Below are 104,636 nucleotides of genomic sequence, written 5' to 3' on the forward strand. Positions count from 1 at the left end.
AACCTTCTCACAAAGCTACTTATTTGATGCCCAACAGGCTTCGCTTTGTAATTTACGACCCTTGTACGCCTTTCTATGTTTCATTATTTCAAAAGCCTTAGGTAAACTTGTTTCAAATCCTGGAACAGCCGCATGTTTTCTGAAAAAAAAATGCTTTTGAAAGGCTGTTATTGCAAACGCGGAGACAAAATGAAGCGATAATGCAAACCACCAAGGTTATATTGTAAAAAGCCACACCACTCGAACTTGAGAAATGTTAATTTAACCGCAATTTCACTGAATTTAGCAACTTACAATGCGCACGCCCCTTCGTTATACGTGCGTCATTGCGTAACGCCTGGTCACGTGATCGCCATGCTTGCTATTTCATTTCGTGGCCGGTAACCGCGCAGCCGTGGTTCCAAACACACCCGAATTGAGGCGGATTTAATCAGAATTACGATTCCGGGGCGTCAGGTTTCTTAGTTTGGTCAGCGCCAGCAGAGCGAACCGGAGGAGTAGCTGTGTGTGTGTGTGTGTGGGGTCGGTAATCGCCGAAGTGCCACCCTTCGCAAATTAAATTTGGTGTTCCAGGCCAAGTTGAAAATGTTTGCTTTGCCAGGGTCCGTTATGGATGTTTTAGAAAATATGGGAGGGGACAATGTACTAAACTTGTCCAGGATGAATCTGGAAACGGTGGCTTTGGAAGACATCAGTGAAGAAAAGAAAAACGAGACTCACCAATTACTGTTGGCGCACAACAGATTTACCGTTTTCCCCCAAAATATTGCTTATTTAAGAAATCTGTTGTTCCTAGATATCAGTTCCAATGGGCTCGCCCACATCTGCGATCAGATCTTGAAACTTACCAAACTCAAGACTTTGATAGCCAAAAACAACAGAATGGACGAGTTCTCGCTGCCTAAAGATTTTGGAAAGATGAGTTTGGAAGTTGTCAATTTCAGTGGCAATCGCTTTGAAGAAGTGCCTTTTCAGCTTTTAGAATTGCAAAGACTCAAATCTCTTTCACTCGGAGGCAACAGACTGAAAACCATTCCACCAGAAATAGAGAATTTAACCAGGTAAAACGCTCTTTTCTCTCTCTGGGTTTACTGTAACCAGAAACCGCGAACCTGGCTTTTCGTTCTGAGAACTTGGTTATATAAAACTCGTGTTTCTAGGAAGTTCATTGACAGTCATGCTATATGCGTCGAAGTTATGAAGCCCACTTATCACATTTTAAAAAGGATACAGTCGACAGTGTCAGGATACGTTGTTTGATGTGGTATTGATGGTCCATTTTTGAATAACCCAACCCTAAAATGACAGTCTGAGATAAGTCATAAATAGAGAAGATTGTAATACGTTCTACTTAAATGAGTGGCAATTTTAATAATTTCTAGTTCGGTAATTTAACGTGTTTGACCTTGGTATTTTTTTCTAATGCCTCAGAAAGGTAGTTGTTTTACAGATTCAGTGCTGCAGCTGAGGTTAATAAATTTGTGGCTGATGCCAAAATTTACAACAGGATCTAAATCAGAAATCAGTTGGGAATTGGGCACAGGAATGGCACAAGAGTAAAGTGATGCATTTTTGGAAGTTAAACTAGGGTAAGACTTACACAATTAATGAGAAACCAAGGACTACGGGTACACAGTTCCCTGAAAGTTTCCACACTTGCAGACAGGGTGGTGGATGAGCATTGAGTTGTTTGTGATTTGTTTTGAAGGTGCACCCTGTTCCGGAGGAACTTTGTTTAATTTGGTTGTATATATGTACAGTCACATGATAATCAACTTGAACTTGAATTCTGGATCACAGGCAAGATCATATGGATTTGTGGTCATGTGCTATTTGGGCATTAAGGCCTTTGTTTGTGCCTTCGTTGGATGAGCATTGAGTCCAAAATAAGGGATGTCATGGGATTGAGTACAAAGCGTGGGATGCACCCGGAATATTGTGTTCATTACTTGCTGCCGCACTGTAGCAAGAATGTACTAAACTAGGGAGATTCCCAAGGAAGCTGCTGGAGCGGAGGGCTGGAGTTATGGGGAGAGATCAGATAGGCTGGAACTGTTTTTTCCTGGGGGGAGAAAAAGGAAGATGAGGGGGTTTATAAAATCTTAAGGGGCAGAGATAAGGTCGATGATCACCACTATTTTTTCAGGACATGGGGAGTCTTAACACTAGACAATGGAAAATTGAAGTGACCAGGGAAAGATTTAAAGTGGGTATAGGGATGAGCTGCCAATTGAAGTAGCAGATGCAGGTATAGTTACAACTTTTAGAAGATCTTTAGACAAGTTCATAGATGGAAAAGGTTTAGAGAGATGTGGGCCAATTACAGGCAAATGGACTAGCTTAAGAAGGAATCTTAGTGAGCTTCCCCTCTGCCACCTGATTCCTAAACAGACATTGAACCCATGAACACTACCTCACTTTTTACACATATATTCTGATTTTGCATTTTGATTATTCTATATATATATATATATACTGTAATTGGTTTACTTTTTTCTATATTATGTATTGCATTGAACTGCTGATACTAAGTTAACAAATTACACAACAGGTGCCAGTGATAATAAACCTGATTCTGATTCTTAAATTAATTGGACTAAAGGGCCTGTTTCCATGCGGTATGACTAATTGCATTAGTTTCTTATGACATTATACCTGTTCCTGTCATAAAGGAAACTGATGATTTAATTTAATTACGTAAATATTTACTTGTTTCACTGATGTAATCTAGTTTTTGAAAATTATATTTACCTTAAATAAGCTCTGCTTTGATCACAACCTTTGGAACATTTTGCCCTGCTGTCAGAAATGATCAGACATGATTGCATTTCCAATTGTTATCTTTGTTCTTTGCTACTTTGTATTTATAAGCTGCCCCATGGCCAGAAGCACCACAAAAACCTGTCTGTCTCCAAGTATATGCTGATTGCACTCAGTTCATCTCTCCTTCAGCTCTTAATTAGAAAAGTTCTACATTAATAGTGACAACTATGTGTGCACATCTGACGCCCAGTGCAGAAATTTCCTCACATAAGTATTAAGAAGCCCAAAACCTCATGCCTTAATGCCCAAATAGCACATGACCACAAGTCCATATGATCTTGCCTGTGATCCAAAATTCAAGTTCAAGTTGATTATCATGTGACTGTACATATATACAACCAAATTAAACAAAGTTCCTCCGGATCACGGTGCACCTTCAAAATAAATCACAAACAGCAGTTAAAACAAAATATTCCGACAAATAAGTTAATAAAATATAAATCAAAGTGTATGTGGTGCGCAACACAGGTACATAGTACAGTAAGTAGCTCGCTGTGCGAGTGGTAAGACCTCAGTGGTGGCAGGGTATTCATTAGTCTTGCAGGTTGAGGGAAGAATCTGTTACCCAGTCTGATGTCCTTATCCTGATGCTCCTGTACCTCCTTCCTGATGGTAATGGGTCAAAGAGATTGTGGGATGGGTGGTTGGGATCCTCAACCCAAGGGGCTTCCATATTCTTATTTGCCCAAGATCTGATATCCTCTCCCTCCACCTCAACTCACCAAAGTGTTTACTTACTTTGTTGAACAATGCTAAATCTTTTCATCAACTCTCCCATTCTGTCTTTCTCGCTTCTCCTCTTCATCATACAATCCACCAAATTATTTGTGAATTCCAGCTCTACCTCTTGTGTTCCTGGTTTTAAACATTTTACCTTCAGTAACCAAGATTGAGTTCACAGAAGCGCCCAATTTGGAGTTTATTTTCCGATACCTTTGTTTTCGTTACATTCTTTACTATTTTAGCATGCTGTTTAGAACTAGCCCCTTTGATTAAGCTTATTGTCATTTGTACTAATATTTTCCTGTTGTGACAAAATCTCAAACTTTATTTGCTTTTGTTCCCAAAAAAATGCCATTAGTGGATTAGTCGCTGATTGGCGTATATCAGCATATTAGAGGGAGATTGAAAATCTGGCTGAGTGGTGCCACAACAGAAACGTCTTACTCAACCATCGAGCTCTTGAACCAAAGGGGATAACTTGATTCAACCTCACTTGCCCCATCATTGAACTGTTCCCACAACCTATGGACTCACTTTCAAGGACCCTCATCTCATGTTCTCGATATTTATGGTTTATTTATTTATTATTGTTATTTTCTCTTTTTTTGTATTTACGGTTTGTTTTTTTTTTGCATACTGGTTGAATGCCAAAGTTGGTGCAGTCTTTCATTGATACTCTTATGGATTTATTGAGTATGCCTGCAAGAAAATGAACCTCAAGTGACATGTATGTACTTTGATAATAAATTTACTTTGAATGTCACCAATGCACTTGAGCAGAAAATCCAACAAATCATTTATTTAGGACACTGTCAGTTAATTCGGACAGGAGACATTTGCCGAACAGTTTCTAGCTGCTGTCTGTCACAAGTACTTGTATGGCCATTAGACACTACTCTGTGCTAGAGTAAACAGTTTTTAAATAGCATTAGTTGTGTATGCTTGTGTTATTTTATCCATTTGTACCAACAGACACTGTTCCAAAAAGCAGTGATTTTGGTCATTACGTTTGACTCTAAAAATAAATTCAGATCATTGCCAAGATGACATGAAAATACTTGAATAGCTGGGGAAAAATATTACCCTGACTTACACTGATTTTATTAATTTACAGTTAGTCAAAACAACACGGCAGAGTACACTTGTTGAATTCTTCAGTCAATAACAGCTAGGAACTAATGAAGTTTTATAATACTGTAGTAGTATTGGTAATGTTCTACCTTGTTCTGTATTTCATTTATATAGATAATTTGTAACTCAGTTAAATGTTAGTTTGTCTTTTTTTAAAATACCTTTTTAACTATTTCTTTGTAAGTTCGGCTATTTGGGGCAGCTGCTTATTCGGGCCAAAATGTGCTGGTCCCAATTAACTGGAATACACTGTATTAGTAAAAGACAAATTAGTTGATTGTTTTCAAAAACGAATCTGGTTTACTAATGTCCCTCAAGGAAGGAAATTGCCATTCATAACTGGCCTATTGATAATGAGAGATTCCAACACCATTCTGAGCAGGAGCAGTTCAGGATGTTTTGAAGACATCCCTAATCTGTGAATTATTTAGGTAAAGATCCAATTCCTGCCAGTTCCTGATGACAGGTGTATGGGGTTGAGTGGGATCTGGAATCAGCCATGATAGAATGGTGGTGCAGAATTGAAGGGCTGAATAGCCTCATTCTGCTCCTATGTCTTATGGTCTTCCTACCATCAGAGAGCCAGCATTCAGATAATTAATTAATGCATGTAATATTTAGCAATGATTGAATTAATCTAATATAGAGACTATGGACACCAAAACCATTTAAGCTCCAACGAAGACTGGAGGCACAGCATCATCTCCAGTCAGATTGCTTTGGTGCAGTACAAGTACAGTTTAATTCTTTTCATTAAAAATGGTAAGTTAAAATGTATCTGGCTAATTCTTCCATCAACTGTAAATAAAGTGATGGAAGAAGTCTTCTAAAGTTCTGATTTGCATTTAGTTTGGGTTCTGTAGGGATCCCTCTAGTCTCATTTCTTTTTAAATATTTTTATTGATTTTAAACAAACATAAATGAAACATGAATACAGAGAGTTTGAGAGTACATAGTTAATAGTTTAAGTAGACATTCAAATATATAATAATCAATATATATAACCTCCCAAACTCATAGTATTTATGAACAAAAGAAATTTTTTTTAAAAACCCAAAAAAAGAAGAAAAAAATCCACTAACCAATATGGGCCATTGCGTAATGTCAGATATATACAGTAGTGCCAATAACTCCGAACTTCCATCCAAATAATTAAGGATAATAAAAGTGAGGTTTACGAAAAGACAATTTAACTCATATGAAAATGTTGAGTAAATGGTCTCCAAGTTTCTTCAAATTTAACTGAAGGATCAAAAACAACACTTCTAATTTTTTCTAAGCTCAAACGAGATAGTTTGAGAAAACCATTGAAATATAGTTGGAGGGTTAATTTCTTTCCAATTCAATAAAATAGATCTTCTAGCCATTAATGTAACAAATGCAATCATTCGTCGAGATGAGGAGGATAAACGACTATTATCCACCATTGGTAAACCGAAAATTGCAGTAATAGGATGCGGTAGTCTCATTTTCGTAATGGCCTTGGGTCAACCATGGATAAAAAGACATGAACCCAGAGGTGTAATGAGAGGAGCTGACTCTGAGAAAGCAATTAAGCAGGTGTTGCATCAGGGAGTCTTGGTAAATTGATATCCATGTAAATCAGTGACAAATCCTTAGTGATTGGATTCATATCTAACAGAAAGGGAAATAGTTGTGGTCATTGGAGGTGACCATCCCAGCTTCAGGGTGTTGCTGTGGCAGTTGCTCAGGGCAGACACACAAGAGATTCTGACATGCTGAAAACCTGGAATCTCAGCCCAAAACAGTCAACTGTTTATTTACCTCCATAGATGCTGCCTGACTTGCTGAGTTCCTCCTGCATTTTGTGTGAGTTGCTCTGGGCAGTTGTTTCAACAATTCTCAGCTCAGAAGTTTGCTGGTAACTTCAGTGTCTGTTTCCATTTGCAATTCCTCAGACTATGAAGCAGCCGGCGTACATCAAGAGCTTGACAGTGTTCAGATTTGGACTAGGTACTGTCAAGAAACATTCATGTTGCACGTTATTAAGTTGTGAATAACTTCAGCTAAAGGAAGTTGAGCCACTACTCCTTGAGGTTCAATAATATTGCCATCTATGAGCCATCCAGCATCACCGTTCTGACAGCAATCAGCTAGAAAGTAAACATAGTAAGCAAATGCAGGAACTATAGGAGTTTTTGGAGTTTGGGTGTTCTGCATTGCATAACCTGCTACACACTTCTCAGATTCTTTCCATTATCTTGCCTGGATGAGAGCATCCAATAACATATAAAGAACTTATACCATCCAGAGTTAAACAACCTTTCCCACCAATACATCCTGGTTACTTTGCACCTTAACCCAACTTCTATATAGGACCCTGGTCAGACCCCACTTGGAGTACTGTGCTCAGTTCTGGTCGCCTCACTACCGGAAGGATGTGGAAGCCATAGAAAGGGTGCAGAAGAGATTTACAAGGATGTTGCCTGGTTTGGGGAGCATGCCTTATGAGAATTGATTGAGTGAACTCGGCCTTTTCTCCTTGGAGCGACGGAGAATGAGAGGTGACCTGATAGAGGTGTACAAGCTGATGAGAGGCATTGATCGTGTGGATAGTCAGAGGCTTTTTCCCCAGTGCTGACATGGTTGCTACAAGAGGATACAGGTTTAAGGTGATGGGGAGTAGGTATAGAGGAGATGTCAGGGTATGTTTTTTACTCAGAGAGTGGTAAGTGTGTGGAATGGGCTGCCAGCTACAGTGGTGGAGGCAGATACCAAAGGGTCTTTTAAGAGGCTTTTAGATAGGTACATGGAACTTAGTGAAATAGAGGACTATAGGTAAGCCTAGTAATTTCTAAGGTAGGGACGTGTTTGGCACAACTTTGTGGGCCGAAGGGCCTGTATTGTACTGTAGGTTTCTATGTTCCTATGTAAGATTGAGTGGGCTGTAAGTGCTGATCTTGCCAGCATTCTAACATTCCATGAGTAGAAAGAAAGATGTAGTAAATTTTCCCATAATAAGGCACGAAATGTGTGAGAGCCATTCAAAATAAAATCCTATGTCAGCCATAGAATTAGAATTGTTTGTGTTTCTTTGTCAAACAGGCATCCTTAGGGTCAAGATGGCTGCAAGATGACATGCCTGGTTATAGCAGTTCAGAACCATGTCAACTCTCTACGACAGGCTCAGTACTCAGTACTCATATAGGTTTGCAGTACTTGAGGACGCTGCTCCTGATTGAACAGCCAGCATGATCCAAGTAGACCCATTACTGGAGCTGGATTCTCAAGTCCAGATAACCAGCAAGGAAATGTCCTAACTTGTTTGGTGATCTTGGCTGAACAAGCAACAGGAAACCTATCTGTACTCTCCTCCGGTAAGTCGCATGGTTTTATTGGTTGAATTCCAATATTGCTTTGCACATTTTGGGAGAGTCTCTACACTCTACCAAGCAGCAAATACAGTGGATTCTAGACCTAAATAAGCAGGGTCATACACACAAGAGATTCTGCAGACGATTGAAATCTTGAACAATGCACACAAAATGCTGGATAACTCGGCAAGTCAGGTAGCTATGGAGGGGAATAAAGAGTCGAACTTTATTCCCCTCCAATGATGCTGGCATGACTTGCTGTGTTACTTCAGGATTTAGTGAGTTGCTTAAGTATGCACAAAATGTACCACAAGATCATTGTCACACAAGTTTAGGACTATCATGAGTGTGTATTTTCTAGTATGATGTTTAGGAAACTCCAATGATAGGTTCCTGTATATAGATGGTCAAAGTAAAGATTTCTCTTCCCTTGAGAGTGAATAGCAAACCTTATCTTTCTCAACTTTGACTTCTGCAGTTTGAGTTACAGTGGATTCTGCATGATTGGGACCACTACATTTTTGCCCAGAAAAGCAGCTGTCCCAGTTAGCTGAAGTTTCATGGGAATGGTTACAAGATATAAAAAAGACAAATTACTATTTAATTATTTATATGAAATTTATGTATTTATATGAAATACTGAACAAATTAGAACACTACCAATACCTCTACAGCACTATAAAACAGTATTAATTCCTAATAGTTATTGACAGATGAATTCATTGTGTATTCTGTTTTATTCTTTTGACTGTAAATGAACAAAATATACATCTAGCCTTCCTACAATGCTTTAGATGACTGCATCCTCCAAACCTTTTACATTGTAACATCAATTTTCATTGTAACATTCAAGTTGATAGTTAATACCTTCATAACTCCCAACTTATTGAAGTAGTGAAATTGATTAATTTTCACCCTAGCTGCTTCTGGCATCTCCACACCTGAATGCTTGAAACCGCAGTGATTAAAACAGTTCCAAATTTTCTTACTGCTTATTTCACATGCATACTAAGCATGGTGTAATGTCTAATGGCCATGCAAATGCATGTGACTGACGCTAGTTAGAAATTGTTCAAGAAAAGTCTCCCACCCCAATTAAGCACCATATTCTCCCAAATAAATTAAGGGAATCTTGTCTATTTTCTTGATTTGGTTTTTGTTCTTTAAGAGTTGTCACAAATACATGACTGCCCTGATTAATCAATAGCCCAAATAACTGGAATCCACTGTATTTAAATAGTACTGATTTCACTATCGGAAACCATCTGGAACTGGGAAGAGGGAAATAGCTGTGCTTAACTTTCGCCTCTTAAAAGTTCTTAGAATTTGTTCAGTTAGATATTTTATTGGATTGGGTGTTAATAAATGTTAAAACTTATATTTGTGAACGTAGGTAGCTACCATCAAATGTAACCAAAGTTTAAAGTAGATTGAGATGAATACAAAATCCTGCTGTGCTTATATTCTTTCATTGGCACTAGTTCAAATAGAGACTAAATTTATTCTGTTAATAGATGAATTCACAAACATTAGTTTTGTTTCTGGTGTATGTTGCGATATCTGAAACAAAAATTTATGATTTAGCTTGTGTGGAAAGTACCTGCCGTGATACTTCATAAACCTGCTGCGAGAAATTTTCAGCAAATGTTACAGTCTTAGATCAGTGGAATAATCAACAAGCTTCAAAACCAAGGCCTCTGTGCCTCCTCTAGCAACTGGGTCCTTGATTTCCTCATCAGGAGACCACGGTCAGTGCAGATGGGAAATAACATCTCCTTGCTGGCAGTCAACACTGGCACACTTCGAGGATGTGTGCTTGGCCCGCTGCTCTACTCTCTCTACACTCATGACGAAGCACAGCTCAAGTGCCATCTATAAATTTGTCGATTTCACAAGTTATTGTTCACAATTTATCATATCAGGTGGTGATGAGGTGGAGTACTTCATTGAGGTAGATTGGCTAATTGAGTGGTGTTGAAACAACAACCTTGCACTCATTGTCATTAAGATCAAGGAATTGATTGTTGACTTCAGGATGGCAGAATCAGGAGAACACACACCAGTCCTCACAGTTTATGTGGTGAGCAGCTTTAAGTTCTTGGGTAGCAACATATAAGATGCTGGAGGAACTCAGCAGGCCAAGCAGCACCTATGGGGGATAAAAAAAGTACTGTCAACATTTCGGGCTGAAACTCTTTGGCAGAACTGGAGAAGTATAGGTGAATAGATTAATAGATTTTAAAGGGGAGGATGAGAGAGAGAGAGAGAGAAACAAAAGGTGATAGGTGAATCCAGGAGGGAGAGAGATGAAGTAAAAAGCTGGGAAGTAGATTGGTGAAAGAGATACAGGGCTGGAGAAGGGGGAATCTTTAAATGTCCAACAAAGGTCATTTTTGGGACAATCTGAACAAATTCTCTGGCAGTAGCGGACACCCACCAGTAAGTGCACGGTTATCAGAATAACAGAAAACAACTTGGAAATGATCATTGTTATATTTCACTCTGGAGGAAACTGCTTTTCAGTTGCAGAGTGCTGAGCAAATATCATGCAGCCAAATTTCTAGATGTGTCTTGTATTTTTAAAAAAAAGCCTTCCTTCAAATTGTCTACATATATTAACATGCATATATTAATCCCATCATCATACTGGGATTGGGTGACGTATAATTTACAAAAGCTAGTGGACCAGCCAGAAATTATAAAGACGAGAAAATCTGTAGATGTTGGAAATCCAAAGCAGCACACACAAAGTGCAGGAGGAACTGAGCAGGCCAGACAACATCAATGGAAAAGAGTAAACGTTTGTCATTACCATGCAGAGGAGGTTCACCAGGTTGATTCCAGAGACGAGGGGATTAGAGTTTGAGGTGAGATTGAGTCGCCTGGGACTGTACGTGCTGGAATTCAGAAGAATGACAGGAGATCTGAATGACAGGAAAGTTGTTTGCACTGACAAGTGTGACTAGAACTAGGGGACCACAGCCTCAAGATTCGGGAGAGTAGGTTTAGGATGGAGATGAGGAGGAACTGCTTTCCCCAGAGAGCAGTGAATTTATGGAATTCTCTACCCAATCAAGTAATGGATATATTTCCCCCATAATCCTCAGTAAATGTATTTAATACATGCTTGGATAGTTTTTTGCATAGAAGGGGAATTAAGCGTTATGGGGGTGGGGGGAAGTCAGGTAGGGGAAGATGATTCCATGGTCAGATCAGCCATGATCTTATTAAATGGCGGGGCAAGCTTGATGAGCTAGGTGCTTGGGTTCTGGACCTTGACTGTTCAGGACTGGAAAGAAAGATGAGAAGTCAGATTAAGAAGGTTGGGGGAGGGGCGAAAGAAGTACAAGGTGGGGAGGAGGCGAAATATAGAACTGGGAAGCTGTTTGGTGAAAGTGATAAAGGGCTGGAGATGGGGGAATCTGATAGGAGAGGACAGGAGACCATGGAAGAAATAGGAGGAAGAGGAAAAATAGTATTAGTCAGGTGCTGGGTGTCCTGCAGTGCTTGAATTGCTTGCAAACAATACCTTTTCACTGTCTACAAGGCATAAATCAGGAGTGTGTGGAATGTCCTTCATTTGCTCCAATGAACATAGCTTAAAGTTTTGATAACATGTGCCGTTACTCAGCTAAGGCAGCACACAGATTGCCTTCCAAATGTATGACCACTTCCATATTATATTGCTGTTCCATCATTGCTAGGTCTGAATCCTGGAAATGTCTACTGCACAACATCAGAAGTGTGATATTACCAGAAAGACTGCAGCAATTAAAGTAAATCCCTCTCTGATACTTGGGCAATTTGGAATCAGCAGTAAATTTCAGCCTTGCTGATGATGACCGCATCCTGGTGAATGAAAGATTAACGTAGACACAAGTCATCTGAGTGCTTAGTTTATTGTTACATTGAGATTGTCCTTGCAGAATTTACGTAGCATTTGCTTTTTGTTATTAAAAGCTTCAGCAGCAGAAATGTGAACTTATTGTTTATAATGTTGATATTTTCTTGTTCATGGCAATAATTCCATGATCTTTGTCCTGAATCCTTTATCTGCTCCATGTCTGTGTACTACGGTTAATTTTAACAATCTAGTTTTTTTTTAGTAATTGATATTATTGTGACTCCTGACAGTTGCTCCGAATTCTGTTCCTTATAAGGGGCTTCAAACTTTGTTCTATTCTTTCACTACACTAAGTGGCCAGGAGCCAATGAAATCTGTGCATTCTTCAACACTGTACCAAGTATAAATTATTTGAAGTTTGTAATGTGTTATAAATTAGTACAAATTTATTTGCAACACTGTAATTTCAATTTCTTTCTATTTTCAATTACAAAATGCTCCCCCTACTCCTGTCCACTTTTTCCATTAGCAGATTTTTTTGTGGGTTTTGAATTTGTTGGCTGATTTTTGGGCCAGATGTGCTGTCATTGGAGAGGGTCCAGAGGAGGTTCATGAGAATGAATTTATGAGAAGCATTTGATGGCTCTAGGCCTGTACTCACTGGAATTTAGAAGAATGAAGGAGGATCTCATTGAAAAGTATCAAATATTGAAAGGCCTAGATAGTGTATTTAGAGGGGATGTTTTCCGTAGTGGCAAACTCTAGGACCAGAGGATACAGCCTTGGAATACAAGGATGTCCCTGTAGAACAGAGATGAGGAGAAATTTCTTTAGCCAGAGGATGGTGAGTCTGTGGAGTTCATTGCCACAGACTGTTGTGGAGGCCAAATCATTGGGTATATTTAAAGAAGATGTTGATAGGTTCTTAATTTGTAAGGGCATCAAAGATTATGGGGAGATGGCAGAAGAATGGGATTGAGAGGGATGATAGAATGACAGAGTGGGCTTGAAGGGCCAAATGGCCCAGTTGTGCGCGCACTTCTTATGGTCTTATTTTCCATTGATTTGAACAAGCACAACCTGAATTTGTATAGCACATGGGTACTCCAAATCACTTCATAGGAGGCTAATCAAACAATATTTAATATTGTTTTCTTTCTTTTTCAAGATCTGCAATGGGTCTTGGATCTAAAACATTAACTTTATGTTTTCACAGACACTGTCTGATCTTGTTGTTTCCAGCACTTTCTGTTTTAATTAATATTTGATACCAAGTCACATAGAAATTTTGGGACAGACATAACAAAAGCTTAGCAATAATCCAATCATTCCCATTAATTAAGTTTTTTTTAAACTCTAGCAAACAATACAACAGATATCTTAACAATTCCACTCCATTCTGCCTCCAACTAGTGTTAAACTTTGGACTTTGTAAGTAAACAGCTGTTTCAGTCACCTGACCTGCTTTAGTAAATCAAGATAGCAAATGTCTTTTAGTTCAGTTGACAGCATTGTATTTTGATGAATTGAAACCTTAATCAAATTAAGTCACTTTGATTTGTCATCCTCCAGCTTCAATTTGTATGATGTATCTCTAGTGACAAACATTACAGGTGACCCTGTTTACGACTGTTTGCCCTAATGGAATTTATGTTCAAAATAAAAGGCAGATAACCACAAAATTATTTTCTTTTTCATCTTGTATTTCTTGATGCACGTGCAATGACTGTCTCAGCTTTGAATTGCAAATTAAAGTTTAACACTTCTTGAAGAATCTTCTGCGTCTCCTGGTCGTTTGTGGGGCACAAGAAACCACAACACCACCAAGGAGGAGTAATTTCCAGCTAACAAAGCAGTTTGAACACAGATCGTTTATTTTTAGTGATACATTTAGATAAAAATTCTTAAAATTTTTAAAACTCAGCATTTCTACCTTAAAGATTTTTGAATTACGAACAATTTGTAAAACACAAGATTTCCAAAACACAGGTGCAGTTTATATCAGCTAAAAAGACATACCATCAAGTTGCAGACAAATGAGTCAACTGTTGTAACAACCGAACATGCTGGTTCACCCTGTCTTTCTGTCATTTTTTTTTTAAGTCCCATGGCCATTCCTAACAAGCCTGACTGCTCTCTTACATTTACCGTAGATTCCGGATTTTAAGCCGCTACTTTTTTCCCACATTTTGAACAGCTTTGAACTTTGCGGCCAATAATCCGAAGCGGCTAATGCATGGTTTTTTTCATGCCGCCTCGTAAACATTTTGCCTCGTAACAGTAGACCAATAAAATTGATGAGTAGTTCACAGAGGTCCAATGAAATTGTACGATAAATCAAGCGCACTTTCACAATTAAATTATTGTAAATCAGTCATTTGTACTCACCCTCATCAACATGGAAAACACTCGAAGCATTGTGCTACCTACCCTACTTAGTTTAAACTATATTTGTTTTCTGTACTACATCGCGGGATGCTATGACGACACACCCGGTTTCGCGGTGTCTTGTGGGAAAATGCCGTTTGCGATGAAACGGGACGGAGGGAGGGAGCGCATTACGCGAGCGGCTTTGGATCTGAGCGAACTCTGCTTTTAAATGCCGTTTGCGATGAAACGGAAAGGAGGGGGGGAGCGCATTACGCGAGCGGCTTTGGATCTGAGCGAACTCTGCTTTTAAATGCCGTTTGCGATGAAACGGAAAGGAGGGGGGGAGCGCATTACGCGAGCGGCTTTGGATCCGAGCGAACTCTGCTTTTAAGTTAAAGGTATCAATAACTTTTCCTGGTAGGCTGAAGTATATATATTTTTTACCAGTCGTTAGGAGATATTGGAATGTTGTTCAGTAAAGAAGTATACGCAACGTATATTTAAAAGTAGCCGCGTACGGGCACGGTTCGAAAAAAAGCATTTGCAATATGTATTTGTTTTTGTTACCATATGGATTTAATTAAAAGTTTAAAAAATCCTCACGTGTAATATCTTTCTGTGTAAATATCTCATATTACAACGTGGGACACCTGCGGCCGAAAATCCGGTGCGGCCTAAAATCCGGTGCGGCCTTTACAATTAAAAAAATGATTTTATTTCTAAAATTAGAGCCAGCGGCTTAAAATCAGGTGCGCTCTGTAGTCCGGAATCTACGGTATATTGATTTTATTTTTGGTACTTGGACAACTCCACACGCATGTGATATTTTTTAAGATACGTTGTCATGCAGATGGTGTAAAAGTTACTGGGGACAGATATCCCAGATATCCACAATTAATGCTGATGAAGGCTGACTGAGTAAACAGATCTTCCACCTGTTGATAGATCAGATATTTGATGTGCTAAGTGATGGTATCAATCTGGTCTGGAAGCTGTCTTGAACTAAATAACTTAGCCAGTCCTGTCTAGTTCGATGCAGGCCAATTAACATAATCATTGTTTTACACTGCATCTCTTGAGCAGTCAGCCCAGATACTATGGTCAGCAATCAATGACGTTTGTTTCCAAAGCTGTCTTTTTAATGTCAAACTGATTATTGCTGGCCATTTGCATTAATTACTGGTGACTGGCTCCAATTTATAGCAAGAAGAACAAAGAATATTGGTTGGAAGTTTAACTTGCTCATAAGCAATTCTCTCTTCTTTAGAGGTGTCAGCAGCTGTGTTTAAAAAGCGGAGCTTGGCAAAAAGGCCCCTTGGCCCTAGACAGTGAATATCCCTCACTACTGTTGGTCACAAGACCAGTATTTGTTCCCATTTTCTAATGGGTCTTCAGAAGTTTTATGAATCACCTTCTTCAACCTTTGCAGATCTTTGGTCATTTCTGATTTATGGCCCAGAAAAGAACATAATTTTCCTCCCTGGAGCCCCCTTTCTCTTTCCCTTTCTTATCATTTACCTGTATGCTTTTCTTTAACAAAAATTGGCCACGGTCTTTGCTTTTCTCCAACTGCCATTGGTGTCATTCTTTTGCTAAATTGATAATTCATCTCTTTTCTCTCCCTTCACCCCCCCCACCCATGCCCCCACCATCCCATTTGATAATGGCCCCTCTTAATTTCACAGGAGCAGGTGATTGTCCTTCTGTCCTGTATGGTTATTAATAACTGCTGCCAACTGCTGTTCAATTTGCAAATTTGCCTACCGCCACTGTAGTTGTAGTGGATGAAATCTCACAGGCTTTTCAATTAGCCTTGGACCACCTGGACAACAGCAAGACCTGTGTCAGGCTGCTGTTTATTGAGTAATATCGCCTCAATACTAATCAACAAGCTTCATAATCTGAGCCTCTCTGTAACTAGATCTTTGACTTCCTCATCAGGAAACCAGTCAGTGCAAATCGTAAATAGATTGGAGTGAGATCGATTGACTGGTAGAGTATTAACATACTCAGTCCTACGCAATGTCATTGAGACCAAGGAATTGATTGTGGACTTCAGGAAGGGGACATCTGGAGAACACATGACAGTCCTCATGAAATGGCCAGCAGTGGAAAGGGTGAACAGTTTCAAGTTCCTGGGTATCAACATCTCTGAAGATGTATCCTGAACCCAATGTGTTGATGCAATTACGATGAAGGCTATATTTCATTAGGAGTCTAAGGAGATTTGATATGTCACTAAAGACTAGCAAATGTCTGCAGAAGTACTGTGGAGAGCATTCTAGCTGGTTGCATTGCTGTCTGGTATGGAATGCCAGTGCACAGAATCATAAAACTATGTGCAGGGTTGTAAACTTAACCTGCTCCAACATGGGAACTAGTCTCCCCACTATCAAAGAAATCTTCAAAAGATGATGCGTCAAAAATTTGCATCCGTCATTAAGAACCCCTAATACTCAGAGCATGCCCTATTTTCATTGCTATCATCAGGAAGGTGGTACAGGAGCCTGAAGACACACGTTCCATTTTTTAGGAACAGTTTCTTTCCTTCGACTGTCAGATTTCTGAACAGTTCATGAACCCATGAACTCTACATCACTATTTTTCTCTCTTTTTGCACTAGCTATTTATTTTTTGTAGTATTGTAGCTTGTGGTAATTTTAATGTACTGTACTGCTGCCTCAAAACAACAAATTTCATGACATGCATCAGTGATAATAAACCTGATTCTAATTGTTTGACAACTTTTATTCCAGATTACTTGATTATCCCGCTAAACTAAAGAGCATTAATCTCCATGAGTGTGTGCCTTCAGGTTTTTGTACCTCCTACCTGATGGTAACAGTGAGAAAAGGGCATGTCCTGGGTGCTGGAGGTCCTTAATAATGGACGCTCCCTTTCTGAGACACCGCAACTTGAAGATGTCCTGGCTTCCTTGTAGGCTAGTACCCAAGATGGAGCTGCCTAGGTTTACAACCTTCTGCAGATTCTTTTGGTTTCTGTGCAATAGTCCCTCCATCCCAGACAGTGATGCAGCCTGTTAGAATACTCTCCACAGTACAACTATAGAACTTTTTGAGTGTATCTGTTGACATGCCAAACATCTTCAAACTCCTGACAAAGTATAGCCGCTGTCTTGCCTTCTTTATAACTGCATCGACATGTTGGGACCAGGTTAGGTCCTCAAAGACATCCAGGAACTTGAAACTACTCACTCTCTCCACTTCTGATCCCTTTGAGGATTGGTATGTGTTCCTTTGTCTTACCCTTCCTGAAGTCCACAATCAGCTCTTTCGTTTTACTGACGCTGAGTGCTAAGTTGTGCTGCGGCACCACTCCACTAATTAAACTAGCATCTATAACATCGTTAATGAACACTTTGATGAGGTGTTTTTGCTGATTTCACCATTGTTTAGTGAATACAGCACTTATTTAAATTTCATTTCCATTAATACAACGTCCAGTGTTCTATTTGGCTTTAGATTAAAAGTATGCTGTTGTATTTTTCTATGCTGTACACTAGAAATCCCATCATGTTCCGAGACTTCCAGTTGGCAGCCATATGGAGTAGTCACAGAGAACGAGCACTCCGTTTTACTTTCTATCTCCACACTCCTCCTTTCCCCCTTCTCTCAAACCAAACTGTTAGACTTTTTGCTCTTCCACCTGCCTGCGACTATGCTCGTTCACAGTGACTTCAAGGAGTATTAAGCCCGGGAAAAAAGACAACTTGGTGGCTGGCCTGACTGTGGAGGCCATCTCCACGCTACTAGACCAACATCGTGCAGCGTTAGTGGCCGATTCAAATAATCTTTCAGCCTGCTGGAAGCGAAATTTAACCAAATATAATCCAAAGTGGAGGACCATAGCCAACGCTTACCTTCTCTTGAGCTCGCCACGAATTACCTGAGCCAGTGCGTAAGTGAACTGGAAACTATCTGCTCCAGCTTGCATGAAAACAATATCAAGCTAACGGCTAAAGTTACTGACTTGGAAGGCCAGAGCAGACGGCAGAACCTATGCACCCTGGGCCTGCCAGAATCTATTGAAGGCGGGCGCCCTACTGAATTTTTTTCCACTCTGCTTTGTGAGATCTTCAGGAAGGAGACCCTCCCATCCCTGCCGGAGTTTGATATTGCCCACCGTTCACTAGCAGCCAAACCAGCCCCAGGTCAGAGACCACACCCGGTTATTCTTTGCCTCTACAGCTACAAGATTAAGGATCTCCTGGTCAGAGAGGCCCGGCGGAGAGGGAAGCCAGAATACCACGGCCAACAGATTCGTGGTGCGCAAGACTATTCTGAAGTTTTGAGCCTGTGAGCTGAGTATAGAGAAGTAATGAAGGAGCTATACAACCGAGGAAGTGGCTACGCTTGGTTGACGAAGCATGGAACTACATCAATAGCCTCCCCACTGCATGGAACTCTTCATAAAATACTTTTTTTTCCCCCCATATCCTCTGCAGGCAACGTTAGTAGTGCCTGGATAGCGAGGGCTGGTCTGACTTGGCCAGGTTAGGTACTGACTACTATGAAGGGTAGAATAATATTCGCTCAAATCTCACTCTCACTCATCTCCAATTCAATGAACTGTGCATCTTTTCGTGGGAAGAGCTCTGAGTAAAGTCTGCTTATTTTTCTAATTACTTTTTCACTTTTTTCAAATATAAGTTGATACTTCTGTTTTATGTTTTATTTTTCGGAGCCATGTTTAACAAACCTTGGGGAAATTGTTTACCTCATTAGGCACAATGTCACTTTAGAAGTGTTAAATGCTTACTGTTCCCTTTTAAATAACAGTAATGGAGTTGCAGAAGGTGCTACAAGTGACAGAAAGTTGTACTGTTGGGTGACTATTGTTCTTCAGAGCTTGCTGCTATATTCTTTGACAGGTGGGTTGTGGGGTGGGGAGAAGGTACTCCAATGCCGGTTCGGTTTTAAGATCCCTAGAAGTTCTTGCTATACAGGATTTATTTCTGCCTTATTTCTCTTTGTTTTACACTTTTGCCCCAGACCTGATACCCGAAATCTAGATACCGCTTATGCCTATCAATCTGTATCTTTTTAAAAGGAGAATGGTTAATCCGTTAAATTTTGTGAGCTGGAATGTCAAAGGGTGAATCACCCTGTTAAAAGAAGGAAGGTGTTCTCACATCTCAAACAGTTTAATACAGCAATTGCATTTCTACAAGAAACACACATTTGCAGTTCTGATAATTCCCGTCTTATGTCACGATGGGCGGGGCAGCACTTCTACTCCACTTGTTAGGCTAAAGCCAGCGATGTCTTAATTCTTATTAACCAAAACGTTCCCTTTGAGCTCCACAACACAATATCAGACACAAACAGCAGTTTTGTCATTGTCTCGGGGAAATTATATAATACGTTGGTAGTGCTGGCTAACATATATGCTCCTAACTCGGACGATGTGGGCTTCTTTGAATGTTTTTCTGCGCTGCCTGATCTGAGTTCACACACTCTCATACTAGGTGGAGACTTCAACAGTTGGTTAGATCCGGTGCTGGATCGATCATCTCCTATTCCCATAGTACCAAGCAAATCTGCCTCATTAATTCAGTCCTTCCTTTCCAATTATGGCATCTCCAATGTATGACATTTTCTCCACGCAAATAAGAGAGAATATTCTTTCTTCTCACACATTCATCACACCTTTACTAGAATTGACTAATTTTAATTAATAATCAGCTGATTCCTTCGGTCTGTTCCTGTGTTTCTCAGAGCTCAGTGATATCAAACCACACCTCGGTTGTCCTGGCCATAACTCTTCCTGGCCTTTCTCAAATAAATAAGCATTGGCGTTTCAATTCGACCTTTCTGTCAGATAATGATTTTGTAAAATTTATGGAGGACCGGATAATCTTTTTTCCTTAATACCAATATGTCACTTGAAACCTCAAGCCTGGTTGTTTGGGACGCTATGAAAGCATACCTCAAGTGTCAAATAATTTCCTACACTGCGAATATGAAAAGAAAAACCCATAAAGAACGACTAGATCTGGCCAATCAAATTAAAGAAATAGACCAACAATATGCTCAATTTAAAAATCCAGAGCTGTACAAAAAACAAGTGGAACTCCAAACCAAATTTGATCTTATTTCCACTCACCCAATTGAACGCCAACTCTTGAAGAACAAGAGCCTGTTTTATATCCACGGTGACAAATCTGGCAGATTTTTAGCCAACCAATTAAGGGGCCTCAAAGCTAAACAACACCATCACAAACCTTCGAATGGAAAATGGAAACATCACCTCGAATCACTCTGAAATCAATGACATATTTAGGAATTTTTACTCCTGACTTTATTCTTCCGAATCCCCAAATGATAACATTTCAGTCAAGAATTTTTTAAACAGCTTAAATATTCCCACGCTCTCTCCTGATTTCAAAATGAGACTGAATGAGCCAATATCATTACAGGAAATATCCTCAGCCATCTCGTCACTGCAAACTGGTAAATCTCCAGGACCCGACGGGTTCCCTGTAGAATTCTTTAAATTATTTTCATCACTGCTTTTACCTCAATTAACCTTGGTTCTATCTGATTCATTTAAACAAGGTAAATTTACAACATCATTTAATGAGGCATGCATCATTCTAGCGAAGAGAAGCAAGGATCCAACAGAGTGCTTGTCATACAAGCCAATCTCTCTGTTAAATGTCGATGTCAAATTTTTAGTTAAAGTTTTGGCCTGTAGACTGGAGAACTTACTACCCTCAATTATTTCTGAAGACCAAACTGGCTTTGTCAAAAACTGCCTCCCCTTTTTTAACATATGCCGTCTCTTTAATATTTTATACTTGCCTTCAGTTGGGATCCCTTAATGTGCCATTTCCTCAGATGCAGAGAAAGTGTTTGACCGTGTGGAATGGAATTACCTCTTTGCTGTTTTAGAAAAATTTGATTTCGGACCAAGTTTTATCAAGTGGATTAAACTGTTATATTCTCATCCCACCGCTTCTGTTTTGACCAACTCTCAGCAATCCCAACCCTTCAACCTCAAACGTGGAATCCGTCAAGGTTGCCCTTTAAGCCCTTTACTTTTCGATCTGGCCATAGAGCCATTGGCAATTGCGTTCTGCAGTTGTGCGGACCTGACGGGGATTTGGAGGGGGGGGAATTGAGCACAAAGTTTCCCTTTATGCTGACGATCTTCTACTTTTTATATCAAACCCAATCACCTCTTTACCCCCCATGTTCTCACTCCTTGACAAATTTAGCCAGTTTTCTGGATACAAACTTAACTTGCACAAGAGCGAATTTTTTTCCAATAAATAGAGAAGCACAAACGTTAGAGTTTCATAACCTCCCTTTTAAGGTAGTGAGTAACCAATTTACTTACGTTGGTGTCACAGTAACAAGGAAATATAAGTGTCTTTTTGGAGAAAACTTTATTAATTTGTTAAATCAAACAAAACAGAGCCTAGCACAGTGATCACCCCTGTACATGTCCCTGATGGGCCAAATCAACATTGTCAAAATGAACATCCTTCCTAAATGTTTATACCTTTTCCAATCCATACCAATTTTCATTCCTAAAGCCTTTTTTGACTCGCTAGACTCAGTCATATCGTCCTACCTATGGAAGGGCAAGCATCCCCGACTGAATAAAGTTCATCCTCAAAAATCTAAAAGTGTTTGGGGCATGGCTCTGCCCAACTTCTGCTTATGCTACTGGGCAGCTAACATTCTTTGTCTCGTCTTTTGGTCTCATTTTTATAATCAATCCGACTGCCCAATATGGGTGACAGTGGAGCTGAACTCTACTAAGAATGCTTTCATCTCACACTTCTTGGATCCGCACTCCCTTTTCGTACGTCTAAACCAATTGGTAATCATGTCATCAGGCACACCCTGAGAGCGTGGGCTCAGTTCAGAAAGCATAGTGGTCTCCGTGGCTTCTCTCTTTCAAGTCCTATTCTACATAATCATCTCTTCCAGCCTTCTGTACGTTATTCAACATTTCAAGACTGGTACAGAAAGGGCAGCAGGTGCTTTAAAGATCTTTTTTTAGACAACTGTTTTGCATCATTTGAATAACTGTCTGCGAAGTTTAATCTACCCACCACTCATTTCTGTAGATATTTGCAAATTAGACATTTCATCTGCCCTCTGATACCAAACTTTCCTGAGACACTGGACACAAATGTCATTGATATGTTTCTCTGTTTGAATCCATTGCGCAAAGGTCTAATATCTTTTATCCGTGACAAGCTAGCGGCTCTGAGGTGATCCTGTCTTGACAAAATTAAAACTGCCTGGGAGCAAGATTTAAATTTTTCAATGTCAGATGAGATATGGGATGAAGTCCTCAAATTAGTTAACTCAACCTCTTTATGTGCCCACTACTGCCTGTTACAGTTCAAGGTCGTACACAGGGCCCATATGTCTAAAACTAAATTATCTCGCATTTACCCAGATGTTAATCCCTGATGTGACAAATGCAAAAGGGGCGAGGCTTCCCTTATCCATATGTACCAGACATGCCCTAGTTTGGAAAAATAGTGGAAAGATGTTTTCTAAGCTCTATCCCAAATACTTAATTACAATCTGGAACCCAACCCTTTGTTTGCTCTTTTCGGCACCTCCGGGAAGGGGGACAATGTCCGACTAAACATCGCACACTTTCTTTTGCTTCTCTGTTGGCCAGGCACGCAGTTTTGCTCAAGTAGAGGGAACACTCACGCTCCTCCCACCCACACTCAGTGGCTCAGGGACATCATGTTCATTCTACACCTTGAGAAGATCCACTACTCAATCCGGACATGAAGTTCCAAAAGGTGTGGAGACCCTATTTTTAAATATTTTCAAAATTCCCAGCCAGACTGTAGGTCCATTTTCTCTCCCTTTCCTCAGTACATAAGTCCCTGACCTCCAGCATTTTCTGGTAAAACTCTTTGGACTCAAATTTGTTATCATACGACAGCCTATGTATTAGAAAAATACACCTCTATACCAATGCAGCTCTGTGGGGACAAAGGTTCTGTTTAACCTTTTTTGCCGATACATTGATGGCTTGGAGTTGGGGATGGGGAGGGGTGGAGTGATTATCAAAGCAAGTTTGTTCTATGGGTGCATCTTTTTCATAAATGTGAATTGTACATTTGATACATTTGTTATGCACTGCACAATTCTCCTTTATACTATGTTCTCTTTATTTAAAAAACAATTTAAAAATGTTGGAAAAAAAAGAAATCCCATTTTGTTTAACTAATTTGAATGACTTTATTGAAGAAAACTCAATGCACTAGAGTTTGTGTGTGTGTCTGTATATATTTATGTGTGTATATGCATATGTGGATTTAGAGCAGGTGATTGTCAAGACAACTTCTGTGATTGGCTTGTTCATGAACTTGAAACCCAGCTATTTCTGTTGACCACAGTGAAAATGGGAAGACAGCTGGTACTCTCAAACATGCTCATCGTGTGACAGCAGTGATGATTTTCTCTCCCCTGTGAATCCTACAACTGAGCAGCACATTGGAAATCCTAAAACTTGCAAAAGACTTTTTATAATCTGTTTTTTTGTTTTGTATTAAGGGTTTAGAATCAATTCAGAATCAATTTCCTACATAATACTGGAAACATTTTCATTAAGAAAAAATGAAAGTTATAACTGAGCACAGGATTTCCCTTTACAGAAGCAGCACTGACTTTTATGGTATCATTCCAGAAGTTTTTGTGTAAAGTGTATGCTTTCCAATTACTTAAGCAATGGTTTTACATTGTGTATTTGAGACGTTTCAAATAAGCGATGCTTAGGGACGGAACATTCCAGCTTCAATTCATGTTTGTTGATCTCCACAGATGTTGGGATGCCTAGGCCCAAAGGTAGAAAATAATCAGCCCTGGTTTGCACTCCTAACCGTTATTCCCATCCGAGTTATTAATATGTTGACAGCTGAAGGTGTCCTTAATTGTGCAATACATTAACTGTTACTTGCTATCCAGCCTGACACAAGTGCTGTATCTAAACGCTGCTGTTGTCCATGGAGTTACATCTCAACTTTTGACCCTGCATTTACTTGAGAACTATGGTAGGGAAAGAGTGAGTGGGTTGGGTGAATGTAGAGCATGACGTGCACTGGCTGAGGGAAAACTAAAAGTTGTAAGCCTCCTTATCAGTAATGAACTGACTGACTTCCCATGTGAGGTAAGTAAATATCTTTTCTTTCTCAATCTTTTTATTATTATTATTAATATCAGCAAAATAAAATAATACATAGATAATGGGATTACAAACATACACTTTCAAACTAAACATAAGAGAATACATAAGCAATAATTACAATATAAATGAGTATTCCCAAATCATAAACAATACAATATACAAATAAACAAGTCAAACCTAGGTATATCATAATATATTTTTTAAAAAAGAAAAAAATTATGCAAAAAACTAATCTAATAATCTAATAGCTAATAGAGAAAAAAACAAAAAAGAAAAAAGAGAAAAATAAAAAAGAAAAAGAAAAAAGAAAAGAGAAAAAAAGGGCTGTTTATAATATCTCACAACAATAGAAATTCATCAATGTCGTCAACTCCGATCCTCTCAACATATATACAATCGAAACTGGAAAAACAAATAGGCTTGGAACAGGGTCATTTACATCATATGAAAATATTGAATAAAAGGTCTCCATATCTTATCAAATTTAATAGAAATATCAAATACCACACATAATTTTTTCTAAATTTAGACATAACATAGTTTGAGAAAGCCAATGAAATACGATAGGAGGATTAATTTCTTTCCAATTCAACAAAATAGATCTTCGAGCCATTAATGTAAGAAATGCAATCATTCGACAAGCGGAAGGGGATAAATGGAGTGAGTCCATCATTGGTAAACCAAAAATTGCAGTAATAGGATGAGGTTGTAAATCAATGTTCAATACCGCAGAAATAATATCAAAAATATTTCCAATATTTTTTCAAAAGCGGACATGACCAAAACATATGAGTTAAAGACGCTATCTCAGAATGACATCTGTCACAAATAGGATTTATATAGGAATAAAAATGAGCCAATTTATCCTTGGACATATGAGCCCTATGCACAACTTTAAACTGTATTAATGAATGTTTAGCACATATAGATGATGTATTAACTAATTGAAGAATTTTATCCCAATTCTCAATAGGGATAATAAGGTTAAGTTCTCTTTCCCAATCATTTTTAATCTTATAAAAGGGCTCTGAACGTATCTTCATAATTATATTGTAAAGTTTTGATATTAGCCCTTTCTGAAAAGGATTTAGTTCAAACAAATTTTCCAAAATACCTGAAGACACAAAATTTGGAAAAGTAGGAAGTACAGTATTTAAGAAATTCCTAATCTGTAAATATCTAAAAAAAAATGAATTCTAGGCAAATTATATTTATTAAATAATTGCTCAAAAGACATAAAACAATTATCTAAAAATAACTCGGAAAATCGTAGTAATCCTTTAGTCTTCCAAGCTGAATAAGCTTGGTCTATAATAGAAGGATTTAAAAAAAGCAATTGGATACAATAAGAATATTTAGAACAAACTGAGTCAACCCAAAAAATTTCCGAAATTGAAACCATATACGTAAAGTATGTTTAACTATCAGGTTGTCAATTCGTTTCGGCAATTTGGAAAGAGCGAAGGGAAGAGAAGTCCCTAAAATAGAACCCAATGCGAATCCTTGTACAGAATTAATTTCCAAGTTCACCCAATGAGGACTAAAAGATATATCCCAATCCTTTAACCGACATATCAAATATCGGATATTAACTGCCCAATAATAAAATCTAAAATTAGGCAATGCCAATCCAACTTCCTTCCTTGCCTTCTGTAAATATTTTTACCTAATCTAGGATTTTTATTCTGCCATATATATGAGGAAATTTTTGAATCAACATTAGAAAAAAAAGATCTCGGAATAAAAATTGGTACTGCTTGAAATATATAAAAACTTGGGTAAAATAACCATCTTAATGGCATTAATCCGACCTATCAAAGATAGAGATAATGGTGACCACTTAGTAAACAAACATTTAATTTGATCAATTAAGGGTAAAAAATTAACCTTAAATAAGTCTTTATAGTTTTTTGTGATTTTAATCCCTAAATAAATAAGAGTCATTAACTAATTTAAAAGGTAAATTTCCATAAATTGGAACCTGTCTCTTTGAAGGAAACAATTCACTCTTATTAAGATTTAATTTATACCCGGAAAAATCACTAAATTGAACCAACAGTGATAAAACTGCAGGAATGGATTTCTCAGGATCAGAAATAAATAATAATAATAAATCATCTGCATATAAAGATAACTTATGTATATCTGTCCCACGCTTAATGCCAAAAATGTTCTGTGATTCTCTGATAGCAATAGCCAAGGGTTCTAAAGCAATATCAAATAATAATGGACTAAGAGGACAACCTTGTCTAGTACCCTGAAATCAACGAAAAAAAGGAGATCTTAGATTGTTAGTAAGCACCGAGGCTACTGGAGTATGATATATCAGTTTAATCCAGGAAATGAATGTCGGACTAAAATTAAACTTCTCAAGCACATAAAATAAGTATGGCCATTCAACTCTATCAAATGCTTTCTCTGCGTCTAATGAAATAACACATTCTGAAGTGCTATGTGAAGGAGTATAAACAATATTCAATAATCTCCTAACATTAAAAAAAAATAGCGATTTTTAATAAAACCGGTTTGATCTTCCAAAATAATTTGGGGTAATACTTTCTCCAACCTGGATGCCAGTAACTTGGAAAAGATCTTGAAATCTACATTCAATAAAGATATTGGTCTATAGGATGCACAGTCAGTAGGGTCTTTATCTTTCTTCAGTATTAAAGAAATGGAAGCTCTATAAAAAGATTGTGGCAAATTGCCCAATCTAATTGCTTCTTCAAAAACCCTGCATAACCAAGGAGAAAGAGTAGCGGAAAAACATTTAAAGAATTCTACTGTATACCCATCTGGACCTGGTGCTTTCCCAGAATTCATAGAAGAAATAACCCCTTTAATTTCTGCATCTGTAAAAGGAGTTTCTAATATTGAAAGATCATCTGATGATAATTTTGGAAAATTCAATTTCCCAAGAAAATCACACATGGTATTACGATCATTAGGGAATTCGGAATGATACAGGGAGGTATAAAAATCTTGAAATGATTTATTTATCTCATCATGGTTAACTGTCAGATCCCCATTCTGCTGACGGATCTTAGTAATTTGACGTTTAACCAAAGCATTCTTCAATTGACTAGCTAACAGTTTACCCGATTTATCACTATGTATATAAAAATCAGATCTGGTTTTTGTTACTTGATTTTCAATCGAAGATGTAAGTAATAAACTATGTTCCGTTTGAAGTTCAACCCTTTGTTTGTAAAGCTCCTTGCTAGGAGTAATCGAATATTTCTTGTCAATCTCTTTAATTTTATCAACCAATAAGAGTTTCCATCTTGATGCGTTTTCTCAGACCAACAGAATAGGAGATAATCTGTCCACGTATATATGCTTTAAAAGTGTCCCAAAGTGTTCCGCAAGAAATATCATCCGTGGAATTAGTTGAAAAGAAGAAATCAATCTGTTCCTTCATAAATTTAATAAAATCCGGATCTTGCAATGAGGTAGAGTCAAATCGCCATTGTCTAGCTCTAGAAGCTGTATCCGTAAATTTAATAGAAAGTTTTAATGGAGCATGGTCAGAGATAGCTATAATATCATAATTACAACCAATTACCGATGGAATAAAACAAGAGTCAATAAAAAAATAATCAATTCTCGAGTAGGAATGATAAACATGTGAGAAAAATGAAAACTCTTTGTCCTTAGAATGCCGAAATCTCCAAATACCAAAAATTCCATTATCAGTCAAAAAGGAGTTAATACAAGTGGCCGACTTATTAGGTAAAGTCTGAGTAGATAAAGATTTGTCCATTAAAGGATTTAAACAGCAATTAAAGTCACTACCCATTATTAACTTATATTCATTTAGATTAGGTAAGGAAGTAAATAAGGACTTTAAAAAATCGGGACTATCAACATTTGGAGCATAAACATTAACCATAGCAACGTTTTTGTTGAAAAGTAACCCAGTAATTAACAAAAATCTACCATTCGGATCCGAAAAGATATCATGTTGCACAAATGCAATAGAGGAGTCAATAAAAATTGAAACTCCCTTTACTTTGGCATTCGAATTCGAATGATACTGTTGACCCTCCAAAACCTAAAAAAGTGATATTTGTCCTCTTTCCTCACATGAGTTTCTTGTACAAAAATAATATGAGCATTAAGTCTTTGGAATACTTTGAAAATCTTTTTCCGTTTAATCGGATGGTTTAAACCATTAGTATTCCAAGAGACAAAATTAATATTCTGAGCCATATTTCTGAAATCAACCCTTTGGTATATAAAGGGTTAACCAAATTATGACCTCATGCACCCGGAAGAGGAACAAAAATGAGGGGCGGGCCCGGAAGTGACGACATAGCGGACATTTTTGTAGTTCAAAATCAGCCCAAATGAAAAAACTAAAAAAAAACTAGAAAACCATAAGATTTAGAAAAAGACCTCCCACCCCCACCCAAGAAGGAAAAAAAAGACAATCTCAGCCAGAGATAGGCCGAGAAAAAGAAAAAATGAAACTAACTCTACCCCCATGTCAGTAGAAGACAACTCCAGATATAAAGGATAAAAAAAAGATCCACCCAAACTCTAAAGAAATAATAATCACTATACTAAAACCAAATTTCTTAATATAATTAATCGTAAAAACAACCAAAAAGAATATAATCACTAATAACTTATAAATCGGGTTAAAAACCCAAACACCAAAACAAATTTAAACTGTGATAAGAGGTGCGTTATAGGAAGAAGACGAGAGACAAAAAAATGGCGAAATAAAAAAAACAAAAATATTTTAGAGAAGAAACCGCCATCTTAGTAAAAAAAAATTGACCTTCTAAGGATTAATAGTAATAACCAAAGATAAAGTACAGTGGTTGATGTAAGTAAAATAACAAGATTAGTAAGTCAAAAAAAAACTTTAACTAGAGTATAAAATATAAAGTAAACCTACACCAATAGCCAAAAACAAGACTGTTTTTGGAAATAAAAACCATCTTGCACGATCAAAATCACTCATTTATTAGGAATGAGGATCCGTAGCAGTAGGGAAGTTCTCATTCAGAAATCTTCTTGCATCAGATGTTAAAAGAAAGACCGGCCGTGGTGCATTCGGAGAGGTAAGTAAATATCTGATGACCCTCTGACTTGTCTCTCGTGTGGAGCAAACATGAAACAGTGACCAAAGAAGGTACCTCAGTATACATGCCCCCTGATCAGGCCAAGGAAGGCACACTGCAGCATTTTTTGAATTACTATCCCTTTCCCAGTGAAGGGTGAAACTGATTCTCCTAAGTGATTTTGATGCCAGGGTTAGAAACGTCATTAGTCTTCGGAAAGGCTTAATTAATGGAGAAGGAGTTGTGAAAGCTGCTTTCAGTGGAGTTCTTATAAAATTGTCATCTCAAAGAAATGTTAGTCATGATGAGTACAAACCACACACTTTTTTTTAACCTCCTGTGCAACAACTTGTGTCTCATCTGGGGTGTGGTGTCTGTGGTTCCATCTGATCTTCAGAACCTAGTCAGATGCAAATCATGCTTTCCAAAAGGGACTGCACAAGAAAAATGTCTTCACCTCCTGCCAAAGCTGAAAATAAGCCGTTTCTTACAAAATGAAAATGTACAGTGTTTGGTATTACGCACCATTTTATAGAATTTCTTCAAGTGGTCATGTAAATTTTATTACTTGCTCATTATTATCAATATTTACAGGTAATATTGTAGTTGAATGAAGCATTACAGCTTCAAATTTATTGTAAGGCATTTTATTCAGTAAAGGGTGAAGTGTATAAATGGAAATATTACAATTCTTCTGAAAGTATACTTTGATCTTTATCAACATCAAAGTATATATGGGGAAAAACAGCATGTTCACCTCTGGGAATAATCAAAATTAGTGCTCTCTCAGATGTATTAAGAAATCAATGAATATGCACAGATGTATGGAAAATCCCTTTGAGCAGCCAGTTCAAATTATCTTCATATTTTCTACTGCATACTGGGAATATTTCTTGATTTTTGAGTGTTGTGACAAGAAATTTTAATTGGCTCACTGGTTATTGGATAAGGAATATCTAAATAATGAAAATCCTACCAGTAAGCTAAATGATTGTTTACTTGGGGGGGGGGGGGGGGGGGGGGTAAGACTGCAGTCAGTCCCCAGGTTAGGACTGGACAACATTTGTGAGAACGGTTTGTAAGTTGAAGGAACAGCAGTGTGTGGGAGAGGATCATAGAAACGCTGTGATGGGAAGGCAGCTGACTCGGTTTTTGCTCCCAGCTCTGCCTGGCTGCCCCACTGTTGCGGCTGTGGGTAGTGGGTGGGGGATATTGGAGAGAAATGACGTGGAAAGTTTTTTAGCTCTTTGTGGTAATGTTCAGTTTTGTGTGATGTGTTTTGTGGGTGCACCATGGTCATGTTTCATATACAGTCTGTGCACCACAGCACCTGGTATATCCACTCCACCCACACCCCCATTCCATCCCGTTGCTTCCCCCCACCCCCAACCTTCATTTGTAACCTGGGGAGGACTTGTACTCAGTCACCACCTCACACTGCTTATCCCACCAACTTCATGATTTAATACTTACTTGAATCAAGGCCAGAGCTTTCCTCTCATAGGATACTGTTTGTGTGTATTCAAAGGTCAGTTCTGCAGAGCAAAGAATAAAGCCAACTTTTTCCATATTTTAATGAAGTGTTCATAGTAGTAAAAGTTAATAGTATGTGTGCAATAAAAGTAATTGAGCTGATTTATATCTTGCCTGTGTCCTTAGACAACCTTCACTACATACAGCTCCAATTTCCATGTCACTCACAAATCACTGGGCAGATTTAAAGAAGATTTCTTTGATAGGTACAGTACTTAATGAGTAAGGGCATCAAAGATAATGGGGTTGAGAGGGAAAATAAACCAGCCGTGATCAAATGGCAGAACAGACTCGGTGGGCTGAATGTGGTCTTAAGTGAAGGGAAACTTCAAGAATGACCACTTGCATTCTGCTCTAACTCCATCAACAGATCTGCAGATTTCACCATGATAGTGGGGCAAATCTGAAATAATGAGTTGGCCTACAGGAAGGAAATAGCAAGCCTCGTGATACATGGCAAAAACAGCAACCCTTTTCCTGAATATCAACATAACAAAAGAGCTGGTCACTGACTTCAGGAAGGTTGCAGTCGGTGCACGTGCCTCTGTTACATCAATGGTGCTCAGATCGAGAGGTTTGAGAGCTTGAAGTTCCAAGGAGTGAACATCCCCAATAAGATGTCCTTGTCCATGAACACCATGGCTTAGTACACTTGCCATCTGCCTCTATCAGTAATCAATCGTAGTGAGCATCCTATCACAGCTTGGTATGGTAATTGCTCTGCTTGTGACCACAAGGGGCTCAGCTCAGCACATAGTGGAAACTGCCTCCCCTCCATACACTTGGTCTATACTCTTCACTGCCCTTCTAAAGTGCCAACATAATCAAAGATCTCCCCCACCTCAGACGTTCTGTTCCTCTCTTCCTCCCTCTCCCCCCCCCGCCGCCCCCCCACCTTCCCATCATGCAGGACATACAAAAAACAAAGTGTGTAGTAGCAGGCTCAAGAACAAATTATATCCCACTGTTACAAGACTATTGAACAGCACCCTAGTGTGTTAAAATGGACTTTTGACTGAGCAATCTACCTTGTTACAACTTTGCTCCTTATCGTCTGCCTTCACCTCACTTCCTCTGTAATTATAACACTTTATTCTGCATTTATTTACTCCTTTCCCTTGTACAGCCTCAGTGCACTGTTGTAATGAAATGATCAGTATGAACAGAATGCAGAACAAAGTATTTCACTACACATTGGTACATGTGACTGTAATAAACCAATTTAAAGAACTTACCAAGTTTGCAAAGTTACTCCCAAATACGTATATTTTATTTATTCATTTTTATGATCCTGGTGATTTTGATTTTTCTTTTGTGGATTTGTGATTACCATCCTGGAAAAACATTGGCTTGATGTAAAGTATTTTAAAACACAAGGTTCTGGAATTCTGGAATATGGGATATGTATTAATCTAGCAAAGAAATGTATTAACAAATGTAGATTTCATTATGATGCAGTAGATTTTAATTAAACAGTTAATAATATTTGAAAGTAAGCAGTCCAATTTCCATGATCAGAAATGACAAAAGAATTACAATTTAATGTATTGTTGAGAGTATAAAGTTCAAAGTAAATTTATTGTCAAAGTACATATATGGCACCATGTACTGCCCTGTGATTCATTCTCTTGCGGGCATTCACAGTAGATGCACAAAAAACACAATAGAATCAGTGAAAGACAGCACACGCCAGACGCTGACCAACAACAACAACAAGCAGTGCAAATACAAATATAATAACAATAAATAAGCAATAAACATCAAGAACATGGGTTGTAGAGTCCTCAAGAAGGGGTCCATAGAATTAGTTCAGTGTTGGGGTGAGTGGAGTTGTCTATTCTGGTTTGAGAACCTTATGGTTGAGGGCTAATAACTATTCCTGAACCTGATGATGTGGGACTTGAACCTCCTTCCTGATTTGAGGGTCCTTAATGATGGATGTTGCTTTCCTGTGAATAGCATTCCTTATAAATAAGCTCAATGGTGGGGTAGCTTTTACCTGTGATTACCGTAACTAAGTTGTATCCACTAATTTTGTAGACTTTTCTGTTTGTTCAAGGACATTGGTGTTCCTATTCCAGGCTGTGATGCAACCAGTCCACCGCGAATCTATAGGTGTTTGTCAAAGTTCTGGATGACATGCTGAATCAACGCAAATTTCTAAGGAAATAGAACTGCTGCCGTGCCTTCTTTGTAAGGCAGTTATGTGCTGAGTGAGAAGTTGTTGTGGCACCATACAGCCAGATTTTCAGTCTCCTTCCTATATGCTGAATCATAACCACTTTTGATTTAGCCAACAACAGTGGGACATTAGCAAATTTAAATATGCAATTCAAGATGCATTCCACACTCCCACTACTCTCTGTGTGGAAAAACATCCTCTTGGTACCTATTTCCAAACACCTTAAAACGATGTCCCTTCTATTAGCCATTTCAGCCCTGGGAAAAAGCCTCTGGCTATCCACATGATCAATGCCCCTCAACATCTTGTACACCTCTTATCAGGTCATCTCTCATCCTCCGTCACTCCAAGGAGAAAAGGCCGAGTTCACTCAATCAATTCTCATAAGGCATGCTCCCCAATCCAGGCAACATCCTTGTAAATCTCCGCACTCTCTCTATAGTATCCACATCCCTCCTGAAGTGAGGTGACCAGAACTGAATTTGTCTGTATTACATCTGTTTACTTGTGTAGTTCATCTATTTCAGGCCATAACTTATAAGCATCCTATGCTGTTGTTGTTAGCTATTGAGTGATGGGTTGGGAATTACTCATCTAAAATCAGCTCCTGTGGGTAGGTTTTAATTTTGACTAAGGTGCCATTTGGCACAAGCAGGTTAACGGCTTGTTAACAACTCTCTGCTTTTTTTTGTACATGGATTTATTTGTGAAACTTGCTATCTGGATCTACATCTGCTTCAAAAGCCTATATTAACTGTCTTTTATATTTTTCATATTTTTAAAAAAATCCAGACATGTGTTCATTACATTGGATCAAAGTTAAGCTTGCAAGCCTGCTTTTATCCAATGACTCTAACAATCCAGCAGTCCTATATTTAAATAAATTTTGCATTCTGATGCAATTTTTCTCCCTTAACATAAAGCTTATCTGTCTGTCAGTGGAAACTATGTGAGCCAGTAAAACCAACCAATAAACGAGTTGGACACTCTGACCTGATTTGCTGTGCTGGATTGTTGGCACAGGGTATTTCAGTCAGCAGATTTTAAGTCAAGTTAATTGATGGTAGTTTGAACTTAACTTCTACTTTGGCATTCTTCCCTCTTATAAAGTTAGGCTGTTTTAAAACAAAATACTCTTTCTATATATTGGTTGAACTTGATTTTTTTTTAATGCATACCCAGTTTCTTTGAATCTCACATCAAGTGAATGGTCCCTTTTTCTATTGCTTGCCCCTCAAAAACTTCCACATATACATGGACGAATGGATTTTTGTTCTGTGCTGTTACATTCTACACAAAATGTTCTGGCCTTGAACTTGTATTATTGGTATTTTTTTTCAGTGTAATTCCCTGAAATTTGATTCTTTTTCTGGAGGATAGTGTGATAACCATTTCCTGGTTAATTTGTTGGTGGAGAAGAGAATTTAGCTGGGCACTTCTCTGTGTGAGCCATTTGTACCAGTGTGGGGAATTTGGTCTAAGTTGTACCAGGAGTAACCATCATTGGCTTCTCTCAATACAGCAAGTATATCCCAACAGATTTTTTTTTTTTAACCTATCCACCTCTCCTGGTGTCGCTGGTCTCCAGACTTCACATTTTACCATACCCCTATTACCTTTGGTACCCTGTCTATAGTTCTTGATTGTAATAACAGTTACATATACCAAGTGGTTGTTTTGTTACTGTAGACAAAAATATCCCAGGATGTTTGAACCCCATGCCACTGAGGAGTGCGGGTGTGCTCCAGTTCCCCCCATTAGTGGGAGCATTGTTTGATTATGTATTGTACAATGATTGTTGCAATACCGTGAACAAGTGCCTGGGTTGTGAACTGCAGTTCTAGGACACACCATGAATGAATATCCAGGTAACTTCCAGAAGCCATTGGATCCAGCACAGTTAATTTGTGGGATTGCTGCAACACGAAGGGTTTAAAGCTCCTGCTTTGATAATAGCCTTCTACAACAGTTTCTGGTCCCCTTTGACAACAGTTTTGGGCCCCATATCTCATAAAGGACTCCTCTCATAACTCCTGTCATTGGAGAGAGTCCAGAGGATGTTCATGAGGATATTCCAGGATTGAAGGAGGTTAACATCTGAGGAGCGTTTGGCAGCTTTGGGTCTGTACTCAGATGAAATTTAGAAGAATGTCGGGGGGGGGGGCGGTGGAGGAGAAATCTCATTGAAACCTACTGAATGTTGAAAGGACTAGATAGGGTGGATGTGGACAGGATGTTCCCTATGTTGGTGGTTTCCAGAACTAGAGGGCACAGCCTCAAAATGGAGGGGCGACCTTTTAGAGCAGAGCAAGGAGGAATTCTTTTTAGCCAAAGCAGTGAATCTGTGGAATGCTCTGCCACAGAGTGCAGTGGAGGCCAAGTCTGTGGGTATATTTAAAGCGGAAGTTGGTAGATTCCTGAATGAATCAAGGGATATGGTGAGAAGGCAAGTGTATGGGGTTGGGTGGGATCAATGGGCTGGATGGCCGAATTCTGCTCTATGTCTTATGTTTTTAACATCATGCAACAGCTGAACATTGAAGGAATAGGTTTACTCAGCTCTCACAAGAGACACGCCAAATCTGTGTTCAATCATTGAAGTAAACCTTCAACAAAGAGAAGCCTGTGTGCTCTGTAGCTCCTTGTACCTATGCAAGTCTGTGGTAAGAGGGAAGGAGATTGAGCTGGCTGTACGTGTAGAGAATCTTTGCACAGTACACTATAGAGTGCGAACTGTTGCTGTTATCTCTAGTAACACCCAGGGGAAAAAACATTTAAAGTTAAGTGCAATTAGCAATATGACAGTCATAGACAATGTTGGTAATCCACACTTGCTGCATCTGCAGGTTTTCTCTGGTCTGTTCATAGACCATATTGTCCTACTTTCCTGCTCATTCTTTCAGCAGTTTGTGCTTTTAATTCTCTCAAGGTATGTTCATTTGCTTGATGAAAGCCTTCCAGACTGTTCTGGAACTTGCTTCAGCACAAAAATTTGAATGACAAAGCACTATTAACAGTTACTCCCTGTATAGAATCAGATTTATGGTTACTGACTTATGACGCAAAATGTATTGGCTTTGAAGCAGCAGTACAGTGCAAAGACATAAAAATCTACAAATTACAAAATAAATTACAATTAGGTTGGCAAAGTAGTGCTTTACTGTGCCAGTGACCCGGGTTCAACTCTTGGCACTGCCTGTAACGAGTTTGTCAGTTCTCCCCATACCTGTTTGGGGTACCTGCGGCTGCTCGAGTGTGTATTTTAAGGCTTGTGTACCTCTTTCCAGATGATAGAAACAAGGGCATGGTGAGGATCTTTAATGATGAATGCCACCTTCTTGAGGCATCGCCTCTTAAAGATGTCCTCAATGGTAGGGAGAGTTGTGCTTGTCAGCTGGCTGACTATAACTTTTTAAGTCCTGAAACTTCAAGTTCTGAGTCTACAACACAAGTCCATCAGCAGCCTGAAGATCTACCCTGTAAATACTCGAAGCTCTGAAGTTCCAGGTGAGGTTAAGGTAACAGTGGTTCTGTCCTCTATGGATGGATCTTGTTTAGGAATGTAAGGTTAAGACATGAAGTTGGCTAGGTTTGGAACTTGAAATGGCAGCACAGTATCAAATCAATGTGACATGTCAAGTGCCTCATTCTTGCAACAAACACTCATAGCAAGAATGAATCACAGAAAACTCCTGTAAGAAGCATGTAGTGTGCGTGCATATCAGTGTCTGCTTTCAGTCTTTGCTCATGCAGCACATTGGTTAAAAAGACCTGTTTTCAATTTGCCTTCTAGTAAGTCATTTAAACATTCGTACTTAAACTTAAAGGAGTCAAAAGTACGTTTAATGTCAGGGAAATATATACAACATGCATCCTGAGATTCTTTTTCTTCACAACCATCCACAAAGGGCTTAGGAGGAGATGATGTTTTCATGGATGGTTGAGAAGAAGAAGCATTCAGGATGTATATTGTATACATTTCTGACATTAAATGTACCTTTGAAAATAGAGCAGTGTCCCCAAAGAATGAATGACAGTTAAATGTTAGAACTCCAAAGCCCCCCCCCCCCAGCTCTCCCCCCCCCCCCACCCATAAGCAGCAGCAAATCAATGATCCCCCCTTCCCCCACCGGCAAAAAAAGCATCGGTGCCCTCCACCAAGCACACAAGCATGCAGCAAAGCATCAATAACAACACAGACTTGCAGTACCCCAAAGACTACTCGTTCACTCAGTAATTCGATATAACTCTCTCCCTAAGAAGGGATAAAGAGGTGTCCCCGTTTCACAGCGAGAGGGGAGACTTAACAAACAACTCATTGATTTACGATGTTAGAAGTCTGTTGCCTTGCTCTTTCTGAGCTCTGTGCCCAAAGAACTCTGGTCTTGGCACCCAGCCAGCAGCCAGCTCACTGCTTCTGATCTTCCATCACCCAAGACACACCAATTTCCTGCGGAGGCACCAACCTTGAGTCCACCCGTCTCCAGAACCATGAAATCTCAGAACCCTGAAGGTATGCTAGTCTTCTAGGCTGCATCTTTGGTATATCGAATAGCAGCCAGTCGTGAGACCCCATTCCTGCAAAGAACCGAAGGTCAGGATCTCCAAAAGAACCCTGAAAGGGAAAAATAGACATATTAAAGATGGAAATAGAGCTGTTTCCAAAGATGCAAGCAAAGGAGTCGCCATTAGGCACATCATCTCCTAAGCTTACCATGTTGGGGCCTCACCATTGCAAATAAATATAGTTGGAATAGAATGATAAATATATTGGGCAAAATTTTGATTGTGATTTGGGGGAAACCCTGTGTGATATTAACAGTATGTCAATGTATTGTATTAAGGTTTTATATTTTTGAAATAAAGCACTAACCAAGGAGGGAGCTGTTTTGCTATATAAAATGTAGAAGATTTGTATGTTTTGTAGATGGTTTGTGGCATTTAAGGAAAAACAGTTTATGTAATTGGACAAACAGCAACTGCTGATTCGTGTCCAATACATTTAATGTCTATACAGTCGGCCCTCCTTATCCGCGAGTTCTGCATGCGTGAATTCAACCAACCGCGAATCGAGAAAACCCGGAAGTGCTCTTCCAGCACTTGTTGTTTGAGCATGTACAGACTTTTTTTTCTTGTCATTATTCCCTAAACAATGCAGTATAACAACTAGTTTACATAGCATTTACATTGTATTAGGTATCATAAGTAATCTAGAGATGACTTAAAGTATACGGGAGAATGTGCATAGGTTACCGTGGATTGGGATTGAAAAAAATCAGAAGTTCTTTTACTATGTAAGTCGGAACAGGTACATCCGGTATTATTTAGCGTCAGTTAGTCAAACATTTGTCTTAATATATAGTATATATCTTACCTTTCTATGCATATAAAACACTTAAGAACGTATGTTTCAGCGCCGGGCTCGGGAAGTTCCCGAGTTCGATCCAGTGACAGATCGCTCTCCATCCATGCCTGGTTGATGTGGAGGATCAAAAACCCAAAAACCCAAAACCCAATAATTAAACCACTGCGTTGCTTGGTAATAATTGTTGCTTTCATCGAGGCAGGGCCTTTCTCACTTTACCCTTTAAAATTGTTCCGATCGTTGACCAACTGTAGCCTAATGCTTTTCCACTGACCGATGGCGTTTCACCTCTTTCTGATCGCTTTATTATTTCCACTTTATTTTCAATCGTGATCGTGATTATTTTCATGAACAGGAACACTGTGGATTCAGAGCTTAGACGCCAGGTCTTAATGTCCACAGCACTGAGACAGGTTAAATAAAGTCTAGGGTTCCGCTGGGTCCTAAGGTCCACCACATCGAGACAGGTTGAATAAGGGACTTGAGCATCCATGTTTTTTGGTATCTGTGAGGGGTCCCAGAACCAATCCCTTGCAGATACGGAGAGCTGACTGTATAAGCTATAAACATTGTTGGCACCTGACATCTTTAGCTGTATTTGTCTTGTTACCTGCTGGTCAGCCCTTGGAATCAATTACCTTGAAATGTTAACTGACTCCTGCAGGCCAGATATTGTGTAATAAAACTTAGTAATGTTTGCTGTAACAGGTGAAGTCTTTGTGCCTATAACCATTTCTGTATGATTCAAGCAACTTGTTGTTTAGACATACATGAATGGTTCCTCTTCCTACACCCAGTTCAAACATTGTCTACAAATTTGCCGATGACACAACTGTATTGTTGACAAAATTTCAGATGGTGACAAGAGGTGTACAGGAGTCACCATGGAGATTGCTGTCTTCACTAGGCCTTGATGAAAAGAGCAAGAACCAAGTAGCTCACAGGAAGGGGGAGGAGGCAGAAAGAGCCTCTGCTGGATACGGAGGAGGCGAGAGGAGTTGAGCTGGAAGTCAGGAGCAGATGGACAGTGACTTGGTCACCACTGGTCCTGACAACTGGAGAGTGTAGCGGTTAAGGGTTGAAACGCTCAATGAAGTTCGGGCACCACTTGATGACATCTGCCCCTGGCCAAAGGCTATGGTTACCTCATCAGGTAACTGAAGGGAGCACCACGGGGTAGGGTGCAAGATCAGCTGGTTGAGTGGTGTCACAACAACAACCTTGCACTCAATGTCAGTAAGAGCAACAAATTAATTACGGACTTCAGGAAGGGGAAGTCAAGGGAACACACACCAGTCCTCATCAAGGGATCAACAGTTGGAAGGGTGAGCATTTTCATTTTCCTGGGTGTCAATATCTCTGAAGATCTGGGCCCATCATATTAATGCAATTGCAAAGAAGATACAACAGCGGCTGTATTTCATTAAGAGACTTGATATCACCAAAGAATCTCGCAAATGCTTATAGATGTACTGTACCAGCAGTTTGTGGTCAAAATGACGATAAACTTGACTTGAATACTCAGCACCGTCAAAAGGCCTGTTTCTATGCTGTGTAACTCGGTGATCATAAGACTAAACTGGACTCCAAGACCAACGGGCATAGCAGGTCTACCACATCAGTGACCTGTTCATTGTTTGGAATGAGCCGGCCGGGGTGTCAGAGGAGCTGGGTGGAGGAGAAGCTGACCTGGGTGCACCCCATGCTGCTGCTGGTTGCTCGAAGACATCGGAGTTGGTGTGCAAAAGCAGCATACAGTGTAACCATGAGTGACTGTCTTGGATGTTTCTCTTCTGATCGCAAGACCCTGTTAGACATTGATAACGTAAGATCCCGCAGGCCAGTTTCCCTTGCTTGGTAGGTAGACAGGCAACGAGGCAGCTGCGTGGCATCGATTGTAGAGAGGACTAGGCCTCAAGCCGCGGGCTTTTCTGCTGTCCAGGCGAGAAGACACTGGAGGCGGTGTAGCATGGCATCAGTACAGCCCTCCATTGTTCAGCTGGTGGAATGACAGGCTGCGTTGCCGGGAGCTGCACCATCAATCGACATGTCGCCCAGGGACTTGGACTATACGTGTGTTTTCTTGTGTAACAAGGCGTTTTATTCCGCTCTTGCTATTTTAAATGTACGTTACGCACCTTGGCCACAGACAAACGCCGTCTTGTTTGCCTGTATCCATGTATGGTTTGAATGATAATTAAACTCGATTTGATTTTGTGACTCCGTATCCAAGCCTTCCGTTCTGAACAGGTGCCAAGGATCCAATCAGTGGCAGGATAAAAGATTTTATTGCAAGTCACAGCACATGCAGTTGTCTGGTTTACTGGTGATATACATCATAGTCAATCTTTATGTAACTTCAAGGGTGTATTTCAAGTGTGAAGGCACACAGCTATTCTTTTCTTCTCCTGAGGTGGAAATGGCTAATACAAGGAGGCATAACTTTTTTGGAAGGAAGTATAAGAGAGAGGTTTTTTTTAAACACTTAGTAGCAGGTGCATGAAATGCACTGCCAGGGGTGGTGGTGGAGACAGATGCATTAGGGACATCTGTATAGTAGGTTATGTTCAGTGGATTATGGTTAATTTGGCCAACGGTTAATCAGGACAGCTATTTATTTGGGAGAACTCTTAAAGAACAAAAGCTAATGAAGAAAGTAGCCTAGATTCCTTCTTTTCTTTGGAACAATATGCCTGCACTCACTGGTGTCAGTTGTATGTACTTGTGTAGCTGTTAGACACTATGCCATGCTTAAAGCGATCAGCTTTTAAATAGCATTGGTCGCATGCATTTGTGTTCAAAAAGCAGTGATTTTTTTTGTCACTGATAGTTGGTGAGAGATAAACAGTAAGACAATTCAGAACTGTTTTAGTGGTTTCAAGCATTCAGGTTTGGAGATGCCAGAAACTGCCATGAGTGAAAGTGAAATTATTTCATGACTTCTGGTTAGGAGCTAAAAAGAATTTGAACATATCGACAATCATTTTGAAAGTTACAACGAAAATGATTTAGAGGATGCAATAGTTGAAAGCATTGTATGAAGGCAATCCATTATCTATGTTAAGTGTAGGCTCTGATATTGTTCATTTACAGTCAATGAAAAGAACAAGGTTGCATACACTGGATGAATTTCTCCATTGACAGGTTTTAGGAATTTACAGTTTTATAGTACTGTAATAGTATTCTAATTTGTTCTGTATTGCAGTTAAATACGTAATTTGTTACTCAGATAAATGGTAGTTTGTCTTTTTTTAAAAAAATACCTTTTTAACTATTTCCATGAAACTTTGGCTAATTGGAGCAGCCGCTTAATTGAGCCAAAATGTACTTGGCCAGATGTGTTCCAGTTAACCAGAATCCATTGTGTTTTCCTTTTGGAAAACTTTACGAAGTATGTTAGGTTATTTTCTTTGGTCCAGTCCTAATATTATTACACTTATTTCACTGAAGTCTGACTTCTTTATAAATATGTCCACTTTTCTTTGCTTATCCTTTCTCCCTTTTAGGTCTCTCAACAGGTGCCTGTAGATCAGGTTTACATAAAATATCAAGCTGGTATCATAATAGCAGTTCTCCATTTCTGTCTTGGGGAAGAAGGTGGGAAAGCAGGCCAGCAGCTGCTAAAATCTTAGTTTTAAGATGTAGCCAACAGAACTGACCTAATATCCTCAAAAACATTGGCAAACTTGGAGTATCCTAACTGGCTGCATCACCGCCTGGTATGGAAACACCGATGACCAAGAACAGAAAAGCTCCAGAAAATGGTGCATACTGCCCAGTCCATCACAGGAGAAGCCCTCCCCACGATTGAATACATTTCTATGGAGTGTTGTCACAAGCAAGCAACATCCATCAACAGAGCCTTCTACCATCCAGGCCTTGCCCTCTTCTCACTACTAGCATTGAATAGGAGGCACAATAGCTTTGGAACCCACACCACCAGGTTTAGGAACAGATTTATTTATTTAAATGTATTTATTATTGATGACATGCTCATCAAAACGTGCAGTGAGTTGTATTGCTGCGTTAACAACCAGCATGGTCTGAGAATGTGCTGGGGGTAGCCTGAACTGAACTCCAACCTCTGGCTCCTTCCCCTATTTCTCTGTTTACTGTCCCTGACCTCTCACTCCCCTCATCCCTGTCTCTACCCCTAACCTGACCCCTAGGTTCGCACGCTGTCCCTAAAAACAATCCCCATGAATCTAAAATAAAACCAAGTCAGAGCCACAAACTCAAGGGACATTACAGCTTGGTGCCATCTTTTACCCTGAGACTATCAAGCTTCTGAAATGGCGTGGATAATTTCGTTCATCACTGTTCCTAACTGCTCCTGCGATCTACAGATTCACTTCTAAGGATGCTTTACAACTCATGGTCTCAGTATTATTTTTATTTGCTGTTTGTCTTCTATTGCACATTATTTTTTTTGTATTTGCCTGTTTAATTATAGCTTTTCATAAAAATTTTGTTTTCCTGCAAATGCCTGGAAAAATTAATCTCGGTCATATATGGTGGCATGTATGTACTTTGATAATAAATTTACTCTGAAATTGGAATAAATGGTGGAAATATGGTACTAAAAATGATGAAAGAATATTGAACTATGGCAAGCCTATGGGGTTTCTTCGTTTCGTGGCTGTCTGGGAAGAGGAATCTCAGGGTTGTATACTGCATACGTACTTTGATAATAAATGTTCTCTGAATCATTCAGGAAGTGTATATGGTTTTGCTCAGTCCATAAGGTGAAGTTGTATTCCTTTTAATGATGTGTAGTTTTGGTGAATTGCTAAACTTATTAATGCTCAATATCGGGTTGCTCTTTTTTTTTTAAAAACAGAGTGCCAGCAAAAAAATTACTGCACAAGGGTATGACTAATAGTGTTAAGAGTGACATGTTAGCATAGATTAGTTTGTCGTTAGATCACATCTGGAATTTCCAGTTGGTGGATGATTTCCCTCCACGTTGCTCTGACATATTGGGAAATCGTGTACTCGACAGGTTACGGCAGTGGTTTGCCTTTGCCTTCTGCCGGGTGGGTTTAAAGAGATCACCACCTCTTGCAGTGGATGACCAGGACATCTAAGTGTCTTGTCGTGCTCTTAGCGCTCCACAAACGCCTGCTGGCCTGCTTTCTTGACCGGTGGGCCATTAATCAGTCTCCTCCACTCAATCTGCCAGGGCCAGACTTCACATGCTGGGACAGACAAACCTGCTACCTCACCCAGGGTCGAAGACCAGTCGGCTACCCTCACCTGGTTTAGCCCGTCTGCCAAGACGGTTGAGCGGGGTGTGGCCGCTGCGCGTGTTACAGCTACTTGGAACCACGGGTGAGAGCTGAGCACCAGGTGGGGACCAAAGGTGGATGAGCTGTCCTGAGAAAGGGCATGGCAGGCCCCCCAACTGAAGGTGCGACCCCTCTCTAGACACCCCATACAACCCATAGATTAGTTAAGAGACTGAAAACAGAAGTGAAGTCATTTTCAGATTAGCAAAACATTGGTTAGACGGCACTCTGATTACTGTGTGCAGTTCTAATCACTGCAGGAAGGATCTGTTGCTCTGAGGACTAATTACAGGGTGAGAACAAGTAGGCTTGTTTATTCTGAGGGCTGCTTGATAAGATTTGTTGCTAGGGGTAGAGGTATGGGGAGATTGTTCAATTGGTGCAAGAGGAATCTGGATATCCTCAGAAAACAAACAAAGTTAGCGTACAAGAACGAATGAGGAAGTTGAATGGAATGTTGCCCAAAATAAGCGCATCGATGCTGAAACGAAGAGGAAATGCTGGAAGAATTCTGCTAGTCAAGCTGCATCTACAGAAAGAAGTTCTTGGGAAGTGGTCCCTGTCCCAAAGCATTAAGTTGTTTCTCTTCCACAAATGCTTCTTGAATGTTTGAGTTCTACTAGCATTTTCTACATTTGTAATAAAGAAGGAAGTCTACAATTTTAAGGCACACAAGTGAATCTGCAGATGCTGGAAATAAATAAAAACACAAAATGCTGGCAGAACTCAGCAGGCCAGACAGCATCTATGGGAGGAGGTAGTGACGACGTTTCAGGTTTCGGGAGGGTTTCCTGATGAAGGGTTTCGGCCCGAAACGTCGTCACTACCTCCTCCCACAGATGCTGTCTGGCCTGCTGAGTTCTGCCAGCATTTTGTGTTTTTATTAAGTCTACAGTTTTACAGGGTTTTGTGGAGCATTGCATACAAGTTTGGTCTCAGTGTAGCTGGAGACAGCACAGAGCTAGCTTATTAAATCCATTCTTCGAATGTGGGCCTACACTCTCAGGACTATGAAGAATGAGAGCAATCTTCATGAATCATGCAAGATTCGGAGGGGAATTGACAAGAGTAAATGCTGTGAGGATATTTCCCCTCAAGAGAATCAAACACAGTGTGTTTATTTTCTTGAAAAGGACATAAAAGGAGTGCCTTCTCTGAAGTAGTGAATCTTTGGAATTCTGCATCTCAGAGGACTGTTAATGCTGAATATTTAAGGTTGGGATAAATCTTGTTTTAGAGACAAAGAAATTGAATTGCAAGTATGATGAAGATGGTACAGGTGAACAACGTGACTAAAGGCAACATTCTTCAGACAGTTCACTAACCTATTTTTTTTTCACATTTACTTTTTCTTCTTTTAAGTATGATTCTGCTGCTGTTGGAGCCTGTAGTCCAGCCACTGTGGGGCAACTGCCTTCATGGCTGTGCCAGTTTTGTGCCTTTGGTTGTGGTGAAGTATTTCAGCTGGTTGGGATTCAGCGAATCTTTTACTTGAGAATTCCCTAAATGTCAAAGAGAAAATGGAAAATCTTGGGTTAATCATCCAATCTAGTTATGAAGATAGAGAGAAAGAACATTGGTAGTTGTTATACAAGTTCTCCCCTTCCCTTTCTGTGAACTGTTTGTAACCCGGTCAGTTTGCAAATTGGAAATGGAGCTGCAGAAGGTAACTGCAGCCTCACAGTAGCTGGCAAATCCATTTGGCTTGTCTCTCAATTGTGTAAAAGCTGTATAAACTTAGGAAATCCTTTATGTGGAAGATGAGCTGTAAGAACAAAAATGGGAACTTGCACATGGATGTTGAGGGCCCTGTTAAGATGCTGAATGAGCATTTTTACACCCATCTTCTCCAGGGGTGATGGTGCTTCCCAAGTAATTATAAAAGAGCAGATGAGTGAGACACTGGATATGTTAAAATGGGTGGGGTTGAAGCACGTGAAGGATTTTCTAAATTTGCAATAGGTAAACCATTAGGACTGGGTGGGCTGTATCCTAGGATTTTGAAGAGAGCAGGGTAGGAAATCACAGGGACATTTGAGCATAGCCTTTCTGTGATGTTTGCATGGAGCAGTGGTACCAGAGGACTAAAAAGTTGAAAATCTTTTATATAAAAAATAAAGTAGGGAATACAATGTTTATTCATTTCCATAGAGGCTGCCTGACCTGCTGAGTTCCTCTAGCATTTTGTGTGATGCTCAGGATTTCCAGCAACTACAGAATCTCTTGTATTTATCGTTTGCTGTTCCACTGTGAAATCTCTTCAAGGGATGCCTGGCATGAAGAAGTTTAAATCTTCTGTTCAGGAATTCAGTGAGATCCTCTTTCACTGCTCCCCTTCTGTGTTTTTTGCTGTCCTCTGACTTATCGTTTAGAAAAGGTCTCGACCCAAAAATGTTGACTATGTATTGATTTCCATAGATACTGCCTGACCTGTTGAGTTCCGCCAGCATTTTGTGTGGGTAACTGTGAAATTTTGCTGACATTGCAAATAAAGCTAATCTTTACTAATCTTTACACTGCTGCATCATTATATTTGGGGTATTGCTGTCAGAACAAGCCACCCTCACAAACAATTGGAGAAAAAATGCTGGGTTGCTAAGTCTTGCCTTTGGATTAGCCAGTTGTCAAAATGCTGTAAATTGGTTTTGAAAGAATGTAATTAAAAATAATGAAATGTACTGAAGCCCATAATTAATGTTTGCTTTCTGTCCCTCTTCAGCTTAGAGCTGTTGTACTTGGGTGGAAATGGAATTCTATCAATTCCTCCAGAACTTGCTAACCTGCAGCACCTAAGTTATCTGGGACTGTGTGACAACCGCATTCAAGGCCTTCCACCACAGCTTGCTCAGTAAGTAACAGAGTAGATGTGTGTTACGTTTGTAAATGAGTCCAGGTGAAGGGCCTCAACAAGAAACATCAATGTTCATTCCTTCCATATATGCTGCTTGACCCTCGTGAGTTTCTCCTGCTTTTGTGCTTTGCTCCAGATTTCAGCATTTGCCATCTCCTGTGTCTCAATATACATTTATATCTAGATTTTTATAGCTAGAAGATTGGGTCTGTATAGATAAAGCTCTAGACTACACTTGACGAATTTTTTTTTAAAAAGGTGTGTGCCATTGAGAGAGAGTGCAGCAAAGATTGTGTAGTGACATTTCTCTCGGATTCAATTGAGGACACATTACATAGAGTGCCTATAAAAAGTATTCACACACCCCCACTTTGGAATTTTTCGTGTTTTATTGCTTTGCAACATTGAATCACAGTGGGTTTTTTGATGCTGATCAACAGTGAAACTTTCTACAAAGTGATCTAAATTACTTACAAATATAATACACAAAATAATTGATTCCATAAGTATTCAAGCCCTGCCCCCCTCAATATGACACACAAATCATCACTAATGCAGCTAATTGGTTTTAGAAGTCACATAATTAGTTAAATGGGGATTCCATGTGAGGTCAAATGTTTCAATTGATTGTAGTAAAAATACACCTGAATCTGGAAAGTCCAGCTGCTGGTGAGTCAGTATCCTGGCAAAAACTACACCATAGACAAAAGAACACTCCTAGCAACTCCGCAAAGAGGGTACTGAAAAGCACAAGTCAGGAGATGGATACAAGAAAATTTCCAAGTCACTGAATATCCTTTGGAGTACAGTTAAATCAATCATCAAGAAATGGAAAGAATATTGCACAGCTTTAAATCTACCTAGAGCAGGCCATCCTTAAAACTGATTGACCATGCAAAAAGGGCCATCAAGAGACCTATGACAACTCTGGAGGAGTTACAAACTTCAATGGCTGAGATGGGAGAGACTACACATATGCAACAACTGTTGCCTGGGTGTTACACCAGTCATAGCTTTATGGGAGAGTGGCAAAGAGAAAGCCACTGTTTTAAAAAAAACTCACATGAAATCAATAGACAATAGGTGCAGAAGTAGACCGTTCGGCCCCTCGAGCCTGCACTGCCATTTTGAGATCATGGCTGATCAACTATGATCAATACCCAGTTCCTGCCTTGTCCCCATATCCCTTGATTCCCCTATCCATAAGATACCTATCTAGCTCCTTCTTGAAAGCATCCAGAGAATTGGCCTCCACTACCTTCTGAGGCAGTGCATTCCAGACCCCCACAACTCTCTGGGAGAAGAAGTTTTTCCTTAACTCTGTCCTAAATGACCTACCCCTTATTCTCAAACCATGCCCTCTGGTACTGGACTCTCCCAGCATCTGGAACATATTTCCTGCCTCTGTCTTGTCCAATCCCTTAATTATCTTATATGTTGCAATCAGATCCCCTCTCAATCTCCTTAATTCCAGCGTGTACAAGCCCAGTCTCTCTAACCTCTCTGCGTAAGACAGTCCAGACATCCCAGGAATTAACCTCGTGAATCTACGCTGCACTTCCTCTACAGCCAGGATGTCCTTCCTTAACCCTGGAGACCAAAACTGTACACAATACTCCAGGTGTGGTCTCACCAGGGCTCTGTACAAATGCAAGAGGATTTCCTTGCTCTTGTACTCAATTCCCTTTGTAATAAAGGCCAACATTCCATTAGCCTTCTTCACTGCCTGCTGCACTTGCTCATTCACCTTCAGTGACTGATGAACAAGGACTCCTAGATCTTTGTATTTCTCCTTTACCTAACTCTACACCGTTCAGATAATAATCTGCCTTCCTGTTCTTACTCCCAAAGTGGATAACCTCACACTTATTCAAATTAAACGCCATCTGCCAAGTATCTGCCCACTCACCCAGCCTATCCAAGTCACCCTGAATTCTCCTAACATCCTCATCACATGTCACACTGCCACCCAGCTTAGTATCATCTAGCAAATCTTGGCTAGAGTTTCCCAGAAGGCGTGTGGGAGACTTTGAAGTCAGTTGGAAAAAGGTTGTATGGTCTGATGAAGCCAAAGTTGAGCCTTTTGGCCATCAGATTAAACGCTATGTTTAGCATAAGCCAAACACCATACATAACCAAATTACACAATCCCTACTATAAAGCATGGTGGTGGCTGCATCATGCTGTGGGGATGCTTCACTGCAGCAAGCCCTGGAAGGCTTGTGAAGGTAGAGGGTAAAATGAATGCAGCAAAATACAGGGAAATGCTGGAGGAAAACCTGAAGCAATCTGTAAGAGAATGTGACTTAGAAGATTTGTTTTCCAACAAGACAATGACAAACATAAAGCAAAAGCTACACAGGAATGACTTAAAAAGAACAAAGTTAATTTCCTGGAGTGGCCAAGTCAGAATCCAGACCTCAATCCAATTGAGAATTTGTGGCTGGACTTGAAAAGGTAGTTCACTTACAATCCTGTGGTAATGAATTCCACAGATTCCCCACTCTGTGGCTACAGCAATTCCTCCTCATTTCTGTTCTAAATAGATATCCCTCTATTCTGAGGCTAGTCCCTTTGGTCTTGGTCTCCCCCACTATAAGAAACATTCTCTCTACATCCATCTGTCTGGGCCTTGCAATATTCTACTGGTATTTCTGTAAAGGTATACAACATTGTAGATTTCTTTTCCTAACTGCCAATTGATGTAAGGTTAATTATTAATTTTAAATCTGAGGTTATAGTTTAGTGATAACTATTAGTACTAAGGGATATGAGTAGGATTCCAGTCAATCCTGATATTGAATGGTAGGAATGGTTTTGAGGTTTATGAATAAATAAAAAGCAATACTATTTTAGTTTGCCAGAATGTTCTATATTGTGGGCTTCATTAAATAATGACATGAATTGCCCTTCCAAACCACTGACTACAGTCACCTCTGACCTTCCAGGCTGAATTCTCTACGGTCACTCAGTCTTCACAATAATTTACTTACATATCTTCCTCAAGAAATCCTCAACCTGGTCCATCTACAGGAGCTCAGTCTACGTGGCAACCCTCTTGTTGTGCGATTTATAAGAGACCTAATCTACAACCCCCCATCTCTACTTGAACTGGCTGGGCGGATTGTGAAATCCCGCAACATTCGGTACACTAATAACGACATGCCTAGAAACTTGGTCAACTATTTGGATTCAGCCAGCAAGTGCCCAAACCCCAAGTGTGCAGGTAAGAACCTATGCTTCACATTGCTTTTAGAGGGGATTGGAAAGAGAGCGAAAATAATGCTTGGGTTGCAGTTAATTTTTATTTGTATCTTTCAGGAGTTAATGTTTTCTTATTAGAGTTAGTATGGCTCCCTGTTGGTAAGATGAACTCTTGACCTGTCATTCTATCTCGTCATAGCCTTGCACCTCATTGTCTACCTGCACTGCACTTCCTCTGTAGCTGTAACACTATTTTGCATTCTTCTGCTTTTCTTTTGTATTACTTCTGTACTGCGGTAATCGCATGCAATAACTACTGAGGTAGGTACTGCATGTGATTACCTGTGACAATAATTTACTAATTTCCAGATCTTCGAATATCAGAGTTGTATTGTACATGGATTCTTTGACAATAAAATGAGCCTTTGAACCATTTTTCCTCACTGTACGTGCTCTAGTACAGTGAGCAACATTGAGATGCAGTGCACGAGTTTATTAATGATACTTGACAATATTCTAAAACCTCTGAACCTTGCTCCCTGACAGTATACATTCCTATCACAGTAATTGATATAATTTAGAAGCTAATTTTAACTGTGTGAGTGAGGGTAAGTTTCTAGATGATAAAGAGGCACACATCCTGCTGCACTTTACAGATTATTCTCATCAAAGCACGTTGAACTAAATGATTGAATGCTGACCCATTTGGCTGCTGAGCCTCAGTTGTATCATATTTGACAGATGGAGAGGCCAACTATCTAATCAGGGTATAAAAATTTTAGAGGGATGAGTCCTTTTACTGCATATTAAAAATATGGACCAAACCTTTCTGTCCCTGCACCTGTTTCCCTGCTCCTCCACCTTCTATATGAGATGGTGAAAGCTTCCCCTCATGTTAAGGAATCCAGACACATGAAGGAAAATCATTTGGACGTTGTGAAATCTACAAGTGTAACTGACATTGGTTCTCTGGCCATGTACACGAGACTAAAATTCCCCTTTCAAAGAAGTGCATCCAATCTGAAGTTGTAACCCACAAGAACCCCAAGTCCCATAGAATCAACAATTGAGACATGGTCCCTGTACTTTCCAGCCAATACTCTCTGCAGCCTCCCAGATCCACATTTCTGTACTTGTTTCATATGACTAGTGCCTGCTGAGGAGCTGGTGTTCTGCCCCAGTATCTGTTTTAGAAAATAAAGTAAATGCAAAACCATGTTTGATAATCCTATTTTGGAAGATGTAGTTATATAATCAGTAATATAGTAATATGTGTTGGCGCGTGGCCTAGTGGGCAAGGCATCAGACTAGTAACCTGAAGGTCACTGGTTCGAGCCTCAGCTGAGGCAGCGTGTTTGTGTCCTTGAGCAAGGCATTTAAAAACACATTGCTCTGCGACGTCACCGGTGCCAAGCTTCATGGGTCCTAGTGCCCTTCCCTTGGACAACATCGGTGGCGTGGAGAGGGCAACTGCCGGTCTCCCATACAACCCTGCCCAGGCCTGCGCCCTGGAAACTCCAGGCGCAGATCCACGGTCTCTCGAGACCGATGGATGCCACCACCAATATAGAAGCAATGCCTGTGGTAGGAAAGGTTCCTAGCCAATGCACTCCTCATACCTTTCTATTTTCCGCTGTTTATATTTAAGACCATAGCTTTAGAAGAAATGATCACAAACCAGTCAAATTTAAGATGGGTATTTTCAGTGACTAACCTTTTTTCATGTATTGGTCTTTTCACTGCAGAAGATATTGAAATCTCCGCGCCAGAAAAAAAGGTTATATTCATTTAGTTACCAAAGCAAACATGAGGAAATCTGCAGATGCTGGAAATTCAAGCAACACACACAAAATGCTGGTAGAATGCAGTCAGGACTGGCAAAGGGTCTCGGTGAAACGTCGACAGTGCTTCTCCCTATAGATGCTGCCTGGCCTGCTGCATTCCACCAGCATTTTGTGTGTGTTGCTTGATATTCATTTAGTTTGTTTTTTTTTTGTGTTTTTTTTTTACACATATTGTTTTTTTTCTTCCATAGGAGTTTACTTTGACTCTCGCGTTCGTCATATCAAGTTTGTCGATTTCTGTGGCAAGTACCGCCTGCCCCTAATGCACTATCTGTGTTCTCCACAATGCTACTCACCCTGCAGCTCTAACCCTCAGAGTGACTGTGATTCTGATGATGAACTCAACATTCCTCAACACCGGATGCAGAAAGTCCTCCTTGGCTAAATGCTCATTTATGGAGATCATGAAGATTTAGATTTCTGCAGTCCTAGATGACTTGAACCTATCTTGTACAATGTGCCAGGGTTTTTTTGAATCCAGTCATGGAAGCATTTACACTAACGTTCAAGCCTTCACATCAGATTTGTAGTCTATTGGTTTGCACAGCATTCCTAATCTTTGAAGTATTATTACAGAAGTATTTGTATAAAAGGATTATATTTTTACGCCAGTAATTTTGAAATATTCTGGTATTCTTTATTGGATATGCAAAGAGCTAATTTAAATAACAATAGTCCAAACTATTATGTGAAGCACAGCTTTAATATGTTTAAAAACTTCAAACATATAATCTTTCATTTGAAATGCTAATCTTAACATGTATCAGAAAACTTTTTCTTTAAAGAAGATCTTGTTTGTAAAATTAGAATATGTACCATACCAAGCAGCAATTCTTTTTTTAATTCTGATTATTAACAGACTGGATTAAATAGTGGTGGCATGTTCATTGCTAGAATTATTGCTTCAGTGGCAGCCTATAGGTGGATAAAAGAACTCCCACTCTTCTACATTTTTATCATGTGCCAGTTCCTTATGTCCTTAAAGGAAACAATTTGACCAATCGATTCTGTGCAACTCAGAGCAATCTCATTCCCTTTTCTTTGAAAGCTCTTCTCTCAACATTCCCATCAACAGCCCACCTCCCAGATTTGCCACTCACCTGCATATTAATGGTAGGTTACTGTGACATATCAATCTACCAACCTGCTTTTCATTGTTTTGCTGGATGAGACTAGATTGTAAGCAGGAAACCCGTACACTTAAAGGAGTCTCTACAGTAAATTTAATATTAACAGCAAAGGAGGTGAAGAATACACCCAGGCCACTAGAGCTGTGAGAAAGCAGTTCTGTTAGATGGGCACTGTGCAAAATTAAGTGAGAAGGCTGTTGTGATCAGGACATTATGATTCTTCAACGGAGAAGAGATAGATTGGACATGTTTTTGCCCAATTACTCAATCAAGTTTTAATGAGGAGAGGTTTAAGGTCACGTATTTCAGCGAGAGGATTTGGAAGATGGATTATTATCTAAATGGAGAAAGAGAGACTGCAAGTGAGTCAAGTTCATAGATACTGGGTGCAAAAATCGCTATGTTATCAGGCAATGCAGTGTGTACTTAGGAAGGCAAGCAGTGTTTTGGCCTTTTTATTTTTTGAAAACAGAGTAGACTTTAATAATAGAAAGATTTTTTCCATAGCTGTACATGTTGCTGAGGCCATACCTGAAATTCTCTACACAGTTATGATCCTCTTGCCTAAAAAAAATAGTAGCATTGGAAGCGGTCTGAAGGAGATTTGCCAGATGAATTCTTGGGGTGAGAGGGTTGTCCTACCAACAGAGACTAGACAGTTTGAATGTTTATTATTTGGAGTTTAGAAGCATGACGGTGACCTTGCTCAAACATATAAAATTCTCAGGTGGCTAATCAAGATGTTTTCACTAGTAGGAAAATCACAGAGAAAGGGACGTAGCTACAAAATGAGGGGCAAAGTATTTGAAATTGCGAAATGTACAAAATACTTACCTCATTCAGCAATGAAAATCTGGCATTCTCTGCCTCGGATGATAGAGGTCAGGTCATTAGATATGCTTAAGGTAGAGATTATAAATAGTTGAAAGATTGAGGTATTGAGGGTTATAGGGAACTGGCACAGAAAGGGCTTGAAGCCAACATATAAGCCGTATTGACTGGTGTGCAGGCTTGAAAGGTCTGGTAGTCATTTTTTCTTCTCTGTTTAATTCCTCTTTGCTACTGGATAAATCGATTCACAATAAAATACAAGTAATCACAAATTAATTGATGTTGTAGTATAAAAAAGTGCCTGCAATGAAATCGTTAAGCTAAAGAAAATGGTTACAATCCATGAGGAAGCATTGGGCATTTGAGCTTCTATCTAACTTAAGCTTCCGTTCCTAATATTCAGTATTCATTCATGTGAAGGATTTGGGTTGTTTATGTTGCTGAGTTAAGTTACAGAAAACAGGAATGCTTCATGGATTCATGCAATTTGCATTGATTTGTTATGTCTGACAATCTCTGGATACATCAGTTGATGAATGGCTGGGATAGGCATCCTATTTTGCATGTAAAACTGGAAAAAGAATGTTTCCTGCTGTGAGCTCAAATACCTTAATGGAATTTATTGATTATTACAGTTTTTGCTTACGGCATTTGGAACCTCTGTTTTTAAGGAAGGATATTTGCCTTTCGTTTCATCCAATGCTGTTAAAATAAATTGAGTTCTGCCCCCCAGTTTTGCATTGACGGAAGTTTTATTACTGTTGTGCTGGAGTTATGCTATTGAAAAGAATAAATGAGACTTCCACATTTGCAAAGTATATGATATATAAACAGGTTTATTGGGATATAAACACAAAAGATTCTGAAGATGCTGGAAATCCAGAGCTACGCACACAAAATGTTGGAGGAACACAGGACTATTTGTTCATTTCCATAGATGCTGCCTAGCCTGCTGAGTTAACAGATTTATTCTAATGTAAAACCAGTTTATTAAATAACACTGGATACTAATGCGAACTATTGGTTTTAGGAAGGTGAAACCTTTAGTGTAGACAAATTTATTAGGAATTCAGGGCCTTATTTAACGCTAATTCTTTTATTCTGTTTGATTGAAAACAAGAAAATACTAACCATTGACATTACGGATGAGCAGAAAGGGCTGGAGATTCATAGCCATATTTGTAGCTGTGAATCAGCAAAATAAAAGAGGAATCTATTGTAAACTCCACCTTTGGAAGGGTCACCAGTGGTTTATCATGTTGTTCATTGTAGACATGAATAAAAATCATGAATGAATCACTTTGATACACAATGGGGTTATTCTATAAGCTTTTTCTCTTTAGAGAGATGTTATCAGAAACCGTAGATTGGAGAAATCTGCATTTATAGGGACAATGGTTTTATTTCACTAGTTTGTGCTGTTTGTCCACATTTATCTAAACTGTGGGAGAACAGGATTGTTGAATTATCTCTGGAACATTGTTATTTGATACTCATTCTATGTAAGTATCAGTAATATTGACCTAATGAATCATTTTTGATTGAACAGACAATTGAGTAGATTAATAATAAAGAAGCCTGCAAAATTGTTGCTGCTTTTTTTCCTGAAATGAAGAGTGACATCACATTGATTACTGCTTGTGGATGTTTTCCCATGTGTCATAACCAAATTATAATCCAACATTATGATTGTTATTGTACAATTGAAATGTTCTGCGTTTAATAGGTGTAGAATAATTCAAGGCATTCAACTACACATCCAGTATGTGGGGAATTGAGTACAAAGTGTATGAAAAAGCAGAGGGAGGCTTTTTGACCCCTTGCACCTGCTCTATCATTGTTTGAATCATGGCTAATCTGTTAGCTTTCCATTACTTTTCTGTATTGTTCCCATATCACTTCTTTGCCTAATATCTAAAAGTCTGACATGTAAGCTCCAATTTAATCAAAACTAGGAAAACAATTCTTTCCTATTAATGACTGCTCACTGTTTTGACATTTGGGATTTCTACTTTGAAATCTTGCCAGTCATTTTATTTTGTTACTCTGTTAGATAATTAAATCCTTTTGGTTTTTGTGTATATTTATAAAATCAGCATATTTCAGTACAAGTTGAAGTGTCACAGACTTCATTATTGACATATTTAAAAGGTTAATCCTCTCAGTGAGCCTCCTCCAGACAACTACGGTAATTCTTCCAAAAAGTGCTCTTTCAAGGGAAACATTGCTAATGTACACCATGATTTTTGAATTTAATAACTGTCATTTTTAGGTATACCTGTATCTTTGCTCACTAGTGGAAGTTCACGACAGAAACAGGCCCCTTGACACATCTAGTCCAGGCCAAATCACTTAACCTGCCACTCCTATCGACCTGTTTGGGGCCCTCCATACCCCAAACATGTATCTATCCGAACTTCTCTTAAACATTGAAATCGAGCTCCCAGATTTCTACAGCCCTTCTCAATGCCTGTTCACTGGGCAAGACCTACCCTCATTGGTCCTACTGCAGTGCAACACCTCACACTTGTCTGCATTAAATTCCATCTGCAATTTCTCAGCCCATTTTTACAACTGGTCCAGGTCCTGCCGCAAGCCATGATGGTGGTCCTCTCTGTCCACTACACCCCCAATCTTGGTGTCTTTCGCAAATCTGATCCAGTTAATCCCATCATCATCCAGATTGCTAATATAGATGGCAAACAATAACAGACCCAGCACCAGTCCCTGCAGCTCTCCACTAGTTGCAGGCCTCCAGTCAGAGAGGCAACAATTTACCACACTTTCTGGTTTCTCCCACAAAGCCAATGTCTAATCCAATTTACTGCCTCATATTGATTGCCAAGCAGCTGAACCTTCTTGACAGGGACTTTGTCAAATTCCTTGCTAGATTCTATGTAGACAAATCCACTGCCTTGCCTTCATCAACTTTCCTGGTGATTTCCTCAAAAAAACTCTTATGAGATGGGTTAGACACGACCTACCATTCACAAAACCATGCTGACTATCCCTGATTAGTTCTTGTCTATTGAAATATCATATATTCAGTCCCTTAGAATATCGTACAATAACTTTCCAACTACTGATGTCAGGTTTGCTCACCTATAATTTCCTAGTTTATTTTTAGAGCCTTTCTCAACCAGTGGAACAACATTGGTTATCCTCTGATCCCCTGGTACCTCACCTGTTGTTCAAGATGATTTAAATATATCTGCTAGGGCAATTATATATCTGCAATTTCTACATTCCCCTCCTACGGGGACCAAGGGAACTCGTTAGCAGGCCCTGGGGGTTTATCTACCTTAATTTGCCTCAAGACTGCAAACACCACCTCCTCTATAATCTGTACAGAGTCCAGGAACTTGATGCTGCTTTGCCTCACTTCTAAAGACTCTGTCTGTCTACTAAGTAAATACAGATACCAAAAAATACATTCAAGATCTCCCCTATCTCTTTTGGCTCCACGTACAGATTACCTCTGATCTGCCAGAGGATCAATTTTGTCCCTTGCAATCTTTTTGCTCTGAACATGGGATTTTCCTTCACCTTGTCCTCTGAGGCAACTTCACACCTTCTTTTGATTCTCCTGATTTCTTACTTACCGGTAATTGTTCTCTTGCATTTCTTACACTCCATAAGCATCTCATTTGTTCCTACCTATAAAAATCTATGTCCAACTTTTCGCTTTCTCTGTCCGAAGCCTGGGAGAGCTAAAGCCTCAAACTGCAAATACTTAATCTACCAATTGGGGCAGCTGCTCAATGCTTAAAAGCTAAAAGACACGGTCAAGAGGTTCTGTTGTTGTTCATGGGATTTTCACGCACAACAGTGAATTTACAAAGAATGGTGCAAAATAAAAATCCAATGAACGGCAGGTCTGTGGGTGAAAATGCCTTATTAATGAGAGAGGTCAGAAGCGAATGGCACACCGGTCAAGCTGACAGATAGGTGATAGTAACTCAGAAACCACACGTTACAACAGTGGTGTGCGGAAGAGCATCTCTGAATGCACAACGCATTGAACCTTGAGATGAATGAGTTACAACAGCAGAAGTCCATGCACATGCACTCAGTAGCCACTGAAGTGCAATGGGTTTTCTGCCACAGTTCACACCAGCACATCAGTGTCTTCATGAAGAAACCAAAGAGCATGATATTAACAGGAAACCAATATCAAACAGAAGTTCAAATTTATTTGTCATTCAACCACACACACGAATACAGGCAAACAAAACAGTGTTCCTCCTGGGATATGGTGCAAAACACAGTATCAGCAGTCATACAGAACACCAAGCATGTATTGTTACAAAAGCAGAAAAAGATGCAGTCGCAAGAAGTAAATAGCCCAACATGAGTAAATTTAAGTAACATCCACTAAAATTTTCCTTAATATTGTAATTAGGATACTAAATAAACTGGCACTAATTTCAAGTAGTTTACAGGTCATTAAGGTTTGTAAATATGGGCAGGCTGTGTTGGCACTGGAAGCATAGCAATGTTTGCAGGCTGCCTCCAGCAATTCTCGAGCTGTGTTGGTCGTTGTTGAGAAAGATATATTTCACTATGTTTTGATATATGTGATAAATAAAGCTAATCAACAGGCAATTTGGTGGCATTTATGAGGCTTTTAAATATATGTGGGAATGGATGACACACAAAAACAGGAGTTAAAATAGAAATAGGCTCAAGGTCAGCACAACATCATGGGCTGACCAGGCTGTATAGTGCTGTACTGTTTTATGTTCTGTAATTGTACCAGTTTTAAGATAGTGTTGGAAAAAGATAGGGCAGGTCCACAGATTAGGGCCCTAAACAGGCGCAGGGCTAATTTGAGGACAATAAACAGCATCTAGCAGAGGTCAATAGGGTGAACCTGTTTGAGAGGAAAGGAACAAATGGCAAGTTGGGGGCTTTTAAGACTGTGATATCTAATGTCCAGGACAGCGTGTTGCTGTTAGGGTAAAGGATAAAGATAGTGAGATGAATACTTTAGTAATCCTAAAGGAAATTACTGTGTCACAGTAGCATTACAAGTGCACAGGAATACAAATAATTGAAGAGAAGTCAGAAAGAATAAAAAAAGAGTTACCTTAAATATAAGATGTATAAGATTTACAAGTCAAAGATGACGAGATTTCAAAGTTCACACTGCCAAGACGGTAGTGCAAGAATTACCGTAATATTATACAGTAATGGTGCACATTCACGCTGTCCGAGGTTATGGAGCCTTATCCAATGAGAGCTACCGAGGCTGTCCAAGGAAAAAGAAGCAAGCGTGTACAGCATTGGGTTTAGGAGATCATGAAAATGCAAATCCCTTGATGACAATAATAAAATTAAGAATGCACAAGAGGGACATCAGGAGGGTTAAGAGAGTGTAAGAGATGGATCTGGCAGGTAAGGTTAAGGAAATTCCCAAGAGGTTCTATAGCTACTGTATGTTAAGAGTAAGTCACTTTAGGGATAAGCAGGGCCGCCTATATTTTGAGCTGCGGGAGGTGGATTGGATTTTTAATGAATTTTTCTCCTCACTGTTTACAGTGTAATATGGTGAGTGTTGTTTTGTTGTTTAAAAGTGTAACAAGGTCAGGCCAAGGAACTACAGGCTGGTCAAGCAGACATTAGAGCTGGGGAAGTTACGGGAGGGAATTCTGTGGAACAAGATTTACCAGCATTTGGATAAACAGAGTCGACTGGGAGGAGAAAGCTTGAGGTTTTGTGTAGGAAGTCATGCTTGATGAAGTTTCTACAGATTTTTAAAGAGCTAACCTAAAAGGAGGGTAGGACAGTGGATGTTGTCTACTGGGACTTTAGCAAAGCCTTCAACAAAGTCCCACATGGTAGGCTGATCTGGAGGGTTAGGCACCATGGAATCCAGGGAGAGCAGGTTAGGTGGATTCAAAACTAGCTCAAAGGTAGGAAGCTGAGGGTAGTGGTTGAAGGTTGTTTCGCAGAATGGTGACTAGTGTTGCATCACAGTGTTGAGACCTTGTTATTCATTATTTGTATAAATGGATGTATAAGGCTTCATCAATAAGTTTGCAGATGACACAAAATCAGGAAGTATTTTTGATAGTAACATAAAAACATAGAAAACCTACAGCACAATACAGGCCCTTCAGCCCACAATGCTGTGCCAAACATGTCCTTACTTTAGAAATTACCTAGAGTTACCCATAGGCCTCTATTTTTCTAAGAGGGTTATTGTAGATTACAAGGGAATCTTGATCAATTAGGGCTATGGTGGAGTCAAATGGATTTTAGTACAGACAAGGGTGAGGTGAAGTATTTTGGCAAAACCAAACAAGAGTAGGGCTATGAATGGCCGGGCACTCTGGAGTGTAATGAAACAATGGAACCTAGAAATACAAGTGTGTAGTTCATGGAAAGCAGGGTGTAGACAGGGTGGTGCAAAAGGTGTGGTCTTCTTCACACAGGGCACTGAATTATAGGAGCTTGGGACATAATGTTGCAGTTAGAAGTCACTGGAGAGGCTATACTGCGTACAGTTTTGGTCGCTCTGTCATAGGAACAATGCAGTTAAACTGGAAAGAATACAGAAAAGGTTTACAAGTATATGGTCAGTACTAGGAGATCCAAGTTATTGGGATAGGTTAGCCAGGCCAGTTCTTTATTCCAGGTACGCAAGAGAATGAGTGGACAATCATACAGAAATAATTTAAATTATGACAGGTAGATGGTAACAGTTGTTTCATCAGGGTAGAGGAGTCCAAAACTAAGGGACAGAGGTTTATGGTGAGAGGGGAAAAATTAAAAGGGATCTGAGGGACAACTTTTTCAGGCTGATGGTGATGGATATAGAGAATAGGTTGCCAGAAGTGGCTGAAGCAGATAAAATCATATCATTTAAGAAGCATTTCGACATATATGTGGAGGAGTGGGGCTTAGAGAGATACGGGCCAAATGCAGGAAATTGGGACTAGCTGGGTTGGCACTATGGTAGGCATGGTCTGTTTGGGCCAAAGGGCATGTATGTATCCATAATGCATTTCTGTATGACTCTTTAATTAAATCTAAAAGTGGGCTTTTAGGAACTTGGGTGGAGTTAATGCCGGAAGTTCTCAAATACATAGCCATATTTCCAAATCCTCTTCAAGATTACAATCACACATTAAATGTGGAAATCAGGTAGCAAGATCTCACTTCTAGCTATGGAGTATCCTGGTTGTATTTTAAGTATTCAACAAGTAGAGCAGATTTTCACGATCTGGCATTTTCGCACTATAGAAATAAACTATTCCAATTCTTTGCTGCATATCTATTTTGAGTTTTTGTTTGAATGTTAACCATTAAAAATAAGTATTTTGCAAGTAAACAAACTTTAATTATAATGGATTGTTTTACTACATTCCATACAGAAAGTAATTGTTTTTCATTGAGAGGGAATTTATGATGGAGTCAGAATCTTTAATATACCAAATATACAACAGTCACAAAGCACCCATCCACTAACACTAATCTCCTTTTAATCTTAAACACAAGATTCTGCAGATGATGGGAATCCAGCATTTTGTACAGTATGTTACAATCGTTTTAATCTCCCTGTATTTCTCTACCATTTGCCTGAAGACACAAGATGTAATTTACAGTAAGGGAATGATATATCGATCTGATTGTCTTTGGGATGTGGGGGGAAATAGAGGCCCCAGAGGAAAATGGTGTGGTGACAAGGAGAACAAGCTCCACAAAGTCAGCATTGAACCGGGCTCTCAAGTACGGTGAGGTAACAGCTTTTGTTGGGTACAGCAAGATTCAGCATGACAAACTTTCCTTAGTAAGAATTTCAAACCAGTCAGTGTAAACTGTGTGTAATGGAGGTGTCCTGGCAAAATTTTAATATTCAAATATTTATGTTTATGTAGATTAATATATTCTGCTTCTTTGGAAAGACTGTGCATCAAATCCCTGAATTAGGTCACCAAATCCATGATTTTCTGGGTTCTCTGTGTATGGGATACTAATGTAGGGAACCATTCAGACAAGCACATTGGGACTTAACAATGTATTGAATCCATCTATATACTAATCATCTATACACTCATCATCTCACAATCCTCGTCCTCAGACAGGGCCTGTTCCAGCCTGTGTGGACCAGTGCTGAGAATCAACTTTATTAAGTAAACACTTAACACTTAAAGCCATTCTCACTCAGAGAATTCCCTACCCAACTCATAACCACCAAACAAATTATCAAGCGCCCCAGACAAGCTTTCTTGACTCCAGCTACTGATCAGAACCTCACTGTGTTTGAGGTCTTGCAGAGGACTTGATCGATAATTGATCAAATTGATCAGGCCTCTCTGACCTGGATGTTGTCCCCCTCGTTCGATGAATGTCATTGATACCGTAGGATGGTAACGTGGTTCTGTGTTTATGGATTGGACTATTGTGTTTATTGACTGTGGGCTTTTTCAGACGGTGGGTTTTTATATTCTGCGTTTATAATCACCCATTCCTTTTCCATTTTGTTGTGCGAGGAGAGGGAGTTTGGGGGTTGATATTCTGGTGCGGTCTGTTAGTTTTTTTTGTGGGGGGGGAAGGGGTTGATATCCCTGTTCTGTTTTGTGCAGGGGGAGGGGGTTTTGGGGGGGTTGATGATCAGGATGCTGTTCTTTTAAGTTCAGGGGGTGCTTTTGATGTTTCTCTCTGAAGGACTTTCATGCTCTTTCTTGTTTCTTGGCGATCCAGAGAAGGCAAATTTCAGAGTTGTATCTAGATACATGCTTTGATAACAAGTGAACCTTTGAAGGGCAACCATCAATACACTCTCCTGGGAATACCAAATTTTACCAAGGAGCACCTGAACTACGACAACTGGCAGGCAGGTCATCAGCTCAGACCGAATCCTTTGCCCACCTCAGTGCTGCATCATTACAGGAGAACCCCAAGTCTGACCGCACAGGATACAGAAACTCGTCCTTGTGAAATTCACATTTACCCCACCCAGACATCTAAAACACAATGAAATTTCATCTTATGGAATTTATGGATTGGGGTAGGCTGAAGGAATTAAATCAATAAGTGTGAAAGAAACAGCAAATTTTGTCTATTTTTATTCAACTGTCCATAAGACCATAATAAATAGGAGCAGAATTAGGCCATTTAGCCCACTGAGGCTACTCCACCATTCTATCATAGCTGATTTATTATCCATCTCAATCCCATTCTCCTGCTTTCTGATCCACGCACAGATAATGTGGTAGTCTTTATTTTTAGCAGGGTAGGTTCAATTTGCTACCTATGAATCTTCATTTTTCCTCCTTGGAATTTTCCACATCGTCTATCCTCAAGAATTCTTAAACAGAGCCAGCAATTTTACATGCAAGTTGTAAACAAAAATGACTGCTACAATTTGTTGTGCATTATATAATTCATCTGTAGGATGTGTAACCCTTGTTCCTTTCTTTTCTCCCTTATCACTATCCAGCACTTCTAGGTGAGGCAAAAATTCATTTGCACCTCCTCCAATCTCGTCTATACATTCCATATTCCTAAATGTCCATCCTAGTCTCCCAATGACAGGCCTTCCATCTCCCCTTCCCTCTCCCACACTAATAGTCCATTCTCCACCTTCTTCACTGCCAAGGTGAGGCCAAATGAACAATACCTATTATTCCACTGGGTATGAACATTGAATTTTCCAATTTTAGGTAACCCTTTTCTCCTATGTTCCAAACCCCATACCTTCTGATCTACCCCTGGTCCTCCCATTTTTGTTACTTTTTCTATACCTCGTCCTCCAGTATACCCCACTTCACCCTTTTTACCCCCTCCCTGTCCAACTATTACCCACTCACTTCACCCACCAGGTTTCTGCACCTACACATCCCTCTCTTAAATGATTCCAGTTGTCATCATGCTTCAACAGCGATAGACTTTGTGACATGTTCATCTTGTCTTCACTATCAGTCTCCCCTCCCCCTGTTCCATCAGCTCTCCTATTTTTACCCTCTTTTCTCTCTTGTCAGCTTCCACCTATCAACCACTCTCTTCTGTCTCCCAGCTCTACCCTTCCCCCACACCCATCTGGCTCCTTCTGCCTACCATTCCTCACCCCACTTCAGACCACCTATCACCCTTAGGCCCCTGTCTCACCCCCCCACCCTTTCCTCTATATGCCTGCTACCTTTCCTCTCCACTCTCAATCCTGCTACAGGATCTCAAACCAAAAACTTGACAATTCTTTCTCTCCACAGATGCAGCTCGATCGAATGAGGTTTTCGAATATTTTGTGCTGTAGCCCCTTTGTCAGAACGGAAACCAAGTGAGATTTAAGTTGCAGAGCGGGTGGAAGAGGGGTGGATAGGTCATTGAGGTGATGGGGCCAGGATTGCCGTGGTGGTCAGCTGTTCTGTAGTTATTTGGTAGGTAAATTACTTAAGAAAGTTAGAGAGAGATAACAGAAGCAAAGGGATGTAGAAACTGGAAAATGCAGAGCTGTGGGAAATGCCCCGAGATCAGGGTAGTGGAGAGAGTGCAAATGATTCAATATTACAGGTTGATGGCCAAGAGCAGTACAGGTCAGCTGACCAAATCCAATAGAAACAGAGAAAGCAAGTTACCTGAAGCTGTTGAATTCAACACTGAGTCTGCAAGGCTGCAATGAGCCCAGATGGAAGGTGAGGACCTCAAGCTTCCATTGCACCTCATTATAACAGGGAGACAGAGGTTGGGTGGAGAATTAATACGGCATGCAACCGGATGCACTGTCACCTCTGCAGACTGAACACAGGTGCTCTGCCTAATGGTTAGTTGCTCCAGTGTAGAGGAAACCTCACCATAAGCACTATGTGTCATGCACTAGACAACATATAGGTACCATAACAGTTGATGTTGTGTACTTGGATTTTCAGAAGGTCTTTGACAAGATGCCACACTTCAGGCTGCTTATCAAGCTACGAACTCATGGCTTTACAGGAAAGATTCCAGCATGGATAAAGCAGTGGCTGATTGGTAGGACTGAAAGAGTGGGAATAAAGGAAGCCTTTTCTGGTTCGCTGCCAGTGACTCGTGGTGTTCCACAGGGGTCTGTGTTGGGACTGATACTTTTCTTTCTTTTTCAATATTTTTATTACATTTTCAAAGACAAATACATAGTGGTCATAATAGTACAAAGGGAGTGGGAGTACATTGTTGGCAATTAACACGTGTGATTAGAAACTATATGTAACACCAATATAATTGACCTCCCAAAATCTTAATATAGACAAGATACAAAAAAAAGATGAAAACAAACCCAAACTGAAAAATCAAAAACAAAGTAAACTAAACTAAATAAAACTTTAGTTATATTCTTTTTACGCTATATGTCAATAATTTGGTTGATGAAATTGATGGCTTTGTTGCAACGTTTGCAGACGATATGAAGATAGCAGGAGAGCAGGTACCTTTGAGGAATTAGCAAGGCTACAAAAAGACAGACAGGATTGGAGAATGGGCAAAGAAATGAATACAGTGTCAGGAAGTGGATGGCCATGCTCCTCGGTAGAAGAAATGAAAGGGTTGACTATTTTCTAAATGGTGAGAAAATACAAAAAAAAAACTGAGGTGCAAAGGGACTTGGGAGTCCTTGTGCAGAATTCCATAAAGGTTAATTTTCAATTTAGTCTGTGATGAGGAAGGCAAATGTAATGTTAGCATTCATTTCACAAGCACTAGAATATAAAAGCAAGGATGTAATATTGAGACTTTATGAAGCACTGGCGAGGTCTCATTGTGTATTGTGAGTCCCTTATCTTAGAAAGGATGTGCTGAAACTGGAGAGGATTCAAAGGAAGTTCACGAAAATAATTCTAGGCTTGAACAGTTTGTCATATGAAGAGCATCTGTTGGCTTTGGGCCTGTATTCACTAGAATTCAGAAGAATGTGGGTGACCTCATTGAAACCTATCAAATGGTGAAAAGCCTTGATAGAGCAGATGTGGAGAGGATGTTTTCTGTGGTGGGAGAATCTAAGACCAGAGGACACAGCCTCAGAATAGATGGGTGTCCTTTTAGAACAGAGGTAATGAGAAATTTCTTTGGCCAGAGACTGGTGAATCTATAGAATTCTTTACCACAGACAGCTGTGGAGGACAAGTCTTTATGTATATTTAAGACAGAAGTTGATAGATTCTTGATTGAGTCAGAGCATGAAGGGATGTGGGGAGAAGGCAGGAGATCGGGACTGAGAGGAAAATTGGATCAGCCATGATGAAATGGCAGAGCAGACTCGATGGGCCAAATGGCCTAATTCTGCTCCAATAGCTTATGATCTTATGGTCTTATATGAAGATGTGGGATTGGTGTACCATATGAGGATGGGAGATGAGTGGTTTTGACACCATCATTGAATCTGGTGTGTAGCTTGTTTCTACATTAAACCCCTTATTACTAAAGTGGCTATTCCTTAAACTGAAAATGGATTCTACATTCAGTTACAGAATTATTTGAGGATGTCTGCACTAAAAAGTTTCAGGTGGTAAAAGATGCAGGATCTAGATGTTGATCCTTTAGAGTTCTTGATGATAGAGACTGGATTGTCTTTAGAGTCAGTGTTCTACCCACTGCTCCAGTCAGCTGCAGCTCTAATCAAGTATTTTGGGTTGGGAAATGTCAGATGTGTAATCCACAACCAGAAGAGATTCTACAGATGCTGAAAATGTAGACAAAGTGCTGGAGGACTGTTGTGATGGAAAATAACTGGTTTTTTGAGTCTCAACAGTAGAGGCCTGGACACACACAGTTTTAATAATAAGGAATTTATTTACAAGGGGAAGTCAGGTCAACACAAGCAACTACAATACACAGGAAGCGGTGTGGGGACAGGGTACGGTTACACAAGCAAAGAACAAGGGAAAAGCACTACAACAGCTATCCCCCTTGACCTTGGATAGCTGCGGCTCCCTTACCGGGACAAACGATAAACCTTCCCAAGCATAAATCAATGCACTTACCTCCAATGTGGTGGTCTGTAAGAGAGGGCTAGCCAGGCACATGTCTCACCTTTTAAAGCATGGGGCTGGGCAAGATAATCCAATTAAGGTGACCAATAATTTAGGTGTGCATTGATTAGTTGGGAGGGACCAAATGTTGATTGGCATGTGGTGTGTCCTCCGACCAGCCAGGTGGCAGTGCGTCTGTCATTTGGCCGGTATCTCTGGATACAAGGACCTCAGCCCATCAGGCAGCATCTATGGACAGGAATAAAGAGTCGGTGTTTTGAGCTGAGACCCTCCAACAGGACTGGAAAGGAAGGGGGCAGGAGCCGGAATAATATGAGGAGAGTGAAGATTATCTTTTGCGTTGGGTGCTCTCGGTGAGGCCTCCTCTACATCGGTGACTGGGGACTGCTTTGTCGACTACTTTTGCTCTATCCACCGCAAGAGGCAGGACCTCCAGTTGGCTACCCATTTCAGTCTGACTGCCCATTCCCCATTCAGACATGTCTTTCTATGGCCTCCTCTACTGCCACGGTAGGACCAAGCTCAAGCTGGAGGAGCAACGTTCATATTCTGTCTGGGTAGCCTCCAACCTGATGGCAAGACCACCAATTTCTCTAACTTCTGGTAATTTCTCCGCCTTCCTTCCTCCTCTCTTTTTCCATTCCTCTTTCTGGTTACCTCTTCACTTCTCCCCACCTGTCCAACACCTCACTCTTGTTTCCCTCCTGCACAGTCTACTGTCCTCTCCTATTAGATTCCTTCTTCTTCAGCCCTTTCCCTCTGCCATCTTACTTCATCCCACTCCCCCATCCACTCACATCCTCCCCACTTTGATCTCATCCTATCATCTGTCAGCTTGTACCCCACCACTTCCCTCAACTTCTTATCCTAGTTTCTGCCTCCTTCTTTTCCAGACCTGATGAAGGGTCTCAGCCCAAAATATCAACTGTTTATTCCTTCCCATAGCTGCCGCCTGAGTTACTGAGTTCCTCCAGCATTGAGGAATATAATGCCATTGAGCAGCAATCAAACAACGTTACTTGCAACCTGAAAGCTCGGAATTGGGATTGAGTGTATGATGAAAAGGAATGCCAATATATTACTGGCAATACAAAGGCTAAAACTAAAAAGTACTTTGCTACTTTAAAACAGCTGAAAATTCTGAAAAAGTTATTACTCTGTAAGTACTTTATGTATCCAAAATACTCAAGACACAAATTTTGTTTGAATGTATAACTAGTTTGAAAAATTGCTTAATTTCAAATCTTTCATCAAAACTAGTTTTGTTATCTCTAGCTCCCGGGTTTAATGCTTGTTCAAGAAAGGAAAGTTGGCAGTTAACTTCATCATAAAATCTTCAATCCTTTATTCATTGTAATCTGACAAATCAGATTGAGAAGCTATTAAAATAAAGTATAAATAGTCAGCAAGGAAATTCTAGTCTTCTCCAAGTGGTGACTTGAGGCATGTGATAAGGTGCTGAACTGTACTTGACAGCAAAAAAAAAGACTCTTGTCTCTGAGCAATTTGGTAAAAAGTGTTAATTTCTCAGTACGGTCTTGCTTTGCATTCATAAACCTGAGTGCATTGAACGATTTCCAAATTTCCTAAAATTTTTAAATATTATGTATTATGTATAGAAATTGGATTTTACTTATAATTAGGTACTAACTGATAGGGATCACTAATTTAAAAATGTCACTTAAAAATTGAGGAGGGAAAAACTAGGAGAAAGTTGTTAATCGAAAAATTCATTGGAGCTCTGAAGACTTTGCCACAGAAATATCTGATACAGAAGGAAGTAAAGGATGGTGAAATGGAGAGGAGAATAAGATCTGCTTCAAATTGATACAGTAATGCGTGACACATCCATGAAACACCAAATATCCTCATTCTCTTACCATTGTCTGGTTTCCTGATCAACACATTGTATGTAGCAAATGTGGAAGAACAAATATTATTCTCTGAGAGGCATTCATAAGTACACTGAAACCTCTTTATCTACAAGTAAAATCTGCTTTTTGTCAGCACTAGTGTAATAATGTAAGACGAGGACTGAGTTATACATTGGAAATTACTTTCTCAATCACAGTCAAAGCAAATTGTAAAGCAAAAGTCAGCCGTAATAAGTTCACACAATTATCAGTCAACAATATGTAACGCACTATAATGTTTCACTGCTGAGGTAATGGTTTCTCTGTAGCAGCAATGTTTGGGTTATGACTAGAGATAATAGGGCATGTTAGCCACTGAGTGGGAAGTTCTTTCTTGTGGGTCTGGGAGAGGGATTTCAAGGTCTTTTGCCGGGGAGAGATGAAGAGGGAAGACATGAATGGAGAGAGCTGGACAGAGTGGACTTGGAGTTGAATTAATATAGTTTCTTCAGAAAATCCCTCAAAGCTTCCATTGAGAGTGTTTCTGAATTTGAGTTGGACTTTAATCCTACTCCTGATCCAAGCTTCAAATTAGTATCTCTAAATTACTTGAATTGGTTATGTTCTAGGCAAAATAAAAGAAAACAACTACTTTTTCTTAGTTTTAGAATGCTTGGAGCATGACTTGTGGTTTGCCAATGAAATACGACTGATTAAAGAGAATGAAGTTTCAGGATGTGTACACGCTTGGCTAAATCCATCTGGTCTGTCAGAATCTGTCTCTCTGGGAGGTCTGAGCAAACTATTAGCTCACAGGAGATAAACGCCTCATTAAATAACAGGTGAAGGAGGGAAATAATGCCAAAGAGTGGGGTGTGCCGATGTTTTCAAAGAAACTTCAAACGGTTGACTCAAACATTAATATGATAAAGACAGCAACATGACAATTCAGTTAAAAAAGGATTAGATGAAAATAGAAACAGTGTATGTTGGTTTTCTTTTTTTTTAAATGTTGTATTTCTTGTCTTCTTTTGTGCTGTGTTCTTTTAAGTAAATCTGTGTACTAAAGTGATGCAGGGACACAAGAGATTCTGCAGATGCTGGAAATCCAGGGCAACAAAATGTTGGAGAAACTCAGTGGTTCAGGGATCCATGGAAATGAATAAACAATTGATGGCTTGGGCCAAAAATCTTCATCAGTACTGGAACGGAAGAGGGAAGGTATCAGAATAAGAAGGTGTGGGGGGGGGGAGGAAATAAATATAAGCTAGAATGTGATAGGTGAAGCTAAGTGGTTTCACTGAAACTACTGTATGTATTGGTTCAACAACACACAGTTTGGGTGCTCAGCCTACAGAGTGAAGACAATTTGCTCGAGTATGCAGAATGCTACAGATACCTTCCCTCAGTCGAATAACACGACTCAAAGTGTTGAAAATCAAAGTAACTGCAGGTGCTGTAAAGAGCCGGAGTCATAAAGTTATGCAGCACAGAAACAGATCCTTCATCCCACTTGTCTGTGCTGACAAAGGTGCCACGTGTGCTTGGTGTGTTTGTCTGCATTTGTCCCATTTCCCTGTAAACCTATCCTATCCATGTAGCTGTCCGAATATCTTTTAAACATTGTAATTATACTCAGCGTATCACCTCCTCTGTCAGGTTGTTCCTTTCATCCACCACCATCTGTTTGGAAAGACCATCTCCTTATCCCATTCAAGTACTTATTTTCTCACCTTAAACCAATGCACTCCAGTTTTTCTCTAAGCCCTGCCTTGGAAAGAAAGACTGGGTTTACCTCTCTTAATCTATTCCCTTCCTGATTTATTAATCCTCGACAAGGTCACCCCTCAGCCTCCTTTCGTCCAGCTTATCCAGTCTCTCCTGATGACTGAAGCCCTCCGGCCCAAGAACATCCTTGTCAATCCAGCATCTTCACATGCTTCCAGTGCAGCAACCGGAACTGCACACAGTACTCCAGAAACAGTCTTACCAACATAGTCAACAGCTGAATTTATAGCATGTTTGCCCCAATTAATGAATGCCACACACCTTCTTCACTACCTCACTACCTTGTTGTCTACCTGTATCTCCACTTTCAGGGAACTATGCATTGTGACCCTTATCTTCGTCCATTTTACATCATTCCGCAAGGCCATGTTAGCCACTGTGCAGGAGCAAACGACCAGAGTGGGAGTGGGATGAGGAAGTGGTGGGCAATGGGAAACTCAGGATTACCCCTGCAGACTGAACACCAGTAAAGTGCCTGGATTTTCCAGAATAGAGGAGACTTGTGAACACCAAATGCAACACTCTAGAATGGAAGAAGTACATCTGAAATCACTTCTTTACCTGGAAAGACTGTGTCCCTAGATGGCGAGGGGAAGTGGTGTATCACACTGGGGCTCAGTGTTTTATTTTTAAGAAAAACGTTACAACTAGTATGAAGTCAGTTTCCAATTGCACTCTGATTAGTTTCAAGTTCAGTTGATTGCCTAGGGGTTGAAGCTTGAAACCTCAGTATTTACTTTTTCTCTTTCTTGCCACTGCCACTCATAATTTATGTTACTACACTACTGTGCAAAAGTCCTTGGCACCCTAGCTATATACAGCATGTGTGCCTAAGACTTCTGCACAGTACTGTATAGGCCTGTGGTGCATCTGCAAGCAAGTTTCTCGTTCTACCCGTAACTTGGTATAGGACAATAACTTTAATTCAACTTGACTTGGTACCAAGTGATGTTATGAGCAGTTTCAGCTGTTGTGCTATGAATACAATAGAAGGAATTAGCTTTACTTTGGTAAAAGCTACCGCGGCATCTGGCATTTAAGGGTTTTTGATCTCAGCAGATGAGTGTACGTGTCTAACTTTGTTTCCGCATAAATGGAACTCAAATTGATGTGTCATTTCAATCTACTCCACTGATATGGCATTAACAGGAATTTTAAATTTAGTAATTACAACATGTAGGTTAGCAAAACCAAAGCATCTTAGCAAAGTCATTTTTAGTACATCAACATAGTAAACTATATATTGACTACTTGTTGATTGCTGCTCAGCACTTCCTTCCCGCAGTTATCTAAATAAAGCAATTTCCCATACATGTTTAAGTTTTGTTAGTGACTGGAGCTGGATCTGGTGAGGGCGATTGATCCTATAATCAGCCAGAGAATATGTGTACATTTCCAAGATTCACCGAATAAAGCCAATGAACTGAGCCACTGTCTTTCCATCCCTTTAAGTGGGTCCCGGGGCTATTTGCAGAGGCCTTCCATTGTCTGCATTAGCCAACTCAGCATTGTCTGTTGAATTTCTGTGATAATGTTCCCAAGAGCAGGTTTGGATGTTTTACTGCAGCAAGTACAGTACTGTGCAAAAGTCTTAGGCAGATTATGTGTGTGTTATGTATAACACTGTACTGCTGTCGTAAAATAAAAACAAATTTCATGGCATACGTGAGTGATGATAAACTTGATTCTGATTTGCGTTCCTATTGTGGGCTGAGAGTGTGAAGGACACAGGGAGAGGGGAATCATGGTTGGGAAGAAGGGGGGAGGGAGAGGGTAAGAAGTGGGAAGCACTGGAGAGACATTCTGTAATAATCAATAAACCAATTGCTTGGAATCAAATTACTTTGCCTGGTGTCTCAGGGCTGGGTGTGTCTGCACTCGCGCCACACCCCCCTCCGCCCCTTGCACTCCGCCTCTTCCACCTGTCCCACACCCCTACCATGGTGCTCCACTCTCGTCATTCCCAATATGCTTTGCTCCTACCAGCTTTACAAACTCACTCTCTGCTCGACATTAACAAATACAGTACCATGCTAAAGTCTTAGGAGCCCGAGCTACATACTTTTGCACAGGACTAAAAATACAACTGTTTTTATTGTGATTGAATGTAGTAACTGACAATACTCAGAGAATTTCTTCAATTCAGCCACACGGGCTAAAATAGCCTCCCCATCCTTTTAATTCTGCTTATGAAACCTAAAGCATTCTGCAACCAACAATGGTTTTGGTTCTAAATTTTCCTGCATTATATCAGGATAGCTCATTTCAGCTGGTTTGGTTGGCGCAGTTAAACTAAATGGTATGCTTCCCCACCTATTGCCCTCTGTAATACTGTCACTCGCTTTTTGTTGGCTATTTCATTTGCTTCAAAATACTGCTCAGTTCCTTCAGTATACGTCATCCGTGGTGCAATCTTTCTGATGTAGCCAGCTGTTTTTACCCAGTACTCACTGTTTATGAACCCATGAATTTTGACTGTTTTCTGCCTTTTTTTGACACAAGTATCTCACTCTCCTTCCAAAGAAAAGATGTGCTGCACTTCAACAGGAAGGTAGTCGTCTTGGGTTTATTTTAAAACTTCCTCATCACCACATGTAATGTTTTGTAACTCCAGGGACTAATCAAAAGAAAAACACAGGAGCTCTGAATACTTGTGTATTTAGTTTTTCTTTTAGTGAGGCACTCAGATATGACTTGGTGATGTAATGACATATGCTGTTTATGTACTTTTACATATAACCCATAATGAATTATGTAAACAAACAAAGAATACTTAATCAAACAATATATTTACAATATTGCTCAAATATTGCTGTAATATTAAGTACACTACAATCTGGAGAAAGCGGAAGGAGGAGATGAAATCAAGAATAATTTTGATGGATTAACTTCAAGTTTTAATAGCCAAAGTTATTCCCCATTCCTGTTTCCTTCTCTCAGCTTATCTCCCTACCTGCCCATCATCTCCCTCTGGTGCTCATCCTCCTTCTCTTTCATCGATGGTCTGCTGCCCTCTCCTATCAGAACTCCCTCCTCCAGCCCTTTATCCCTTTAACTAATCTTCCCAGCTCTTTACTTCACCTCCTTCCCCTTTCCCTGTTTCACCTACCACCTTGTATTTCTTCCTCCACTCCCCCCACCTTCTCACTCTGACTTCTCATCTTTTTCTCTTCCAGTCCTGCTGAAGGGTCTTGGCCTGAAACGTCGGCTAATCTCCTTTTTAATAGATACTGCCTGACCTGCTGAATTCCTCCAGCATTTTGAGTGTGTTGCTTTGGATTTCCAGCATCAGCAGATTTTCCAGTGTTTGTTATTCCAAGGCAGGCCTGTGGGGTGTATAGCGTATTTTTATCAGGGTGTCATCTGTTCTTTGTTTGGTGCAATTTCTGCATAAAAGAAGCATTTGGGGTTTATGATGGCTGAGCTGCAGGAAGTTCTTGGAGAAAAAATTAAAATAAAACTAAAAGCAAACCACTGGAGGAACTCAACGGACTAGGCAGCATCTGTGGAGAAGGAGGGCTATTGTCAGTGGGATTGAAATCCTGCATCTTTTTGCCTCCACAGCTGCTGCCCAACCCACTGAGCTCCTCCAGCGTTTGGTTTTTGTACCCATCCCGGCATCTGCCGCCTCATGTGTCTCTCGGCAAAAATTATGTCATTAAGTGGAGAAAAATTGTTCCAACCTGACTGTGATCAGTTGTGTTTTGGACTGCCCTGTGAAAAAAACCTCTCAATGCACAAAAAAAATTGAGTATTACACTAAAATACAAGCTAAAAGTTTTGTTCTCCAAAAATAATTTTAAAGCAAGCCATATTTTTGATCACTGAAACATGCTGTGCACATCAGTTGTACTCGTGGAGCAGGAACTAAGTCCACTTTTCTTTTTTTGTATAAACAATCCTATTTTTATCACTAGATTGTTGCAAAGTTCATCATGCAAAGATAGACTGAAACTCAATGTTAAGGCTCAGACAACTTTGACCCACTGAGTTTCAAAACACCATTACAACCCATTACATGAAAAGTCTGAGGTAAGTATTTGAGTTGAGCTAGAATTTTGAACCTTGTCAGTCAAAATCGATCACTCCCAAGAAATAGCTTGGTACATGTTCATACAACAAATAAATACAGCTGCTATCATTGTGATTGTATATAAGATCTCCCTCACCTAAATGGGTCATGGACTGAATTTACAGACAGCTTAGATCAGTACTTTTACATCTTCAATCAAGTCAAGTCATTTTTTATTGTCATTTTGACCATAACTGCTGGTACAGTACACAGTAAAAATGAAACAACGTTTTTCAGGACCATGGTGCTACATGAAACAATACAAAAGCTACACTAGACTGCAGACCTACCCAGGACTGCATAAAGTGCACAAAACAGTGCAGGTATTACAATAAATAATAGTGTGGTGAACTAGATATACCTGTCTGACTGCTCCTGTGGCTCCTCCCACAGACCCCCTGCTGATTGCTCCTGTGGCTCCTCCCACAGACCCTGCTGACTGCTCCTGTGGCTCCTCCCACAGACCCCTGCTGACTGCTCCTGTGGCTCCTCCCACAGACCCCTGCTGACTGCTCCTGTGGCTCCTCCCACTGACCCTGCTGACTGCTCCTGTGGCTCCTCCCACAGACCCCTGCTGACTGCTCCTGTGGCTCCTCCTACTGACCCCCTGCTGACTGCTCCTGTGGCTCCTCCCACAGACCCCTGCTGACTCCTCCTGTGGCTCCGCCCACAGACCCCCGCTGACTGCTCCTGTGGCTCCTCCCACAGACCCCCTGCTGACTCCTCCTGTGGCTCCGCCCACAGACCCCCGCTGACTGCTCCTGTGGCTCCTCCCACAGACCCCCTGCTGACTGCTCCTGTGGCTCCTCCCACAGACCCCCGCTGACTGCTCCTGTGGCTTCTCCCACAGACCCCTGCTGACTCCTCCCACAGACCCCCTGCTGACCGCTCCTGTGGCTCCTCCCACAGACCCCCTGCTGACCGCTCCTGTGGCTCCTCCCACAGACCCCCCGCTGACTGCTCCTGTGGCCTCTCCCACAGACCCCCTGCTGACTGCTCCTGTGGCTCCTCCCACAGACCCCTGCTGACTGCTCCTGTGGCTCCTCCCACAGACCCCTGCTGACTCCTCCTGTGGCTCCTCCCACAGACCCCCTGCTGACTGATCCTGTGACTCCTCCCACAGACCCCTGCTGACTGCTCCTGTGGCTCCTCCCACAGACCCCCGCTGACTGCTCCTGTGACTCCTCCCACAGACCCCTGCTGACTGCTCCTGTGGCTCCTCCCACAGACCCCTGCTGACTCCTCCTGTGGCTCCTCCCACAGACCCCCTGCTGACTGATCCTGTGACTCCTCCCACAGACCCCTGCTGACTGCTCCTGTGGCTCCTCCCACAGACCCCTGCTGACTCCTCCTGTGGCTCCTCCCACAGACCCCTGCTGACTGATCCTGTGACTCCTCCCACAGACCCCTGCTGACTGCTCCTGTGGCTCCTCCCACAGACCCCCCGCTGACTGCTCCTGTGGCTCCTCCCACAGACCCCTGTATAAAGGCGACTGTGGGCTGCTGCTCTCCCTCATTTTCCCCAGGATGTAGTGTTGTTTATTCTTCCAGTCAATAAAAGCCGATATCTCACTTCCTAAGTCTCAGCGTGAGTTATTGATGGTGCATCAAATAGACAAGACAATAGGCACAGTGGAGGGCAGCAGGTTGGTGTCAGTCCAGGCTCTGGGTATTGAGGATTCTGATGGCTTGAGGGAAGAAACTGTTACATAGTCTAGTTGTGAAAGCCAGAATGCTTCGGTGCCTTTTACCAGATGGCAGGAGGGAGAAGAGTTTGTATGAGGGGTGTGTGGGGTCCTTCATAATGCTGTTTGCTTTGCAGATGCCGTGTGTAATGTAATTGTCCGTAATGGCGGGAAGAGAGACCCTGATGATCTTCGCAGCTGACCTCACTAACCGCTGCAGGGTCTTGCGATCCGAGATGGTGCAATTTCCGAACCAGGCAGTGATGCAGCTGCTCAGAATGCTCGCAATACAATCATTCATGAAAGTAAAGGGGGGGGAGGACTTATTGAAACAACGAATATTGAAAGGCCCAGATAGACTGCATGTGGAGAAGATGTTTCCAATAGTGAGAGAGTCTAGGACCAGAGGGCACAGCCTCAGAATAGAAGGACGTCCCTTTAAAATAGAGATGAGGAGGGATTTCTTTAGCCAGATAGTGGTGAATTTGTGGAATTCTTTGCCACAGATTGCTGTGAAGGCCAAGTCAATGAGTATATTTAAAGCAGAGATTGATAGATTGTTGATTAGTAAGGGTGTTAAAGGTTACAGGAGAGAGCAGGAGAATGGAATTGAGAGAGAAAATAAATTCAGTCATGATTGAATGGCAGAGCAGAATCAATGGGCCAAATGGCCTACTTCTGCTCCATGGTGAATGCAGTCTCATGCCAAAGAACCTATTTCAATACTTGCTGACTCTATGACAATAAACCAATTTTGACATAGAAATATGCTGTTAATCTGATTATGACTTAAAATTTGAAGATACAGTTTTATTTGAAAAAAAAAACATCTTTTGGAAAGAATTTCATCTGCTAATATTTAATCTTGCAAACCAACATATAAAAACAAATATTCCAGGTTATGCAACCAAGTTTTTTTCTGTTCTAGATTAATAATATGATTAATTATCTTAATAGCTAGCCTTTTGTATGTGTGATGTACTTCCTAAGATTAAACATGACACAATTTTAAAGCAGGTTATTTACCATCTGTCTAATGAAGCACAAAGTGGGAACATAATAAAACAATGACTGATATGGACATATTTGCCTGGGAACAGAACATGGAGACTGGAGAGTTAAGGAAGGGGTACTCTGATATTCTGGGACACATCTGTATCAGGAAAGAGAATTCTGGAAATGTTGGTGCACATTGGAGTACATAAATCCACTGGACTTGATGTGATCAAACCCAGGATACTTAACGAAGCAAGAGTGTGTGGAGTGGGGGGGGGTGAGGGGGTAGTAGATTGCAAGGGTTCTGACAAAGACTGTTGCATAAGTATCAGAAATTGTTCCCTTGCTCAAATAGGGCAGCTATAGAGGATCTTGGAAACCTCGTTTTTGAGCCTTATACCAGCTGAGAGAAGATGGCGGAGAAGATTTTCTGGAATCACAAGAGACTGCAGATGATGGAATCTGGAGCAACCCTGTAGTCCTGGTGCAGGATTTCAACCCAAAGTGTCGACCGTTTCTTTCCTCCAAACAGATCTGCTCAACCCACCAAGTCCCTCCAACAGACTGGTTGCTGCTCATGATTTAAGTTTGTTTGGCAAAACAGGGACTGATTTAGGAGTCAAATGATCTCCAACTTGGAACAATCACTCTGTTGATCTTCCCACAGATGCAGTCCAGCTGAGTATTTCTGTTTTTGCATCAGATTTGTAAAGATATCTGTGTGGCGTGTTCTCCCTTTGACTGCCTGATTTCCTCCCATGTCCCAAAAATGTATGGACTGCTTCATCAGATAGATGGTAAATAACCTGCTTTTAGGTCTGTCTTTGAATGTAGGTGTGGTGAACTAGATATACCTGTCTGACTGCTCCTGTGGCTCCTCCCACTGACCCTGCTGACTGCTCCTGTGGCTCCTCCCACAGACCCCCTGCTGACTGCTCCTGTGGCTCCTCCCACAGACCCTGCTGACTACTCCTGTGGCTCCTCCCACAGACCCCTGTATAAAGGCGACTGTGGGCTGCTGCTCTCCCTCATTTTCCCCAGGATGTAGTGCTGTTTATTCTTCCAGTCAATAAAAGCCGATATCTCGCTTCCTAAGTCTCAGCGTGAGTTATTGATGGTGCATCAGTAGGCTTGTTGATCAATGTAGGCTGATGTCTCATGGTCAATGTGCTGCTACTTTCCCTGGACAGCTTGCAGATGCTTGCTTCATCTTGTTCTGTGACTGCACATTGGCTGTCACAACCGATGCAGAACCTTGGGTTGTATTCTAGAGTCCTAATGTCAGCAGCATACTGAAAAAGTTCAGAGTAAGTGTATTATCGAAGTACATACATACAACCCCGAGATTTCATTTTGTTGCGAGCATACTCAATAAATCCATAATAGAATCAGTGAAAGACCACACTAACTTGGGTGTTCAACCAGTGTGTAAAATTCAACAATGCAAACACAAAGTAAAGAGATAATACCAATAAATAAATAAGCAATAAATATTGAGAAAGTAAGATGAAGAGTTGAAGACGTAAAAATAGATAATGTTACACCTGCTTAGCAGGACAGACAGCAACCGTGAAAAGAGAAATGCAGTTAATGCTTCAGATTCAAGATCCTTTGTCAGAACTTCCGTCCTCTGTTGAGATACTTCAAAGTTTTTCTTGTCTTAACTTCAGGATTCCAGCAACTGTCAAATATGATTTGTATACAAAAGAAGTCTCACGCTTCTGTAAAAGTTTTAATTGGTCCCATTTTGACTAAAGACTGATGGAGAAAGTGACACTCTGCTAGTAAAATATGAAATTCATGACTGCCAGCCTATGGCAGATTGGGAGAAGCTCTTGCAATGGAAGGTAGATCGACAGAAAGCAGTCCAGATGCAGGAACTTGCAGAGGTTTGACAGATCCTGTCTGGAGGAACGCTACCCCCCAATGTATTCAGTTTCAAACAGAGACAAAAAATGAGTGCCAGAACTGGCCTCCCTGGAATATACCTTCTAAAGTGTACACCTGCTGCACCAGTAAGTTACTGTGGTTGCTATGGATACTGCATGTCTATATACATCTGTTCATCTAAAAAAATCCTGGCAATAACAGCTGCTCTAACAATGCCTCATCAAAATGCATATTTAAAATTTTTTTAAATTTCTAGACCGAAATCTTTAAGTTGGACATTCTTCTGATAAATTTGCTTTAAATGTAAGGTAGAATTAGGGGTTGAATAGGTCAAAGTCAAAGTTGAGCTTATTGTCATATGCACAAGTACATGTAAAACTTATCTGTAGCAGCACCACACACACACATACAGAGCATTATAAGCAGTGTTCACAAGAGAAACATGAATTAAAAATTATACACAAGTTTTACAAGCAAAAAATATAATTTGAAAAAGGAACGAAGTCCATTTAGTGCCAAGTAATCACAGAGGACTTGCTGATGCCAAAATGTGGTGCTGATTAGCGTTTTGCCAGTTGGTTCAAGAACCTAATAGTTGAAGAGAAGTATATGTTCTTGAGCCCAGTGGTGTGGGACTTCAAGCTTCTCCACCTCCTGCCTGATGGTAGCTATGAAAAAATGGCATCGCCTGCATGGTACAGATCTTTGATGATGAATGTGTCTTCTTAGGTAGTGAACCTAGTATATATTACCAATGGTGAGGGGGGATGTACCCGTGATTTATTGAGCAAAGTCCATGACTCTCTGCAGCTTGTTACAAACTTGCGCATTCAAACTCCTTCACAAAATCATGATGTAACCAGTCAGGATGCTTTCAACAATATGTCTGTAGGAGCTTGGTGACAAGCCAAATCTCTTCAGTCTTCTAAGACTGGGTGCGCTTTCATTATGATTGCATTATGTGCTGGGTCCAGGACAGGTCATCTAATATGTTAATGACCAGGAATGAAAGCTGCTGGTTCTTTTCATGGATGCTCAAGACCATAAGAAGCTACAAAGAATAGTAGACACTGCCCAATACATCAGGGGAACATCTTTCCCCACAACTGGTAGACCCTACAGGAGGCAACATCCAACATCAAAGATCTCTAGTAGGAACCAACAGAGAAGCCTTCTTGAACAGTTCACCAAGATCAAAAACAGTGACTTCCCTTCAAATTTGGTTCTTGAACCAAATAGGAAAATCCTAATCACAGTTTAATAGCACTATGACTACTTAAATCACTGCACATCATATGAACTTTGTTTTTTTGTTCTAATTGTGTACTTCCTTGTAAAAATTGTGTATAATTTATAATTTTGTCATGAATCCTGCTAATATATTATGTGCCTGTGACGCTGCTGAAAACATTTTTTCATTGCACCGATGGCATAAATGTACTTGTGCATACGACCTTATCATTGTCAAATTCCACTGAAGCAAACATACACTTGTGTATATGACCTTCACATTGCGAAAACTACTGGCATGGTAATAGTTAATGTATTAAACAGCTTAATTAAAGCATGTTTGGTGTAATGATTTGTCATGTGACAGGAAGAACTTGTCACATGATAATGTGTTAATGTGTTAATGGGTTAATAATGTGTATAAAAGAAGGCAATTCTATCATTGTTAGAGAGAGATTGTTCCTTTGGATTGTAGTTTGAAATTGTGTCAGTGGTCAAAGTTAAGATGATTTGGAACTTCTGTTGTCAGGACTTTGGAACAATCAAGTGATATAAGAGTAGTATCTCATTTTACAACCTAACAACAAGACAAAGGAGATGGTTATCAACTTCAGGAGAGCTTACACATTTCTTTACGTCTGCGAAGTTTCAAACTCCTAGGAGTGCACATCTCACACAACCTCCCGTGGTCCTACACAGTCAGGCAAGCTCACCAACAGCTCTACTTTCTGAGGAGACTGAGCTGAGCTTAACTATGCACATCTATACTCACATCATTCTACAGATGCACAGTGGAGAGCATCCTAACAAGCTGCATCACTGTGTGGTATGGAAACTACATTACAGCTGACAGGAAGACACTACAAAGTTCCCCAGTGCTTCAGCAGAACCAGCCCGCCACCATCAAGGATAGATATACTGAAAGGTGCCCGGAAATGGTCAGTAATTTAATGAAAAATCCCACCCACTCTGTTCATGGACTGTTTGTCCCACTCCCATCAGGGAGGAGGCGATGGATCATCCACACCAGGACCACAGACTCATAAACAGTTACTTTCCCCAAGCAGTAAGGCTGATCAGCACCTTCCCACTCGCAAGCACCACTACTTTAACATTTCCTGTCAGTCACCTTATGTACAGGCACTCCTGTGTCAAGCATCACCTTATGGATGTACAATCAATCTACGTGAGGTCAGCAGCAGACGCTCATGGAGTGAGTGAGCACTGTTTCAGATTCGCTCCATAACCTTTACTTTTTTTAACCTATGATCACCCTTATTTAACTTACTTTTACCTACACCAAAAGATTCTTGCTACTTTTCTGGACTTATCTTTAAGAGTGTACTGTGAATTTTGAAGAAATGAGTACAGAAATGGCTTTGAGATCTAAAGGGCGAGACCCTGGGAAAGATCCTAACGGCAACGGAAAGAAAAAAAAGACCGATCCTAAGCACACTGAATTGACTTATGAAATGTTATTGGAGCTCTTAAATGAAAAATTTGAAGAACGACGACAAACTTTCAAACAAGATATAAAGGCTTTTCTGGATTATATGGATAAGACTGATTCAGTAGTTAACCAGCAGAAAGCTCTAATCGCAACTTTGCAAGAGGACGCTCGGAAGCGAGACCTAATAATCGAAAAACTGGAGCAGAAATTATCTTCGACGATTAAACAGGTGGAAACACTTAAAGCCAAGAGTGTCGACTTTGAAAATCGGTCCAGAAGACAGAACGTATGCATACTTGGTCTCCCAGAAGGTATTGAACAAGGGGACCCCTCGAAGTATTTTGCTCAACTTTTAAAGGATGCTTTCCCTTCTGTATTCCCAGACAGTCCTCCGTTACTTGATCACGCCCACAGAATTATGCGCTGATCATCAAGTTCTTCATCTAAACCACCTGTTGTAATTGTTCGCTTTCATTATGTGCATGTCAAAGAGCAACTTATTCATGTGGCTCTGCGTTTAGGGATGGTCAAATTCGAAGAATTCGATTTTCGATTAGTAGAGGATTTTAGACCAGAAGTAATGAAGGCAAGGCTTCTTTTTAAACCTCTGATGTCCGAATGTTATGAGAAAAACCTAAAACCTGCGCTCTTATACCCTGCGAAGCTCAGAATCTTGCCTCTGAATGCACCACGGCGTGTTTTTCTCTCCACATCTGAAGCTCGAAGCTTTCTGGATGAGCATTATTCTACTGTTTGACTCTCGTTCTTAATAAATGAGTGATTTTGATCGTTACAAAACAGTTTTTGTTTCCAAAACCAGATTTTGTTTCTGGCTATTGGTGTAGGTTTACTCTATATTTTATATTCTAATTAAAGTTTTTTTTGACGTACTAATCTTTTTATTTTACTTACTTTAACCACTGTACTTTATCTTTGGTCATTATTATTAATCCTTCGAAGGTGAATTTTTCTTCTCTAAAATATTTTTTGCTTTTTTTTATTTCGCCATTTTTTTTCTCTCGCCTTCTTCCTATAATGCATCTCTTATCACAGTTTAAATTTTTTTTGGTTTGTTTGGGTTTTAACCCGATTTATAACTTACTAGTGATTATATTCTTTTTTTTTACTAGCAATTATATTAAGAAGTTTGTTTTAGTATAGTGATCTTTTTTTTTGGAGTTTGGGTGGATCTTTTTTTCCTTTATATACGGAGTTCCCTTCTGCTGATATGGGGGTAGATTTAGTTTCATTCCTGTTTCTTCCCAGCCTTCTCCTGGCTTGGGAGGAGCTTTCTCTTCTTGGGTGGGGGGTGGGTTTTTTTTTCTAAATCTATCGTTCTTTTTATCAGTTTTTTTTTAGTTTTTTCATTTGGGCTGATTTTAAACTACTAAAATGTCCGCAATGTCATCACTTCCAGGTCCGCCCCTTATTTTTGTTCCTCTTCCGGGCGCATGAGTTCATAATTTGGTTAACCCTTTATATACCAAAGGGTTGATTTCAGAAATATGGCTCAGACCATTAATTTTGTCTCTTGGAATACTAATGGCTTAAACCATCCGATTAAACAGAAAAAGATTTTCAAAGTATTCCAAAGACTGAATGCACATATTATTTTTGTACAAGAAACTCATGTGAGGAAAGAGGACAATCATCGTTTTTTTAGATTTTGGAGGGATCAACAGTACCATTTGAATTCGAATGCTAAAGTAAAGGGAGTTTCAATTTTTATTGACTCCTCTATTGCATTTGTCCAACACGATATTATTTCAGATCCAAATGGTAGATGTTTGTTAATTACTGGGTTACTTTTTAACAAAAAGGTTGCTATGGTTAATGTTTATGCTCCAAATGTGGATTATCCCGATTTTTTTAAGTCCTTATTTACTTCTCTACCTAATCTGAATGAATATAGGTTAATAATGGGTGATGACTTTAATTGTTGTTTAAATCCTTTGTTGGACAGATCTATATCTACTCAGACTTTACCTAATAAGTCGGCCACTTATATTAATTCTTTTTTGACTGATAATGGAATTTTTGATATTTGGAGATTTCGGCATTCTAAGGACAAAGAGTTTTCATTTTTCTCACATGTTTATCATTCTTACTCGAGAATTGATTATTTTTTATTGACTTGTTTTATTCCATCGGTAATTGGTTGTAATTATGATATTATAGCCATCTCTGACCATGCTCCATTAAAACTTTCTATTAAATTTATGGATACAGCTTCTAGTGCTAGACAATGGTAATTTGATTCTACCTTACTGCAAGATCCAGATTTCATTAAATTTATGAAGGAACAGATCGATTTCTTCTTTTCAACTAATTCCACGGATGATATTTCTTGCGGAACACTTTGGGACACTTTTAAAGCATATATACGTGAACAGATTATCTCCTATTCCATTGGTTTGAGAAAACACATTAAGAATGAAACTCTTTTATTGGTTGATAAAATTAAAGAGATTGACAAGAAATATTCGACTGCTCCTAGTAAGGAGCTTTACAAACAAAGGGTTGAACTTCAAATGGAACATAGTTTATTACTTACATCTTAGATTGAAAATCAATTAATGAAAACCAGATCTGATTTTTATATACATAGTGATAAATTGGGTAAACTGTTAGCTAATCAATTGAAGAATGCTTTGGTTAAACGCCAAATTATTAAGATTCGTCAGCAGAATGGTGAATTGACAGTTAACCATGATGAGATAAACAAATCTTTTCAAGATTTTTATACCTCCCTGTATCATTCTGAATTCCCTCATGATTATAATATCATGTATGATTTTCTTGGGAAATTGAATTTTCCAAAATTATCATCAGATGATATTTCAATATTAGAAACTCCTATTACGGATGCAGAAATTAAAGGGGTTATTTCCTCTATGAATTCTGGGAAAGCACCAGGGCCAGATGGGTATACAGTAGAATTTTTAAAATGTTTTTCCTTTACTCTTTCTCCTTGGTTATGCAGGGTTTTTGAAGAAGCAATTAGATTGGGTAATCTGCCACAATCTTTTTATAGAGCTTCCATTTCTTTAATATTGAAGAAAGATAAAGACCCTACTGACTGTGCATCCTATAGACCAATATCCTTATTGAATGTAGATTCCAAGATCTTTTCCAAGTTACTGGCATCCAGGCTGGAGAAGGTATTACCTCAAGTTATCTCGGAAGATCAAACTGGTTTTATTAAAAATCGCTATTCTTTTTTCAATGTTAGGAGATTGTTGAATATTGTTTATACTCCTTCACATAGCACCTCAGAATGTGTCATTTCATTAGATGCAGAGAAAGCATTTGACAGAGTCGAATGGCCATACTTATTTACTGTGCTTGAGAAGTTTAATTTTAGTCCGACATTCATTTCTTGGATTAAACTGATATATCATACTCCAGTAGCCTCGGTGCTTACTAACAATCAAATATCTCCCTTTTTTCGTTTATTTCGGGGTACTAGACAAGGCTGTCCTCTTAGTCCATTATTATTTAATATTGCTTTAGAACCCTTGGCAATTGCTATTAGAGAATCACAGAACATTTTTGGCATTACTCGTGGGACGGATATACATAAGTTATCATTATATGCAGATGATTTGTTATTATTTATTTCTGATTCTGAGAAATCCATTCCTGCAGTTATATCATTGTTCGCTCAATTTAGTAATTTTTCTGGGTATAAATTAAATCTTAATAAGAGTGAATTGTTTCCTTTAAATAGACAGGTTCCAATTTATGGAAATTTACCTTTTAAATTAGTTAATGACTCTTTTATATACTTAGGGATTAAAATCACAAAAAATTATAACGAGTTATTTAAGGTTAATTTTTTACCCTTAATTGATCAGATTAAATGTTTGTTCACTAAATGGTCACCATTATCTTTATCTCTGATAGGTCGGATTAATGCTATTAAGATGATTATTTTACCCAAGTTTTTATATATATTTCAAGCGGTACCAATTTTTATTCCGAAATCTTTTTTTGCTAATGTTGATTCAAAAATTTCCTCATATATATGGCAGAATAAAAATCCTAGATTAGGTAAAAATATTTACAGAAGGCAAGGAAGGAAGGTGGATTGGCATTGCCTAATTTTAGATTTTATTATTGGGCAGTTAATATCCGATATTTGATATGTTGGTTAAAGGATTGGGATTTATCTTTTAACCCTCATTGGGTGAACCTGGAAATTAAATCTGTACAAGGATTTTCATTGGGTTCTATTTTAAGGTCTTCTCTTCCCTTTGCTCTTTCTAAATTGCAGAAACAAATTGACAACTGATAGTTAAACATACTTACGTATATGGTTTCAATTTTGGAAATTTTTTGGGCTGAATCAGTTTGTTTTAAATATTCCTATTGTATCAAATTTCTTTTTTTATTCTTCTATTATAGACCAAGCTTATTCAGCTTGGAAGACTAAAGGATTACTACGATTTTCCGATTTATTTTTGGATAATTGTTTTATGTCTTTTGAACAATTATCTAATAAATATAATTTGCCTAGATTTCATTGTTTTAGATATTTACAGATTAGGAATTTCTTAAATACTGTACTTCCTACCTTTCCAAATCTTGAGTCTTCGGGTATTTTGGAGAATTTGCTAGAACTAAATCCTTCTCAGAAAGGGGTAATATCAAAACTCTACAATATAATTATGAAGATACATTCAGAGCCCTTCTATAAGATTAAAAATGATTGGGAAAGAGAACTTAACCTTACTATCCCTATTGAGAATTGGGATAAAATTCTTCAATTAGTCAATTTATCATCTATATGTGCTAAACATTCATTAATACAGTTTAAAGTTGTGCTCAGGGCTCATATGTCCAAGGATAAATTGGCTCATTTTTATTCCTATATAAATCCTATTTGTGACAGATGTCATTCTGAGTTAGCGTCTTTAACTCATATGTTTTGGTCTTGTCCGCTTTTGAAAAAATATTGGAAAGACATTTTTGATATTATTTCCACTGTATTGAACATTGATTTACAACCGCATCCTATTACTGCAATTTTTGGTTTACCAATTATGGACTCAATCCATTTATCTTCTTCTGCTTGTCGAATGATTGCATTTCTTACATTAATGGCTAGAAGATCTATTTTGTTGAATTGGAAATAAATTAATCCTCCTACTGTATTTCATTGGTTTTCTCAAACTATGTTATGTCTAAATTTAGAGAAAATTAGAAGTGTTGTATTTGACCCTTCTATTAAATTTGAAAAGATATGGAGACCATTTATTCAATATTTTCATATGATGTAATGTGACCCTGTTCCAAGCCTATTTGTTTTTCCAGTTTTGATTTTACATATGTTGAGAGGATCGGAGTTGACGACACTGATGATTTTGTATTTTTGTTAGATATTATAAACAGCCCATTTTTTTTCTCTTTTTTTTCCCTTATTAGTTATTAGGTTGTTAGATTAGCTTTTCTAGCATAAATTTTTTTTTCTTTTTCTCTTTTATTTTTTTTAAAAATATATATTATGATATACCTAGTTTTGCTTTGTTTATATGTTACTTGTATCGTCCATGATTTGGGAAGACTCATTTATATTGTAACTATTGCTTATGTATCCTTTCATGTTCAGTTTAAATTTGTATGTTTGTAATCCCATTATCTATGTATTAATCTTATTATGTTGATATTAATAATAATAATAAAAAGATTGGAAAAGAAAAGAAAAGAATCTATGTATATAAGGTATCTTCTGTATTTATATTTATTGTGCTTTTTATTATTGTAGTCTTTATCTCATAGCACTGTTTGTGCTGCATTTTATTGTGCTTTTTGTGCTGAAGTAACAGTCATTTCATTTTCCTTTACTCTTGTGTACTGGAAATGACACTAAACAATCTTGAAGATCTTGAATCTTGAGAAGACATAGCACAGTATTGCACAGTAGAAGTCTTTAGGCCCACGATGCTGTGCCAACCTTTTAAGCTACTCTAAGACCAATCTAATATTTCTCACAGAGCCCTCCATTTTTCTCCCAAAAATTTTGTTTCCTGGTTTGGTTGAGTTGAGCTGACTGTACCTTAAACTGAACGTGTGGCTGAATGGTACTGTGGGCTATTGAAGACTCAAACTACCCTATTGCCAAAAGGAGCAGAATTGGATTGTTTACTTGAATTGTGTACACTATTTATTTCTGTTACTAACTGTGTAACAAAACAAATTTTCTTGAACACTGAATCAGAGCCATATTGTAATAAACTGTTGTGCAATGTGGACATCAGTGGTACTTGTCAGTTTGATTGACTTCAGTGGAGCCAAGTGTGTGGATGTAAACGGAACTGGGGACTGGCATTTGTACAGTTAGCAAATGGGATCAAACACCAATTTATTTGCCAAAAATGTTTTTGGAGTTTCCAGACAGCATGCTGGACCCTCCAATCCTCATGGGACTCTCTGCAGCTATTCTGAAATTCTGATGGTATTAATTATATACTTGGAACAAAAATGGGACATTGCAGATTTTGAGCAATATTATGACTTGAAAATTATATTAACTGTATAGATTTTCTCTCAACACATCGGCCAAGGAAATGGATGGTAACATTATCAGTGTGACTTTTGTAGGCTACTAAATTTGCTTTACACAAGATCAGTGTGCTGAGATAGCAAAATAGTATTAGACAAAAATAGATTGATTTGGTGGTATTATTTAAACTGTTGAAATAATGATCTGCATCTATCATGTATAGTAATTTTTAACTTTAATATTGCCATGAAGCTATTAAGATCTCCAATATTGCCAACAAAAATCCTCAGTCCTGACAGATAGTGTCAAAAGAGAAACCATGATTAATGTTAACTCACTTTAATAGAAAAATTACAAAATGCTTCACAGAGGTAAAAATAAATATTCAACTGAAGAAAATATTATTGATCAGAAGACTAATTGAAGTCTCTTAAAATAGAACGTCGAGGAGAAGGAGATGAAGAAAGTATTTGTCCCACTAAAGAAGATGAAAAGAAATTAACTGTGCACAAGTTGAATGTAAGTAAATTAGAAGCCAGATTGTAATAGGACTACTAGAGGCTAAATGGGTGGAAAGATGATAGAGGAGATAAATACACGATAACATCTTACTGCAAGATTGATAGTTAATGTAGGTGAATTACGTTGGACTAGCAACATATTGCAGACAGGATATAACAAGCAAAATCTCAATAGGCAAGAGGGCTTTGCAATTGTGAAATTCAGAACTGGCAAACATCTGGATGAGAGGGGTTGGTGAGGTAGAAATAGAGAAACGGAGTAATATTATGGAAATGGAAATAGGCAAGTTTTGTGAAGGAGTTGATGTGGATTCTGACACTTGGCTCAGAAACCACCTTCCCAATTGTTGACCATTTGTCAACGGAACTAGGTTAGGAAATTCACTACACAACTCGTAATTAATCAAACATCACACTTTATGCACACACAACAACGAAACTATGTTGACTCTGGGCCAACAACTTAGAACATGAATTCTACTGTTCCCTCCATACCAGTACACACTCAGGCAACATCCAATTTGTAACACTGAATTAGGGGATCTCTGTTGGCCAGATGATCGATCCTTTCTTCTTCCATGCCCTAGCATGGGGGTTCTTCCTCGGAATGGTGATGCTCTGGGGTTATCGCTGATAGCACACTTGAAGTGTCCATTTTCATACTTGTTCCTTACCAATTTAAATATTGCATTCCAGTGTCATTGGTCGTAGGTCATCCGATTTACCTTTAAAACCTTTTTATTGGTTCTGCTCCAGGCCAGCATCCATTTCTTGTCCTCTTTCCAGCAAGTAACAATCAGTAATTTATGGCTCTTTGTTCTCTTTAGTAACCAGATCGAATCACCAACCCCAACATTAAAAACCAGCATGTTATGTCCAATCAAAGAACATCTCATAAATAACTTCTTATTTGGAAATGATCTCTAGTCCTGCAGATTACCTGAAGCATCATGTCTGCTTTAAAACACTGAAAGCAAAGCAACTTCATCTGAGAAAATGCAGGACATAATGTACAATTCCACAAAATGGCAGCCTCGATCTCTAAGCAATGGCAGGAACAAAGTCAATTGATCTGTCTGCTTCCACTGTCCTTGACCCATTTGAGTTCAACGATTTCTTCCATATTTTAAATCCACCATGGCCATCACCAACACTTTGGTTCAGCCTGACCCTGTGAGTGGGAAGGAGACAGAGTTTTATTGATAAAACTATAGAGCACTTTCAAAGGCCTTGAATGACCCTAAGTACAGGAGGATGCCAGTCTGTGCTCAATTTCTAATGGCTTTGTCATTGCTTTATATATTTATTTGTTCTTTCTCAGGGTGTTGCGGGTTATTTATTGTCCATCTACTGTACAACTGCTTCAGAACTAAAGAGTTAGAGTGTAGAGTTAGGTAAGGGAGAAATACAAAGAGATCTAGGAGTCCTTGTTCATCAGTCACTGAAGGTGAATGAGCAAGTGCAGCAGGCAGTGAAGAAGGCTAATGAAATGTTGGCCTTTATTACAAAGGGAATTGAGTACAAGAGCAAGGAAATTCTTTTGCATTTGTACAGGGCCCTGGTGAGACCACACCTGGAGTACTGTGTACAGTTTTGGTCTCCAGGGTTAAGGAAGGACATCCTGGCTATAGAGGAAGTGCAGCGTAGATTCACGAGGTTAATTCCTGGGATGTCCGGACTGTCTTACGGAGAGAGGTTAGAGAGACTGGGCTTGTACACGCTGGAATTAAGGAGATGGAGAGGGGATCTGATTGCAACATATAAGATTATTAAGGGATTGGACAAGATAGAGGCAGGAAATATGTTCCAGATGCTGGGAGAGTCCAGTACCAGAGGGCATGGTTTGAGAATAAGGGGTAGGTCATTTAGGACAGAGTTAAGGAAAAACTTCTTCTCCCAGAGAGTTGTGGGGGTGTGGAATGCACTGCCTCTGAAGGCAGTGGAGGCCAATTCTCTGGATGCTTTCAAGAAGGAGCTAGATAGGTATCTTATGGATAGGGGAATCAAGGGATATGGGGACAAGGCAGGAACCAGGTATTGATAGTAGATGATCAGCCATGATCTCAGAATGACGGTGCAGGCTCGAAGGGCTGAATGGTCTACTTCTGCACTTATTGTCTATTGTCTATTGTCTATAAAGAAGCAGTGAAGAGTCATCCACATTAATGCACTAGGAGAGAACAATATTGAACAATATGGATTTTTAACAACAACCTGGTTATTTCACAATTAGAAATACTTAAAGTGTTTAACCCAATCGTCCCAATTTAAGTACTGTAGTGGGATTTGAACTCCCATCTCTGAATTAAGGGTCTATACCTTGTGTTGCAGGTGTCAGTAACTTGTCCACTATGGCCCAAAGCCCCAAACGGATTATCACAAATTCATGAGTACAAGGGTATAAACTACTCTTTACCAAATAGTCCACGTACAGTATGTTGCACCATCAGCTACTACTGCACTCTCTGTTTTGTTTTAGGAATCTTGTGTTTTAATTAAATAGAAATGGACTTTAAAATTAATTATCAGCACCTTTCAATCTAATGTATTAGTTTTGGAACAGGACCTTCTATTGAAGAGGCAGATTGATGCCACTGTTCACTGAATATTTGAAATGCGTGTACAGTGAAGTCCTAATATAAAAAGCATTTTACAATAAGAACATTAATCTCGCCAGCTATAGGGATGGGCAAAGATCATATTTCTATTAATATAAAGTAACTTGAAGAATTAAAAAAAACAGGTGTGGCTAAATTTCCTTAACTTCTATTTATTCATGTATTTTGGGGCGCCATGGTAGCATAATGGTTAGCATGACGCTATTGCAGCTCGTAGCGCTCTGAAGTTCAGAGTTCAGTTCAGCGCTGTCTGTAAAGAGTTTCTACATTCGCCCTGTGAGCTGTGTGGGTTTCATCCAGGTGCTCTGGTTTCCTCCCGCAGTCCAAAGACGTACAGGTTAGTAGGTTAATTGGTCATTGTAAATTGTCCTGTGATTAGGCTAGGGTTAAAATAGGTTGGCTACAGGGCGTTGTGGCTCATTGCGTTGGAAAGTTATGCACTGTATCTCTGATTGAATAAATAGAGTTATGATTTCTTTAATGAGTATTGGGATAGGATGGGAAGGTTTTGTCTCTATAGTGTGATGGTTCTCAGAAGTTCCCAGGTGAATGTCTCCCATATCATGGTTTGGCTGTAATCCTTTGTGGTGAAATAAAATCTGCATTTCACTGGATTCACCAGGTTCGAACAGCTTAAGATTGCAGGGATTTTTTCTAAAAAGCAGTATTTTATTATATTATGTGCAAGATATTACTGGACGACACTTGGCGGGAGAAGACATCATATACCCTTGGAATGGAAATGGAAGACCCTGTTGACCTTAATTATCGAACTGCTCAGCCGGGACCAGTGGTGACCAAACAATGAGGAAGTAATGTTAGTTAAAACTGAATAATCCAGGTTTTGAGGCCCCTCCTATGGGTTCTGCTGCCTTCTAGTAAGTGTTTAGGAAACTCCACCCCTCATCCATAAATTTAAATTAAGCTTGTGTGGTGATTTACAATACAGTCTACTGTCTTGTTTTTGAGTCTGCACTCTCGGGAAGGTAAATTTTGTTATTCTTGTGGTGGAGGAGGTAGCCATTTTTACCATGGTATTCCCTCTGTAATGGATTCTGCTCATAATGACCATGGTAGTTTTAGCCTGGTGGTATTTTTGTGTGTGGGATCAATTCTGTTTTCTTTGATGGACATGTTATTCTTGACCCAGTATTCCCACACTGAGTCCTACTTACTGGATGTTGCCACATATTCAAGCGATGCTGTTTCCTGATATACCAGGCTAGGGTGCTCAGCAGTCAAGGAGATCATTACAGGAGTTCCAAGCATCCTTGAGCAAACTGGAATCAGCTCCTCGTAACGTAGGGAAAGTTTTCAAACGATGCTGTTTCTCTATTTTCCTCCTGTCTCAAAGGCCATGAGGGTTAGTGCTAAAAGTCAGGGAAGATCAACGAATACACCGAGATACTTTTGATGAGTATGCATCTGGGCTTGATTGTGGAAGACTTTTCATTAGCAGTATGATTATTGAGGATTGCTGTGGCTTGAACAGGTCCCATTAATGGGAGTAGTCTGCAAGTATCTTGTCAGCAAGTGTCCATGTGCAGAGACTGATGGAAAGGAAGATAAAGATGAGCTTTATTTGTCGCATGTACAGAAGAACATGGAGTGAAATGCATTGTTTGCATCAAATCAAACCTGCGAGGATTGTGGTAAGCAGCCTGCAAGTGCCTCTATGCTTCTGGCCCCAACATTGGATGGCCACAGCTCACTAACCTTTACAACTTCAGAACATGGGAGAAAACTGGAGCACCTGGAGGAAACTCACGCAGTCACGGGGAGAACAATCCCCTCACAGAGAGCAGCAGGAACTTACCTCCAATCTTACAGCTGGTGCTGAAAAGCATTGCTCTAACTGCTACACTACCACGCTGCAGTATACTGAATTGATTCTTTTTTGTGTGAAGAATGGAAGCTACACTTAGCAGTTGATGATTTATGTAGTGTGGAATTAGAGGCAGAATTTCCCCCTGTGGCCCAGAGGGTCCTCATCTCTACTGCCAAATATGTTAAATTCACAGATCAGTCAGAATAACATGGGAAAATAAGGTTAACTCCACTCCTACCCTCCTCCAGTAAAATTTTAATCAACAATGTAATTTCAATCATTGACTTGTAAGTAATTTCTTGATAAAACCAATGATTAAATAATTCATTTATGGGTGAACTGTTTTTAAATAGTGTCAGTTGCATGTGTTTGTGTTCAAAAAGCAGCAATTCTTGTCACTGATAGTAGATGAGAAATAAGCAGTAAGACAATTCAGAACTGTTTTGCTCACTGCAGTTTCAAGCATTCAGCCTTGAAGATGCTAAAAAGTGCTGGAAGTGAAAATGAAGCAACTTCACTACTTCAACAACTTAGGAACTACAAATAATTTGAAGGTATCAACAATCATTTTGAATGTTACAATGAAAATAAAAATATGGAGGACACAATTCTCACTAGCACTGTTATGCCGACAGTCCAATATCCACACCAGGTGGCTGTGCTGGTTTGTTCCTAGCGTACACTGGATGAATTCCTCTGTCAATAACTATTGAGAACTAATACAGTTTTATTGTATTGTAGTAAGCATAGAAACATAGAAAACTGACAGCACAATACAGGCCCTTCGGCCCACAAAGCTGTGCAAAACATATCCTTCCCTTAGAACTACCTAGGCTTATCCATAACCCTCTACTTTTCTGAGCTCCATGTACCTATCCAGGAGACTTTTAAAAGGCCCTATCATCTCCACCTCCACTACCATTGCTGGCAGCCCATTCCACGCACTCACCACTCTCTGCGTAAAAAAATTATCCCTGACATCTCCTCTGTACCTACTTCCAAGCACCTTAAAACTATGTCCTCTTGTGCTAGCCACTTAACTCCAATTGGTAGTGTTCTAATTTGTTCTGTATTTCATTTAAATACATTATTTGTTGTTCAGTTTGTCCTTTTTATACCTTTTGAACTATTTCCATGAAACTTTGGCTAATTAAGAACGCCCCTTAATTGGGCCAAAACATTTGAAACTCGGTTTATTGACATATGCATAAGTGTGTGCGTGCACAGGTGCAATGGAACACTTACTTGCAGCAGTGTCACAAGCATATAACATCCTGTAAGCAGCATTCACAAGAAAACATACATTAAACATTAATTATACACAATTTTTACAAGAAAGAACATAATTAGAACAAAAAACATCACTTTTAGTGCTAATTGATCAAAATGGTGCTAGTGTTGCTAAACTCTAGTGATTTAGGGTTGTGCTGGTTGATTCAAGGAGTTGGCATGTAAATATTTTTCTCTCAGTTACCAAGTGAAATATTCTACCCTATCCTTATTTATTCATCTCATTTAGTATGGATGTAGTCACATAGTTCAAAAATTACCATATTCTTTGATGTCTTAGCTAGAAGTGAGAAACTGCTTGTCATCTTTTTATACAATAGACAGTGTTTCAGGAAATTGGGTTACACAGGAATGTGAAACTGTTAATAGCCATTCCCAACAAAATCACATGCTGGTAGGATATTATCATTCTGTCGCTGGGAGGATTAAAAGGATAAGCATAAAGGTAGTTCTCAAATCACTGATACAGCTGTATATTCTGTTATGTGGATTCCAGTTAATTGGGCTATTGGGTAATTGCAGCATCCACCCATTTGGAACAACTCTTAAAGAACAAAAGCTAGTGTAGAAAATTGCTGGTATTCCCTTTGTTTATTTGGGACACTATGCTACTTAATCGGAGAGGGGGGAGACTGTTGCTGAAAAGTTTCTAACTAGCATCGGTCACAGTTAGACACTACACTGTGCTTGGAGCAGACAGGTTTTAAATAGTGTCAGTTGCATGTGCTTGAAAAGCAGCGATTCTTGTCACTGATAGTAGATGAGAAATAAGCAGTAAAACAATTCAGAACTGTTTTGCTCACTGCAGTTTCAAGCAATCAAGCTTGGAGATGCTAGAAACTGCTGGAAGGGAAAATGAGACAACTTCCCTACTTCAACAAGTTAGGAACTACAAATAATTTGAAGGTATCAACAATCATCTTGAATGTTATAATGAAAATGAAGATATGGAGGACTCAATTCTCACTAGCACTATATGCCGACAGTCCAATATCCACACCAGGTGGCTGTGCTGGTTTGTTCCTAGCGTATACTGGATGAATTCCCCTGTCAATAACTATTGGGGACTATTACACAGTTTTATAGTTCTGTAGTACGTTGGTAGTGTTCTAATTTGTTTTGTATTTTCACTGAAAGGCACAATTTGTTATTCAGTTTGTCCTTTTTATACCTTTTCAGCTGCTTCCATGAAACTTTAGCTAATTGGGGAAGCCAGTTAATTGGGCCAAAATACACTGGTCCTGATGTGTCCCAATTTAACAGAGCCCACTGTATTACAAAGCAATACAGTTTAATGTTAAACTAGGAAATCCAATGAAACAGCCAGAAAATTACAAAATGACTTTAAAATAGGAAAGGAAGTCTGTCCTCTAACACGTGCATTAAATACTTTTATGAAGGAGCAGCTCCACATTATAATCCATCACTGAAATTTGTTTCCATTGTCTTCATTGGAGCCATAGTTATGAACTATTATACCACATGGAGCCATTACTATACACGTGAACATTTAGCACGAGTGACTGAACACAAAGGCAGAAAAACGGCATGTGTTATAGACCGGTGTAAATTGCTCTGTGTGCCTTTAGCCGCTCTTTCCCCACGTCAGTTGCAGTGAGAAGCAATGCAGCAGAGGCTGGCCAAGTAAGTGGTTATATTTATATCAATACATACATAAACAATATATTTCAAAATATACTTATTTCATATAAAAATCAATACTATTTTGCCTACCTATCACGCCGAGTCTGGAGGCCCTGAGTTATAATGGAAGATTAAATTAGAATGTAGAAGACTGAGAGAAGATTTGATAGAAGTATACAACACTATGAGGGGTATGGACAGGGTAAATGCTAGCAGGCTTTTTCCACTGAGGTTGGGTGGGACACCAACCAGAGGTAATGGGGTAAAGGTAAAAGGTGAGAAGTTTGAGGGGAACATGAGGGGAAACTTCTTCCCTCAGAGCGTCATGGGAGTGTGGAATGAACCGCCAGCACAAGTGGTGCATGCGAGCTCGGTTTCAGTGTTTAAGAGAAGTTTGGATAAATACAGGGATTGTAGGGATACGGAGGGCTATGGTCCGGGTGCAGGTCTATGGGAGCAGGCAGCTTAAATGGTTTTTGGCATGGACTAGATGGGCTGAAGGGCTTGTTTCTGTGCTGTACTTCTCTATAACCTATTTCTAACACTTAACATAACATGTGATGAGGATGTTAGGAGAATTCAGGGTGACTTGGATAGGCTGAGTGAGTGGGCAGATACTTGGCAGATGACGTTTAATGTGAATAAGTGTGAGGTTATCCACTTTGGGAGTAAGAACGGGAAGGCAGATTATTATCTGAACGGTGTAGAGTTAGGTAAGGGAGAAATACAAAGAGATCTAGGAGTCATTGTTCATCAGTCACTGAAGGTGAATGAGCAAGTGCAGCAGGCAGTGAAGAAGGCTAATGGAATGTTGGCCTTTATTACAAAGGGAATTGAGTACAAGAGCAAGGAAATCCTCTTGCATTTGTACAGGGCCCTGGTGAGACCACACCTGGAGTATTGTGTACAGTTTTGGTCTCCAGGGTTAAGGAAGGACATCCTGGCTGTAGAGGAAGTGCAGCGTAGATTCACGAGGTTAATTCCTGGGATGTCCGGACTGTCTTACGCAGAGAGGTTAGAGAGACTGGGCTTGTACACGCTGGAATTAAGGAGATTGAGAGGGGATCTGATTGCAACATATAAGATTATTAAGGGATTGGACAAGATAGAGGCAGGAAATATGTTCCAGTTGCTGGGAGAGTCCAGTACCAGAGGGCATGGTTTGAGAATAAGGGGTAGGTCATTTAGGACAGAGTTAAGGAAAAACTTCTTCTCCCAGAGAGTTGTGGGGGTGTGGAATGCACTGCCTCGGAAGGCAGTGGAGGCCAATTCTCTGGATGCTTTCAAGAAGGAGCTAGATAGGTATCTTATGGATAGGGGAATCAAGGGATATGGGGACAAGGCAGGAACCGGGTATTGATGGTAATTGAGCAGCCATGATCTTATTGAATGGCGGGGCAGGCTCGATGGGCCAGATGGCCCACTCCTGCTCCTATTTCTTATGTTCTTGTACATTTCCTTTAAACTTTTCCCCTCTCATCTTAAACCTATGCCTTCCAGTATTTGGCATTTCCATCTGAGAGGAGAACTCTGGTCATTTGCAGAAAACTTGAAAGATTGTTCTGAGGCAATTGCAGCAAATTGACAACAAAGTCATCAAGTATATTGACAATAAAAGCACCCAGTACTTGGAGACCTGTGATATTACCGGCATCTCAGTATTAAGTCATTAAGAGATAGGAGCAGAATTCGCTCATTCAGCCCATCAAGTCTGCTCCGCCATTTCATCATGGCTGATCCATTTTCCCCTCACAACCCAATACTCCTGCCTTCTCCCCATAACATTTCACGCCCTGACTAATCAAGAACATATCAACTTCTCCCTTAAATACCTCCAGGGACTTGGCCACCACAGCCACCTGTGGCAACAAATTCCACAGATTCACCCCCTTCTAAAGGAATTCCTCCTCATCTCTGTTCTAAATGGACATCCCTCTATTCTGAGGTTGTGACTGCTGGTCCTAGGCTTCCCCTCTATAGGAAACATTTTCTCCACATCCACCCTTTCTAGGCCTTTCAGCATTCGATAGGTTTCGATGAGATCCCCCAATCTTTTAAATCTCAGCAAGTACAGGCCTAGAGCCAATAAACACTCCTCATATGATAACCCTTTCATTCCTGAAGTCATTCCTGTGAATGCCCTCTGAACCCTCTTCAACGTCAGCACATCCTCTTTTAGATAAGGGGCCCAAAACGACTCACAATACCCCAAATGAGGCCTCACCAGTGCCTTATAAAGCCTGAGCATTACATCCTTGTTTTTATATTCCAGTCCTCCCAAAATGGATGCTAACATTACATTTGCCTTCCGCACCACTGACTCAATCTGCAAGTTAACTTTTAGGGAATCCTGCAAGAGAACTCCTAAGTCACTTTGCATCTCAGACTTTTGAATTTTTCTGCCCGTTTTAGAAAACAGTCTTTGCTTTTGCTCCTTGACTACCACTGCATCCAGCTCTGGCTCCTGCACCCACACTATCCCTCACCCCCACCCATCTTCCCCACATCTTCAGGTCGTCAGGCTTTGGCAGGAAAGGGATCACAGGGTCAATTGAACCAGCTGCCAAAGAACCTGACAACACACAAAAAATGCTGCTGTGTTCCACCAGCATTTTTTGTGTGTTGTTTGAATTTCCAGCATCTGCAGATTTCCTCGTGTTTGCCAAAGAACCTGACCTTGCTTTTGCTGTGATTGACATTGTCATCTAGGGCCATTTCTGAATGATCTCAGGTACATGTCAATCTGCAGCCTAACAGTGGAGAACCAGTGAAGTGCTAAAGTATCAAAAGAAAGTGCACTGAACCCAACCTACATCAGCAGCGGAGGGCTGGAACCACCTTTTCTCAAGGTTGTTAAAGTCACAGTAGCTTTTGAAATTTATGACCAGCTGGTTTCAAGCAAGAGCTGGAGTTAATTGAATATTTTGCATTTGTAGCACACATTACATTAGGAATGTCACAAGAGGCCTCTGTTCCAGAAGAGGAGAATTCACTTCATTCTTTTACAAGAGGTGTTATTTTCCTGAATTGTAGATTGCAGTCACACTGCACTGTAAGATTAGCAAGTGAACCGGGAAATAAGTAAACCACAAAAGATTTCACCCTCTGTGTGGTGTACAGGGCAGTTGAAGGTCTAGCGTTTTTTACTGCATCTTCCCATCAGGAGGAATATCAAAATGAGCTAGAAACAGCAAGGCTTTAATTCAGTACCTCTCGGCTATGCTAGTAAATGGGCGGCATGGTAGCGTAATGCTTAGCACAATGCTTTACAGGACCAGCAACCCGAGTTCACTTCCACCGTCGTTTGTCAGGAGCTTGTCCATTCTCTCTGTGACAGCGTGGGTTTCCTCCCACTGTCCAAAAACATACCGGCTGGTAGATTAATAGGTCATTGTAAATTGTCCCCTGATTAGGCTTGGGTTAACTAAGTGGGTTGCTGGCCAGTGTGGCTCAGAGGGCCAGAACAGCCTGTTCTGCAGTGAATCTCAACAAATAAAAATAAATAAATATTAAGCCGCTATTTCAAATCAAAACGTGACTGCCGGAGGTTACAAATGATCCTGTTACCACATGGTTCTTGATGCCAGTGGGTTATCCAAACCAAGGTGTATTTACTGAATGTATTAGCAGATAAAATCTGAAACAGCAGACCAGTCTTGTGCTCAGGTAATTTGTCTGTTCTCTCGACTGCACCAAAGAAATCTCTAATTTTCTCAGACTGAGTCTTGAGATCAGTCATTGTGTTATTATCTTACTGAGTCATTGTTATCTGTCAAATGCTAAACAGCCTCACAGACTGTTCAAGGAACAGCTAAAGAACAAGAGAAGAGGTGGAAGGGGCAATCTAGAGGGTTCTTTTGTGGTTGAACAATCAGAGGAACTGTGATTTTATAAATACAACCCCAATTCCACAACCATTTACACTCCCTATCTTGCCTCCCTTTTCCTGATGGTCAACAATATTTCCATGGCAACAGTGCAAAAAGAAATCCAATACAAAATCAATATTCCAAATTTTTATATCCAACTATTCAAGATACCATCCAAAGTCAGCTAATTATCCTTGTACATCCTCTGATTGTCTGTCTTCTGTGTCCTTTTCTTCTGCCTTGATGTTTGTAGGCCGGAAGCTGGGACTATTCCTGTGCTGTACTACTCTAGGGCCCTAATTGTGAATGAGTGTGGCTTGGCTGATGGACATTTGTTAAATGGAGACACAAGAAATTGTATTTGCATGGTCTTGACCCAAAATGCCAACTATCCTTTTGCCTCTAGTGATGCTGCCTCACATGCTGAGATCCCATTCTAGTCACTTTTATGCTCCCACCCTAGGAGAGTTGCCTTTTTAATCCTCATGAATAGCATTAAAATGAGTGAGCGAGCCACAGGAGGGGTAATGGCAGACAGAGAGGTGAGAACATTAAGGCTGTCACCTTGAGAAAGGAAATGGATTTATTTTTTGCAGGAGGATATGGGTGGGTATTGGAGTAATGCTGGTAAGCAGATTGTTGGTGCTGTGACAACCAGTGTATTCCTTTAGTACAGCCACCATGGCAGCAAACTCACCCTGTTTGGTGAAAATTTGTGCTCAGTCAGACAGGCTTTCAAGTCCACCTAACTTCACCTTTCCTCCCCCATTTTCTGATTCTGTTATCCTTCCCCCACTTGGATCCATCCACACATCATCCCTCCCTTATTTATCCTAATTATAATCTTCCTGCCCCTGCTACTGCCACTCATTTCCTCTGCCTCTATGTCTTACTTTGCCCATTTTTATTACCTTCCACCTGCCAGCCACCAGCCTCTGTCACTAGACTGCCTCCTCTTTCACCTGCTTCCTACTGCCCATCATCCCCACGGTCTCCGGGCTCCGCCTATCACTTCCCAGCCCATCTCAACCCTCCCTCTCACCTTTTAAGCTGACTACCTTCCCTGTACACTCTCGGTCCTGAAGCAATGTCTCGTCCTGAAACATCAACCATCTCTTTGCCTCTGGAAATGCTGCCCTGCATTGTTTTCGGCTCCTGATTCCAGCACCTGCAGTCTCTTCTGCTTTTCGCTGCTTCAGGGTATTAAAGATTATTAACTCACATAAGTAAGAAAAATGTCTTACTGTTAAGTTCGTAGTACAACTTTTTTCATTATTTGCTGTACACTGATTATGCAAGGCCTTAACAGAAATTTATGGTGTGATACTACGATAATGTTATTTGGTCCTTTATATTTATACGCATGTGTGTTTAAGATTATGAATAATTACTGTCAATGAGATATTTTGATACATTGCAGAAATACAATTTCAAAAGAATGGGATTGCTCATCAGGACAAATTTTCTGAAAATAACCAATAGAGTGTTGCTACTGAGATGAGTATGAGTCAAAATGAGTATGTTATTGTAAAGCTTTGAGTAATCATGGTTCTTAGGAAGCAGTCACGAGGAAATCCGCAGATGCTGGAAATTCAAGCAACACGCACAAAATGCTGATGGAACAGATCTCTTTTGTTTAGTGTTATGAAGTTGAACCTTAATGAGTTAATACCACAGAAATATTTCTACAAATGTGTCATTGCAATGCTTATCTGGAGAAATTTTGGGGGCAGTCCTGACTTGTATTTGGACAGAACTTCAGATAGTTCAGCATCAGTGGTGGCGTTATGTGGTAGAGCTTGTTCGGTTAGGAAGTTGATTGTTGCCAACAAGGATCATCGGTGACCATTAATTGAAGCATTGGTTAAACTGGTTATGTTTCTCTTTTATGAAAAATATTCTTTACAAAATCTCTCTTGGCTACATTGGGACAGAAGGTGGACTGGAGGAGGAAGCTAAAAGTTTGAATCATTATTGAAAAAGAAAATGAGGGGGAAGATGAGAAATGACATCAGATATAACTAGAGACAACAATCTCAGTGCAGATTGTAACATCAAAGTTAGATTCAAAGTCTTGATCCCTTGCAACTTTAAACTGGCATGGACTGGCTGAAAAGGCAATACAAGCTGGTTTGCTTGTGAGACAAACTATGAAGTGGTGATGTCTTTGCAAATTTGAGAATGCCTTTGATACTGCAGGTAATGCAGAGATGAAGTCACCATCTAAACAGGCAGCCTCTTGCCGAGTAATTGAACATAAAGAAATAAAGTGTATCGTAATTAAATATTAACATGGTGTGGCTTGGTAGAGGTTTCATTCTTTGCCCCTTCCTGAAGTTTTAGAAAAATATAATGAAGCTATCCTAATTTAATATTATAGTCCAATAGGGTACACTTAAGTAACTAAAACTGATCATTAGAAAGGTGAAGTTTACAATCCAGTTGTCTGTATGGAGAATACTGTAACTTGTGTTACTGAATGTTATGCACAAACAAAATCATTTGGCTTTAATCAATTGAAACCATTTAATTCTTAACAGTTCTTTCTTCTTTGTGAAGTGTTTTACAAGTTCTAATCTCAACTCCTGTCCATATGAATTCTTCTTCTCCAGACAGAAAAAAATCTATAACTTTAGTGGCCAGGCTTAAAATTCCTTTAAAATGACACTGCGGTTGTAGATATTGGAAGGCTTAACACACCTACATGAATCATCTTTGAATTTTAACAGAAGGTTTCATCCATTTAAATTATTGATAGCTCCGCTCAACTAGGAGGCTGAAGAACTTAATATTTCTTGTTTGCTTATGGTTAGCTTGTGTTCATCGCAGCTAGGCAACATTTATAGAGGTCAAGAAGGGTTATTGGAGGGAGGGTATAGAGGAGGCTTCTGAGAACCACAGCAGCCTCTGTGGAGAGATATTGTGTTGTACACGATTTTGACTTAGAAAGAACGTTCACAGTGTTGATACATTTCAAAGTAAGGTGTGATCTTGCAGATGGTGGTGATCTCATTCACTTGCTGCCCTTATCTGAAAGACTGCGGGTTTGGGACATGTGTTGGCATGCTGATCTACAGTAGCACTTGTAGATAGTACAAGATGCAGCCTCATGTGTTGGTGATAAAGGGACTATGTGGATGGAGCATCATTCCTGTGGGCTGTTTTGTCCATCGAACTCATTGCATGTTGCGGCTGCACCTTCATGCAAGGTGTAAAAGATTTGGGGAGTCAGGAGGACAGCTGTTTGCTGCAGAACCTCCAGTCTCTTGACTTGCACTTGCATTCTCTGTACTCATCTGACTGGTTCACTTTACTTTCTCGTCAATGGTGACTTGCTGATGGGGATCTCAGTTACAGTAATGCTGTTAACTGTCTTGGGCCTATGGTTGGACAACTTGAGAGGGATGGTCATCACCTGGCACTAGTGTGGTGCAAATGTACCATCAATTCTTCATATGCATTTTGCAACATGAAGTAATTTAAAACTATCGACCTGTTCCTGGCCACTTTTACACATGCTAGACATTTAGAGATTTCCAGTCTAGTTTTAGTTCCAGAGCAAGTATGAAACTAGAAAATTGTTGCAATTACATATCTATAAAAATGGAATGCACTTTAAGTTCACCCCATCTCACTTGTATTTCAAGTAGATTCTTAAACTCACATTTATGTTAACCCTCTTTACTTTGTATAACAAAAATCAATAAAAAGTCAATATCAAAGCTGTGGTGATAACAAGTTCTAATTAACCAGCTGTTTTCTGAGCTTCTTACAGACATTTCATTAAAATTATCAGAAAAACACCATTGCCCCTTTCATGGCTGCAACTCAATCTCTGAGTGAATTTTCTACGTAGGTAATGGGCAATTAGCCCAAATTCTCATCCCTTTTTTTTTAAACTTCTTGCATTGGGTGGAAAATCTTTGGAATTCTCCAACCCAGAGAATTGGGGAGGCTAGATCATTGAAGGTACTTAAGAGGAGATAGATATATTTTTGATTGATCAGTGAATTAAGAGCTATGGGAAACAGATACAGATAGAGTTAGAGAAATAAAAAAAGGCACCAAAAAAATGTTGAGGCCTGGGGCAGATCATTTTAAATGGTGCAGCACACTGAGGGAGCCAGGTAGTTCCTCCTCCCCTTATTTTCTTCTGTTTAACATCAGATGATAAACTACTGGTAATCAGTGACAGAAAGTTCCACTTACCCATATTTGCAGACTCACCTAAAAGCTGCTGCCACTTTATTGCAGCAATAACTGCAGTATTTTTACCATGGTTTTAATCATGTTCTCAATCTTTGTCAGATATTGCTAGGTTCATTTCCTGATCCACACTTTGGACAGTTTAGGTACCATAGTTGACCGTAGAGACCCCAGGAAGTGAGATGTTCTGCTGTTGTTATTTTCTCACTGAGCTTTGAGGAAATGATCCAAGGCATGATATCAGGTCACAATTTGGTTGAATTATGAGTTCAGAGTTCAACAAGATGGTCTTCTTTAGGTTTAAATTGGTGTTTTAAAAAAGGAAGATTAGGTTTTACATTTAATTCCTTTGTACATATAATGTGTGCTATGGTGTTGTATGAAGTTTATTTTAATTAGTTGCTCAATTATTTAACAATATCATATTACACCATTGACTGAGATGTACACAAGTCACAATGTGGTCACTGATATGCTGTAACTGTAAGCGTCATGGCAGCTTAAATATC

The 104,636-nt window shown here is 39.8% G+C and overlaps 1 protein-coding gene across 1 annotated transcript; it reads left to right on the plus strand.

The window, feature by feature from the left end:
* The first annotated feature begins 366 nt into the window (after positions 1 to 366).
* lrrc58b (leucine rich repeat containing 58b) lies at positions 367 to 55,828 on the plus strand. The gene is made up of 4 exons (XM_073045340.1): positions 367 to 1,061; positions 46,577 to 46,705; positions 49,657 to 49,934; positions 51,948 to 55,828. The coding sequence occupies exons 1-4, from the start codon at positions 586 to 588 to the stop codon at positions 52,139 to 52,141; spliced, it is 1,077 nt and encodes a 358-aa protein (XP_072901441.1). The 5' UTR covers positions 367 to 585; the 3' UTR covers positions 52,142 to 55,828.
* The last annotated feature ends 48,808 nt before the right edge of the window (positions 55,829 to 104,636 follow it).

Source organism: Hemitrygon akajei, chromosome 5 (genome assembly GCF_048418815.1).
Source record: "Hemitrygon akajei chromosome 5, sHemAka1.3, whole genome shotgun sequence".
NCBI classification, from domain to species: domain Eukaryota; kingdom Metazoa; phylum Chordata; class Chondrichthyes; order Myliobatiformes; family Dasyatidae; genus Hemitrygon; species Hemitrygon akajei.

Excerpts from the sequence above, each read along its gene's own strand:
- lrrc58b (XM_073045340.1), top strand. The coding sequence starts at position 586 with ATGTTTGCTTTGCCAGGGTCCGTTATGGATGTTTTAGAAAATATGGGA. Across the intron at positions 1,062-46,576 it reads GAAATAGAGAATTTAACCAG|CTTAGAGCTGTTGTACTTGG; the intron begins GTAAAACGCTCT and ends GTCCCTCTTCAG. Across the intron at positions 46,706-49,656 it reads CTTCCACCACAGCTTGCTCA|GCTGAATTCTCTACGGTCAC; the intron begins GTAAGTAACAGA and ends CTGACCTTCCAG.